This window comes from Athene noctua, chromosome 6, assembly GCF_965140245.1.
Source record: "Athene noctua chromosome 6, bAthNoc1.hap1.1, whole genome shotgun sequence".
NCBI classification, from domain to species: domain Eukaryota; kingdom Metazoa; phylum Chordata; class Aves; order Strigiformes; family Strigidae; genus Athene; species Athene noctua.
Genome location: NC_134042.1, coordinates 9,461,440 through 9,569,622, shown reverse-complemented (window position 1 = coordinate 9,569,622; position 108,183 = coordinate 9,461,440). Strand labels below are relative to the sequence as shown.

The following is a 108,183-nucleotide window of genomic DNA, read 5'->3' as shown; positions in this document are numbered from 1 at the left end:
TGGTACTGAAGCCCTAAGTGGCATGTTGCATCTGGTCCTGGCTGAACACCTTAGAAATACAAATACAGCTGAACAGAAATAAGAAAATAACAATAAGAACAAGAAGTTTAGAAAACAAACCCTTTGAGAAAAAGCTGAAGGAATTAGATTTGCCTAGTCAAGAAAATAAAAGCTTCAAGTGAGATGCAGCTTCCTGATACACACAAGCTCATTAGAGAGATGTTGATCAGCTATCCTCTATGGCTCCAGTAGAAAGACATGAAAGAGTCAACTTGATTTGTGTCAAGAATTGCTTAAAAGATTTTGCAGATCAGCATTCCAACAAAGGATTTTTCAACACTGGAGCAAGCTGTCTAGGGGGACTGTGGAATCTTTTTCACTGGAATTTTTTAAGAACAAAGTTTGATAAGCATGCTGATGCTTGATGTATTTAGTCTTGATGCAGTGCAGGCTGGACTAGGGGGTCTTTTGGGACCCCTCCCAAACCTAAGTTGCACAATGGATATAATTCAGAAAACTCTAACTGGAAAGATCAAGTCAAACTCCGCACTCTGGCTGATCAAACTCGTGTTAGTAGTGAGCTCCACTAACTAAACAGAAAGCAAGGAAAACAGCAAGTTGTTCCCAACAGAGCTCTAGGTTCAAGATAAAATCATGGGTTCTGCATTATCAGACTATGGGATTTTCCAATGGTCCTTTCAATATCTACCATTATTCCACTGCTACATTACCCACATCAGTTTCCTCTACAGTATCACCAAGGAAACAAAGAGGTGGTAGCTTGGAATACCAGTTAAGTTAAAAGTCAAGAATTTACCCATATATAGGAAGATGCAGTTATACAGTTTGGCCTCCAAATTCCCTGCTGGACATGTAAAGAAACAGTTTAATTCTCCAAAGAGCTGAGGGACCTGCAGCTTTCGCAGCTGCTGACCTAGTTTGTAAATTATGAGCTCTGTGTTAAATACACTAAATGAAATTTTAGCATTGATTTCTATTTTATGCTAGCACTTTTTTCTTTGTTGCCTTCCCTGAAGTTTTCTAAGCAGTGGCTTAGGACCCTTGTGTTGTGGGGTTCCTGAGGATTGAAGAACAGGTGCCCGTCGCTACCACAACGGTGCACCAGTGGCAATACGGCACCAACCAAGACCCCCCGATTCCCATCCATAAGCTAATTCATAGACTGGAGAGCCAAGGAGTGATCAGGAGGACTTGCCAACCCTTCAACAGCTCCTATTAGCACCCCGACTGCTAGTGCCAGACTGGATGTTCAAAGGGAAGGTCCCCTCTACACATGCAACTGCTGCTACGTGGAGTAAGTGAGTCACACTGATCACACAATGGACTCGAATAGGAAACCGGGAATTTTAGAAGTGATCGCAGACTGGACAGAAGGCAAAGATTTTGGATTATTCCATACTGTCAAGCCCAGTATATAAACTGGGCATATACCCAGATATGCTCACAGATATTCAATTCCTATCACCATTGTCCTTGACAGTGTTTCTCAAGTTACTGCCAGCTTACTCTTAAGAGAGCAGTAATCCATGTGCCATCTTCTGCAGTGTTACCACAATTGTTTTCTTTTACAACATAATGAAATTCCACTAAACAAGTCAGAGCTTATGTGTTACTTAATTTTCTTCATTTATCTGCTGCTTTCTAAGCATTCCAATTGCACTTCTATTCTGGGAAACTTTGTGATCATCTCATGGACCACCATTAATTCTACTCTACAGCGTGGAACAGCAAAACTAAAGGTTACATTAAATGGCTACATTCAGAAGCTGAGATACGAGGAATCTTGCAAAAGGTCCTTTGTAATTTGGTGACCAAAGTGAAGATTCATCTGAACCCCTCCTTTATTTATGTGTGTCTGGAAGGTGGGACTGAAGCCAATGTACCAGGCTGTTCAATCTTCCACTCTGGGAAAAAAAAACAAAACAAACCAACTACAACAAAAAAGCCCAAAGTAAATTGACTGTCAAACCAGGGGAAACAAAACAAAACAAAACCTTTCTTCATGTTTTCTTTGAGATGGTAGCTCTTCCTGGGTGTCTTGCAAGCTGGTTCTGCTCCTTCTTTTGCCGGTTCCCTTACATCCTCTATGTAAAAATAATGCAAATACACCCTCTTCTATTCCTGATGAGACTCCTCCCTGCAGTGAAATGGCAATTACCCAGGCCTTGCACAATGTCTGCATTGCAAAGGTAGCCTGTGGCCTAGCCTTAGGAACAGCACAGCTTAATACCTTGACTCTGGCACAGAAAAAAAGAAGAGAGGAAGAGCATAAAAGGAAAATGTTCTTTTAAAAGCTAGCAATAGAAGAATTCTGTTTGAAGACAGAAACCTAACCACCTTTACTCTCCAAACACATTCAAAGGGCTAAGTAGCAAGTTGTGGCTCCTAAAATATTTTTTTTTTTTACTGCACAGAGAAGCATTTTCCAAAGAACTGAAAACCTCTGTCTTTCTTTGACTTCAAGCTATTAATGTAGTGAATAGTCTCTGTATTCAGATAAAAGGTTTGTGTTAGAAATCAATCAGACAGAAGGAAAAGTGATCTTATATCTCGGTATGTGGAATATCTCTGATGGGCTGAGTTTTCCTTTCTCAAAAAACTAGAATACATTCATTGGGCCAGTTAGAGAAACAAGTAGTCATGGGAATAGATGTGAAAGACACACACATATCTTTCCCTCAGCTCACAAACCTTTCTTGTTTGCAGAAGCCCTACCACTATGGAGATGAGTGACATGTAAAAATGTAGACAGACAGATAAAGAGTGTTTTCTTTCTTGAAGATGATTCAGTTCTAATACTTTACTGGCATGATGGGTTAGGCAAGTACTGCCAGCATGCACAAGATAAAACCCTTGAGTCTTTCTGATAAGAGATGTGGCATGTCAACCATCTGCTTTCCTATCAGGTGGCTGAATCAGAGACGCCTCTTAACACCTCTCCCTCTCTCATATTAGGTCTTAATAAATGTGAATGAGGGAACAAATTAATTGCTTCTTACCAGCCCTAAGAGAGACCTGAATAAAGGTATAGGTGGGAGCAAGATCCAGAGTTGCACACACCCTCCACATGAGTCTGAGCTCAGCCACCCACACACATACACACACGTCCAGCCTCCCTCCTAGACACATAGACTTGTGTCCGTGTCATTGCGATTTTAGGATACTAAAGCATATTAACATAATATTAGCATTCTGAGAGGTCAAGGTAACGTGGGCTCCTGTATTGCATTTCCATTTATGCTTCATTCTAGGTCAGCAGAGTTGATGGAAAATTTACCAGTGACTTCAGCGAGCACAAAACCATGCTTTAATACACAGTGAAAACCTTCCTACAGTGACTGCAGATTTCTGTTTCACATTGAGCAGAGTGAGTATGGTTAGTAAATATCAGAAATGGACTCTAGTCACAAACTCTGATCCACATCTAAACTTTAAGTGCTTAAGGAACAACTTTCACTAACATTATGTAAAGTTTAAAACATAAAGAGTTGGAACCCTGAGGACATTTTCTTACTATCTAACATGCTATTATCAGTTTCAAATGCAGAATGGTCAATCTATTTTGCTGTGTTTTAGAAACTAGTATGATAAAGTTAACAAATCAAAAGAGAAATTTAAATACATTCCTCAGATAAAACTTAATTAATGCCTTCATTCTCTCCTATATTCTGGAAAATGTTCCATGTTCCCTCTATTCTGTTTAGAGTTAACAGCCAATGATCTTCACTTGCTGTTTCGGACTCCCATCGCTCATCTTCTCTCTCAGTAAGTCATTTACATATTACCATCTCCCATCCACGACTCCTCATCTTCTCTTACTCCAACCATTATATCACATTCTGGTCCCTATCTTCTAGTGACTCCACAAAGATGTTACTCTTGAAAACACCTCGAGTACTATGTAGCAGAAAGGAAAGAACATTCATCACTTTGTCCTCTCATTGTTACAGAGTGAATGACTGGGATACCAATGTGTGCTTTCACTAAAAAGAAAAACTTGACTTCAGCTCTTGCATAGCTGCAGTGTTCCACAGTGCTCTCTCCCAACAGCCCTAATAAATACTCAGGCTCTCTTTTGTGTATCTAACAAGCAGAACTAAGGATTGTTTTGCAAGATTTCCACAATTTTAATGCATCTGTGATCTCCTCTTTTTTCTTTTTTTTTTTTTTTTCCTTCCTTCATTTGCTTTTCCATGCGGATGTTGTAAGACAAAATACTTTCAGAGTATTCTGAATGTGTTAAATCTCTGTACTGCACACAGAAAGTTATATACTTTTCCCATAAGAGCTGGCCAGTATAGCCATCAGAGTTCCTGCTTCACTTCAGTCCAAAGAAGCAATAGCTCACTCCCACACAGTTTTGCCTACTCTCCTGCACGCACACAGAGCCATTTACTTATTATAATTTTCTCACACAGACACCTGGTTGAATAGATAACATAGTCTGGCAGTTTAAGTTTGTAAGGAACGTTCGATGAGTAGGAATGAAGAATGAAAACTGAAGGCCTTCTTGGGTTACCCCCCAGGATGAGCTAAGCTTTGGCTGTCAGAAATGCTTCCCATGCCAGAATTTCATAGTGATATTTATTTTTACCAGGCATTTTAGACTTTTTTGTTTGGCATGAGAGATCCTGCAGACTCTGCCAGAAATGGCTGTTTTTCTTCTCTGCATCATTAGTGGGGCAGCATTCCAGCAGAGAAGGGTCACTTTCTTGGTACTTAAGTACTTTTAAAGATGTTGTCCTTTCCTTCCTGACGAGATAATGGGAACAAAAACTGAAGGAGATCCTTTCAACAGTTTGCTGTTACAAAAAAGCCAACTTTGCTTGCTAACACTAAGCTCAAAAGCAACCAGAATTTGGACAGTGCATTTAATATGTGCCAGGAATCTATCATACAACTCACAGCTACCCCTGGTTTTTAAATGATGATGTGGCCTGCATAAGCCACAGAACCTGTCATAATAATATTCCCTCTTCTCATAAACAGATCACCCAGAACTTTGAAGCACTCTTACAACTGAGGAGTAGAAGAATGTTTCAAGGTTGGTTGTTTGGTTTGGGTTTTTTTTGTGTGTGTGTTTTTTTTTTCCTAACAACTTATATTTAAAATACAAGGATCTGGGAGCTTGATTAGACCTAAATCCTCAGGTGAACATAAAGTTCATCAGTATAGAGAGACCTCACAATTAGATCAGATCTCTACTTACTTTCTTTCTGTCCACCAGTTCAAGGGGAAAAATAAAATCTCAGCAATTCAGATTAAAATGCAGCTAAACTAAATTATGATGGCATCATGTTCACAGCACAGTTTCCTGCATGCTTATGACATCTTACCAGTCAAGTATATTCTTGACTTAAGACTTCCAGGTACAATTATAGGTGTCAAATTTAAGCCCTTTAATGGTACAAATGCTGGCTACTTAAGACACTGCTGCTGTCATCATGTCCTATCACACAGTTGTTTCCAGGCTTTATCTTGTGGCAGATGTTAGGAGTGAGAAACTTTATGAATCTTATTTCTCTAAAGTCTGTTGATACTAAAGAACAATGTAAGTCCTACCTGTTTGTCTAGGTTTTACCTGAGGAGGTAAACTACTATTAACACTGCATTATTAGAGAAAAATGATTGGTTTACTTGCACTGTGCTGCATGTCAATAGGTAAACAGTTCATTCAGTTTGAGAAGGCTCAGATTAGGATAAGCAGTAGAAATACTGGATCTTTCTCCGTGAATGTCTCCCAAGGAATCAACCATTTGAAAGTACAGATTTCATCACATAATTTCATTGTGATTTTGGCTGACCTTTTTATTTAAGATAATCTTGTTTTGTAGTGCATGTGTTTAGAGAGTTTGGTCAAAAATCATAAAAATAATTATTGAATCAGAAATTTAATGGGAGGTTTTTATGGGTTTGCAGCTAACTCATAAATTAATCATCCAGCTTCAGCGCCACTGATTTTTAAAATGTCTTGCATAATAGAATTCTAATTTCACTTACAAGACTTCCAATAATTTACATAAATAATAGCATGTGAAGCTCTTCCGTTTCTTCAGATGTCTCCTCAAAACTTATCTCTGCTATGGTGCCCAAAAGAATAGATTATCAATAAAGATTGACAGTTGTTTAAGTCAATGTTTTTCTACTCCCAGTACAATCTTTTTTCAGGTGTCTTAAGATAAACACATTTTGTTATCATGCCTGCAATTTTATTAGTTATTATGTACTAGGTAAAGCTCAGCTGGCAAATGTGTGGGAAGCCTCAGAAAAGATACAGCACCACCAAACCCCCAAAAGCTAACTGCTGTGCAAGACAGGCTCTTAGCTAAGTGTTTTAAAATAAGACAAGGCTTTGGACGCTCCAAAAATGAACAAGAAAGGCTAGAGACAGTTTCCTAGTAAAACTGGTTTACATTAATTTCATAGAAGCCAGATGGAACTGGACTGAAGACTTTGTACATTGTAGTTGTAATGCTTAAAGCAATAGGAGTTCTAACTGTCACCTGAAGAAAAAAAAAATAGAAATGTCAAGTTTCCTCCAACATGTCTAGGCTTTATTGTAACTACTTCAGCAATAATTGTTAAAATTCTAAGCAAATAAAATATATCATTCCAAGAAAAAGTAATAGAAGCCAGACAAAATAACTCAAGTCTGTTTAAAACAAGGCATTTCCTCTGGAATTTTTTGCTTGATATCTAGTCCTGTTTATTATTCTATATAATACTCTCTCTGAAAGAGGAGTTGTTTCTCAGGAGAACTTTGGCTAATAACAGGAAAATATTTCAGCTCAGCGTTGGTAGTATGATTTAGGAAGATGAACATAAAACCAGCAAAGAGTAAGCTAAGCAATCAACATAGTGGGGCAAAGTATGTGGGAATGGAGGAAAACTGAAATCTGTTTTAAGCTAAATTGCTGAGAAACACTTTTAAAACTGACACAGAAAGGAGTTTTTCAGTCTGTGAATCAAAACCTAATAAAGACATTTTCTTTCATGACATAATTTAAATTATAGCACTATTTTCAAACGTGGTCACATGGACTCTTATGTAAGTAAATTAGCCCAATTCACCTAAAGATATGATTTCTGAAACACTGCTTAAATCACACTTTGAAGTGAATTGTTAAATCAAATCAAGGTCACTTTAAATCTGAAAGACGGTGTGCACAAAATGTATCAGAGTAGTCTAACTGATCCTTCTTGAAAGACTGATTTGCATACCCAAATATCCCTGGTAGATAAAACTCAGCAATTTTAGTTGAGATGTAAGCACCACTGTGTCTCCCAGGGTAGATCATGACCCTAAAAGTGTACTCCATAGGCTTGCCCAGAAGTGAGACCGGTACCTCTGATAATCTACCAAGGGGCTGTGACAGAGAAAAATACGTTTTTTTCCACCGTCATTCTTCCAGCTGGGTCCAAAAGAACATTAAGCTCCTGCTAGATTTGCCCCTCTTGGGGCAGCTATTAAACCTGCAGATGTTTTCCAGTGACCCAGAAAAGCCTTCTTAATTTATTCAAATGCACTAGTGTAGGGTTCTAAAATCAATATGGGAAAACAAACAATACCCATGACCAGGCTGGCAGCATTTCTCCCTTTTCAGGTCATGAGTGTGAGAGAACAGGTGAGTGCTGCAGCTGATCTGTTTTATCACCTAATCCCAGCTCTGGCGAGCCCAAAGAGGAATAATAGTAAACAGGGAGGTCTATAAATGGCTCCAGAAACAACATCTTGTTTTTATATAGTTTTCTTTGAGTTGTTAACAGTCAGGCGCCACTACTACTGAAACTTATCATTATTAAAACCACAAATGGGCTCGGTGTCCAAAAGGATTCCCTTAGCTGATTTAAAGAATATAACAAAGTCCAACCCATAGAGACCAAACAGTGACAAGAAAAAAAAAATGTCCCAGAGAGGTATTAGAATGTAGTATAAACTGGACATTAAAGACCTCCTGTGAATGAGTGCTCCAGTGAGTGCACAATGATCAAGGATAAATTGTGGTTTACAGAAATGGTTTAAACAACAAAAAAGAAACAGTGTACAACCTGTGAAGGCTCCTACCCACTCAGTTGGCCAGCAGTATGGGAGAGGAAGACTTAGATTTGGCTTTTGAACACCAGTGAAACTGCCTGGCTGATAATAAAGGATTGGTTGTGAAAAGAGAGATCTTGATGCTAGTTTTAAAAGTGCAGGAACTGTGCTCTTAAACCTAATGATCACAGGGGGTCTATCAAATTCCATTTCTCCTATCCAACAGTGGCCTAGACCAAGATACCTCACTGATAAGTGCCAGAAACCCTAAAGCAAGCAGTTATGGAAGAGACATCATGTTAGGAAAAATGTTTTCCAAAACCCCATTAGTCAGATAATTGGCTTCACTCTGAAGTAGGATAGTCCATATTCCTACAAATGCTGTGCTCTCTTTTTTTTCCCTATGCTTTTATATGTGACAACATAATTCTGTGTTTTCTCATTCTGCTTGAAAATATCTACTTCCTTTCTAAATTCTGCTGAATTCCTGGCCTCAAAAATATCTTGTGTCAGTGTATTCTACAATCTAATTGTCTTTGTTATAAAAAATTTCCTGTCTTTATAGCCTATAACCAAATGTGCAAACTGCAAAACTGAACAAATACAAGTTTTTAATGGCCACGAGTTGTGCCACGGGAGGTTTATATTGGATATTAGGAAAAAATTCTTCACTGAAAGTGTTATCAAGCATTGGAACAAGCTGCCCAGGGAAGTGGTTGAGTCGCCATCTCTGGAGGCATTTAAAAGACGTGTAGATGTGGTGCTTAGGGACGTGTTTTAGTAGGACTTGGCAGTGTTAGGTTAACAGTTGGGCTTGATGATCTCAAAGGTCTTTTCCAACCTAAACGATTCTATGATTCATTGTAGTACAAATCATTTTAGATAACATCCTTTTAAAGGTTACACCTATCCTCTTTGAGACAATCTTACTTTTTTCCAATCATTCTTCACGCTGGAGTGCCTCATTGACTGCTCCCTAAATTATTTTCTCTGCCCATTTTTGAAATATTTATATCTAAGCCATATTTTTTTAAAGCCAGAACAAGCTGAAGACTGGAGCAGTCCAGGCAATTGGGGGGGGGGGGGGGGATATGAATAGGTAAGTTGTAATATCCTGTTTACTGTTTTTAACTGTGGCTGTCCTTTGAGTATAGATTAAAGTTGAGTTGCCAGTAGTCACACTCAGCTTTTTCCTCCAGTGGAATAAAGGCAGGTTATACACATGCACAACTGGTTTATATAATTTCTGTTCTTTTGCATCTGTTAGTAAAAACAGACACCACTTTCTGTCTTTTTTTTTTTTTTAAACTCCTTGGATTGCATGCTGGGCTGGGATTTTTCTCATGGTGATGCAAGAAACTGCAAAGTAATTTGGGAATTTTAGCCCCATCAGCTTCTAGGGAAGATGAGCCCAGCAGACCTGCTTCCAGCCCTGTGAAGAGCTCTGCCTCTCCTACATCCCTGGAACAAGGGCCCTTCCCAGACAAGAGCAGAAAGAGCCCTGTGGCTCTGGACTTTTCTGCTAGTTTCTACTTTTATGTGAACAAAGGACGATTCCTGATGCTCCCTGTATCTCCCTCTTCCCAAGCACACGGGTTGCAAAAAAACAGCAGACTATGGACAGAAGGATGCTGCTGGACCTGGTCACTCTGTTCAGCCCCTGCTCTCTGAGACAAGGGTGCTGCTCGGTGCCTTTCACTGACTTATTACCTCCACATTAGAGTATTTCCCCCCAAGGTGTAGTTCCAACCACCGCTGGCATCAGGCGCCTTCAGCTTTCCAACCTAAATCTAACCAGAATGACTTTACACACGCATCGATCTCCTGGTGCCATCTTGGCTCTTCAGCTTCCCTCAGCCCCGGAGCGCGGGGCCCAGAGCATCACCCCCACCCCTTCCTCAGGGCCAGGCCGCCATGTCACCACGCCCCCCAGACCCTTCCCACGAGGTCACTCACAGCCTCCCAGCCTTGCCTGGGCAGCCCGGAGGGAGGCCGCGGTGCCTCCGCTCGGGGGGTGGCGGGGCGGGGGCTGAGGGCGGGCGGTTTTGGGCGCGGAACCCTGGCGGCGTCGGGGCGTGTTCCCAGCCGGGGCGAGCGGCCGAGCAGCGCCGGGCCCGGAGCGGTGGGAGCGTCGGGCGCCTTGGAAACGGGCGGAAGCTGGGAGGGAGCGGCGGCGGCGGCGGGAGGATGCTGAGCCCCGAGCGGCTCTCGCTGCCGGGGCCCGAGTACCTGGGTGAGCAGCGGGGTCCCGTCCACTGCGTGTGCTGCGGCCCGGCGTCGGGAGGGCTCGGCGGGACCGGGGGTGACTCCGGCCTGGCCCTCCCGGGGAACAGCGCCGAGCGGCCTCAAGGCCCGCGGCGAGCCCCCCGCTGAGCCGGGCCCAGGCGGGTCGGAGTGGCGCCGTGTCGGCCTTCTCGGCTGGGGAGGGGGCAGACCGGGGGCTACGGGTCGGTGTTGTAGGGCGCTGCGGCTCTGGGTGCTCCCCGGAGGCGGGAGGGCGGCGGGGCCCGTGGGGCGCAGGGACCTACCCTCTGGTGCCCTTAGGTGTGGTCTCCGTGAAGGCGGCCCCGGCCTGAGGGACGTGAGCTGCAGGGGTGTGTCTGTGTGTGTCTGTGTGTGTCTGTGTGTCTCTGTGTGTGTCTGTGTGTCTCTGTGTGTGTCTGTGTGTCTCTGTGTGTGTCTGTGTCTCTGTGTGTGTCTGTGTCTCTGTGTGTGTCTGTGTCTCTGTGTGTGTGTGTGTGTCTGTGTGTGTGTGTGTCTGTGTGTGTGTGTGTCTGTGTGTGTGTGTGTGTCCGTCCGTCCCCCTGTCTCATTTGCACGGTGTGAGTAGGGAACAAACAACGTCCAGGTGCTCTAGGCCAGGCTGGAACCCCTTTTAGCCCTTTATCAACCTCTTTTGCTCACAGATCTACATGAGCAATCATATTTTATGCTTGTTTCCCAACATTGAAAGGAGTGCTGTTCTTGTGTTGGGAGATGCTTTGAATGTCAGCTTTTCTTCTGAAATAAGGTAATAGTGGTAATGATGTTTCCCACATAAAATGGAAATCTTTTAACTTATAAAGCAGCTGCTCCCTTGCAGACTAACTGCATCCTTTTAAACTGGCTCTAACAGTTTCTGTGACTGCTTGATGTTCCAGGAAACTAAGGAGCAAAGTGATTTGGTGTTAATGTGTTAAATGAAAACAATTAGGATGGAATAAAGTCACCATGACTTCATTTAATTGCCAAAGAGGAGATGAATTATTACAAGTAGTGAGCTTTTGGAATGTGTTCAAGACAGTATTTTTGAAGTAAAACTCTTCAGCCATTACTTTCTAGGCCCAAGAGGCCATTTGGTAACAACTGTTATAAAGGTATACATAAATTATTGTGGCTTTCTTGTACAAGGAAAGGCCAGAAATGCCATGGATTGGTTCGGCTTGCTTGTTCCACCATGTTATTGCAGTCTCTGGTAAGTCAAAATGGACAAGACTAGAGAAACACTGCTGACTTCCAGTAAATGAAAAACCTGTCTTGCAGGGAGGAGACTAAAAGAGCTTAGTTTGTTTAGCCTAGCAATTGTTTCAACGAGAGGGGATCCAAAGCACATCATAAAACTAAAAAGCGATGAAGTATTTAAGCAAGGGAGTGATCTGATTCATCTTGAAGTAGAATCTCATTGTGCTGTTGCTACTAGGTTGCTGTTAGGGTACTTTGTGCATACCTACATAACTGCAATGCCATTCTGTGTTAAGGAAACTGAGGCAGAAATAAGAGTTTTAGTGCTTTTTCAGGGCGATTCCCAGGAGCCTCACTTTGCTGAAGTTCTTAGTTCTGGAGCTAGTTCAGGTATTTGAGAACAGTATCGCAGTGTGCCATGTAGATACACCCTTTGGTTCTGTGCTACTCTATCACACTGCATCAGCATTTTCAACCTACGCATTAACAGAGAGACTCATAACTTTTCCAGAGTTGCTCTAGGCTGAAACTTGCAAAATTTCTTTTCTTTTTAATGAGCCAACTTGGTTTTAGGTTCATTTAATTGTTTTTAATGAAATAGGTACTTAACTTGTGTGAAACTTGTCAGTAAGGATTGAAGCACTCAAAATAGTCTAGGAAGTAGACTAAAAATTCTTAAAATGTTAAGAATAAACCAGTTTTCTGTTTCACATCTGAAGCTGAGAAATGAGACTTCTAAGAGTTGTGCAAGATTGTGAGGTGCAAGCAGCTTTATTAGCCTATCTAAAGTGCGCCTCCTTTCATCTGAGTTCCACATAATCTACTGTTCCCTTGTCATTTTGTAAAACCTTCTAAATTATTCTGACACTGGGGTCAGAAAAAGACACTCATGAGCATGTCAGGTTGAGCAATAACTTGTATAAGAGCCTGTTCTGTTGATTGCTTGGTATGACCTTCTCTTTAGGTTGCAATACCTGTTGTTAGTGGGGAAAAAGTGTCTGCTTACATGATGGTATTGTTATTCGCTGTAAATGTTACCAATAACAACGTTTTTGTCTTCGTGAGACTTTATAATTTACGAAACTGCTCACAGATCCTACTGAATGAATTGTGTATTAGAAGTAAAAACCCAAACAAACAAAACCCCAACTCTCCCTCCCAGAATAGTCACACCTCCCTACTCATTTTTGTAAGATGCTTTTGTTTCCTACATTGACCCAGGTTCTGAAATCACAGTTCTTTAGATTTGTTCTGTTATGTGCCTCAAAGTCTTGTTAATGTAGTTGTCTGATGTGAGGTTGTAGGCAATTGTGATAAGTTTCACTTTTTGTAATTTATTTCTGAAGTTGTGTTGCCTCAGGTTGCCACGTAAGGTCTGAGGCTCCCATGTCAGATGACGTTGTCTTCCCTGATCTGGAACGTGCAAACTTCACCTAATTCTTTTTCCCATTTTCCTTTTTCAATATCAAAACCAGGCCATCAAATAAAATGAGTGGCCAAAATAATATTACATGCTACTTGCCACACTACTTTTTTTTTCCCCTATTTGAAATGATTTTTCTATGTCCAATTCGGGTGCTAAGAAGGAAATAAAAGCAGTTGTGAGTTAAATAGAAGTTAAGAGGGAGAGAATTAAGCATTCACTTAAGAGGAAAAATAATTGCAAAGCTTTGATACAGCAGAGTTCCTGGAAAATAAAAATCACGGCAACATGCCTCATGCCAAAATGATTGTGAGACAGCAAGTAGAAGAACAGAGATGACCAATACTCAGTGAACAGAAAAGGAGGTGAGGTCTGCAGAGTTGGCAGAAAGGCCAACTTGGCGGAAAGTGAAGATGTTGTAACAAGCAGGATATTTTAAACAGTATTTTCACTGGATAAACAACATTTAGTGTTTGGGGTTAGTGATGAAAATGTGTTTTCACTTGATGGATGAGACTAGAACAACAGTAGGCAAAATGAGGCCTATTTGAGACACTTTTCCATGCCTTCTTCATTATGGTTTAATAACTGGTGATTGCTCAGTTATTTATAGCAGGCATTGGAAAACTTAGTGTATTGTTCTGCTCATGCAGCTGTCTTCTGAAGCTCCAAATTGTATTCCTTCCCCCTCCCCTTTCCTTTTATGGAGAAGAAGCAGTAGATATTGCAAATTTCTGAACTTTTATTTTTCTCTGGATTCTCCTCTTCTCTACTGCCCAACTCCAGGATGTGCTTTCTTTTCATCTTTTGCCAGTGTAAGACATGTAAGAACACAAATACTCTGTTGGGAGAGTGCCTTATCAGTAAAGCATGGGGCTATTAAGTGCCAGAAACATGGTTGTGTTTCCTCATCTCTCTCATAGAGGTCTTGGGCTTCCTGATTAGGAAGAACATTCATGGTATTGGTGCTTTACAAAACTGAGTAGCAGAGAACTCCCAGTTGTGTAGAGACTTTGCAGATACCTAGGGTTTACTCTTCTTCTGAACAGTCTTAACAAATATTGAGTTGGAAAGTGCAATTGGTTAACAGCATAATCAATGTGCAGGTTAAGTCATTATACAGACATCTCAGCTGACACTGAGTCTCCTCTTAATCTAGATATTTACTGAGCTTCTGTGAGGCGCTCTGGCTGAAAGAGCTTATGGTCTAAAAAAGAGGATGCCTTTTTTTATTATTTTTTTTTAATTTCTTCCTCTGGAGTACAGATAGGAGAACTGTAACATGAAAGATGAATGACTTCCTCACTAATGCATAATGTAGAAAAGTTAGTTAAGTTTGAATCTTCTTAAACTCAGTCTAGTACTTTCTCCAAAAGATGGAGGTTTCATCCCCAAACCTGCTGTTGCACTACAGGACTTCCCCCTTAACTTGAAAGGTAACAGGTGAAATCTGATCCTGGTCGAGGTAGAGTTCTAGAACTGGAGAGTACACAGTTCTGCATTTGAGTATGAATAGGTAGGGAACTGTTAGGCGATTTAATGCCTTATAACAAGCTGGAATGATAATTACTTCCACAGTATTAATAATACACTGCATAAATTCAGATTTATTTTTTTTTTTTTTTACAAAAAGCTCAAAATTTTGCATTGGCAAGGTGGTGATTTCTATCAGCTGTATGACATCTTGTAGGAGGCAGTCTGCTGGAAGGACTTGGGACAATTGTGTTAGTCTGGGTGCAGCCTCAGGAGTGCAGACTGAAAGAGTACAATGTCATGGTTTGTGACTAATATACTCATTAATTGTTTGAAACAAATTTTCAGTTATGGTCAAGATTAAATTCTAAACTGAAACATTCCTTAAATTTTTTGTTGAAAGTGGTTTTGTAACTGAGCATCTGAAATACAGGATAGTTATGCTTTGTGGCCACTTAGCATGTGTCCCTGAGTAGCAGCGCATGTCTTGCATCATAGTGTTATCTCTTGTATGCCAAGGTCTATTTGTATTTCATTACATGTTCTGTCCTTCAAAAAAAAAATTTTTGAGGGTTAACAGGAAATTACACTGTGAAGCTGTGCAAAGCTGGAAGGAACTACAGCTATACAGTGATTTAGCTTTCAGGTTGATTGCTTTGTTTACATATTTCTCTTGCTCAGGCCATTCCTTAGCGATATCTGGAGAGATTAAATCCCTGATGATAACTGAAAAGATTAAAAAGAGCATCCTGAAAGACCATTAGTGCTGGAAAAACTTTGAGTGTTGACACGATTTTGTTTTTGCAGTTTGTATCCTAATTCCCTCTTGCATCATTATTGTTTTGGTAATATTTGCATGAAATGGATTTTGTGTTGCTATAGATGTGTCTTTTCAATGTGTGTGATACGGTAGTGTCCTTAGTTAAGCTCCAGTTCAGGATATAAATTCTGAGAGGGAATTTAGCTGTTAATTTATATGCTCTCAGAGATTTAAAAAATGCCAGAAATACTCCAAATACATTAAAGCTTGTTGTGCTCTTGAACTTCTGGTAACTGAAATGAATGATAATGTTAATTGCATCAAATAGTGTGTATTTTTGGCACTTCAGTTGAGGAGGAAGCAAATAATTAATAAGAGCTGGTCTTATTATCCAGGAGTTCCCACTCCTGATTTTTTTAACATATTCAGTTATGTCAGGAATGAACCAGCCTTAGAAAAAAAAAAAAAAAGCATCCCTCTTATGTACATACAGTACAAATTGTTTTGGTAGACAGCTCATGTTCCAGAAGAAGTCATCTCTCATGAAGAGTTGAGCAATAATGTAGTTAGCTGATTTGATGATAATTTGATAAATACTTAACTGCTGCAGAGCTCTGTTCTGCTGCTGCTTTAAACAAGGTATGTGATATGTGTGTTCCTATCTCATACCAATTTATTCCAATCATACTATTTCTTCAGGTCGTTTGACACAATTTTTCTTTTGCAGCATCCGTTGCTATTTTTATTGCACCTTCTGGCCATCCCATGTTTGCTATTTCTTTCAAGTATGACAGGCAGCATCGCTTCTTGGTAAGCGTGCTGCTATACTGCCTTTAGAAAAGGCAAACTTTTGTTGGAAAGAGAAGCTTCTTATCAATGTAGCATTGGGGAGATGCATCTAAGTTTTTAAGACTGGGAAACTAATACGCAAAACCGCTGTGGTTAACATGATTGTATTGCCATTATGTGCAGAAGCGGGTATCATGTAACTGACACAAACAGTACTGTGGCACTTTCAAGATTTTATTCCTTTTTAATTTCCATTCTGGAGCACTGCTGATAATAAAAATATTCCATATATGCAATATCATTACTTAAAGGTGACCTGTATTTCCTTCCTTTCCCTCTTTAATTTCTGGCTTTCAGAATTTCACTGCATATATTCTGTTTCCTGCAGTGGTATTATTTGCATTAAGTTTTCCCTTTCCTTCAAGATTTTTCAAGTATCAGTGCTTGTTCTCACCATATTTGTAAGCAAATCTATGAATTAGCAGGTAGTTTGCTCTCATAGGAATATTGAAACAAGTCATTCAGTGGCTTATAAAAGGACTGTTTTTATTATTTTAAATACACACGCAAAATGATTTGGTGCAGTCTAATCTGTTGTAGTGAAGTCCGTAGAGATTCTGGATTGTGGATGTAATCCTTTTACTTGTAAACTGGAGAAGGTTTATATGACTTGGTCTGGCCATGCTTGAATTGAACAGTCACTGTTCAGCCCTAAATTTGGATCTGAGCCAAAAGTGCATTAATTCCAAAATTCACTTTGAACAGTGGGCGTGTGAGTGGGTGAACGTGGTGGTAATGCCATCAGAGGCCATTCTCCTAAGTGCTGCAGTAGCCAGCTTTGAGGAGCTGTACTGTACCTATTGCTACTGATTGAACAGAGGCTCTAAGTGCAAGTCACTGCTAATGGTTTAGTGATAAGAATTAAGATATTCTGTGCAAAGGTATCTACTTAACATCAGGTCACGGGCTGTCTGAAGACTTTTCTGTGAACTTACTCTGTCAGATCCTTCTGTGAAAGCTGCCTGTAGTTCTTAAATCTGACAGCAAAGAGTAGCACCTACTACTAGTAAGTATGTGTGGCAGGTACACTTACTGTTTCGGGTAGTTGCGTGGGATTTTAGGGAAGAGTTTAGCAAATATGTGTTGCTTTGGGAAGTTTTGTATGAGTAGGGAGGAGAAACTTTGTTGCAATAAGCCATAAACCAATAAATGCTGAGGATGATAACCTGTTGTAATACCTCCTGTGTGGAAGCTGCAGTATGCTGGAATTCTGTCAGGAAGAAAATTGGTATAGACAGCAAGTTGTAGTAGCACAGTTGCGTGAGTATTTAGGCTTTGCATTCTGATTTGGACTTGCTGCCTTATTATTGCAAACCGAGCTTCAAAAATATGAGCAGCATATATACCAATACACCATTATCTTCCTGAGTTTTCAAAAACTATTAAAACATATGAATCATCTAATTTATTTTGCACAGGACTCCACAGATTTTTAACTCTGCTTACATAAATAGTTAGTGTTCCAGTATGGTTTCAGTGTTTGTTATGGAAAGTACCGTTTGTATAAATTATGGAACTACTATTTTGCTATAACCAGACTCCTGGCACATTATTTTGCCTCTCTGGCCTGCTAGAACCTGCCTGCAAATGAAATTCTATTCTATGACTTTTCTGTGTAGAGTAGAGTTGGTTGGCTTATAAAACATACTACTTGTACCGTTTCATGGAACTGGGCTGCCAGCGAACAGGAAGCCAGAGCTGGAATTTGGTTTGGCAATGTGAACTGTGCTACCTGGAAAACAGCACAGCAGCTGAAGAGCCAAAGAGAGAGACTTCTCCAGGAGATTGCAAGTGCTGTTTTCTTTCAGCTTCTCTGCTCACCAATTTCTTCCTTCCCCCATTCCTCTACCTAGCTGCTGGGAAATAGGGAGAGAGGTTCTTTGCCAGGATCCTTAGGCCGTACAACAAAAAGCTTAACAGAAATGCCCTTTTACCAGCAACTGTATTCAACAGTGACCTATATATAATAGTGTACATTTTAAAGTGTACGTCTCAAATTCTGTGTTGAAAGTTAATTTATTCTCCAGGAGCAGGCTCAAAAGTATTTGTTATAGAGGTCAGCTACATTGTGCTGTGTAGCACCGTGGGACCCTGTCTGTCTATTCCCATAGGCTTTTAGGGGAAAGGTTAATGACTCTAAGAAAACAAAACAAAAATATGTTTCATTGATAGGGGCTATTCTATGAAAGGAATGTATACTTCCCGACAAAGTTTTGAGAATTGTTTTGCAGTGGAGCAGAAGTTTATCGCAGGCTGAGGTGAGTGGAAGCCCGTCTGTTAGTACCATTTCCTGGCTTAATCTGGTACGACTGACAGCTCAAGAGGGGTCTGGGAAGACAGTTTCTGAGTGCAGGATGGGCTGCATAATGAAGAGGGAGGAAGGATGGGCTGAAATAAGTTACCCAGTTGCTGTTATCTTGAGCCTGTGACTGAGCTGCACGACTCATTCCTCCCTCGGGGGACACAGGTGCGCAGAGCTATTTTTCTTTAATCACTCACATAAATTAAATTTATTCCTTTGCATTAAAATAATTAAATAAAGATACGCCCTGTATCTTTTAGTACCAGATAATATCTTTGAACCTTTGGCTCACCATTTTGCTATCAGCTGCAAGGTATTTTTCAGGGTGTGCTTAACCAATTTTACCATTGTCCTGAAAAGTGTTCTAGGCAGAGAAATCCTCTGATAGCAATCAATGTTCGTACATAGTTTTAATCACTGTATCCACTGGGAATAATCATTTCCGGGCCTCTCTTGAAGTCCACCTGCCCCACACTAAGATGAAAGGGACTTCCATGCTGTGTGTCAAGTGGCACAGGCTTGATGCTTACCAGGATATTAAGCACAAATTAAAATGATTTGAAGAATATTGATGTGGGTCTGAGGTTGGCCAGTTGCTGGTGAGGGGGATGATGTTGCCAAGTCTGGAGCAGATTGGCAAGGAGCAAGAACAGCCCTTGCCTTTCCTATATCCCCTAAGGGTTTTCTCCTGCTCTTTTTAGGACACGACACTACTTGTAAGGGTGCAGTAGCATACGTGTTTAGGATGGAGGTGTGTGCTTTGGGAACAGGGTTTGTGTGCTTTCCAGGTTAGGAATGATTTTCCTGGGTTCGTTGTGACTTGTCTTCTGATTGTTGAACTTGTAGATTTGGAAAATCTGCTGCTTGGTAGCTGGCACATCAGCCCAGACTCGGCTCTTTGTTGCTCCAACTTGGTTTCTAGCCAAAAACATCAAAGGGGCTCAGTTGCAAATCTGTGCTGCTTCCTCCCTGGCAAATGCTTGATTTGTACAGAGTCTGCCCCCTGTGGAAGCAGCAGCATGGTTTGTGTTGTACCAAACTATCTTTACGCAGGAGTCTCATAAGTGAGTGGCATTCTGTGGTTGGGTACTGCCAGATCCACCGCTTCTGAGATTTCCTTCTGGTTGGTGTAGGCAGTTATTTGAGACTGACTGTTGAGCAATATAAATCTCTCTTGGCATTGAGACCTGTTCCCCACCTGCCTCTCCAAGAACATTCACTGATGCTTGTATGGAAACAGAGGTACTTTTATTTGCACCTTTAGGAAAAAAACTTTACAGAACAACCTTAGAGCTACTTGGCTTTGGTAAGGAGGGAAGGGCAGGGAACACCTAAAGCTCTGCAACAGCCCCATCAATACAGCATTGACAGTCCCTATAGGAAAGATGGCTGTGACTCAGAACAGAGATCAGGAACTCCTCTTGTGTAAGTGTTTTCCAGCAAGGCAGTCTCACAGCTCCTTCTCCTCTTCCTTCATTTCCAGAATCTCAGGGGATTTTGGAAAAGGGTCAGCACTATCAATGACTAACTCTGTGTAGCCAGGAAAGAAAGCAGGATTTAGGTCAGGAATTTTGTTATTGATATCTGGGAGAATGAAACCTTTACTCTTTAACTGAGGGAGCAAATGCTGCTCAGCTTGTTATGTAAGGCACACAAGTAGGCCGGTCTGGCTCTGGGCTCTACAGGTCCCTTGTATTCTAATTTCTGTCTCTTACTCTCTTCTATTTGCAGCTCAAAGACATGTCCTCACGTACATGGAGGATGCAGTGAGCCAGCTGCTGGAGAACAGGGAAGATATTAGTCAGTATGGCATTGCCAGGTTCTTCACTGAATAGTAAGTACATCGGGGCGCTGCCAATAGGGCCAGCCTAAGGGGGGCTTTTGGAAACCGGCAGGGTACATGGAGAATGGAGCTGGACACATGCTGATTATGTTGTGAATGCTGGATTTTGCCGGGTTAGCCAAGGGCTGCCTGAGCATGTTTCGGAAATGTGTGTGGGTTTCGTACCGTTCAGTACCTCTTCCATTACAAACATTCATCTGAAGCAGTCAGTTTGGGGAACAGAGTTTTTAAAAGCATATAGAAAAACAAATTCTGCTCCTTAATCAGGTCTGCTCGTATCAAAGCAGAGACTGCTTCTGGTTTCAGCAGCACTCATTCTTCCTTTCTCTGAGTATGAATTTGAACTGTTTTGTCTCCTCGTGTGATTGTTGTCCTGTTGAATGCTTTAATAGAATGCTTCTTCCTTATAACCTGCATAAGTCCCTAAATAATGAATATAATAATTAGCACAGATACTCTCTTCCTACTAATTTGGAAAGATTTTTTTGGGGAAAAGCTGTCTACTGGTTTTCAGTGTTGTTGATGTTGACTCAGCTGATGGCTGTATGTTTTGCCAACTTGATGATGTCTTGCACAATGTCTAAAACTCTTCCAGGAAGCTTCATTAAAGCTGTGCTTGCAGTGATTATATGTTTCTGTCTTTTGATGCCATTTGAAAATCTTTCCTTGCTTGCTTGCCTTCCTGTTATCTTTTTCTGAGGCAAACAATGTGCAGAGTTTTTCACAACAATCTCTACTGCAGCGATGGAAGAAGATCTCAAAGCATAGGAGTAGCTTGCTTTCTCAATTGACCATGGTTTCAGGTTTTTTTGTGGGTTTCTTTGGGTTTGTTTTTTTCCACACATCAGTGTCTGTGTAATCTCCAAATGAGGTCTAATTTGCTAGCTTGACTGATAGGACAACTTGCATTATATTTTCTTGCCCCGTGCTAATTTTCATTTTTACACAACAGAGATTCTCACTGGTAAATGAGTAACTAAGATAAATACTGCAGCAAGTCTGAGGGGAAAATCTTCAATTTTTTCTTTTCTGGAGATAGGGTAACAAGCAGTTCAAGACTAGTGTGGGTTTGACCATCTTGGCAGAGGAGGTAAGATACAGGCCACCTTGCTACATCTGTTTATATGAACAGATCTTTTAGATAGATGGCATTTTAACAAGAAAATATGGATTCTTAGTAATATGTTATCTCTTTTGCTCTCAACAAAGTACTTCCAGCTTTCACTTGGTGTGAATCATCCATGTTGCAAAATCTGGACAACCCATTCAAGACAGTATAAAGGCAATTTTACTAGAAGAATCAAACAATTTGTCAAGGCGTTTAGTTTTACTGTTAACCTTTCTCTGTAACTTAGTGTAACTAGAATGAATACTGACTTTAAAAGACCTCAGAAATCTATTTTAGAAGCAAATAATACTTGGTACTGCATGGATTTTATAAGGAGATTGGGATTTTTTGTTGGTGTTTATAAAGTGGCTTAAACTCTCAAAATGCATTCCCTCTTTAGAGACTACCAAAGTTAAAACAATGCATAATATCAGGAATAAGGCTCTTTACTACAGAAACTGATGAACAGTAAGTATACTACCATGTTCTGAGCAAGTTGCAGTGGTCACTGTTAACTGAGGGTTGCGGAGAATTAATCACTGAGAGGAGGTATTGGGAACAAATGAAGGTACAACCTGTGCACTTGACATGATTGGGAATCACGATGCTCCATCTGATACAGGCAAGTTTCCACAGAAAGTAATACTGAGATTAGTCAGCTGAACAAATAGTCAGTAAACAAGAGCTTAAGAAAGGTAAAAAGCATGACTACAGTGACCTCCACGCAACAGGATTTCTTTACCAGAGTCGAAGGCAAGGTGGCTCTGAAATACCCAGCAGAAATCATCATTCAGGCATCTCTCCAGATCAGATTTGGTTTGCACCTACTTGCAAGCTGACTCCTCAGGGCCTTTTCTAAACTTCTGATCATATATACTTAAAAAATTAAATGGTGAGCAAGAGGTCTTCCACATTTTTTGAAACTGCTCGCACTGCTTCTCTGTAGTATTTCTTCATATGACATGATAACCATCTTCTTTTCACTTCCTATTCCTCTTCTACTTTTGAAAGAATAAGTAGGAATTCAAGATCATTATAAGAAACAAAATTGTCACACTCTGATTGACTTAGGTGCTGGAGATCATATTTTTCCAATTTATTTTCAAAGATGTGTATTTATACAGTGGCTTTTTTGTTCACACTGAGTGTTCTGTGGAGCTTCCGATTTCCTGAAACATAGAAAAAGGCTTTTTTTTCTGTGAAAAAATACAGAACTAGTCATTCTCTTTTTTTCTTCTTTTTTCACTTTTTCTTTTATAGAATGTCTGGAGTTTAGCAGATCAAACTGTGTCCCTGTACCAAAGCATAAACAGGCTTAGTAATTTTGAGAGCTGTGAAACTCTTAAGATTTGAAATGTGGGATTCTTTATTTAAAGTGCAGAATAAATGATCGGCAATGTGAGTGTAGGTAGACTCAGAATAAAAAAACCTCTCCTGTTATGAAAGTGCCATACATTCTGACTACCAGGGCTTAGTGGTGAGCCTTCACTGCCCAATAGATTTCTGTTCACCCATGCAACTGGCAACATTTGTTGAGGCTGTGCTTTGATAGCTACACTGCTCTGCCAAGCAAATAAGCTTGATCTTGATTTTTAGCTTTAATCTCAGTATCTTCGAACTCAAAGATAATTTGTGAGACTCCAGAAGGTTGGTGTGCACTCTCCTAGTGTTTTCCTTGTTCCAGGTTATTTTAAGTGAGAGGATTAGCATGTGCATATTTCAAAGTATTATGCAATGATTTGAGATGAAGGGGCTTGTTATTAGGGTGTCCAGTGTGTCACATTGTGCTTTCACTTAAAATTCAAGACCAAGCCCAGGGTTTAGAAAGCTCACAGGTAGGCCCAAGCAAGTGACTTTTTTTGTTTTAAGAGTGTGTGGGATAAAATAACTACTTCTTTAACTTTTCAGAAATAATGAAATTAGTGTGTCAAGGACGGGTGTTAGATATTCTCCCAGCTCTTCTCAGAGAGCACGCTTTTCAATAGAGTGGAGTTTCATGGACCTCTCTTGCTGGATTCCCCACTGAAGAGCAATCATGGCCTTTCCATGATGCATTTCAATGCCCCACTTCACCATGAGTCACTTCAAATCTTTGTGCCAGTTACAACAACTGTTTTTATGGGTAATGAAGCAAATTTTGTTGGGGTTTAGCTTACCTGAGTGAAATTTCAGAGATGAAAACTATGTGGTCATGTAGCTCTGTATGGATGAAGCAGTGTTTTGCAGGCAATGAGTGTTTCTAGGAAATGAAATTGGGTATGTATTCCACTGCTCTCCACAGCCTAGCAGTCTTGCTGATTGTGGAGGACTGACCATCTCTACAGTTCTTCTTCCAGAATATTTTAGTCTTCAAGGATATTTTTTTCTCCCACTTTATTCCATTGTTCATTTGTCCCAACCACGTGGGCATCTACTTTCAATCTTGGGAGTACCTTGAGGCTCCCCTCATCTGACTCACTCCTGACCCATACAGGAATAGGGATCAGTCATTCTTCTGCCAATTAATCCACAGCTAAATGAGTAAAATTATGCTTCTTTTAGGACTAGTCTTGATTTTATAGATATGCTGAAATGCTACTGGTATTTGTTCATTACAAACCTAAGAAGTCTCTGCTCTGCTTTTGAATCTTCATGAAATGCAGACTTTTGAAAGCCCTCTGTGTAATTACGCCCTAACGCTGCTTTACTTCTTCCAGCCTAACCTCTGTGCCAACATATTTTAAAGGGACATGTTCCTCCTATACATTATTTATCATCCTGTTTTCTTGATCTTTCTTGTACTGAACAAAAACAGGGGCCCCACGCTAATGCATTTGATCATGCAAAGGGAATGTGCATAGCATCCTACTTCATATTTTCTGGGATCTTACAGGGAGTCTGTGTGGGGTTGTTTTTTTTTTTTTTTCACTTCAGCTGGAAGAAGCAGCAAAAAACTATTTTGACCAAGGGATTTCCTAGTAGTAATTTTTTGCTTTTCTTCTGGGCTAACTCTTTGCTTGAAACTTTCTCTTCCAGATTGCAGGTAGATGTGCTACTCTGCTTAAGACTCTTTGGAAAGCTCAGAAATAGTAACCAGTGCTAACTCACCTTGGACAGGAAACTCTTTTTCCTATCACTTTTGTTTGATAAACCAAATGCAAGTGAACTGGAGACAACAGGAAAGGGCACTTTTTTGTCAGTAGTGTTCTCCCCAAACACTTCTTGTTTTCTTTTGTTTCTGGTGAAATGTCTCCCTGACTACCTGCCAGTTGGAACATGACTGAGAAAGACATCTTGCTTTTAGCTTGCAGATGCAGTGCTACTTCCATTGGGCTCTGCAAACTGATGTCTGAGATCCCCTTTTTCTGTGAAGGAAGTTCCTGCTGGCTCTGACTTGAAGTGCATCTGCTGGACCTTGTGTGACAGCTGGGTAATATTTATCTGAGAAGGTGTCTGTGATGTGTGTGTTTTTAGGGGTCATGGTTTGGATACTGCTTTTACATCTGTTGTATGCCTGGCAATTCAAAATACCATGTCTGCGCTGTGTAGAGCCTGTTTTACACAAAGGAACATTAGCTTTGTATAGAGTAACAGTACTGCCGGTGCTATATAGTTTGAGATCTTTGGATAGGAAGGTGTTATCATGGTGAGAAGTATCAACTTCTAGCAATGAAAGTACCTCATTTTCTCTTGCTGTCTGGATTGGCTGGAACAATTTGTTCAACTCATTCCTTAGGGACAAATATGATATTGCTGTCTTGGCTTTCTCTGGCAATAGCAGTGGTACAAGCCTTGGTATCAGAAAAACTTTTGGCTTGTCCAGTCCTGTACTGCTACACTACATTACCTAAATAAATCTGTAAATAGTGTTCTCCTCTTTAAAATAGCCTCAGTACCCCTGGAGGGGGGGAGGGCAGGGGGAAGGGCCAGGAATGGGACAGATGGGATACCCATGAGAAATAAGCCACTCACTGAAGACAACCTTAATTGGCAACTGGAAATAAGCTGAATTATCTGCTTATAAAGAGGAGAGATTCTTAAAGCTAGCTTAGAGCCATCAATTATTTTTTTTTGCATCTCTATGTATGTAGGCCTTATCATTGTTATCATCTTGCTGTCATCTGCTCTGCATCTTTCACCATTTCACAGTAACTTGTTCTGTCTTGTTCACAAGGAATAGTGTAAGCTCTTCAAGACAGAAGTGATATTGTACTGCATGTACTTTACAGTGTCTCGCATTGTAGAACACCGGCTCCGTGCTTTGTACAATTGTAGTATAAATAGCAAAAATAGCAGTGAGAAGGTCCTTAGGGCTTTGACAGGTTGTGCCAGATTCCCTTTCTGAGAGATGGAGCCATTCACTAGAATGTGTCAGCAAGACTGTTTGGGGGAGGGACATTGGTGGTTGGGGTTTTTTAGTGCTAGTTCTGTGTGTTTTGAGCAAATCGGTAGCCTCCAGGAGGTAACAATACTTTTGGGTTCTTACATAAAATGTTGATATTCTCTCTGATTTAATCTTATGAGAAATCACAGAAATATTATTTCTTGTGGTCCTCAAACATTCTTCAGTTTCCTACATGTGTTCTGCTCTGGAGAGAAAAAGACAAAATTATCACACTCAATGCAAGACCGTACTGAGCCACGTGGTCGGTGTGAAGCTGCTGCTGTCTGTGACCTAGCTGTGAAGTAACCCTTTGGGCTGAAAAATCTCAGCTGGGGTAACGTGCTTGATGTTTCCTGACAGGCTCTTACTTGGGATTCCTTGATCCCTAGGGCACTGCATAAGAGCACTGTCTGCCTTGCCTTTACTCTTCAGTGATCAGTGGAAAGAGAATGAATATATGCACTCAGACACAGCACTCATGCCAGCAGCTCTGAGGAGTAGATTTTGCAGCTAACATGAAGAAGTTGCTATGAGGGAGACATTTTCAAAGTCTGTCTCTACAGAGTACATGGATTTGCAGGACTGAATTTGTTGATAAATCTTTCTGGGGAACCTATAATAGTTGTGTATTTCTCCACTTAAGAGCGTTGCTAATGGACACAAAACCTTTCAGTCTTACCTCTACAGAGAAATGTTGTCAGAATGGCAAAATCTCTTCCTTGTAATCTAAGCTTCTCCAACCCATGTTAGAACTGGGATTTCAAAACCCCCTGTCTAGTGTGCATGGGGTATGTGTTCTGTAAGAGAGCTGTGGAAGATTTGGGAGTTGTGAATAACTTTGCTTATTTGTGATGCAAATTATGTGAATGTTGTCCAGAACCTGTAGATCTGTCACCTGAAGTGTGATGTTTTTATTATAGAATTGCTTGACAGCAGAGACAGCGTTGGTATCTTCATCTGACAGGCAGGATCTGTGAATTCCTGATTTTCCCAGAGTTGTTTCTTTGTAACAAACATTGCAACAAGTCCTAGCCTGACAAATATGCTGATTGGGATGACTGCTGTTGAGTAAACAGCTGGAAAAAATGCATGTATTACTGGGAATAACACACTGATTCCCACTGTAGTTGGTACATGTTGCCAGTGTATTAGAAAATGTGGCGTTTTCTTCCCACTTACTTGAGAATCTTACAGGTGTGTGGATACTCAGATGAGTCCAAACTCTCACAAACAAATATGGGGTGGGGGGAAAGGTAAAGAAGCTTTTTGGTGAGCAGGACAATCTTGGAAGGCTTGTAGCCAAAGAAGTAACATAGAATTGAACATGAAAGAATCCATTTACCATTGATGCTGTGTGTGATAAAACACTCCACTCAGGAAACTTATAATACTGCTTTGGTGACAGAAAAATCTAGAGAACTTGCCGTAGCACCTGAATGCTAACACTTGATATCAGTGCCTTGTCAGCACAGGGTAGTTATCTGTAGATAAGCCTTTGCTCACTACACACTGACATGAGCTGCACTCTGCTCTTGCTATTTGAAGAGAGGCAGTTGCAACTTCTATATACAATGTGGTCAGTTAAGATGCTTCTAGTATGTATTCATTGGTGTAGCAGTGCAGTCTTCGCTCACTTCTTTCTTGTTCCTTTACATCATGGAAATTAGACATTTATTTGTGGTCTTTGTCAGAATAGTTGCAGCAGAAGTGGACCTTATGGAGACTTTATGTAGTCAGGTATATTTGTGTTCTCTCTAACAGCCTTGAATGTTGAAATGCAACATGTTTGCCATAATGTTGAGCTTTCTTTAATGATGGTTAAAGCCAATTGCATATAGGCAGTGTTGATAGCTAATAAAACTGGAAAACAGATGTGTGAAATTTTCCAAAAGCCTAAGTCCAGAAACCTGCCAAATGGTACAAGTGTTAGGACTGTATGTATCTGACTGTGTTGTGCTTTTTCTCTGGGCTAGAGTTGAATGTATTACCCTCTGTCTAGTTTTAGTTCATAACTCCAGCATAATTCTGATTATGCCTCCAATTTTTTAATTGCTTTTCATTACAGTTGTTAATGTTACTGGTACAAATTTGGAGGTGTATACATGATCCCAGCTGGGTGATAAATCAGACTTTTGTGACATACTTCAAATGTGTAAATTTATTCTTGAAACAGGTCTGGATAATTTAGTGAGAGAGGGAAAAGGACAAAATCCTAGGGTGTGCTGAAAATTGATCTCTAATAGAGAAGTAATTTTTCTTGGTTATGTGCATTTGTGATTTAGTTTTCCTATTCCCCAGTTCATCCCACTGTTGGCATTTGGCAGTACAACAGAATAGATAAGCAAGTCATTGCTGTTCCTAAGAAAATCTTTAAGGAGCCTCCTGTATGTGATCTTTGCAGTCATTTTGCCATAACTCATTTCATCAGTTGGGTATTTCACAGTGCTCATCGTACCCTTTTTGGGATGCCACAGGGTCTTTGGTTTAATTTTATTTTCTCTTTCAGTGTATTCCACTTGGTTTGAATATCTGCAGTATTGGGTAGTTACTGCTTTAGTCATGTTGTTGCGCTTCTGATCACAAAGCTCTGCTCTGTTTAAATTTGTATTCTTGCAGAAGTGAAAGGGCCCTCAAGTCAGAATTGGTGAACTGTAGCAATCTTAGATTGTCCTTCTTCCACTCAGGAAAGGTCAGTAGTAGAGCTCACCATGATGCAAAATAGATATTCAGTGCTAAGATCACTGACAAGCATCTTTCTCCATCATTCTGGAAAACTGCTCAGCTGTGCTTGCTGAGTCACTGTGTTGGAATATATAGGGGAAAAAATGAGAAAGATAAATAGTGACATATCCACAACAGATGTAGTGGGACTATTTACAGTCTTTTGCATACAATCTTCAATGTGTATATAAAGCAGGAATCTCTTTTCATGCTTGATCACATGCTGTAAAGATTGGATTTCCTGCAGCTTCTGTAAATATTTTGACAAAAACTGTTTTAGTAATGTGAAGTTGGCACCTGGAATTCAGTAGAAATGCACTAGAGAATAGCAGCTTTGGAAAAACATAATAACTAGGACGTTTGGTACACATTGGTGTTTTTTCCCTTACTATATGGTGTGGTTTTTTTTTTTTTTTATTTCTGAGAATTACAAGGCATAGTTTTATCATTTTCTGTTAGGAATGGGTTTTTTGGAACATACTGTTTTCTCCAGTAAAGTTTTTGATGTCTCAAGCTAAGAAAACTGCTGTTGAATACATGATAGCTTCATCAATGACTATATCATTCTTTGTATTACTGACTCATATGGTTTAGTTCTGGTTTTAATGAAGCATTTTGGTATGAGTCTCGGCTACTATACGTATATAGGAGATCAAATTGAGGGGAGTTCTTGGCTTCCATCTATCTAAGCTTAAAAGACCTCGTATTAAATTGGAATAAAGTCGTGTAAGTTTGAGGAACACTTTATTTTTCCAAGAAAGATCTTTAAGAAAAGATGGATCAGAATTAAGGTTGGAGTTTCTTTGGTTTTGTGGTGTTGGAAGGACTTTTGTATTCATTCTTAGGCTGTGAAACACTGTGGTGTCACAGAAAATCTTAAGGAGCATTTCTAATTGCCTTGCTATAAGAATACATGTGTTACAATGTGGCCAAGGCCAATAAATGTAAAATTTCTCCTAAACTGGATATGCCAAGCTGTAAACATCAGCAAATGCCTGCAGCAGTGGTGTATGATAAGATCCCATAACAGGATTCCTTACCCTTTACAGAATAAAATTCCTTAACTGTCTCTGCATCCCCATGAACAGCAAACTCTTGAAAGTCTTGTAGCTTGCCTGAAAAATGCATTTTTAAAACTTGGTTTATCTTTCTTTTCTTTAGAAAATAGACTTGACTTTTTTTTTTTCTTAGAAATCTGAATATCTTCAGAGAACCTGAGACTTTGTGTTGTGTAGTGTTGTAACCATACAGATTCCAGAACCTATTAGCCTTAAGAGACTTACAGTAACTTCATGTCCTGCAAAATTAATCCTATTGCATGTCTTCAGATGAATTGGACAAACTGTAGCTGGTCAGCACTGTAACCAAGCAGTTGTAGTGAGCCTGAAGTGGTTTAGGTAAGCAATCTCTAAATGCAGAGTTAGCATTAATGTCAAATGATGAAGTTTCACCTAAATTAAAGAATTTTGGCAAGGTTCATCTGTTGCCATGATTGAAATATTGGAAGCAGCTCAGTCTTCGATGCGCTATAGTTCTTACCAAGGCAACTGAATAGGTGAGAGAGTATTAGTTGTAATTTTTTTTCTTCTTCTGAGATTCTCCACTCTAACCCAGACTGAAAAGAGTAAATATGGGAGCTGCGTGCATGGCACCAGTATTGAATCTCTTTGGAGCAGTCATTAAGTTATATTTCAGTAGTTCCCAGGTCATCACAGTCGTAACATAATTGTGCTCCTACCTTTTAAAATAATTAAAAGTTTAATTTATGAAACCTGGAACTGTCTTACAATAAGGGATACAGGGGAGACTACATGCAGAATGGAGCAAGCAGGCCCTGAATTGTGCTTACACTTTGGCCTCGATTTTCCGAGAAGCCAGTTTGCCTTCACGTGGCGTTACGCTTTGATCTCAGCAGCACAAGATGGGTGCAGTTATTCAATAGTTTTCAAATTCATACTCCTCCTTCAGTGGACATTGACATTTTGGTATCAAAATTAATCTCCAACTGATGTCAATTCCATAGTTACTTCCAGAATTGTTAGAGGAAACCTGAAAATTGAAAACTACCTTGTGTTGCTTGAATTTTTAAGTGTTTCTCTTTGTGCCATCTTCTCACCCTTGCCACAGGTTCACTGCATGGTTTCTGCAGCATCTTGCAGCTAGTGAATGAATTTCACAGCATGGCAGGGAGGGCAAAAATACATCTGTTGGTTAATAAAGGGAGCCAAAGAATGGAGATCATGGCTATATGATAATAAAGCTTATTGAGGACTTGAATCTACTATACCCTCAGCATATAGAAGATTATAGAGCGGTTCAATGAGGAATTTTCTTCTTGTCCCAAAATGTCTACTTGGACCAGTTTGAACAAATACTAAATACATTACTTGGAGAGTCAGCAGCTTTCTTTGTGTAGTTATAATTCTGGAATTTTAAAATTATTTATTTATTTTAGGTTTTGGGGGAAAAGGGCAAGGGTTTCCTGAGGGAAACTGGGTGGCAACTTGCAATGATCTCCATAAAACTAATTATAATGGTATTCATGGAGCTGTGTCTGTGGTGCACAACTCACTATGTTTTCTACTGTAAAAACTAAATATTTATACCAGCAAGAGCTTTCCAGACTCAAACACCATGTGGTCTGAAATAGTACCTGATCAGACTGAAAGAGCTAGTCCTGGGTGATTGATGCTTATCTCTGAAGGCTTCTTTACTTTTCCCTTAAGCACCTTGGAGGGCTTCTGCAGGGCTATTTACCATCTTCCATTGTATGGCCTTTCCCATCTTCCTGAACACTAGGTTTCCCAGCTCATAACTCTAAGAAGCAGCTTTATTTCAGAGTAGAAAGGGGCCCCAATATGTGGCCTATTATATCCATATCAGCTTGCTTACCCTTTTCAAACAGCTATTGTGTTTTAATAGGGCCCTGCCTAGCAGGGGGAGTCCTTAATTCCTACTATATAAGAATGGCCAGCTTAAGTTACAGCAAACTGCAGGATGCTGCTCTGATCAAAAGGCCTCTGTTTCTAGAGATTCCCCACCCCCCCGTTTGCCTTTTTTTTCCTTTTCTTAAATCCTGGGATAATAATTCAACACAGTAAGGTCATTTTAGCTTTTGATTTGAAAGCTTCAAGGTGTTAAATTACTGACCTAGCATAGGAAAAATTGAGGGAGGGGGACTCTAAAAAAGATAAAGGGATTCTGGGTAATAAAGAGCAAGCACAGCAACTCCTTTAATCCTTTCCTTCTCCAGAATCTGTAGACTGGTCTCAGAGGATTTGATTTGCTACAAAGCAACATAAGAAAGCTTGTTCGCTGCCTACCCTGAGCTGTGTCACAGGTGCTGTGGTTCATTTCCTTTCAAACAGTACTTGGGATAATCTCTGTACCACCTGTATTAACTCTGCCATGAATACAGAGATTCCTGAGCCTATACCAAGAAGTGTGACAACAAATGATTAAAATTTGTGTCACTCCTTTCCCTCTTTCCCCACCGTTCAGCTGAAATAAACTTGAGTGGGTGAGACAGAAGGGATTTCAAAAAAATCCAGGCTCTGTGTTTGCAGTGTTACATCACCCAGTCTCGCCAAAATGTTGAGTGTTAATGATTTCCTATCTGCCTGGTTGTTAAAAAAAGGATCTTTCCTTAAACTCGGTCATCAGGAATAACTCTCAGCATCTGTTTCGTCTTAACAGTGCTAACACATTTCAGAGGAAGTGCCTAAAAAGCACTGCTAATTTCATTAGAGGAAGGTGGTGATTTCCTTGTAGCTGACTTCATTGTCCCAAATCTTAATATCTGTGGAATTTTAAAAAGCACTTGATACAACAGCTTTAAATTGAGGAATGCTAATGCTCCTACGCTACCTTCCAAGAGGAATAGCTGAAGAAACAATCCAATGATTAGTCTGAATATTGCAAGTAGGGTGGTACACTTAAACCAATAGGTGAAGAATAGAATGACCTTAAATTAAACTAGGCTCGTGCAGCAGTAGTTTATTTGTCACAGCAGCAAAACTGGGATTTTTTTTCCTAATGGTGCCTGCGGTTTTAAGTGTTCCCTCTCAGGGCTGGTTCCGGGTAAGATAAACCTCACTTTGCTGTTTTGGAGCATAGCCGTGGGGTAAGTGTGATTGGTCACTTGGGGATGCTTTGCGGGTGGATGAGTTATTTAACAACAGAAATTGCCTGGGTTTTAAAACCTTTTGAATTTCAGCATTTTCTATTGCTGGAGCCAGTTCTTTGTTACCCATTGTACCACAGTCTCTAATCCTAATACTTCTGATTATCCCTACTTACTGTGCTTTGGTTCACACCATGAAGCAGTCTTGGAGCTCGTGACCTGGGTTCCTGTCAGATGGAACTAAACTGGAAGATGTGTTCCAACTGCAAATGAGCATTCAGCCCATGGGACTAGACTAGAGCTAGTCCAGAGTGTGTTTCGAAAAAAAATGAACCCTGAGATACCTATAATGTTGACATCAGGTCCTCTACATTGTTTCTCTCTACAGATGTTTCAGTCAGTCTAGACATAGCCTCTGATGGCAACTTTGCTTTTGAGACTACCTTCTGTTTTAATGACATAGACACCTGTGTAGCTGGGAAGAAAAGTAGTATGCATGGGGAGAAACTGTTCACACTGGAGAAGCAGCATGAGCTTTCAAAGTGATTTTCTTCCTTCATCATGCTCTCAATAGAAAATGCAAGCAGTAGTGCTGTAAGTTAAGGAGTAACGGTTCTTGTTCCTTGTTTCCCATGTAGTAGAGAAGGGGTCCTGTGAACTCATTTAGCTCTTTGCATGGTAACCAAAGGTGGCACCTGCTAGGGGACAGCAGGGTCCTGGCAAGCTCTTCTGTCCTTCTCAGGGACTTGGGGCTCTCTCTGCATTGAGGATATTTGGCTTTGCCTGAGTTCAGCAGGCAGAGGCTAACTACTGTACTGGGTTTCAATTGGGATGTTACCATAGCATCCTGGGACTTTTACAATCTATTTAGAAGTCCAAAGGTTTGAAAAGAGTGCTTGAAAGTTTCTGAACTCTGGCAAGTTGCCGAAATGTAATTACACAAAAGACAAAGCCTTACTGAAAGCAGCTCTGTTCAGAGAAGCAGCACCTGAGTGCTAGAGTTCCCAGCATAGCCATTTCTGAGAGCTGGGGCTGTTTTATCACAGTCTCATCCCAAGGCTTTTTTCCTTCCTCACGTGCACGTGCCATCCCACAACCATAGACTAGGAGTGCTGCAAGACGCAGCTTTCTCAGCAGTGGTGTTGGAAGAGGCTCTGTTCTGTGGTTTGGTTGCTCTGGGGCATGTAAAGGGAAGGAGTGAACAAGTAAGCATCTTCAAGTCCCTACTGCAAAAGTTTCTTTAGATCTTCCCATCGAACAAGAAGCTTGCTTTATTTTTCTCTCATCTTTCTCCAGAATATTCTCACAAGTGAATGGGAAAAGCTGTTTTGTTAATGATGTATCCAGTTACATAACAATTCTTGTGTGAAATATGAGTGCTTGCAGTGAACTGGTGTTAACAAATGAACATTCAGTTCAATTTCTAGTCTCAGTTTCGGTAAGACAAATAAAATAATGTCATTGGTAACTTTTTTTAAATGTTCTGATTTCCGTACTCTATTTGCTGGTAATGGAGAGGGCTGGGGCAGCCATTAGGTTTGCAATAGGAGGCTTGGAGACTTGCAGAGTTGTTGAAAGCTTTCTTCCTGAAGGAATCTCTTGCAGATGACTGCACTAAATGCCTAAAAGAGGAAAAGGAGAAGTTAACCAGAGAAGTGAAAAATTATTTTCCCCGTTTCTGGGTTCACAAACCAAGTTCTAAATTCTTGATGACAAACTAATACCTTGTTGAGGTACATTAGGTTTTTTGTAAGTCTCCTGCAAAGGTGCTTGTCAGCTCTGGCCACCTAACTTTGCGAAGGGTATGAGTTGTTCAGTGAGAGGAGGTCAGATAGAAGGAAGACTGCGCAGTCCCAAGGGAAGAATCTTAGCAGCTGTTAAGCTTGCTGAGAATGTTTGAGCTAAGTTTGTTGCTTTGCTGTTGATATCTTGCTTACTTAAGCCATTCCTCTGACTCTGAGGCTTGATTCATTTTTGCATTCAAAAGAAACTGGAAAAGACATCTGTTTGCACGTATATAAAAATCATCAGTAAGATGTTGGCCATGTTCCCTATGTGCTGTTGAAATACCCACAACAGCTTTGGGTTGTCACCATTTCTTTTTCTTCCCAAAGGGTTCACCTGTAAGCCATTACTACCCACCACATTAATGGTAACTTCACCTCTTGGCAATTGTTAAGCAAAAGATGGCCAAGTTATTTTTGTACTGCCCATCTACCAGTGATAAAGGGATTTCAAAATTTATAGTGTTCCTGTCTCTTGTAGTGATTTTGAACCCTGACTGAGAATAGATCTGTTGGTTTGTCATTGGGCTGCTTGCTGGATAGCTCCATCATGAGCTGGCTCCTTTGAGTTTAGCTTTTACAACTTACAAAAAGGAAATTATAAAAGAGGGTCTTTGAAATGCAGCATCTTAACTGGGATAAAATTCTGACTCCTATGCTTGCAGACTTGAGCTTTTGGGGAAAAAATCCTTCCATTGTATAGCTAAACAAAATCTTATTGCAAGAAATGAAGAATGAAAGAAATATTGTACCTCTTTTACTCAACTAGCTGGCGGCACTTGGCTGTCAGCACATCCAGGTGTGCTGATGTTCCAACACATCCACCCACTCTTTCAACTGAGTAAGCAACAACAAGTGATATCATACCCTTCTGCCTGCTAGGTTTAGAGCAATCCCATGCTGAAAGTGTGAGTGACTTGAGTTTTCACTTACTAGAACCATGGAGTAATACAGTAGGGCTGTCTGCTGTGCATTAATAGTATGTTAGCTTCATGTCTGGACCTTTCCATTACAGTTGTACCAGGATCTGCTTCCAGAAGTTGCTTGTGCTGTAGTTGTTCTGAGCAACATAATTTGGTGCATTTAATGGTATGACTGTGCCTTCATCTTCTTTCTCTTCCTAAACATCTCCCTTACATGTGTCATCTTTCTGAAAGCTGCCTTCTCCTATTACACCAAGTTTCTTCTTTTTCATTTGTATCCCTCTTTTCTCCATGAGCCTGTCAGATCATCAGCAAAACAATGCAAATTGAAAATGAAGAAAGTCTTACAGGCTGTGGTTAGGGATGAGAAGATCTGAAATCCCATTTCCAGCTTTGTCACAGGCATCTTGTGGGACTTTATGCAAGTTACTTTCCCTTACTCTGAACTCATTCACTCTAAGGCAGTGAGCTACAGCACTTCGTAATGAATACTTTACTTACAGTGATAGCCATGGGAGCCCTTTCCTGTAATTTTGGCATATTTTGATCAGGCATATAATTTATTTATTTGCTTTAATCTCTTGGGACAATGGCTGTGCTTTCCTCTGGTTTGTACAGCATTGGTGCATGAATAAGGTTTCATAAATATGAAATAATATATTTGTCCATGATATTTACAGAAAGAGTATTCCTAATTCCAGGCTTCAAGAGTCACAAGTCTTAATCATAAAGTGATTGTACTTAGTTGCTTTTCCTTCTGGGTAGGAGGGCTAGAAACAATGTTCTACATCTAGCTTTCAACACATGATAGAAAATTCCATTTACTTGCATGTCCCTGAGAAGCATGACATTAAAGAACAGAAATTGTGATTCTTTTTTTAAAAATTAAATTGACTCCCCCCCCCAAGTTGTTACATGACTTTTTAATTTTGCTTGACTCTCTGTGGTATAGTTCTCTTTCAAATGTGAGAGACCCTTTTCTATACTATGAAGGATAAAGTGATTTAAACTATTTATATTTAAAGAGATGATTTAAAATTGCAAACTGAGAGGTTTCACACTGACCACTGGATTTTGTCTGTTGTGGAGATGCTACCTATGGAGAGGTTCTGCTGTGATGAAAGTAAACTTGTATCTTCTCATTAATCCTCTCCTATGTGGGAGAGTTAAGCTGCTGTCCCAAGTGAATGTTTTTAATGATCTCTCTGGAGTGTTTGAAAGCTTTGTCCTACTTGCATGATGTGGAGTGAAATGCACAAAATCTGTCTTTGAGGCAACCCTGTCATTATACCTTCTGGTATATAATGTTTGTATTTGCATTTCTATTGTTCTTACATGTTTAGCTTTACCATGCCCAAAGGAGAGCTTCTTGCACTTCAAGAGAAACCTTTTTAAGACAAGTCTTTACTACAATAAGTTAGCTTAAAGTGCTTACAGCTCAAATATGGGAAATCTGTACTAAATACAAGAATGTGAATATCAAATTGACTATCCATCATAATTAGCAGCGGATCTTTTCAAAATGCAATAGTGCAAAGTGTCCTTTAGTGTCAATCTGCTTTTCATAACAACTGAAATAGATTTTATCCATCCAATAGAATCAACTTTCAGTAACCTGGAAATGAAATCTTGAGGTTTCTGTTAATGAGGACTTTTTTCTCTGTGTGTGGCTGTGATGAGAAAACTGTGATGAGAATAGCAGTGAAGTTCAAATTATACTAAAAGAAAGGGCATCTTCTGGTCAGATAAACAACAGTTACTCTTTGCCAGCCATTTTCCAGTGGATTGATTTCAAGTAAGTGGCTCTTGGACACCCTTTGCTGGGATTCTTTAGAATGAATTTTACTTTCACAAACCTCTAATTCCTATAATTAAGTTCCAGTGTGTGGTTTTTGCAAATGGTCTTCTCTCTAGAGAACAGACGGGTATATGCTTTGGAGATTTGGTTTCACAAAATGTAACTGCCAGTGGTTTTCTTGCTACTGTTCCAGCTGGCCCCAGAACATTCACATCGGTTCAGCTTTCTAACGTTCTCTTGTTTTGACTTTATCTCCACAGTTTTAACAGTGTGCGTCAAGGAACACACATCTTGTTCCGTGAATTCAGCTTTGTTCAAGCTACCCCTCATAACAGGGCATCTTTTCTTCGAACCTTCTGGAGGTGTTTCCGAACAGTGGGGAAAAATGGAGGCAAGTATTCCAGCATCTGTCCTGTTACCTTGCCATTAAAACCATTAGCTAGACTATTAATACAGTACAAATAATGACACTTCACACTGTGTTCTAGTGTTCGAACATTGTTAATAGCAAGACACCATCACAGTTGCCTTTGGAATAGTTAATAAATGCTCGCAGTGTAAAGTAGTGTAAGAGCACCTTGTTGCCAGTGCTACTTCCACCACAGAACAGTGTATCAAGCAACAGTAGATCAGAGGGAGGACATTTGTTGGCCTGTGCATGGGAATGGATAGAAAAAAAACCAAATGTGCTTGGGGTTGGTGGGTGGGAGCAGAGTAACATACCTGGAGATGGTTAGAATATAGGGTATGGAGCATGAGGGAAGCAGGTGCTGAGATGATTAGGCAGTTGGGGTACCAGGAGCCCTGCAGGAACTGGAGTTATAGTGGTGTTGGGCTGTAGGTGGTGAACGCTACCACCTGAGCTGTGTCTCAGCTAGTCCTGACACATCTCCTAGATGATGTTGAAGGATCCTGATGGCCGTGGAAGGAGGACCACTGGCAACTGTGTGACCTCTTCCCCCACCCTACCCGCAAAGAAAAAGCTCCAGTACCAAAATAACTATGCAGCACTATCTTGTCTAGCTATTCTTACACTGCAGTCAGTACATTAGGTATTACAGAACTGGCCAGAGTTCAAAATAAACTCATGTAACTACATGCAACGAAAATTATGTTTTGTTTTAGTTTTTAATTTAGTATTTTAAGCAAATACACTGAATGTTGCTGTACAAATATGAATTTTGGATGTTGTTTTTACTCTAAGCCTCACTTCTTCTTGCAGGAAAGACTAGAACCATCTCTAAATACAGATAAAACCTCACCTTCTGGCTAGGCTCTGCAACACTTCTGCACACGATGAACTTTGAATAACAACTTGACTTTTTTGACACATGCCATTTAGATCCTTGGAAATTGGACAATCATAGTTAAGCATAACAAAATCTGTAATTAGCTACTGAAGTGACTGACTATGCTGTCTAACATCTTCCCAGCGATAGGTACTTTGTCATGTTCTAAATCACATTAGTTCAGGAATAATATTTTTAAGGTTTCAGTTAAATTGCCTGGTACTAATCTAACCAGTATGCAGTGAGGACATATTTGAGATCAGGTCATAGTCAGGAAAGATAAACTGTGGTCTCCTAGAACATATTTCTGTAGGGCAGTTAGAGATGATGGTGAAGAAGTCATCCACCAGAACTGCAGCTGTCACTGGTAAACCTTGCTGACAAATTGAGAAGCTCTCTGATGCAAAGTACCCACTACTATACTTTCAGTGCAAGTTTTCGTCGAGTTTCATCTATCTAGCATCTGATTCAGCTGGATGATGAGAACCTGGATTTGTTGGAAAGAACTAAAAGTTTTGCCTGCATAGTATCTTCCTTCTCTTTTAACTTTAGCAGTATTATATAGATATGTAAAAGGTTGTGGAAGAAAATGTGGTCACCATGGTACTTTGAAGGGGAAGGGGGAGCATAGAAACAAAAGCTTAGGTGAATGTTACTGTCCTTTGGTTGTGGTCTTAAGAGTTCAACATGTATTTTTCTGACTTTAAAGTCCAGTGGATGCACTTTTTATTCTGAGCAAATATGGCATGTTTACCCGTATATTTATACATTTACATACATTTTCTTTTTACATTAATTAGGCACAGAAATGCATCACTTTAGAGACCTTGCTGTCAATATTTTCATTCACTCAGTCCAATTGCTCTGGTTCTCTAGGAGTAATTACAGACTAGAACCTTGATTTTATTCATTCTGGTTTTATCTGCTATGGGATTTTTTTTTCTGCTATACTTGTACGTAGGGGAATGGAGAACATTCATGGTCTCTTAAGAACTAATCAAATTTACTAAGAAGCTGAACATGTGCAAAATAGTGGGTGAAATATGGTCGTTACCACAATCAGACATAGACTAGACCTGGATTTCTTTCCTTGAAATACATTGCTTTTAGGTGAATGTAGGAAGGAATCATGTTATACGAGAAATAGCAGCAACCAGAAGCGAGATCATTGGTGATCTGAACTACAGAATGAGTCTCTTAACAGTAGAAAGAGTCAAACTAAGTGATGCCCAAAGCAAGTAAGACTTTCAACTTGGAGCTTTCTTTAGAAGCGTGGCTGGTGGTACATCTTCTAATTGGATTATACCAGAAATTAGTTTTAAGTTGTTTCTTCATGATCACTGCACTAGAACATGAAACCATATGTACACATCAAATTAAAAACAGTTATATAAGCTTGCATGGAATCCTGACTCTATCTACAGATAGTTTGTTGCTACAGCATCTCATTTTATGATTATAGAAGTTTGATAATTTAAACATACTATGTGCAGGAGTGTATTGGATTTGTGTGGTGGGGGGTGGTTACAGGGGTGGCTTCTTTGAGAAGGTGCCAGAAGCTTCCCCCGTGTCCAACAGAGCCAATGCCAGCTGGCTCCAAGTCGGACCCACCGCTGGCCAGGACCGAGCCCATCAGCGACAGTGGTAGCGCCTCTGGGATAATGTGTTTAAGAAGGGGAAAAAAACCTGCTGTACAACAACAGCTAGGAGAGAGGAGTGAGAATATGTGAGAGAAACAACCTGCAGACACCAAGGTCATTGAAGGATGGGGAGGAGGTGCTCCAGGTGCTAGAACAGAGATTCCTCTGCAGCCTGTGATGAAGACCGTGGGGAGGCAGCTGTACCCTGCACCCATGGAGGTCCACAGGGGAGCAGAGACCCACCGTCAGTCCAGGGAGGACCCCATGCCAGAGCAGGCGGGTGTCCGAAGGAGGCTGTGACCCCGTGGGAATCCCACGCTGGAGCAGGCTCCTGGAAGGAGCTGTGGCCCCGTGGAGAGAGGAGCCCACACTGGAGCAGGTTTGCTGGCAGGACTTGTGACCCCATGGGGGACCCACGCTGGAGCAGCCTGTGCCTGAAGGACGGAACCCCTGGAAAGGACCCACGCTGGGGCAGTTTGTGAGGAACTGCAGCCTGTGGGGAGGACCCACATTGGAGAAGTTCATGGAGAACCCCATGCTGGAACAGGAGAAGAGAGTGAGGAGGAGGGAGCAGCAGAAACAATGTATGATGAACTGACCACAACACCCATTTCCCATCCCCCTGTGCTGCTCAGGAGAGAGGAGGAGGTAGAGAAATCAGGAGTGAAGTTGAACCGTGGTAGAAGAGAGGAGTGGAGGAAAGGTGTTTTAAGATTTGGTTTTATTTCTAGTTATCCTACTCTGATTTGATTGGCAAGAAATTAAATTTATTTCCCCTAAGTGAAGTCTGTTTTGTCTGTGACAGTAATTGCTCAGTGATCTCCCTGTCCATGAGTCTTCTGTTATATTTTCTCTCCCCTGTCCAGCTGAGGAGGAGAGTGATAGAGCAGCTTTGGTGGGCACCTGGGGTCCAGCCAGGACCAGCCCACCACAGGGAGGTAGGTAAGTTACAGAGTGCTGGTAAGAAATTCTGTTTATGGTTATCCTGTAATATGCGGCAGAGCATGGGACAAACAACCTGCTGGTTCTGAAATTAGAAGCAGTATAGCTTGGATTAATGTTGGTATATTGCTTTTAAGACCTGAACTAGTATCTTTCTGCATTTAGTGCCCTGTGTCAGGTGTATGGAGAGTTATTCATTGAATGTCCATTTTATTTCAATAGAATTTCAATCGAATTTCTGTGTGCAGAAAAGGATGAAAATATGCCCTTTGCCTTCTACAGTAAGATTCTGCTCTGTCCCAGTTTTCTCTCCTGGATTTGTTTCTGGGCAGGAATTACTATGTGCTTCAGTATTGTCACTGATTTATCTCTGTGAAGAACTATGATGGCATCTTTTGTCTTCCTTTGTCAAAAGTATTACATTCACTAACTTCCATATCTCCTGGCATGTTCTTGGGTTTATTTATTCCGTTGCCATAGAAGTGTTTATTGCCATTTTTTTTCTCTCATTTACTGTAAGTTTCATTACAGATTTGAATTTCTGTTTTGGGAGTGAGCGGTGGCTTTTTCTTGGTTTTGTCCATCTGTGGAAGATATACCTGATAAACTGCATAAATGCCGGCTATGTGAGGATATAGGTCAACATAAGAAATGAGAACTTGCATCAAAGCTTGCACCCTGGCTGGCTGGAAGCAAGAGAGGATAAAATCAAAGATGTAATATGATACAATTTCCAAGCTTACACAAACTCAAAAAACCCCAAACAAACAAAACCTCCACCTTTCCACTTTAGAGTTTTTAACTGGAATTTTAGAAGAGTAGCCAATATCTCACAAACAAATGAACTAATTGCTTAATCTGGCAGTTAGTTGCTCCTCCTTGATGCAGGGAAATTTACTGCTTTGTCTGTCAGTCTTGAAATAACCATGCCTTGACTTGGAATATGCACCTCATTCACCCAAGCAGACGCATCTAGCCATGAGTTCTCAAAGAACCCGTAAGAGAGAAATCTATCTGAACAGAAGCAATACTTAAATACAACAATCCGTGTATGTGCAGAACCATGTATACACTAATTGAAGTGCACTAACATTACTGTTTCTCTTGGGAAATTACTATAGATGTTACTTTTCTACTTAATTCCTTATCCTTTTCAATTACTGGAAAGTAGTTCTTCATGGAGAGATGGAGCTTTTATGTTCCATTTTTCTATGTTAGCCCTGCTACCTGATGGGTTCTAGTTATATTGCCTTTCATAACTCCTTTAGTTTGGAGGCTGTTTTTCCTTTTGTCTCCAAATAGCAAGGAAAAATGACTAGCTTCACTAGATGTGATAGTAACATAACATACTTCAAAAGTAAAGAAAAAGTTTGAGTGTTTTTGTTTGGTTGGTTGGGTTTTTTTTTTAAAAAAGAGGATTTCTGTTTGGTGATATTCTGGATCTGTGTATTTTACAGGATTCCCACTGATTTTAGAAGCTTAGCAAGATGTAGAGTTCTATTTTCAAGTATGCAAAAGCATATCTGGGATTCCACACATTGGGGAAAAAAAACTGAGTTTATTTTAGGATGTGATCCAGTGTCAACAAACTGGGGTGGACTTCACAAAATTTCTTCCCTCCTTTAGACACTTACAACAATATGCAACACCCAAAGAGGTGGTTAGAGGACAGCCAGCTTTTGTGTTGGGAAGCACAGAGCATAATGCTCAGTTAGCAACAGATTTCTCCCAGAGGAAGGCAAAATGACCAGAAGTCTTGTTTTCCTTCTGCTTATGCTTAAATTGACCTCTTGGAATCTAGCTGACCTGCTCTTTTGAATTGTCTGTTCCTCAGGACTCTTTAATTAAAACTGTGCTTTCTCAGTTTAAACAGCCCCTGCAGAGTTCTGCTGTGAAGCTTCATAAGGTCAACATATGCCTCTCCCAACCCCCATGGCTTTCATGTCTTGTTGGTTCTCTGTTTTTAATTAAAAAGATTTTTCCTTAAATGCTTTCCAGCCAATTAGAGAAATTTTGCACCGAGAAACTTGTTCCAGGCCTGATGCATTGAGAAGTGAACAGAAAGCTCAGTCAGGACCATTGGCGCTTTTTTCTAGAGCCCCAGCTTTCTTTGGTGCTTTTCAACAGCTTTTCTCTTTTTTCTTTTTTTTCTTTTTTTTTTTTTCCCCTCCTCAATTTAAAATTGCTTCCAGCAAAAATAGCTGCTGTTTGATACCTTAGATATAGCCCTGGAATTGTTCAACACCAGATACAGGAACTTTTCCTTCCACTCAGAGGCGATTGTTACTTTATTTAGATACAGCACTGGAGCATAAAACTGCTGCAGAAAGTATGTTCAACTACTTTGATTGAAGATCCTTTTTGCAGACTCTTACCTCCGCTTCAGACAACAAGTACTGTTGCTACTCATACTGAAATAAAATCATCTTATAAACTTATCTTGTTTCTTTCACACTCATCACATGGTGTAATGGTTGCCTCTTTACTTCTGCACACTTGAATTAAGAAATTGGAAGACTAGCTACCTTTGGAGCTTGTGGAAGGGAGGCTTACCACAACCCAGCACACAATCTCTGTCACAGAATGAGAAAAGTGGTATGTTTCTTTGACTAGTTCTTCTCGAGTTCACCAGGAAGGCTAGTTTCCCTACAAAAATTAAAGAACGTCCTACCTGTACAATTCATGTAACCTGGAGATTGAGAAGAGATAGAAGAACTACTGTTCTCCCAGCTCTTTTTTGAAAGATGCTATTTTAATGCAGTTTGCTGATAAGATTACTCTCTTGAGGTTCCAAAGCCCCTTCCCTCACTAGTGTCATTCTAATTCTTCCACATGTAACTCTTTATATTAAATTCCTCCCTTTTTTTTACTTCCTCCCTTGTAAGCTGTTACACTATGTCCATTTGTAGTTTAGCCAATTTCTGTTTAGTAAGATGCAAAGAACAATACAGTGATGATCGCAGCAAATATCAGAATCTTCTGCCCTTTACCTTTTGCTATTAAAACCAAATTGGATCTTTATACCGTATTATTGCAGGAAATTTTTATGAATCAGTAAGGTCTCATAGTATATCCTAAAGATAATTAAGCTGTGGATTTTAATGTAGCATTCTCTGGAAGCTCATTCTGCAGTGAAATAGCTTTGGCTGAAATGATTGGTCTCCAGCCTTTATTCACTTTGCAGTTCCTTTGCCCTACAATTATCATTGTTGCTATTTATGATTTATCAACATAGTTCTGCCTGGAACCACTGATGAATATTAGGACAAAGAATTTCTGAAGCTGGGGAGAAATAAGTGGAGGATTACGTTTTAGAGATGGTGAGGTGTATCTAAGTTTTGTAAGTTTAAAACATCTGCATTCCATAGATCTAAAATGCATTGCAGTAATCATTTGTAGAAGTAGTAGCACATGGGTCAGTGATGGAGACTTCAGGTAGCCTCTCCCTGAATTCACTTTATCCCATTCTGTCAATGCAGTTTGTGAAATTAAATGTAGTACACTGGAGGTCCTCATCTGATCTGGTTTGGTTTGGTTTTCCCCCCCCAGTATTACATTCCCTTTTCAACTATATCTCTGAACATGCACCAGCTCATCTTAATTTCCAAATGTTTTTTCATCTTTGTGTTTTTGATGTATATTTCTAAATGTACTTGTTTGGAAAACCAATAAGCTTTTCTGTTTGTTTTCTAATGTTTTCTGGCAGTTTTGTATCTTTTGACAGTTCTTCACTGCTTATGTCATTGGCAAATTAAATTACTATGTTCTTTATTTTTTGTCCCAGTGGAGTGAAACATTTAAATGAGCTTACGTACAGTGATCATTGTTGCATTCTGCTAAGCAATTATCCGAAATTCAACTGGTAATTATTATTACCATTTGCTTTGCAGTCTTTGGCAAGTTTCCCATCCCTATGACTGCATTCTTATTCAAACCAACTGAAATGGATTTTTTCAATTAAGACTTTTTTAGGCTTCAGTATGGGCCCACACTCCAAATTGTGGGGAAGTTCCCTGTAACTGAATCTCAAACACAAAAAGGAAGCCTACAGAGTCTGGAAGCAAGGGCAGGTAGCCTGGGAGGATTACAGAGAAACTGTCCAAGCAGCCAGGGAACAGGTTAAGAAAGCCAAAACTCTGATAAAATTAAATCTGGCCAGGGACCTCAAGGGCAACAAAAAAAGCTTCTGTAGGTACGTTGGTGATAAAAGGAAGACTAGGGAAGATATGGGCCCTCTGAAAAATGTAAGACCTGGATACCCAGAACATGGAGAAAGCTGAGGTACTTACTGACTTTTTGGCCTGTCTTTACCAGCAAGGGCTTCAGTCATGCCACCTAAGACACAGAAGGCAAAGGCAGGGACTGGGAGAATGAAAAACCACCCACTGTAGGAGAAGATCAGGTTTGAGACCATCTAAGGAACCTGAAGGTGCAGAAGTCCATGGGACCTGACAAGATGCATCCGTGGGTCCTGAGAGAACTGGCGGATGAAGTGTCTAAGCTGCTCTCCATCATGTTTGAGAAGTTGTGGCAGTCTGGCAAAGTTCCCGCTGACTGGAAAAGGGAAATTTTTAAAAAGGGAAATAAAAGGAAAACCCAGGCAACTACAGGCCAGTCAGTCTCACCTCTGTACCTGGCAAGATCATGGAGTGGATCTTCCTGGAAACTGTGCTAGAGCACATGGAAAATAAGGAGGTGACTGATGACAGCCAACACAGCTTCACTAAGGGCAAATCATGCCTGATGAATCTGGTGGCCTTACACAGTGGGGTTACAGTGTTGGTGGATAAGGGAAGAGCAACTGACATCATCTACCTGGATTTGTAAAAAGCATTTGACACTTTCTCACATGACATCCTTGTCTCTAAATTAGAAGGACATGGGTTTGACAGATGGGCCACTTAGTGGGTAAGGAATTGGCTGGATGGTTCCACTCAAAGAGCTGTGGTCAACAGCTCGATGTCTGAGTGGAGAGCAGTGACGAATGACATTCCTCAGGGGTCGGTGTTGGGACCAGCGCTGTTTAGCATCTTTGTTAGTGACATGGACAGCGGGATCGAGTGCACCCTCAGCAAGGTCACCAACAACACCGAGCTGTGTGGTGTGGTCGACACGCTGGAGGGAAGGGATGTGCCATCCAGAGGGACCTGGACAGGCTGGAGAGGTGGGACCATGTGAACCTTATGAAGTTCAACAAGGCCAAGAATAAGGTCCTGCACATGGGTCGGGGCAATCTCAAGTACGAATTCAGGCTGGGCGATGAGTGGATTGAGAGCAGCCCTGGGGAGAAGGACTTGGGGCTGTTAGTGGGTGGAAAACTGACTATGAGCCAGCAATGTGTACTCTCAGCCCAGAAAGCCAACTGTGTTCTGGGCTGCATCCAGAGCAGTGTGGCCAGCAGGTCAAGGGAGGGGATTCTCACCCTCTACTCTGCTCTCGTGAGACCCCCTGCAGTGCTGTGTCCAGCTCTGGGGGGACCAATATCAGAAGGACACGGACCTGTTCTAGTAGGTCCAGAGGAGGCCACAAAGATGCTTGGGGGGCTGGAGCACCTCCCCTGTGAGGACAGGCAGAGAGAGTTGGGGGTGTTCAGCTGGAGAAGAGAAGGCTCTGGGGAGACCTTAGAGCGGCCTCCCAGGTCTGAAAGGGGCTACAGGAAAGGTGGGGAGAGACACTTGATCAGGGAGTGTAGGGATAGGATGAGAGGTAGTAGTTTTAAACTGAAAAAGGGCAAATTTAGATTAGATCTAAGGAAGAAATTCTTTACTGTGAGGCTGGTGAGACACTGGCACAGGTTGCCCAGAGAAGCTGTGGCTGCCCCCTCCCTGGCAGTGTTCAAGGCCAGGTTGGACGGGGCTTTGGGCAACCTGGGCTGGCGGAAGGTGTCCCTACTCGTGGCAGGGGGGTGGGACTAGATGATCTTTAAGGTCCCTTCCAACTCAAACCATTGTATGATATGATATAATAAAATTAGTTTTAAATTGTGTGATCTGGGCTGGGATTATGAATGCTCCATGTTTCTCATAATAAATGAACTTGGTCTGTCTCTTACCTTGCTTGTGACAAGTCTTGAGAGATGACCTGTACACTACATGTGCATAGGCAATCATCCAGTAGAAGGTCTATGAAGCATTAGCTTTGTTAACTGGTATGTTTTGTGATGTTTCTGGTCTACTCTTCAGCATTAGAGAGGCTGAAAGGGAGGTAGAGAAAGGAGATGAAAATCTTGTTTTCTCTTGATTCCTTATACTGTGACTTTCTGCAAAAGAGGAGGTAAGAAAATAAGAGCCTTTGTGAAGCCCATGTTGGCTTTCAGCCCACTGTTGGCTCTTAACCTGCCCTGAGATGTGAAAGTACCGGAACTGAGAAAAGAGTTATCTTCCATATTATTATTATCCCTTTTCAGTGAACCATAAAACATACTTCTCCCCATGCTTTTAGCTTTGAGTTTATGTCTGTGCTGTGTAATGCAATGTTTATATAGACAACCTAAGCTCGGAGCTGGTATTTCCATATGGTACAATTCAGCACTATCTCTAGGTAGTAGCTTGGGAACTGGAAATTGCAGAGCTATTTTTCTTTGACAGGAGCCTGAGACTAGTTGATCTATCTCAACAGGTCAGCTAAAATATGGGGAATAAATAATAATAATAATTCCACGTTGCTGTGGAATAAATTCTGGCATCTCTGTGTTGAGCTGCTGTGAGCAGTGTAGATACAATCTGAAGATGAACACTGTTGAAGAGAAAATGTTTTCTGGTTCAGTGTGAACAGAAGAGTAAGGACCCTCCTTTACACACAGGAGATTAATTCTTTGAAGTAGGTTAGGTGCTAGGAGATTTCATAAGTGAAGAAATACCTACCTTTTTAAATATCTGTCTTTACACAGAATTACACAGAATCATCTAGGTTGGAAAAGACCTTGAAGATCATCCAGTCCAACCATTAACCTCACACTGACAGTTCCCAACTCCACCAGATCCCTCAGTGCTGGATCAACCTGACTCTTAAACACCTGCAGGGATGGGGACTCCTCCACTGCCCTGACAAGCACGTTCTAACACCTCACAACCCGTTCTGAAGAAATTCTTCCTAATATCCAGTCTAAACCTTCCCTGGTGCAACTTGAGGCCATTCCCTCTTGTCCTATCGCTTGTTACTTGGTTAAAGAGACTCATCCCCAGCTCTCTGCACCCTCCTTTCAGGGAGCTGTAGAGGGCCATGAGGTCTCCCCTCAGCCTCCTCTTCTCCAGACTAAACCCCCCCAGTTCCCTCAGCCGCTCCCCATCAGACCTGTGCTCCAGACCCTGCACCAGCTCCGTTGCCCTTCTCTGGACACGCTCGAGTCATTCAATGGCCTTTTTGGAGTGAGGGGCCCAAAACTGAACACAGGAATCGAGGTGCGGCCTCACCAGTGCCGAGTACAGGGGTCAGATCCCTTCCCTGTCCCTGCTGGCCACACTATTGCTGACACAAGCCAGGATGCCATTGGCCTTCTTGGCCCCCTGGGCACACCGCTGGCTCTTGTTCGGCTGGCTGTCAATCAACACCCCCAGGTCCCTCTCTGACTGGCAGCTCTTCAGCCACTTCTCCCCAAGCCTGTAGTGCTGCTGGGGGTTGTTGTGGCCCAAGGGCAGCCCCCAGCATTTGGCCTTATTGAAACTCCTCCAGTTGGCCTCAGCCCATCACTCCAGCCTATCTTTTTAAAGTACTGTTGTCCAACTGCACAGAAAACCTCCAAACCAGTTGTCTTTGTGTCTTTATCATCCCAGCTGCTTCTTACAACTTTTCTCTCTGGTGGTCTTGTTATTCATAGTTTCCATCACCACAAACTCACTTTCTAACTTTCCTAAGTTAACCCAATTGATTTATATAGTGTGCTCCTGACTCTAGAGTCCGTGTCTCTGGTTGTGTCAAACAGGCCTGACCTGTATCTGTAAGTTTTTTGCCTGTTTGTTGATTGTGAATTTGGACAACTACAATGTCTCACCCCCTGTTTTTCCACTCCAAGTATTAGTTATACTCACAAAAATTTTAAATCTGTTAATTCTGGGAGAATAATCTTGGGAATGCCATTTAGTTCTTTTGAGGAACTGATTTTTCCCAGTGGTGTTAAAATGACTGACACGAGCTGAATTTCTGTTTCTGTAACTATGTTGCTGAACTCTTACAGCAAACTTTTTCCTGTTAGGCAAGATAGTTGGTGCCTACAAACTCATAATCTTTCAGGAAGTCCCTACTCTGCCCTTTGGTTTGAGGCCTTGGTACCATTCAGTATGTCCATGTTTGACTAAAGGTGTGACGTTCATTTAGTTTAGCTGAACAGTACATCTGTGCTTAGGCTGGAAGTTCTTACATCACTTTAAAGTCATCTTACCTCAATAAACGTCTGTAAGTCTGGTTTAAATCAGTATGATCATGAATAAAGGTGTTGTATATGATTAAAAGGATTGTTGGTTTATGCTCTGTTATGCACCTTTCAAGAATCCTAGATGAGTATCAGTAGAAGTGATCTGCATGCATAATTAGTCCTTTGATATGCTACTACTACTTTATGAAATGGGGATAAGGTAATACAATGGAAAACCTGTAATCTGCAAATGTGATATGAAATATAGCTGGTAATATTTACAAATTAAGCTTGATCCATTTTGACTTTGTCACAGGGATGTGATTCTGACAGCACACAGTCTGATACTTTCCTTCATAAGCTGATCCATGAGTGATTTGCATTCCGTGCTCTTACTCAGCATGAATCTCATCACCTCTGTTGGCACAATGGACGTTTCATGAGCTTGGAAGAGGAGATACTTGAATATCAACAAGCTCTTCTCGATCTCTTTTTCACTCCAGAGCTATATCCTATGGGATTCTTCCAAGCAGATCTCTGAAGACATTGAAGTTTGCTCTCCTGAAATTCAGGGCTGTGGTCCTGCTTTTTGTCAGGTAGATAAATTCTGGAAAGCTTCATGAGATGGTTTTTCAGGTATAAAGGCAAAGACCTTAGAAATGCTTCAGGTGCAGGAAAAGCTTCCATAGAAGTGTGCACCTTCTTAGACTTCAATGTCAGTTAGCCAAAACCCACAAATCTGTAGGATAAAAGCTTTGCTAGTTCTAGTGCTCACAGAGATACTTGTCAAATCTTGTCTTCTCTGAGGTTTTCCTGCATTAAGATCTAGTTCCAGAAGCAGTCAAAATTTACATCAGCTGATTTAATAAACTGTTAGAGATTCCCCAGTCGAACTCGTGTATTATTTGTAATGGAGTAACCTAGTGTTAATAGAAGAAACAATAGTATTGGGGAAGCTGGAGACTGCACAGAGTACATAATAAACACAAAGGAAACAACATTTGAAAATAAACGGATTTTTTTTCTGTTGGAAAGTACAAGTATGTCATGTTCCAAAGTGTCACTAGTGTTCATTTTCATAGAGGGAAGAGAGATGTCAGGAAAGGCAATATTGGCCTGAATGGAATTTCAACCCTTCCTCTTTTGTTCTTTGCACTGTAGGACAAACTTTCATTCTGAACTATATTCACCCCCTCCTCTAGTCAGCTCTTTACCTGCCCATTTTTAAATTATTTTGTATCATACTGTTCTCCTGAGTTTATGTGTTTGTTTTGATTGTCTGTTTCTCAAATATTTGTTTCCTTCTAGCCCTGGTTATCTGGTTATCTATTATTATGTTCCTCCCCACTCTTTCTGCTGGAGTTAAGTCATTGCTTATTCAAAGTTCTCATCTACCTTCCAAATTTCCCTTATATAATTCCCAAAATGACTTATACATTATCTGAAAGGAAGTCAAGCTGTCAGTGCTTCTGGTGTGAAGCTGTCTCTGTATCATTATCTTATGTCAGAAACAAAGCTTTTTCTTTATTTCCTCTTTCTCATCCCCATTCTCCATGCAGCTAATAGATATTTCATAGAATGAAACCTGGAATGGTTTGGGTTGGAAGGGACCTTAAAGACCATCTAGTTCCACCCCTCTGCCATGGGCAGGGACACCTTCCACTAGCCCAAAGCCCCGTCCAACCTGGCCTTGAACACTGCCAGGGAGGGGGCAACCACAGCTTCTCTGGGAAACCTGTGCCAGTTCCAGTGTCTCAGCCAATTTAGAGACAAGGATGTCTCGTCGGACAGTGTCAAAAGCTCTGAACAAGTCCAAATAGATATTTATTTATTTCTGCCAGCAGTGGCAGAGGGATTTCTGTGCTGTATAAAGTTACAATGCAAAGCAGATACTAGTCAACATGATGAGAATACTGAACAGTTAATATTGCAGCTTCTTCCTGAAAGAATTTTATTTTTTCTCTCTATTCTGATTGGAAACTTTTTTTTATCAAACCTTTGAAATGACTGAGCTAGTGTTAATTGTCCTTAAAGTGCTGAGAAGTGTTTCATGGCTTTCTTCTGAGATGGACAGAACCTGAAATGTGATGTCTTAATTTCAGAATGATGATTAATGATGATGCTTCTTTGTACTTGCCGTCTGAGGATCTCCAGATATTTTACAGATGTTAAGGAATGAAGCTTCCCAAAAGTCTTGACAATACTATTTTCACTTTAGAGTTCCAGAAACTGAGATAGGAAAATGGAATAGCTGAAGTTGACATAGTCAGAGATAAAATCAAGATGTGTGGCCTTCTGATGTTATGAATTCAATTTTATATGCTAACATTGTAATTTTTCATAGAGATAGGCTTCTTTTACCATGAGACCCGTAGGAAAGCACACATATGTTAGTATAAAGCAATATCATTTAGATAAATTGTTTGTAAGACTCTGTCATCTTTTTTTCTTTTTCAAAGTTTTGAGAGAAATCATTGCCTTACTCAGAATAGTAGATTACTATGCATGATCTACATGGGATGATGTAGGGTGTATTTTTAGTTGTTTTCAGGTTTGACTTTATAACCCCCTTCGCTACTTACTTTTCTGGACAAAGTCTTTTCAGCAAGGTATAAGTCAGATTAGTTAACATATGTCATCGCGTTCATCATCTCTTTTGTAGAACCACATGCCCAGTATTACTTTCACAATGATCCTTCCCTCTTTGGGAGGGGAAGGTAATTTCATGTATGTGCATTAGTAATGTATACCCTCTCTGAAAGTACCTTGGCTCATAAGCATTCTGGTATTTAGCTGGTAACTGTATCACTTAGAAAGTCAATCTTGGTGTACAGAAGTTGCTAGCTTCTGAAGTAAAATTGGCAAGAGATTTTCCCTTTTGAAAGAGCTCAAAATAGAAACCCCTTTTTATGCTGGGGTATCTTCTTTATTCATCTTCCCTCATTGTAAATTCAGCATATTTCCCTTTATATAGAGGTTGCAGACCTTTGTTGGTTTTCCATAGCTTCAAAGGGCTAACCAGTAGAGTCTTGTTCAAGCTTGTTGTTCTTCAAGGGACCACCTTATAAAACAGCATACTGTTCTTTCCCCTGAGGTCCAGTCTGGCAGGCGAGTTGCACATAATGTCTAGTGAAGGATTTCCTAAACACATCTGTTCTGTGAAGGGCCATCTTCTGAGTTCTTTTATTTAAGCAGGAAAACACAGAAGCCTAGAACTTGATCTGGCTATGTTAGACCTTGCTATTGATCTAGAAATATGGGCTTAAAAGCCAAGCTTTGGATCTCAAACCCAGCAAAGTGGGATTGTGGCATTTGCTCGAAAGAAGGTGCTGGACAGGAAGGCTGAGTACATGCACTGATGTGGCTAAAGCCGGAGCTAAAGACCACCTGTGGGGGCTTGTCCCTTGTTGGAGCTTGTGTCCGTCATGTCTTGTCCTATGAGTATACAAGTTTGATGCCCAAACTAGAAGACTAGTTTTCATAGACTTTATCAGAGTGCCTGATCCATAGGGCAGTTTTGAACAGTCCAGATGGGATCCTGGCCATGAATCCCTTCCTGGTAATCTTTCTCTCTACTGATTGTATTAGGAGTTTAGGTAGAGCAGCCTTTTCATTGAGAACCTAAGTTTGGTGCCTGAATTTAGGCAGCATAAAAGTTATTCTTCTCTATATTTTAAACATGTGCTGTTTTCCAGATTAATATGTTAAACCCTTAGCAAAATTTTTCTTTCTAATGATGCTGTGTTACTTCATTTTAGTTTGGCACTCACTGTTCTGTAATGTTCATGAATAAACCTTTTAGGAAGGTTTTTGATTCCATGATGCTTTTCTTCCCTTATAAATCTTCCAGAACTTTTGTATCAGAAGTATCCCCTAAGCAAAGGAAGGTGCATGCTAGGTTAAATCTAATTAAACTAGAAGAGTTAAGAAACAAATCAATAGTCACTAAAGTAAAATTTGTAATCTCTTGAAGTATTTCCTTTGAATCCTAGCTAAGACATTTTGCAGAACTAATATTAAAGGAAAAAAATCTAGTGAAGTGTTATTTATCTGTTTCTCAGAAAGTAACCACTGATGGCTTTAGCAGACTGTGGTGGGTTGACCTTGGCTGGACCCCAGGTGCCCAGCAGAGCCACTTTATCACTCCCCTCCTCAGCTGGACAGAAGGAGAGAAAATATAATTAAAGGCTCATGGGTCAGGATAAGGACAGGGAGAGATCACTCAGCAATTACTGTCACAGACAAAACAGGCTTGGGGAAAATTAATTTAATTTATTGCCAATCAAATCAGAGTAGGATAAAGAGAAATAAACCCAAATCTTAAAAACACTTTGCCCTCACCTCTTCCTTCTACCCAGGCTTAACTTTACTCCCAATATGCTCCACCTCCTTCCCCTGAGAGGTGCAGGGGGACAAGGAATGGGGGTTGCAGTCAGTTCATAACACATTGACTTTGTTTCTCCTTCCTCCTCAGGGCGAGGACTCCTCACACTCTTCCTCTGCTCCAGTGTGGGCTCCCTCCCACAGCACAGTCCTGCATGAACTTCTCTGATGTGGATCCTTCCCGCAGGCTGCAGTTCCTCACAAACTGCCCCAGCGTGGGTCCCTTCCAGGGGTTCCGTCCTTCAGGCACAGGCTGCCCCAGCGTGGGTCCCCCACGGGGTCACAAGTGCTGCCAGCAAACCTGCTCCAGTGTGGGCTCATGTCTCCACGGGGCTACAGGTCCTGCCAGGAGCCTGCTCTGGCACAGGCTTCCCATGGGGCTACAGCCTTCTTTGGGCACATCCCCCTGCTCTGGCATGGGGTCCTTCCTGGGCTGCAGGTGGAGATCTGCTCCCCCACACAGCCTGCCTCAGCATGGTCTTCATCACAGGCTGCAGGGGAATCTCTGCCTCCGCGCCTGGGGCACTTCTTCCCCCTCCTGCTTCACTGACCTTGGTGTCTGCAGGGTTGTTTCTCTCACATTTTTTCACTCCTCTCTCCAGCTGCTGTTGCACAGCAGTTTTTTTCCCCTTCTTAGGTACGTTATCCCAGAGGTGCTACCACCATCATTGGTTAGCGGTGGGTCCCTCTTGGAGCCAGCTGGCATTGGCTCTGTGGGACATGGGGGAAGCTTCTGGCACCTTCTCACAGAACGCACCCCTGCAGCTCCCCTGCTACCAAAACCTTGCCACGCAAATCCAATACACAGATGCAGCAATTAAACGTGGTTACTAAGGGAAGCAGGTTTTTTAAGTAGTAATACAGCTACTTATGATTTTGTTCATGATTTCTTTTGGCTTTCTCTGTTAGAAGCATGTATCTGCAACATCGCTCTACACACCCTCATGTGCACACACAGAGTCTGGAGCTTTGTTTTATAAGGTCTTATGCTGATTTCAAACAAATTAGTTTAGTTTGAGTACTTGTGTACTCAAAATATTATTTTTTATACTAGGCATACTTTAGGTAACTGAATCATGTAAAGTGAATCTGTAGGCAAATAGCTGATACTGAATAGGGTTTTGGCATTTTTTTTGTTGTGATCAAGTGGAAGATACAAGCATTTTCCTCTCTTCTCTGCTATCCTTTTTGTACTTAATCTGCTGGAGCAAATGTAGCACAAGCAAAGAAATTCAAACTGGCAACTTTTGAATCCTAATCCTGTTAATCCATGTCTTGGGCAAATCACTTAATCTCAATGTACCTTCATTTTTCTATTTATAATCTAGAGTTCCACCTGTTGGATTAATTTAAGTAGTCTTTGGGTGTACAAGTTTTGGCTGGATAGGTAAAACTGAGACTATTTAGATATGTGTACAGATCAAATTTGATGGAACCAAGGCCTTAATGAATTCTCACTTTTTTGTCAGTAGTACGCCGTTAATTTTAGACAGATGCATATAAACTTCCTTGCAGCTTCTTTCCATTAAAATAATTAAACTCTTCTTTAAATACAAAAAAAAAAAAAAGAGCGAGTAAAATGCTATAAGCATTAGAAATTTAAAAACTTTAATATAAAAAGATCTTTAATACCAGTCTTTCTTCTCTTCTTCCCCACTACCTCCCCCTCTACTCCCCCGTTCAGACTCAGATGTTTTTTCCTATGGGAATTTTTCTGCCTTTTACCAGTTCTTTGGATGATATTAAAATCAGTTCTGGAGGAAGGAAGGAAAGACAGACTTTGATAGTTAGAACTGGATTTCAAGAGCAGTATCTATTCATGTAAAAACTAACTAAACCTGTAGAGAGGAAATATGAAAGTGACGGCTCTTTGTTGTGGTTTGGTTGCAGAAGATTGTCACACACCACACACACAATCATCTTGACCTAGCATAGTTTCAGCAGAGGGTGAGGTGGACCATCGATTTCAGACAGACAGTTAAAATTTGTTGCATTGCCTTGATGCTTTTCTTACTCTCTTTGTATTTGAACATTGGCTAAATGTCTAGTAAAAAATCAGTATTGGTCAAATGCATCTGATACTTAACTTGTGGATATTTGTATTACTGTAGCTCTGATTGGTGCAAATGGAACATATTAAAAACATAAAAACTCAGATTATGAAAGTGACGTTGTACAAGCAAATCAATCTTCTTAATTGCCTTTTCTGAGCATTTTTTATGTAACGTGAATATAGGTAGAGTAGAATTTTAGTTTTTATTCACTTATGTCTGTTCTGCAGGGCACAGACCTCATTTTTCAATCATTTTACAGGAATGGTTTTAAGGTATTTTGAGAAGAGGCTTAGGTAAGTGTTAAATTACTATTTTAAGCATCCTCAAAACACTGGATATTTGCTTGCTAGTAGGTTAACTCTTCTTAGAAAATTATTTATTTGACTTGTAAGGCTATTTGTAGGCAACATAGCAAAAGGAATTTACGTAACTCCTAGAGTTACACAACAATGATCAATGTGAAACCGGGGTGTAGTAGTAATTGACTGTAGAGGAGCCTGAATCATCAGGGAGTTAACTGTGTCATCAAACATATTCCTTACAACCTGTTCCTGTGTGGAACATTATTGTTCAAGTTATAGCCAGAAGTTATTCTAAAATCTTGTTTGCAGACTATAGTAGCTTTTTGAGGAAATACAAGGAAGAATAAATAAATCCAGGATGAAATAGCTTGCATCTCTGTGGAAGAGATGGTTTAAAGAAAATACCAAGACAGTTTTCTTCAAAATACTGAGTTTTTAAGTTACAGAGGTATCCAGGAGTCACTTTTCTACTCTTCAGGAACCTTGTTCAGTTAACTTTGGACTTGAAATGGTTTCAAGGTAAATGTAGATATGACAGATATTATTATCCATGAGCCTTAAAGAAAAATTAGCATTCTAGTTACTGGATTTTGGGTGGGCTGTCATTATGAACAAGCTTGCCTTTTTTTTTTTTTCCTAAAACCACCAGAAGATGAACAGTGCATACACATGCTTCTCTGAAATCTTGACGGTGGCTGAGACTCAAATGGATGAATGGGATGAGTTGGAAATCAATTCAGAATTCAGCCTGGGCTTTAACTGAATTACCTCAGATTCCACTAGAGTTAATATCTTTGACATTTGTTGTAGAGTTTGTTCTCCCATTTCTGTATGTGTAACTATATTAATTTTTTTCAGTCGTTCTAGTGTACGGGTGAGATCCTGAAGGGATACTGTGTTCTGCAGTTTTAGCCTAGTCTGGATGTTAGTTCTAGAATAAATCCTTTAGTTCTCTTCTTCTACAGTTTTATCATGTGACTTCCATGTTTGAGTGCCAAAAGAAGTCTGGGCATCACTAAAATATGATCGTTCAATTGCTTTTTAGCTCAATTGTGTATGCACTTTATTACAAGCTTTGGATGCACTGAATAGATATATTCTGATAAAACTACAGCATGCAATCGCCTTGCTTCCAAGTAGTGTCAAGTGATTTGGGAAGGGCCAAAAGCACCCTTATGGGTTGATAGGTGCTTGGAAGACAAAAAAAGGGAGGCAAATGACTTCACTCTTTTTGAATGAGTTTCAAAATTCTGAAGACTTTTAAGTTTTTGCTTGTTGAAAATCAAAGTTTCATTCCCAGAATGTTTTGCCTGAGTCACAGGTGAGTTTGAAGAAGCTGCCTGATAACTACATTGTCTGTGTAGTCTTTGTCTAGTATGGAGACGAAGGTGGTGTAACAGAGATGTTTCCTTGTTTTGGGGGGTAGGAGGCAGCATGGTATATTGCATTATTTCTTAATGCAGCCATCTTCAGTTATAACTAGATAAGCAGGTTAAAGCACAGAGAAGCACCTGTTCCCTGACATTTTCTGGCAGTTGAGTATCTAAGTGAGTACCTTTTGTTGATGGAACAGCTTAGTATCTGTGTGTGAGTTCAAACATCTGAATAACTGGCAGCTGGGTCTTCTCCCTGTAAAATTGCAGGCATTCTTTTCGTATCATACTATCCTCCCTTGCATTCCCTCTCGTTGGCTTCAGTCCCTCCCTGAAATCTTCTGTTTCAAGGGCAGAGTCTGCCAAGGGTGCATTGGCAAGAAAAGCAAATTCTCCCTCTGAAGAGCTGGTGTCACTCATTAGCATGTGAGAAGAGTGGTTGTAAATAAACAACAAATTATGTTGAGTTCTGTGTAGTATTAATTCTAGTAATGTATACAAGGACACGCAGCTGGCTGGATAAGGTAGAGATACCACTATTGTTTAGAAAGAACTGATCCTTCCACCCAGTGAAATGCTTGCCACTTTATCCTGGAAGCCTTATTGTAACTAGAACAACTGATGCTATCTTTATCTTAGCATTACCTAGTGTGCCTGTTTTTTTAAATTATCTTAACAGGTGAAAGAGAACCAAGAAAGCACATGTGTGTCCTGCAGAGGTGTCCATTATTCAGTTAAGCACTGTTGCCTGTAATGCCTTTTATGATCCCACATTGTCTCTTTAACATAAATAAAGGGAACATACAAGATTATGTTCCACCACGCAGTGTGAATGGGTTGCCCAGGGCAAGATGGAATACTGCAAGTTTAAACCTGTTCTTTGAGAGATTGTACTTTCATCACCTCGAAAGCAACGTAATATGTCTTCACAATCAGTTTTAAAATGGCTTTAAAACCAGATAACCATGCTTCACATGGCTATGAAATTTTCATAGCTGGTTTATCCTACTTTGCAATGGAAAAAGCTTCAGCTCAGTAATTAAGAGAAAGATAACTGAGTGATACAGTTTCTTGTGGTAAGAGCTGGACAGGAAAAAGGGACCTGTTCTGGACGTAGGCCTAAGATAAATCAGAAACTGATGCTGTTGTTTTCTCTGAATTGAATGCATCTGAGACTTTACTAATGCCTTAATTAAAGCTGCAGTACGATGTCAGCATAACCTGATCTAACTGCTGGCTAGTGAGATACTGCCTTCTCACATCCTTCTAATGGCAGCTCCAGCACTTGTCCGATCTTGTGCTAATCTGTCTCGGCACGCTAAACTGGCAGAAAAGTATTCAGTACTTTGCTGCTTGAGTTAGTTTTCTGCCGGCATAGCACACTGAGATGTGCCAGCGCGAGGTCACACTAGAGGTGGGATGCAGAGTGTGGTACTCTGCAAACATGGCCAACTTCAAACTGTCTAGCAGTTTATAAGTTCAGAAATCCCAGTGTTGACAAATCTGGCCCTAAAATACAGGTCACATTGCTATGTATTGATACTTGGCCCAGTCTAATTAGGTAATATAATGAATATACTAATATTTTGTTTCAAAACCTCCTTTAGAGTGTAACACACTGGCCGAGTTTAGAGCCAGAAACTACCCTTAGGCCATGTAGTCTGACCTGTATAGCACATCATTAAACTTCACTTAGTAACACTAGTATTGAGCCAAAACACTTTTGTCCGACTGAAAAATAATTTGCATATCTTCCAGAAGGGCATTCAGGTTTGATTAAGTCATGTGAGCCTGAAGGGGCCGAAGGGCCCCTGAGAAAAATAGCAGGAGGAAGCAGTCAGCTGTCGGTGCTGCCAGAGCAATTAGGCTGGCCTGCAGCCCGGTCCCCATGAAGTACTGGGTTTTCATGGGAAGGAGGGCTGCTAGAAATAGGCAGCTCTCGGACACCTTCCTGGTGTGCTCGCACATGCTTGGGTACACAGGCAGGGAGCTGGACTGATGTGTAGTAGTTTGGAGCCGTGCAGCAGGGTGGCCCTTGGGCACGCTCCACACCGCTGCTGCTGCTGCGAAAATGGTCGCTTGTGAAGGCTGGTTGTGATGATAGAGGGACAGGTGAGAAAGAAACTGTCCTGACAGGGGAGGAAGGTTGCTTATTTGATAATTTTTGTTTTGTCAGAGGTTAGAATTTACTAAGACATACTTGATTTTGAACTGGAAATATCATTAGGAGCTAGTAAAATCAGAATCCTGAACACGCTAGTACAATCTCAACTTGTGTCAGTCTCTAGCAAAGTAATTATCTTCACCTTAAAAAACATTCTTTTAAAGTTTATGAAAATTATGGGGTTTTAAGTATTTGAATCATATGTGGAAATCAGTTTCTTATCCTTCTTTTTGATAAGCCAAATAAATGACCACCTTGAGCCTCTCTCAGTAAGCATGTGACCATTCTTGCAGCACTTCTGACTCCTTTTCAATCCTCACCATCATTCCTGAGTTGTGGGTATTCACACTGATCAAATGCTGGTAACTCAGCCTCTCTACTTGGCATTGCCGTGTTTACTCATCTGAGGACTGTATTATTCTTCTGATTACATTATTATGAGCATTTTGGACACCTTCCTCTCCACTTGTCTTCATAGAAATTGTTTACTCAGGTGAGCCCTCTGCATTCTTTGTTTCTAGAAATAAGTGTTTCATCTATGAAGATACTCTAAGCTAGGTGTAAGCCAACTATGTCAACAAGGTTTTTCTATGCTACTACTAACTCCTTTTAAATTTTCAGTGTTTCCTTCAGTGTCTATGTGATGCACAAACGTTATCATTAATTTTTGTCCTTTTGTAGGCCATTAATTGAAAAATTACTTCAGAAGGTAGAACTAAGGAGGTGTACTTGGGGATCCCAGGAGAAATACACCTTCTGAGTAGTCACTCCTCATCCTCATGTTGAGGCATAGCAGTTATCCTGTTAATGTGTTTGGTGGTTGTGTTGAGTAATTCAAATTTTTTAGTCACAGCACTGTTCATTATGAAATCTAGTATCTCTCAGAGCCTAACTGTTATATGATGCTCTTTCACATCTAGACTTGTGTTCCTATTTGAAAAGATTACTTCACTCACCAAGAAAATTTTTTTCAGTGTGTTTTCATAGGTGTTTTCATAGCTATTATTAATTAACCAATGAAGCTCAGTACTTCCTGTTTGGATATTTTGTTTGGGAATACTATCAAGCTGGCCATGGTACAAATGCCTAGGTTATCTCAACTGATGGCAGTGCTCTAGGCCTTATTTCAGCCCCATCCTTGCACTCACTGCTGTACTGCGTGGTCTTCTTAAGGAGCCACTTCACTCAGAGTGAGCTGCCGATCTTAACAATTTTTAAGTGCTAACATGACTTCAGCTTTTTTCTAGTCCTATAAAATTTCCCAGGTGTTTCAGACTTTGAAAACCAATTCTCAGCAGTGCTGAGAGCTTGTCAGGCAACCCTCTTCAAAATTCTGACAGAAATTATGAACATCTGCTTTTAATTTTTTAATATGTTAAGTACCACTCCACTACTGACATCTTCCCAAATTATCACTGAAATGGAAGATGTTTTGGATTATGCAGAAAAGAAGGATGATACGTATTATATTAAATACAGCACATACTTTCTCTGAACACTGCTTTATTTTTCCCCCCATGGATCAAAATGTCAAGAGGACTATCATTACTACAGTTTTCTCCTGATATGCATATCATTATCTTTGTCTATTTGTCCCCTGATTTTTTTTTTTTAAACCTGTTTCATTTTGTTTCTCTTTGCAGTTTTATGCAAATTCTTGGCTTCTCCCTGTTATTCACTGCTGTCAGAAGACTTTGACATTGCTTTGTTTGTACTGATTGGGAGTCTATGAAAGATACCTATGCTAATACTAGATGAGTTTTACTTGAATCTTCAGTTGAAATATATCAGAAGAGTAGTTAAAATATTGTCAGTGTTTGGCAGAGAACTTAATCTCTCCTATTATCTGAATTTAATCTTGGGTAGGCTGTGCACATTTTGGAAAGGAAAAAATGTGACATTCCATTCAAAGAAGGTATAATACAAAAATCTGTCAATAAAGATGTTTGGCACCACTGTGACAATGAAATTTGTGTGAAGCACGCAAGAGTGATAGATGTTGTGAAGAAACTAGGAAAAATGATATAATAGTATAATGCTTAAGAATATTATTTGCATAATGGAGGAAATGATGATATAACTTATACAGACTTAAGGTAGATAACGTTTTCTGCACGTTCCTAATTTTAGCGTTTTATGACATTTACAATGCTTGCCCGTACAAATATAGTGCTGTGTTACTGTCTTTTTTTAAATGGCTTTTACTTGGGGTTTGAGATAAACAAGATCTTACCCTACTGAAATAATCGATTAATACTAACTGCCTTCCTATTCCATGTATTGAACACATTCCATAGCAGGTAGTTCTTCTTTGTTCATTTTATAACCTGTGTATGAAATGAGGTGACAGTTTGGACAAAGCCTTTTTATATTCTTTGCACAACTTCCAAAACATCTGAAGGTGTAAACAGGGAAAATTTCCTGTTTGAAACAGGACATTGTAACATAAGATGAACATTTCAGTGCTTAGGCAATGCTGTAAAGTCTCTAAAAGGGTTATTATCTATAAATGGATTGATCACTGCTCATCCTTATTTTATTCTATTGAGTGGAAAAATAGATTTTTAAACTCTGAAGATCCAAAAGCAGGTCTTTCAGTTTACTCAAGTTAGAGTGGTTTGTTGTAATGCTGTTTGCTGTTCATAAAGTTGAATAATAAATCTTCTAAACAGTGGTAGAAACTGACAGCAAAGGCAAAATATGCCTTATGTTGGCATGTCAGTCCAAGTGTGGGTGGATTTTCAGAGTTTTGAACTCTTCAGCTATTAATAACCTGCTCTCTGCAGAGAGGTTTAATTTGGTAATTTTAAAATTAATTATTACACTTTCAACCACTTGATAATCATGAGTAACTCTTTAAAAAAACAAAACAAAACAAAAAAACAAACTTCAAAAGCCTAGGTACTCCCATTACTAGGAAAGAAAATTGACTCAGTTGGAAAACCTTAAGGCAGACATGGCACATTTGAAGGAGATGCACCTATCCAAGACAAATACAAACACATAAGAAAGACAGGGTGGAACTAGCTGCATCTAATGACTTTTTTGCCCAGAGCAAGGGATGTTCCTATGTTGTTTAATAAAACTGTTTAAAGTGCAACCTCTGAATGCTACAAAACAGAGGCTCACACACCATTGCTGAGTACTAAAGTGACTGGTTAAAGATTCATTTGTCCCTAATTAAGATGACCCTAAATTTCTTCAGATGGTGGCTACCGGAGGATATAATTGGAGGCACCTGGCACTTGCTCGCTCACTTTAGTTCAATATTTTACTCTTGTAAGAGATTCACCAGTAGATAAATTCAGAATGATTTATCCCTTTAATTCTCTAGCTTTAATAACCATAAGCTATTTCCTTAATGATTTAGAGTTGCATGATCTAGGAGATAGTTAAACTTACTTTCCAAGAGATTCATTTCCTGCTGTTTCATTAGTGTTGACTTTTTTGTTTTTAAACAGGAACATTACAGATTTTGTTCACCTTTTCTAATCACAGATACTATAATTTGTAAAATATTGCCTGTCATGCTGTCCTGTTTGCTGTGGAGGTAGGGATATTTTGTGGCTTCCATTCTGAGGAAGGTGATGCATTGATTTCAGACATTGGAGAAAGAAGAGAGTTTTACTGGGAGTGCTGTGGCCAGCTATTCTGCGAGGTGGCTTGCAAAGAAACTGCTTCTTCCCAAGGAAGACAGCTGAGCCTGTGGCTAGAGAAGCACTTTTAGATTGTCACTGGTGAGGGAAGGAACAGTCCCTCGCCTCCTCTCTGCTCCTGATTTTCTTCCCTTTCTGTGCTGGGGGTGCAGTTGCCTATGTAGTGAAGACAGCACAGAGCTGATCCAAACAAAAAAATAACCTGGAGAAAAGTTACTTTTCAGTTGAATCCATTTCTTGTTCTCTTCACAGTGGGGCTATACAGGCAGCTGTGCTGGCATAATGGAGAAGATGGGAATGAAAGGCAGGGAGGAGAGTAGGACAGCCCTTTTCAGTAGAAGACCCAGTATAAAATCTGTGTTTGTATTACAGCTTTGCTTGGTGGTCATAAAGAAGGGTCTAGCAGGCCAAACTTGCTCTTAGAACCATAAAACTTCTCTTCCTTGGAAAACAATTTATATATAACTTCAGATCTCTTGTTTACAACTGTAGCATAAGCTCTCAACAGCTTGCTAAGTTTGTCTTGTCTGGCTTTAACTGTATGCTGAAGAGTGGGAGCTAAAGCAGAAAGATGACTAGTATACTGGCTCAAATAACATTTTACTGAAAATACCCTGGTTGCAGGTATTTCGAGCCTCTTCCTGAACTTTCAATACCAGGAGTATTATGGGTGCTTAACCCACGGATATTATTCCTCTATGGTATAAATCCTGCCCTTTTCTCAGTTTATGGCTCTTCTGCTCATCCCAAAGTTGTCAGAATATTTTTCTACTTCTTCCAAAAGCTCACTTATGTTACAGCCAATGAAGTAGCTTTTTTCTTTTTCCTAACTTTCTGATGTACATTATAACTTGCTATACATGCATAGAAGAGTTTGAAACTATGCATGTTTTACTCAAACCATAGATGTAGTGACAACCAACTTTAATATCTCTCTGCCCTTCTCAAGCTGTGAAAAAGGCTGTAGGGGAACCAAGAACATTTGCCAAAACTGTTTAGCCAAATGCCTAAACATACCCTCCAACCACACTCATAGTGCTCGGGCACAGCAGACTTGGTCTGAGTCAGACTGACAGTGCTTCTAGAATAATTCTGTTTCAGATGTTAAAATTTGTGGATGGATAATGAAAGCACCTCTGCTGACTGCAAGTATATTACAATAACAGAGCAAAGCACACCACTGCAGACAGTCAGGAGACTAACATTAATCAAGGTGTTCACCTGTATTTTGTATTGAAGCTTCCCAAAACAAACAAAACCACTGAAAACATTAATCAAGCTACTACCAGTGGTTCCTTCGTCTTGACAGTACCAGCTCAATTGAGAGCTGGTTAGCCTGAGGATTCTTCCTCTTTCTAAGTAATGCTATCTCTTGCACTCATCTTCTGAGCATACCCACTTGTATTAAAGTGCCTTCGTGTGGCAATACTTGAAAGCCGCCTTCAGAATTCATTGTGCTCTATGTTTTGAGTGAGCAATTTATATTAAAACCATTTCTGCTTCCCTTGCCTGTTCTCTCCCTTCCCTTTTCTCCCCCCTCCTTTTTCCTGAGTAACTGTAGGGTGAGAAAAGAAGCAGTTTTGCATTTCAGTACACTTAATGTAGCCAAGAGGTTTGTTCATTGACGCTTTGTACTTTCAGGCAAACGAGAAAATTTAGATTAATAGGTTGTTTATTCTTTTGCGTGTTCCTCAAATCAAAGGCACTGGATTGCATTATTAAAGAAGTTTTGTGTGGCAGGCTTGGAACTGTCCTCACTGAGCTGTACATGAAGAAAAACGATTGCTTTTCATCCCCCACTCATTATGCAGACTGGCACAGGAACGCTGTTAAATGCAGTATCATGTACTATCACTTAAAGACCTTCCTTCTGTACAGCTGATGTTGGGCTCCAGTTTCACAGGACGATCTGTCTTGGAACAGACAAGGAAAACCCTAGAAATAGAAACACATATGTCCTTATATTTAAAAAATTTAAATATTAACCAGTTTAATAAAGAGAGGTTTTGTTTAGAACACTAGTGACTGTCTGCTTCTCAGTGCTCTCTGATGTCTTCATTGAGGATTCTGTTCATTTGTTTCTCATCCGTTCAGTTAGCAGTAACGCACAATTAGGCTTTCAGCGATTATCTACCCAGCCAAATTAATGAGGAAGATATTCAACATTATTTTGAGACCAGACCCATAACTGAAGGATCTAGCTAGTGTTGGGTAGCTGACTAAATACATGTCTCTGTCCTGTGGATGTTCTGTACTGAATGGGCAATAGCCTATCTCTGGCTCTCTGATTAGGTACGCTAATTCCCTTGGCATTCTGTGACAGAAGAGTCTCTCTTGACCCAAGGCCTTCTGCTTTGAAAGTGAAAAGTCTGGGGGATGTAATTTAAGATAAGAGGATGAGATTGTGCCTGTCTCACGTAAATAAGAGGAAAAAAGTTGCTTTGCCTGTAAGTTCTACTTCAGCTTTAGCTAATGTTCAGAGCAAGAAAGACAAAATTGCACATTCAGCACTGCAATTCATCATCCTAAGAAATGGGAAGACCTCTATTGTGTGCTACAGACCAACATTGCAAGGTGCACATTGGGAAGTAAGCAGTGTCCCAGTTACTCAGCTGGCCAAACCGCTGAACTTTCTTTGTGTCATAGTAGGTATTATTTTCCTTCAGTTTCAGACCTGATGCAGGATGGACTAATTATGATTTTTCCCATTGCATGCCAGGTTCCTAACTTTGCAGCCCCTTTGCCTGCATTAGAACTCTCTTGTTGGTCTGACTGAAACTTAGTTCTTGGACTTCCTTTCTCCTTGAGGTACCAGTGCTAAGTTCTCCAAGTCTCCAAGAGAAAACTGTTTAAAGAAAACCTTATATGTAGGCTTGTTTATAAGGTATACTGTCACCTTCCACTTGAGGACCATGCAGAGTTCCTCTGGCCACTTCTGTATTTCACTTCTCTGTGTTAGTGTGCCTCTGTATAACAGATCACTGGGTTTTCCCTGACAAGTAACCATCCTCTTTCGCCAAGCGATATTAACCCCTTTTGGAGAAAGGAGAGTGACAGTGCTTTGGTTCTTAGGGTTTTGTTTGTTTGTTTTCAATCTCTGCATAGGAAAGTGGTGGTATCTTTTCTACCTGAAACATGCAGATGTACTAGCATCTTGTAACTGCTGTCCCAGATTTTCAGGGATAGGATCATCTTTGTTTGGTCTTTTTATAACTATTCAATTCTCTAGATTGTTCATTCATGCCATGTTTTCTATTCCCATTAATGCTTGCAGGCCACGATAGTCAAGTTCATGAAAGGATTACAGATATCTATTTATAATGTTACATATCAACTTTCAACCTGTTAGTAAGTGCCTCAGACATGAATAATTAGACCTCTGTATTCTTCTCCTGTATTCCCAAGCAGGGGAGGAATTGTGACTGAATCCCTAGACCTCCTATGCACAGCTAGTGGTGTTTGATCTGTGACAGATCTGTGTCTCAGCTGAACATTGTCACTTTTTTGAGAAAATCACAAATATTTTTTATCTTTCTGCTTAATAATTCTAGGTACTATTTCACCTACTTTAATTTCACCCCTTTATTCAATTATTTTTTTCCTTATAGCTTTTGGACGTTTTTGAGTCAGATATTGCCATTTGCTGATAATCATTATCACTAAATACTAATCTTGTTTATGTTGCTGACCAGCAGGATTCACACTTAAACAAATTAAAATACTGGAAAGATGAATAATAAATGATACTTGTTTTACAGAGTATGAGTTTTATCTAGTCAAAACTCTTCTGTCCCTATTCCTATTTAACATCTGAAGGCACATTACCGCAGCCACAAACTCCACTCCGGCATCTCCACATATTCCTGCTATACCGGAGATTTCTAGCAGTTGTATAGTTTTGTTTCCTGATAGGTATAATGCAAAGTATTTTCATTGCTTCCTTTTAACATCTAGAATAGTTAACATTTTTACTTAGATGCTGAAATTAAAATCTAATCTGTCTAGCACTGAAAAGCTTTCAAATCTACACTGTATTCATGGAAAGCCCTTAGAGTGGTACAGAGAGCAGTTCAAAAAAGGAAATCAGAAGAAAAGCTCATTAAATTTCCAGATAATTCACTGATTTGTTGTTTCAAACGTTAACTGCAAAGCAAGTAATGATGGTCTTCCTTGTACTGTGGCAGTGGGTGCAGAACTGCGTGTCCTTCATTCAGCGAGTCTGTTCTGCTCACAGCTGTGTATACAAAGCTGCAAGTGAAAATGAGATGTGCACATAAAGGCTCTCAGTCTATTTCCCTTTGCAGCGCTCATCTGTTTGTTCTTTACCAAACCCCAGAAAACATCCTCCTAAAAGGAAAGAGCAAAAGTAAATAGTGAGATTTGTTTTTTCCCTTGATAAACATGTAAAGTGACTTTCCAAACATACCCCATTTAGCGGAGATAATTTAGAAACCTTCAACTTTAGCATGGTTTGTTGCCAACCAGCATGGATCCTCAAAACCCCTATTCTTCCTGTCAGAGTTTCCAATTCCAGAATCTGGTAAGTAAAGTCTTGTTTTGGCACATGGACCCAGGTTCTCAAGTCCAGAGTCACTTCCACATTTCTCTAATAACTGAGGAGTTGTTTCTTGTAATTTGTATTTGTCTGCTGAACATCTCAGAGCTTTTTTGGAGGTGGGATATTTTCTACTTTCCTTTGGGATCCCCTGTATGTTAATAATTTTATTTAATCTTGAATCTCTTTAGAGCTAGCACTACTAGTTTCAGAGCCCTTAGTACTGCATGTAGGTGGGGACTTGGAACAGAAAAGCTCGAAACCGATCCAGACAGAAGATAACTCATGTGAAAGACAACTGGAAGGATGGATGCTACCTTTAAACATGGTGTGAAAGTGAGAGGAATGTGAATTAATACATTTATATAGTATCCCTTTTCTTACCATCCACTTCACGTGTAGCTGCATTTTAGTAGTTCTCTCTCTGATGTAGTGTTTTAGATACAGTTCTTTTGCCAGAAGCACCAGGAAGCAATTTTTTTCCCCAACAGGGCAGCATTAAGAAACATTTATAATTGCATGGAGCAAATAGGACCTCAGCTTTGGAGCTCTGCTTTGAAAGATCCAGCCCATTTCCTTTGAGTCAAGAACATATGCTGAAATACATTACATTTAAGTACTTCTTAAAGCTATATTGCTGTATGATTTGCACCATCTGATTTTCAGACTTGCTCCATAAGTCTCAACATCGAATGGGAAAAGAAGGGCAAATGTTGCAGCAAATAAAAGGAACATGTGTTTTGTGAGTCTTCAATGGCTGGAGATGCTTAAAGAGCAGCTTTCATCTTGACTCCCCCTCTGAGGGTTTATCATACTTGCATTTCCATGATGGGTTTTTTGCTGAACAGTCAGGATATTGTTGCACAGGAGATGAAAAAATATAAGTGAAGCCACAAAGAGTACAGTTGTGTTAGAACAATGTAGCTGAGGCCCCAGCTGCTAGTAGAGGTTAATACAGTGTTACTATGGATGGCCCATCTCACTGTTGTCATTAAACGGGTTAGTCAGCAGTAACTGTATTTAGGGTGTTAGAACTCCTGCCATCTTTTATTTCAAGTAAGGATAATCCTACATCTTTTAGAGGTTGTGTTTTGTTAACTTCTTTGTGCTGTCTTCTCAGTAGCCTACATCACAGCAGCAATCCATCCAGGAGTTTCAGAGGAATCCTGATCATGCTTCCTTTAGCAGAAATCACTTACATATCATATCTGGTCAAAATCATTTGCTCACAATGCTAAACTATCATCCCACCACTACTCAGTTAAGTGATACTCCTTTTTACTGCTCCTGCCATAAAGATCCTTACAAAGATCCTCAAGAGCCTGACCTCATTATGAGGCTGAAAAAGATTAAACAACTGAACTCTATCTGTTTTCAGTTTCTACAAGCCAGGATTACGGTATGGCTTCATCTCTACATGCTCTAGTAGATGGCCTTTTTTTCCCCTCCAGAAAGCCCTGTGCAGCCACAAGAAAGTGTCCTTTTTCTTTCCACAACAAGAGTTGCTCTTTTGTCTAGTTTCTTACACTTCCCCGATTACCATAATATATGCATACCATCAGTGTTAGGGCATAATGCTGGAGGATTCAGGGCATGTGCCTGAGCTTTCCTCCAGCAAAATATTCTTAACTTGTGGTTCACGGTAGAAGGTCCATGGAAGTGTATTTAGCTGTGAAATAGGTGGCAACTTTAACAAAGATGCATGATGTCCATGAGAAACTTTGAGGATTAATGGACATCTGAAGAGTTTAGAAGTTGCTGGGCTGAAGCTTGAAGAACATTTAAAAAATAGCTTTGTTTCATTTTTTAGAAATTAATATCTGTGTTAAATTTTTACTAAACATGCATTTCTTCATATGCAATATAAAGAAAACAAACTTGTTTCCTCCTCTCTCTTCTTCTCAATCTTTTAAAAAATTATTTTAAGGGGACACAGCTCACTAAAGTATTGTAAGAGTTAAAATTAAAAGACATTACAGAACCTTAGCCAAAAGCATACCCTTAAAAGGGGTAGTTGGATGCCTTGTTGTTTCAGGTTTCTCTTAGTGCATTCATTCTGTTCTGCATTCAGACCAGTTCTGTAGTGGTGGTCATTTATAATCATTAATCTAGCTCATTGATATTGTAATGGGCTCCAAACATTCTCTGTGGAGCTTACATGCTCCACTGCATTTCCTTCTAAATAACTAACGATGACTTCTTCAGTCTTGTCATTAACCAGATTACCTTCCTCCAGCCAGTTCTCTTATTGATTTGTTTGGTTTGAGGTTCATTTTCTTAAGTTTTTACACTCATAAAAGAGACTCGGTGTGTTTGAGAGCATTTTACATGACTGAACAACACTGCCCAAGCGTAGGTCCAGATACTGTATTTTTATGAATAGGGGCTTTAACTGTTGACTCAGAGACTCTTAAAAACAATGTACTTTCCTTTCAGACTGTTTTCTCAGCATTATAATTTGTGAAAGAAAATTGGAGAAAACAGGCCAACAGTCTGGGTGCTTGGTGTTATACTGCATAGCCTGTATATAAGCCTGTATATAAATATAGGTAAAAGTCAAGGAATGGCCAGGACTGTGAGCTGCAGTCAGGTTGTTCCAGGTGAACACAAGTGCACAGAGAAAGATGTGCTAGACCATTCAGTGCTTTGTGGATCACAACCAGCTTCTTGAGTTTCAGCCACAGGGAGCTGACGGCTTTGTGTAATTGCATCCTGGTGTCACTCTCGGTGGCATGTGGGTTTCTCCATTCTTTACAAGCCTGAACTTGTGTCTTTCATGGTTGGGCTATGATGGACACATTTCAGAGCAGCAGTACCAGAGTGCCTGCTGTGATGACGGCTGTTGGTGAAGGAGCAGTTAACTGTTCAAAACTTTGCAGTGGATTATTTAAGAGTTGATGTAGAGCAGGGACAGGGGGAGACACATAAGGCTAGCCTTGATCGTGATCTAAATTATGCTGAAATGTTTTGTCTCTCTTCCATGGGGTGTTCGTAGCAACTTCACTGTTCCTTGAAAGCCTCTTCCAAACCAGTCATTAAAGAGGAAAGTCCAAAACATTTCTGTTTCATTCGGTGTTCTGAAACAATTGTTAACCATTGCACTTCATGCTTTTACATGCCATGTTGATGTCCGAAACATTTGGGAGAGTCAAGGTATTTGAAAATACCTGATTCCGCTGGAACTAGTTCACCAGAACCTTTAATTGGTGTTTCCTGAGAAGATCGGGCTAGAAAGAAACTGCGAGTCAAGAGAATCTTTGATCTGAGATTGCTGCAGCAATCTGCAGCATTTCCATAGTTCAATGCCTGTCTTCCTTAGCCTCTACCTCCTTTTCTTTTTAGGCCAGTGTCGTAGCTTTCTTCAGCTCCCTGACTCTGTGTGCATGACGCAGATGAGCTGTCTGCTAGCTAACTGTATTTCCTGGGGCTCCCAAAGCAGAAAGGAAATGCCAAACAGTAAGTGAAGACTGTGTGCCTCTCCCTGGCCATAGTCCCATTATTGTCACTAGCCCTAGTACATATTTGAGGGAGGAGGGGTTGTACGTAAGGCCCTGGATTGGATGAGATGCAGCTGCATACCACCTGCCTGTTTACTCTGCCCATCTCGTGATGCTAGCTATGAATTCTTTAGTTGTTTTGAAGATCTTAAACTTAATGACAACTTGTTTTCTTGAATAGAGGCTGATCCACATCTTGTCTAAAGATTACTGCTGCTGTTTGAGAGCTTGGGGAAATGTTGATGGTCCCCTCCAGTGAAGTGTTGCCGGCATTCCTGTACTTCACTATTAAGATTGCTGTGGGTCCCGTTTCAAGTGGTTGAGCAGTCTGCCCCCCAGATGGCCAGAACTCCAACAGGAATGCTTGCTTCTTATTGTTTACAAGACCAATTAGCTCTGGAATTGGATTGATTATTTTCTCAATGAGTGACTGAATACTCCTCAAAGTGAGGAAAAATCAACTGTTGAACAAGATAGAAGCAGTTTGAATTTAGTAGCTCACCTATTGCTTGGAAAATCTGCTAGTTACATGTTTAGTGACATTACAGTGAAAGGGAAAAATAGTTTCACAGTTAACACATACAAAGAATGTCATATGTCACAGCATTTCAGCCAAATGTCACTGAAATTGTACCTTATTTCTAGTTTTCTAGTTTATCTGTCTTAAGAGCCAGTCTTGTGTTGGTTTTGTTCAGTTTGGTTTTGCTATACCTATATTTGGTAAATTAAAGTGCCTCTTATTATGTCATTTCCCTCGTAGCTACCTACAGACCAAGAATTACCAGGCATGACCTCTGCTGTTCCACAGGCTTACAGTTACCCAAGAATATACAGCGTATTTATAATCACACTTAACTTCAGATGTTAGGACATTCTTAACATTTCGTACTTGGCTTTTTAATGCCTCTGAAACATGAGGGGAAGTCATACATTTTTATACTGTAGTCCACAAAACTAGCCTCTTTGTTTGCTTCAGGCTTGCGTCCTTTGGAGAAGACTAAATGCCCTTTTGGATCATACTCAGTGAGCTGAGCATATCTTTGGGATTATATGTGCTTCAGAATATACACAGAAGTATCTCTGCAAATGTTAAAGAAAGCTGCATGGAGAAAACTGGGTGTCCACGTAGTAAATACATTTTAAGCCACTATTTGGTTGGTATAGTCAATAATGTACTGAAAAATTTAAACCAGACCCTTCTGTTTGTCATCTTCTATCCTCTTTTTCTACTTCTGGAAATACTGACAGAAGTTGTTTCTATTTCTCCTTTCTTATTGTTTGCTGTTCTTGCACTTCAGGAACTCTGAGTTCTTTAAGCTCCAACTTTGTTCATAGTCCTATCCTACAGTTAAAACAAAAAATTGAAGCATTAACATTAGGTATAGTGTTAAGGCTCCCAAAGTAGGGGGAAAGTTCAAACTTGAGTCATGTTTCAGGCTGTCTGTGGATTCAGGAATACCACACTGCATCAGTTAAACTCTTCCACTATTGGAATGTTTTCTTTACAACCATGAGAACTGAGAACTTTTTTCATGTGTCTAATGAAAGTTTAAATTTTTCAGTTTGTGCATGTGCCATGCTAGCCACATAAGCACGGCAGATGATAGCCTTGGACTGTACCTTTGGCACAACTCATCCTGCCCTGAGTAACATTCACTCAAAGCTGAAGTAATGCTGCCACATGAAACAGTTGATACTGAAGGATAATTATGGGGAATTTGAAAGAGACTAGAGGATGATTAAAGTTTATATATACAGCAAGATTCTGGATTTTGGAGATAGAATTGGAGCAGTTCTGTATAAATTCATTTTTTGCTTTTGTTAATCTGGCAAATGGTTTATTGATAAAAGAGCTCAAGATCAAAGGGCAGAAAAACAATCACACCAACTAGAGGACTGAGGATCTTACTCTTTTAAAAATGCTTAACTCACTCAAAATATGGTGCTACTGGAGCTTTGCCCATAATAAACCCACTTTGCAGTGAATTTACCATTCACATGAACTATCCAGATTCCAGATTTTGAGTGCCTCAAAATTAGCTTTCTGCTCAACCACAGTGCTAATCCCCTTTAGCTGTTCTTTCTTGTAGCACTTCCCAACAATCTTTTTAGGTCAGTCTGCTTAGCTCTCCACTATATTTGTCCTGAGTCTGACAGGTTGTTCCAGGCAAATCTTATGAAATTTTTGTCACTTTGCTTTTTCACATCGTAAGTTGAGTCTTTCTACCTGTTGTCAACAGGCATCGCCTATCTAAGTCTGCTGTTTGCAGCCATGCTCCTTTTGTAGAGTGCAAAACACCTTGTTTGTGACGACTGCTTGCCTGCAGCACCACCCTTTATGTCTGGCAGGATTTTGCTAGTATTCTCCTAAGTCAGGAGGAGCAATCTAGGGTGCAGCCAGTGCTGTGAGTACCCTCCTGGAAGACCCCCTCCGCACCCCGAGCCAGACTCTAGCAACAATGTGCATTCTTCAGTTACCCTGTCTGCTTTTGCTGTCATGTCAGACACAAAGTCTTCTGGGGTCCTTTCCTGAGGATGCCCTGGGATCTGTTCTGGGAGGACCTAAATGCTATCAGTGGAAAGAGTAGGTGTTTGTGAATAACCTGAACTCATCTGCCTGCTTGAATAGTAAGGATGCCAAAAAGCGTGTCTGATAACAGTGTTCACAAACCATTTTAGCAGATAGGATGCAAGTACAGCCAGTAAAGCTGAACCTGCTTTTTTCATTTGGAGGATCTTTAATCTTATGGCAATGCATTGCATACATCCTGGAATTTAAGAATTAAAACATCTTAAGCGGGGAATTACCTGAGCCCATTTAACAGTTTACCTCTGCTGAGGAGGGGAGGTTCTGCTCTCCTTCTCCACCTTCTTCTCTCTTCCCTGCATCTGGCTATGCTCTTCCACAGCTTGCTTTGCATGAGCTTTCATCAAATACTTCTGAGAGTCAGTTCAATTCACTAGCCCAGGAAAAAAAGTTGAATTTTCTCAGCAAGGGTCGTGCTGAGTGCCAGAGCTGGTACAAGGGGTGGTTCAGAACCATGTGGCCATCAGCCAGTGAGGGGAAAGGAAAGACAAGAGGGAGGAGTAAGACCTACCCCTTTCAGCAGGAGTGATGTTTTAGATTGGCTTAGCTGCTTGTTGAACTTCACCATCAGGACAGCACAGGTAATGCATCCATAATTAAAATTACAAACCTTTTTTTTTTTAGTATCTAATGAGATTGAGCCAGATACTGGTACAAAGCCACATAGTCTTTTAAAGCTAGTGATGTCCAGAATTCCATGTAAAGCACAGATTCTTACCTTGATCCATGAAATAGATTTGACCATTACTCTCTCTAAACTATTCACTAGAAAACCTTCCTTTAAAAAAGGAAATTGTTTTTGAGCTAACCTGGCAGAAGTCTTTGGCTTCTAGTACATTTTCCTGTCACTTAAAAGTAACAAGTGGGTCTCTCTCAGTTTTCTTCTGATTTTCCTATGCTCTTAGGACTATTTTCTAATGATTGTGGGAGCTGTCTGTACACTTCAAGAGCAGAATGAATCCTGCTGTACACATGCTTACACAATTTAAGGGGAAAGTGTGTGAGTGCTTATTTGGTATTGTTTAGTTTAGCTTTGTTTAACCTTCCATCTCAAATTATAGGGATAATTATGTGACCTGCTGTTTTGCTTTTTGTTTGTTTGAAAAATAAGGAAAAATCAATTTTTAGAATTAGACAAATTCACATTCTGGATCTGGTTTCTGTTTATTTTATATCTCTTCTCATCAGTGGAAAAAGCAAATTAGTCAAAGAAACAGGCCTTGAATATTTTTATTTTGTTTCAAATTCTTATTTAAACAATACTTCTCTCAAGTAACAGAAACAGATCTTCTTCATGATAGGTCATAAAATTTATCAGTGCAAAATTTTATAAAAGATTAATTGAAAGAGGAGAAAAAATTATATTTTTTTAGAGTAGAAAGTGTTATTGGGAAGAAATGGGGTTTTTACACAGTTGTATATTGCTGTTCAGGTCCTATGCATGGACTGATTTTCCTAGAATTCTTGGTTTTCTCTTTGTTCTTAGCAGTGGAGGAAATGAGGCTGTAGGTATCTTGTGAACAAGGCATGTGCAAAGCATAGCCTATTGGCCAAATGTGAGTTGTGAAGTTGCATTATTATCAACACTCATGTTTATAATCAGTTCCTTGTAAATTCACAGCTCCTATAGACAGCACAAGAATACCTAGACTTTTTTTTTTAGGGGCTTTTGTTTGGTTTTGTTCTCTTCTACAAGGTTGCAAGCTTGCATAGATGTAGAGAGAATCCTAGGGATGTGATACTTATTATACCAGAAACATTAAAGAAATAAAGGCCAGGAAAGACTCTCCCAGCACTTCAAAAAATATTATTTATGAGGCTGTTCTCTGTTTTGTTTCCAGGAGACTGATTTACAGCTCTATGACTTTATGACTCTTGAATGATTTCATGACTGTGGTAGAAAAGCAACCTGTGGAAACTGTGTCCTACCCTAATCCAAAGGTGAAGGCTACATTGCCCAGGGCTCCAGCCTGCTCGGATACTGATTCTACATAAAAGTCGATGGGATTAGGGAACTTTAATGTATATTCATCAAGGCAATCCTTGTGTTTCTGGGAAGTTACTAATGTGACTTTTTGGGGCAGATTTCGTACACCAGCTGCAGTAGATACTCTCCTACTGCTTTGGGCATATTTATAACTGTCACAGTGTTGTGACAGCATTGTAGCTAGCTACTTCTTGTGCTGAAAGCAGCCTAGATACAACAGCAATGACTGCAATTCAGGCTAAGTCCTAAATATTTATTGGCTTCCTGGGTAGATTTTACAGCCTTCACTGAGCTCCAGGTTTCTGTGTCTAGGCTGCTGTCAGTATGAAAGATAACTAGTTTAGAGATAGCTCAGGTGTGTCTACACTTCACTCATGACACTGACAGCAGCATAAACGCATCATTTAGCATTCCTAGAGTTTGCATCGCTTGGGGTCAGGTGCCATCTGTCAGCCACATACAAACCAGAAGCTGGTAAAAACAATATGTGTTTTAAAAGCCAGGCAACTACAAAGCAGCTACCTTCACGCTTCCCAAAGGTAGGCCATTTTTATCCAGAAAGCGGTGTTTGTTTTCTAAGACTGTACTGCAGGAACAAACTTCCTTCTCCACTGCCTCTGGAGCAGGAGGAAGAGTCTGCCTCAGGCACTAAAAGACAATAAAGTAATTGCAGACAGTGAGATTTGTAGGGAAGAGTCAGGATTTTGCTAGTGGCACAGTGGTAGCAGCAGCACTACAGGCTGGGCAGGAGTTTGAAGACTAGTAAAGCAAAAATTATGACTGAACAGTTAAAGTACTTCCTCTGCAACTCTAGCTGTATGACTTTACTTTTCTGTACTTACTCTGTGAAGCCTCCTGGCTCCTTCTTAGTGCACTGCTGTTTTAAAATCACTTTGGAATTTGTTATTAGCTGATTTGCAGTAGAAGAGCAAAGCGTTTTGTTGCAGCTGTACATGAACATGTTTAACATGCAGATTACAATCTCTCTCCATCCTTAAGCATGTGGTATGAACGAGTTTGTTCCACTGTGAGAGCTTGGTAGAGTGTGTATAGCTCACTGCCCTGTGCTGTGGGGTCAAATTTAAACTCTCTGTGATTTGCTTCATTTGTTACTGGAACTTGAGATACAGTAATTTGTGGTAGCAACCAAAGTAGCAGTTGTGGATTCCAGTTTTCACTCATTCTGACTGGTACCTTCTTTCTTTTCTTTCTTTCTTTCTTCATCATGCAGTGTTGAACACTATTTACTCAGCTGTGGCCTGGAGACAGGAAGGAGCAATGTGGTCATGCACCAAAACTGCCCTTGTTTATTCCAAGCAGCTCTTGGCAGACAATATGGTGCATGGGCAAATGTAATTTTCTGCATGGTCTTCACTGACCTTGCTGTAGAGAACAGGAAAACAGTCATCACGGCAAACTGTAGACACCTCCTAAGGTCTGCGGTGATCCCCCTTCCTGTGTAATAGGTACCCATCTGTAGTCTGAGAAATTGATATGATTTATTGGTCAGGCGCCTGGGTTGTCCACAGGCTGACTTGTGTTGCAGCCTAAAAGAGTCTGCCTGCATACTTCAGTGACTAATTTGGTGCCGTTTCTCCAGGCACAAGAAGCAAAGGGCTCCTTTCTCTGGAGGAGGAATTTCTCTGCACGACTTCAGCTTTGTTTGCAGTTCCCATCTAAATAGACCATTTGCTCAAAGATTGAAACTGTAATTAATTCCACTTTTATTGACAATGAACTTCGCCCTCTGATGTGCTGGTTGGAGAGGATCTCTGCCACCCCTTTTCCAAAGTCTTTTTGAGCAGACTTCTGCTTTTGCTCTATGTTGTTTCATTGTTTTCTGATGGAGGAGTAAGGATGATGCTGTGACTTGGTATGAAGAGGGAGGAGAAAAAGACAGCATAAATTATTATAAGTTTTACAAGTATGTTATTTCCAGCAAATGGGAGATTTATGCCTCAAAAGTAATGCTTGCTTAGGGCCCAGTTACCCTATCAAGCTGCTTTTGTCTAGCAACCTGACAAGGACTGTGAACAAAGTGCAGCTTTCTCAGGAAACCTCATCCTTCAAAAAAACCTTAAACTCCTTCACCTTCAAGGGGAGAAAAGAGAAGGCTAATGTTCAGAATTAATGAAAAGGGGCTTCGCTGATGAAAGTGGGCAGATTATCCTCCTAGAGCCTGTCTGTTCTGAATGCATGAGGGATGCTTTGTACACTGCTGGACATCACTGTGAAAATCTAAAGGGTATCAAAGCAGAGCAACAGATATGACAGGGCTAGGTAGGGAGGGATGTAGAGGGTAAGATAAACAGATTTAACTTTAAGTATCAGTTAAATAGATTGAATAAGATACAGTATGAAGAAAGGATTATTATAATGTTCTGTTGACAAATGAAAGGAGAAAATAATGCAGAGCTAGAGGTGTAAGGATGCATAAATAGGAATCTGAACTTAAGCAAACAAAAACTGTAAATTGAGTGTCGCATAAAGCTTCCAAATGGTGTGAGTCCTTCAGACCAACATGCAGACTTCTTAGACAAAGATCGGAAGTTTAATGCCCAGCATTATCTAAAGCTAGATTTAGAAAGCCTTGAAGAGTAGTTTGAGGTTCATACTGTCCTTTTCAATGACGAGAAAATGTCTGTATCAAAAGAGCCTTTTTATGCCAAACTTCTCTGTTTTCCTGTAACCTACTTCCTATGCTAAACCAGTTGAAGATGACTTTATGAAACTTGCATGTACCTTACATGATCAGATAGTTTTCTGAAGAACTTAGGACCAAAACCTCTATTGCTAGAAATGACTGTTGTTCTAACAAAATAACAAAGAAGAATTTCTTTCCTCTATGTAGCGTCATGAAAGAGAAATAGTGAGCTGAAAATTCAGTTAAAAATATGCATCTTCCGGCTCATGTTAACTGGGACTTTTTCGATAATACCCATTTGCAGTTATACATAAAAGTTGGTGATACTTTCCTTGATGACATTCAAGGTACTTACTAGCTAACATTGCAGGAGAAACCCCCACCGTTCCATTGGATGCCATCATTAACCCAAGCTCAGATATACACTGATTGAAGGACCAAGATAGGATCTGCAACATCGAGCAGCTTCTGATTTGTGTTTTAGTAAGAAATGACAATACAAAGAAGTTACAGTGCCCTCCATATTCTCCCCAAACTTCTCTAATTTCAGTGCAGTCACAGAAATTTAATTCAGTTCAGCATTCAAATTTTGGAAGAAGAGAGATTCTGATGTATCTATCCCCATGGTAGAATAGGTCGCACAAACCCCTGCAATGGTTCTGCACAGGCTGGGACTTCCTTGTGTTATAGGAGATTTCTGACTGCAGAGTTGGCTCTTCCAGACAGAGCAAAATCACCTTTTCATAGCATGACCCTAAACCTAAGGAGCTTCGTTAGATAGAAAGTCCTCCCAAGAGCAGTAATGTATGGCACTCTGGAGTGTCTATAATGGATGTCAGAGAGTCTGACAACAATGTCTTTCAGCTATAGGGTTTCCTGAACTGAAGAGAAAAATAGTAGCTCACTCCTATCTTTCCTCTGCTTCCCTGGCTAATTATGTAGGTAAAGGAAAAGTCTGGAACTCCATTTTGGTGACAGTCCTCCTGCAGTATTTCTTTAGTCAGCATTGAAAATATACATTTGTCTGGGTTGGATGTCACAGTGAAACGTCCCTTTGATACTGCATACCTGCCCGCTGATGCATCTGACAAAGGCATAATATTTTCCCTTTCTCTGGCTTTTGTCGAACTGCCAGGCTTTGAGGAGTGGAGATACAGAGAAATTGTGACTGTCATCTGGGACGAGGTTGATTGCTCCATGCAAATGCATGGGAGCCTAAGGAAGGCTAAGATGTGTCTGTGGCAATAGAGCTCATGCTCTGTACCTCAGTCCTAATGCCTGTGCCCTTTGGATCCCCTCCCTGACTACTGCTTGGCTCTACTTCCACCCCTGGCGCTTTCTTCCATACTTTGCATTCTTCTGTATATAGAAGTAATGCAAAATTGCTGCTGTTCAGCTAGTCTTCTCCTTAGCTCCAGTCCACAGCCTTTTGGACTATGAACATACAATCATGTAGGGCTTTCTGACATCAGTATGTTTCCATTCCCTTGGGATCCTGTAAACTTCCCTAAGAGTCACCTCCTTTAGACTCCTGCTGCTGAACCACAGAGGCCTTTCTTGACCAGTGTTTCACAAAGCTGCTCTCTAAAACATGAATCATTTGATTGGTTTCTTGTGTTTGTTGGATCTTCGTTCTGTGCTTCCTATAATACAGTGACCAGATTTGTACACATTGTTCCAAGAGGGACCATCCAGCTGCCTTACCAAAAGTAATAACGTCTGTGGTTTATGCTCTGTAACCTTCCATACACAACCCAAAACCCTTGTTTGCCTTTGTTACTGCTGCCAGATGTTCTGTGGATGGTTTTCAGGCGTATTGTGGTGAATGTCACCATGCCAGTGAATTTCAGCAAATTTAAGCAACTTTGAAATTACTCCTTTTTCCACATGATTATGTTGAAGTCAAACCAGACTGTGTTCTCACTTGAAACTGCCCTGTTTTGGTTACCTCTTTTTCACACTGAATCATTACCTGTTACCAGTTTCTCTGTGGGAGTCTCTCCAACAGCATTTCACCTTTATCAGGGCTCTTTCTGATTGTCTTTGCTGGAAACTCCATCTGAAGAGCCCAGCTGTGAGGATCTAGGGAGCAGTTATATTGTCATTACTGTCATTGACAATTGTTGTTGTCACCCACTCTACTTGAATTGAGAAGAGAAAGGAATATAAGGGGTTTTTGCGGGTTTTTTGTTAGAGAGGAAGCAAAAGGAGGGAACAGCCTGTAAAAGAATTACGATGTTCTCAACTCTCTTTTCCTGCAGATTTGCTGACAGCACAGGAATACCACTGCCTGCTGCAGCTGCTCTGCCCTGACTTCCCAATGGAACTCACTCAGAAAGCAGCAAGGTGGGTCCTCATCCTCTCTTTTGAGGCAAGATCAGTCCTGTACACAGGGACTTAGGAACTAGATCTGTGGGTAAAGGTCTGGACAGGGACCTTCAGCTTTTAAGATTTTGGGGAAAGGAAATACCATGTTTTGAGGTTAAGAACAGGGTGTTTTTCTAGCAATGAGAAAGGGTGTATATTTAAGGTATACAGAGACTGAAATATCTGTGCAGAATTCTGCTGCTGGCTCTGTGTTCAAAAGATGAGTTGCATATAAAAGAATGTTAGCCAATGTGTTTTTAACTGACATGATTTCAAATACTGTTTACCATTTTAAAAATGTGTTCCCCCTCGCCCCAGCTTCCTATGGTTGATCATGTTTAAAAGGTACTAACCTCTGAAGGATTGCCAGTGTTTTAAAGTATGTTGGTTAAGAACATGGTAGCTAATCTGTTTGAAATTTTATTTTAATCTAGACAAGGCCTAAAGCAGATAGATGGCTCAGGGCACTGATAATGGGATATGGATTTTTTTACTGATAGTGCTTGCTGGTTCCAGTCCAGTCCAGGCAGTTGATTATTAACTATCTGATAGTGAAAATGTAATAAGGTATATGCATCTGTTGGGGTCAGGGGTCAGTTCAGATCTCAGGAGGAGTGCACATGCACACACACATATATAATATGCTCATTCCTAGCCATCTCAGCAGAGGGGGCATGGAAATTTAACTTTTTTCATGGACCCAGATACAACATTTGGAAACGGGATCCAAACATGTGATCAGGAATTAGCTGCTGCCTATGTTGTTCATGGCCTCCATAATGCAAAGGTCCTCATTTTCTATTTGTCATTCTGTTATCTTTCTTTAGCCTTAGAGTCCCATGAAAATTATATTAAGAAAGGCAAGTGAAAAAGACAAGTGTTATCCATCTGCTAGTACTTCCACTTGGCTGATTCTCTGAATTCTTCCCTGGCTCCTGTATGCTGCTATCTGAATTGGACTGCAGTTAAAGCTGTGTTGGTTCAATTAAAACTAAAAGTTGAGCACCACTTTTCCCTCTAGCTTATCAGTGGGCCTTTGAGGCTGCACAGAGTACAGTTGCTTGGCCCCCAGTGCCAGACTAAGAAAGAATGCTAACCCTATGGCAGGGATATAGCTGCTGCCTCCTTTCACAGAGGTACACGAGCACCAGTCCCATGCGCTGGTCTGTGTTTCATAGGGTTCCAGTTGAGCCTAGCAAGAATTTGTGATGGTGCATGAAAGGAGACTTCAGCATATCTACACATGTTATGATGTTTGTGTCAAGGAATTTAATCCACAAAGCTGTTGTAAACTAGAGGCCCCATTCAGGGGCCTGCCGCGCTGCTGTGCGTGTGCCGTAGAGACAGACAAGCCAGCTTTGGGAGCAGGTGTTGGAGAGAAATGAGATCTCTGGCAGAGGCACCCAGGCTCAGGTGGGAATGACCTCACTCCTACTTTTGGCTGGCTAGAGATCTACTTACACATTGCTATTATTCCCTTACCAGCTAATCTGAACAATTTTAGTAAAACTTGTCATATTTCTGAACCATCTTTCTCTTCCCTTCTAACTGTTGCTTACCCTCTTGTCCTTTTTCTGGTCTACACTTCCCATTGTCCTCCTTGGTCTCTGTCAGTTAGAGAGGTGAACTCTGAAGTCTGTCTTCCGACACCTGTTGATTTGAGTCCTTGCAAAGCATGAATGCAAACCTACTGACATTGTTCCTCCTTCAGTCTACACACCCCCAGTGGTTCTGTTGTTAATTTGCTTGGGAAAGGAATTAAATAAAGTAGCCATGGAAGTGGCCACAGCATTCACTGATACAGCCAGGACCTGTGTAATTATTGGTGCCCTTGGGACGAGAGCAGTCGTTGTTGTAGTCTCAGTGCTGCATGACTGAGATGATCCCACAGCACGGTGCACTCCACTCATCCAGGAGCTGTTGCTATGCACTGATAACAAACAGTGAGAGTAAGATCAGAAAATGTCAGAGCAGAAGAACAGAGGCTACAACAATGTAGGTTTTATTCGCATGATACCAGAGAGCTCCATTTTTCTGTTTCTGGTGCTACACAAGTGCAGAAGTCATTCCCAAAAAAGAACCAGTCTATCTGTGTCTGTGAGATTTCTTGGATTTTTTTTCTTCAAAGTGTTATAGCTATTAGCAGATTGAAGATTTTAATCTACAGAGATACCTTTGATCTTCAGAGACACCTTTTGGCTTTCTGAATCTTGAAATTGCAGGACAGAAAATGAGGGATTTTTCTGGTTTGATACCATGTACCTGAGTATTGACTTTTCTTTTGTAATAGAAACACAAGGAACTTGTTGCCCACATTTAAGTAGTGAGAGCTGAGTAGTTTACAGGTCCTATGCTGTTTTATGTCATATGGGAGCTTATGTTGCACTAATCAGTGCTAATGGATGTGGGGCTTGCAAGTCTGTACCCCTATTGTTAAAAGATTGCCTGATAGTATGGATCTTGCCCTCTTTGTTTGTTCCGCTTATTTTTGTCTCCGTGTATCACTAAACAAACCAAGTCCCTGAAGGCTCATTTGAGCCAGCCTGCCTTAAGACAGATTGTGTCAGTTAGCCTTTAATGGTAGCAGAGAACAGTAAAAGTCCTTTCAACTTGCCTGGTCTAGAGTTTGTCCTGGGGACATCCTGTCTAGTCTGGGTTTCTGGGATTTTAACCGCAATCAGTAGATCATAAAGTTTCCCCATTGGCACAGTAGCAAGGCTTTCATGCCCGCCAAACCCACTTGAACCCTGAAAGACCACTACACCCTTTACCAGAATCCCTCAAGTGTAGGCATCTTTCTTCAGTGCTTTCCAAAGTTTCTCCTTGATTTTCATTATTCATTGAGTGCCGACTATTAACTTTGTAAATACTTTGTGCCCCTGAGGGCTTAAAGTCTAATTTGGACAAGAAAGAATGAATAAAAAATCTCTTGAAATATCAGCTACCTGATGAACGCCTTTGAGATGCAGTTCAGACTTTCAGATTTTGTGCTCGGTTTTGGTCCTGCTGTCTGGGTTACAGTCCATGGCTAGGCTTCCCTCCTTGCCAGATATTTCAGGAAAGAGATGCAGATATGTTGCCTGTGATGCTCTCCCCGCTTCCCTGACTGCTCAGTCAGCTGGCTGTGTGGGGAAATAGCCAGCTGCAGTCAATCTCCTCATAAATGATTGTATTGGATTTAAAGACTTCTCAACATTTCCGGAGTGCAGACTCCTGGGCCAAGTGGAGTCAGTAACCCAGCACCAGAGTGCACCTGCTTCTATTTAGACTCTCCTCCATCACATATGTGCCGTACAGTCTTCCTTAGAGGCTCCTTGCTGTCTTTAACAGCAAGAAATGTCCAGCGAATTCTCAGACCTCTGCCTACTTCCTTGTGCTCTCCTCTGAGTAAGTGACTGGGACTTAGTGCTGCAGAGCACAGCCATTGACCGTAGCTTTAGATTTAACAAGTGAAATGAATTGATTGTCATGAAGGTGACAGAATATTGTCTCTCTGCATAACAAATACATAAAAAGCCCTTTGCACTGTTGTTCTCCTGCTTCTCCGGGATGGAGAAATGTACTGGCAAAAGCTTCGGAGCTTGTGCTTTGGGAGTATCTGGGAGACAGACCATTATTTCAAAGGAAGGAGTGCAGCTCTTCAGTGATGTGGCCCATCGCGTTTCCAGTGCTTAAAGAGTGGTTGGAAACACCAGTGGCTGAGCAGTATTGCCTGAGAGATGAAGATGCTCTGCCTGCCAGCTTCAAAGCCATTTCCTTGATGTGGCCACTGACAATCTCAGTAACATGCTTATTAGTGAGAATTAAGAACTGAAGCTACTGCTTCTTTAGACAGCAGGAGGAGGAGGCTTCTGGAACATAATAAATAAATCAGAAGCACTTTGACATCTTCAAAGGGTTTTGTTTTAAATACTGGCTTTTCTCCTGGGGACCCTCTTAGCCCCAGTCTTTCTTCTTTGAGATAATTAATTCAAGCTGCTCTACATGTTTGATTTTGCCACAGTGAACAGAACTGGTCTGAGTGGCAGGGAAGTCTTGCAGGATCCTATAACTCTACAGGTCAGCCTCCCACACAGCTCCCTGGAGCCTTTTACATGAGACAGAACAGTGTTTCCCTAGCAATGTGTTTAGACCATCAGTGCTGCAGGAGCTGGTCCATGGATTGCATTTGGCCCTGTGTTCAAAAGGGTCTTACAAGGTGACCTGTACTCTGGCTATAATGAACTGCTGATCCTTCTCATATGACATGATATGCCAAATACTGACTGTACAGGGTCAGTAGACCTGCACACACTTGAAAAGAAGTACCAACTACCTTTCTTTAGCATTGTCCAAATACTCTGTTTTTTCCCATCAGAGTGGAGTGTTTCCTTCTGTTTTCCAGTCTGACCTGTCATTGATCAGCCCAAGTTTGATTTTCCTCACTTCACAGACTGACCTTTTCATCCTTATCTAGTGGCATTGACCAGAGCATTGGTTTTGTTTTTACTTTTATGAATGTTTTTGTCTTAATGTACTTCTGAAATAATGAGTTTTCTCCTGAAAGGAGGAGTTGTATAATACTTTGCTACCTCTTATACTTCATCTTTATGGCCTGTGGCTGATACTTTCCATGTTCATGAAATATGTTTCAAAACAGGGATGCATGTAGTTCTCTACATGCACCTGGGGCTTAGCAGAGAGAAAGAAGACATTGTCCCTGGCCTGAGTAGTCTTCAGTTTCCGTGAAATTTGACCTGATAGTCAAATGAATGATAGACCTGATAGATATGAAAAGAGACCAATTCATTCATCAGGAATGGAGGATAGGATGTTCACACTGTGCAATAAGAAAGCTGATTGTTGGTGCAGTGTTATTTTCTCTGTAGTCAAGTGAAGTTTGTCTGAGTATAGATTGGGAATTAAGAACGGTTATCCTTATGAATCTGAAAATATCCCAGTTTGATGAACTCTGGTATACAGAGGAATAGCATAAGTCTCATTCTTCTCACACCAGTTTAATATTTGTGTAACTGTCATGTCTGTAGCACAGTTGCCCTTTGTATAGCCATGTGAACTAGCATTTTTATGCCAGTGTTCATTCCATCGCATCTACCAGGCTTTGAACAGTTGACATCCTTGTCACACTGCTCTCTTCCCCCTGTAGCTGAAGGGTGTCATAGCATTGACACTGAGGATCTTCTTGCTGCAGGTTCTTAAGATGCCTTCATTTGGTATTAGGGTGTCCACATCCATGCAGCAGTGGGTGTTCCTATTACTCTCTTGTAACCTCTTACACTGGGCCAAGCCACTAGCAATCCTCAGTTGCACGTAGCTCCCTCGCAGCACTTTCTCTAGATCTGGGGTTCCTGGTTACAGACTTTAGTTCTTTTGTAGATGCTAAACTGCTTCTCTCATCTTTTCCTAGGATTGTGCTGATGGATGATGCTATGGATTGCCTGATGTCTTTCTCTGATTTCCTTTTTGCTTTCCAGATCCAGTTCTACTACTCAGGTAAATGCTGGGAAGCTGCTGACTTCACCCGCTAGTATAGCATTACAACTTAACAGCTTCCCAATCCCTGCACTTTTTTGTAACTCGTAAGGGTATGTTTTTTTCACAGAAAATATAAAGATAATGGAATCTACTGAAGAAAGGCATTATTGATGCTAAGAGATTAGGCTTTGTAAGGAGGTTCCAGATTTTTGTGAATAACAAGATACCTGTAACTGTTATGGCTTATGCATGTATTTGTGTTAGCCTTGAGACTTAAATTTACGGTTTTATCCAGAACATGTTAGCACCTAACAATTAACTTTTACTAGAAACATTTTATTTCCTTTCCTTAGTACAGCATTTCTGCCTCTAAAGTATTGGTCCCTGCTGGAGATAGGATAAGAAAAGCCTACCAGCTGGTGCTTTGAAAGGAAAAGGAACGGGATAAATGAATACAGTTCTTCACCCAACTATGAGCTGGTTTCAACTCAGAGAGTTTCTGAACTGGGTAAAGTTTCCATGGATTTAGGAACCCCCAGTAGATTCCTCTCCCAAGAGCTTCTCCAGCCTGCCCTTGAAATCACATAAACTTGTAACCTCCACAGCACCTTTTGGGAAGGCATTGCATGGGTCTGCCACCTGTCCCATGAAGAACCACCTCTCTTGTTTGATTTGAGAGCCCCTAGCTGGGAGGGAAAGTGAGCAGTTAATCCCCATCTACCTTCTTCATATTGTTGGTCATATTCCACCACTTTCCCCCAGTTTGACTTTTAACTAGAGGGGGTGCTTCTTTTAAAATTCTTGACAGGAAAAGTACAACTCAAATACTGTTTGTTTGTGTGTGTGTATTTACATATGCTCACCCACACATATACATCTGTAAAAATCCCCAGGTATTTTTAAACTAAAGTTCAGGAGATAAGGGGGAGAAACTTGGATCCACGTTCAGGTGCTTGTTCTGTACAGGAAGACTGCTTTAAAATATATTGGCCTGATTGTCCTAGCCCTCCTAAAATGTGGCTGAGGGAAGAGAATACCATTCAGGGGACTTCTTAAGTGGGCACAAAGAGCGAAGCATTTCCTTTATCGAAGTTAGATATGCTGCCTGGCACTGGGGGCTGCTGGGGTGCCACTTACTCATCTCGCAGGATGAAGCATATTCTAAAGGCAACGGAAGCCCATGGATTTCTGTCCACTCGCACTTAACTAGCTCCCTCTGATGGATGTAGCTCACAAGTGGCCTTGCCCAGGCAAAAGGCGCCAGGTTTGGATACTGGGAGACGCTGGCTAGAAGCTGTGGTGGAGCACAGGCTGTGGTCAGAGAGTAGACTTGGGTGGCCTGCTGTTCTGATCCAACCTGTCAGTTCCCATCTTTCTAGCAGTTAGAAGTCAGCTGCTATCCCTCATACAAAAATCTCTTTTTCTCAGTACTTGTCTGTATATACTTTCCCTATAACTCCCTTGTGCGTATTGCAACATTACCCATGACAATTCATCGAAGAAAAACAGTTCAGAATGGTGATTTGGGGTTGCGCAGAACCAGGCTTGTAATTTCTTTAGCCAGGGACAGAAAATGTGTTTGGACAGTTTTTCTCCTCTGATATAACAAATATTTCCACTGAGCTGCAGAACCTCAGCACAGCCTCAGGCCCCGGGGACATCCTGCCTTTCCTCTCCACCCGCCTGACGCGCAGCATTACGCTCCCATTCACTCGGGACTTAAAGGCCACTGGAGTCCTCACAAGCCGGCCCTTGTGTACACACGCTCAAACATCCCATCCCTGTCCTGTTCACTCAGGCACAATGCACACACGCAGCCTGTCAGATGCTCTCCCACCAACCCACACACATGCAAACCACTCCAAATGGAATCTAGACTTGTAAACTGCTGACCACATCCATAAACAAACTTGTTTAAAATTAGACTCTTGCAGTAAACAGTGGGTAGTATGAGGAGCCTGGGGAGAGGCTTTCTGCCAGCTCTAGCCCTGACCTGCCCTGGCCCTTCCTCTAGATCCCGTGTTATATTTACTTTGGAGCAGCGCAGAGACAAGCTGGGATACAGCCTGGAGCCCTGACTAACTTTGCTCTCTTTCCTCCTGTTGCAGTTCCATATAGTTTGTTCCCAACTTGGATGAGTTCTTAATCAGTGGCAAGAGATGGAGAAGGGAAAACTTTTTAGACTTTGCAAACTAGTTTTTTGTTTGACATTAGCTTTCATGCTCTACTGTTTTATCCACGTTCTAGCTAGCCTCTATTCCCTTGAGAAGAATCTTGTTCAACAGAGTGAGTGGCCTCTCATAATCATCCTGACAGGAAGAAGCCAGCAACTTATATGGAAATGGCTGCTTGTGCCTGCATAATATCTGATCTGAATGTGAAGGATGCTGTAGTGTTGTGCTTATTTCCTGTTGGTGCTATGTACTACACAGAGCAGGGAATGACAGTTTAATTCCAGGTCTGGTAGGTCAAGAGGATGCTTTGCTGGCTATAGCCCTGAGTTTTAAGTCGCTTCCTGTCTTTTCAGAGTTCCTGGAAAGTGTGGCTGCCATTTATCAAGATCTACTGGCTGGTAAGAATCCAAATACTGTGATTGTGCCAACATCATCCTCTGGACAACATCGGCAGCGCCAGCCCCCAAATGACTGCAGCCCACTTGATGGGGTAGAGGCATCGCTCTTCTACCAGTGCCTAGAGTCCTTGTGTGACAGATCAAAATACAGGTACGAATGGAGTCCAAAACAGATTGGAAGTCTTTGTCTCTGGAGATCCTTTGTAAGGTTGGAGCTGTGAAGAAATACAGGACTTTGAACAAGCTGTAACTCCCAAATAGATCTTACTGGAGAAGTATGAAGGAAGAGATCATAGCCGAACTGCTTTAACCAAAGGAAACAATTTCCTGGACCTAAGAAACATGGGATTTGAGCTGATTCTTGAAGTCATGGATTGATTTGTGTCTCTGCTTTCCTTCTTACTTCTGCATTGACACTTTCATCAAGGAGAGGTCTAGCTACCATCATGAGTTAACTAGAGGAAATAAGTGCAGTTGTGTTCATGGGTGTTGAAGCATAGGAAGGGCCCACTGGGGTGGATGGACTTTGAAGCCTCGACAAGATCACACTGCTAGTCTGTCCCCGAGCCGGTGAGGGAGCTGGTCTCCAGGTATGGATCCCAGGCACAAGACTAGCCTTTATTCAGCAGGGGATGGAGCAACACCAGACCTTATTGTATAGCTTTGACAGACACTTTCTTCATAGTTTCTTGAAGGTAGCAAGCACATGTCTTGCTAGAAGATCTTGGGCTAGATCCACAAAAAGACTCGAGACATAAGTTTCACCTGTTCCTGCTTTAGGTGCCTGAATCCAAATTTGCGATCCACAAAATTACTGCTGAATTGCTGTCAGTACTGTCCAGTACTATAAATATCTAAGCATGGAGATGCCAGGTTGTTTTGTTCTTTTAAATAACAAAAGCTCTACATTACCTGTATGTCCCAAGAGCTTCAGATGGGAAGGATACTGTGGGCCCATCTGGTAGGTCAGGCTCTGCACAGGGCTGTGCGGGGAGCCATTCCCAGCCTTTCATCCAGTAGCTCAATCCTCAACTAGGCTTTGGTAACCACCTTTGCCTGGGGGGTCACCAGCCCACACCCACATCTCCCCGGGGGGTGCTACTACACCATGGGCTGTTCAACACTTCCTCTTTAGGAGGCAGTTTTATTTTTCGTGAAATTCTGTAAAGGAGTGTTAGGCGAGAGCAAGAATCCCTGTAGTGATATTTATTGCTTAGAAGTCAGGGCCAGGGGTTAAAGTGAGTGTAGAAGAAGGGGACATGTCCATTCAGTCCCCACCTAAATATTGTTTTCTGACATATTTAGGCTATAATTGGAGAGGTTTTCATGCATCTTGGATGACTATCACTGATAAAAGGGTGATAACAACATAATAACCCTTATGAAAGTTTATTGTCTTCTAAAAGAAAGGATTTCTCAGTTGATTTTTGAAAGAATATGCTAAGAGGTGGGATTTGTATGCCTCTGAGTGAATCTAGGCTTTTCTCCCTGTCCTTGGAATGGAGACAGGTAGGACTACTCCTAGGGATGTACTGCAGCTCAAACATCATGCTTAGCAAATGGGGGGCAGATACAATGCTAAATAAGCAAGCTGGTTGCTATTTGTTTTAAACTGAGTGAGGGCAACTTGACGGTGTTAGAACAGGTAAAAGGTAAAATGTCTCCAGTTTGAGCTGGGTCTTGGGGAAAAAAAAATAAATTTAAAAGACATGACGTCTTTGTCTCTCTTTTCCTAGCTGTCCACCTTCTGCTCTTGTGAAGGAAATGTTGAGTAGTGCACAGAGACTGACCTTCTATGGATTCCTTATGGCACTTGCAAAGGATCAGGGCATCAACAGAGCCCTAGGTAAGACTTCTGTGAGTGGTACAGCTCTAGATTTTTAGTCATTCTGCACTTCTGTGGAATGCCCTTTGTCGTTATGCCCCAGATTTTACACTGTCAGGAAGAGAGTGAGGGAAAGTTTTTAATCTTTTTGTTGATGGATTAAACTTTAAAAACATAACACTGTACCTTACTGTCTGCTTGAAGCTGTGGAGCTTCTTCAAGGATAAAATTAAATATGAAATGCTGCCCTAAGATAGCAGTGTTTTACTTTTTCAGTAGCTAATCATTTTAGCAGAATTGTCCTTTTAACTATAAAGGTTGGGCAGAGGTGGTCAAAAGACAACTAAGGTGGCTGGCTGTTGTCAGAAGTACTGAAGTGAAGTCCCATCCTATGTTTTAGCCCTTCATTCTCTCACAGATTTTAAGTGACTGCTCTCATCTACAAGAAAAGGAGGTACACCTAATGGGAAAACCATTGCTGCCTCCTTGGCTTAAAGACTCAGAGGCCAGTCTTTCCCAGCTCTTCCCCATCTTCCCTCAAGGCAGTGTGATCTCAATAATCTGTGGCCTGCTGAAAAATCTGAAAAACACAAACTGTACTAGACTGCTGTGGGAACCAGAGGGATTACCAAGCAGCATCTCTCTGCTTGTTTCCATGTTGTGCTGGTCAATATTGTTCTAGAGCAAGGAAGCAAAGTGTCGCACTGGCAAAGGACATTATGTAAACCATACACATTGCAGACTCACAGTTCTGTATTGCCCCCGTATGTCTTGCTTGTGATCTTCCTCCTCTTGCAACGGGGAACAGAAGTAGCTTTTTGTTGTTGACAAGGCTGTATCCAGGAGGTGTATATATATGTGTGGAGACCCAAACACTTATCTTCACTCATCTCCACTCAGGCTTTCTCTGTCTTTGGGTAGGTATCCTCTCCCTCTACTTCTAGGCCAGTCACTCTATTACAAAGACAAACCTCAGTGAAAAGGTGTACCTTGCTTGAGGGTTTGTTCTTTTGCACAGGTGTGTATCAGAGTAGAGTAAAAGTGTCTCTTCCCTGGCTGAGCCCCTTCTTACAGCAAGCCATTTAAACTGCTAACGCTCCTCTGGGGCATGGCTGCTTATCCAGCAACATGGAGATTATATATCAAAGGTGCAAGAACACAGCCCTGCAATCCCCTCTGCAAACAGGCTTAGGAAGCAGTGTATTCACTGGGGAAGGTGATGCCTGGATTGCAGCAAGCAAAATCTTTTTTTCCTTTGCCCTACGAAATCTACTTCTAGTTGAGTGCAAAGAAAACAGATGAGCAGAAAAAAATTCCTGCCCACAGCTTCCATTGTACCATCTACAAAGTGTGTGGGTTTTCGTTTCCATTAATGTGGGCCCGTCCCCTGGCCCTCTGCCAGCCTTCTGCCGAGGCCTCTCTCAGAGGAGGGGCAGCAGCCACAAGTCTGACAGGTGCTAGTGTCTTGGCAAGCAAAGGAGGATTCTTTTCCTGGTGTCTTTTAATCTCTCCTGAAGGGTGATTTCAATAGTCTTTGGTCTGTAGGGGATCACAGGCTCCCCAAAGCCCTTCAGCGAGGGCAGTTTCAGGCAAAGGAACTTTCAGTCAGGATGCCTGCCTTCTCTCTGGTCTCACAAAGCCATTGGCCCCCCTTGAGGAATGGGGGTAGGGATTGGAGCGGCTCGTTCAGGCTGGGGCACCGCTGATGAGTTTGTCAGGCAGACTGAAATCCGCAGCCTAACTCCAGTGTCAGTGCTGATTCGTGAATCCTGTAAGTGCTGTTTATTGACTCTCCCAAGTAATTCTTGTGCCCTAGAGACCTCAATGGGCATTCTGCAAATGCAGAAACAAGTTAAGCTTTAGCTGCTTATTCTTTTAATTGAACCCATGAAAGGGAGCAGGCTGGGGCCCTTCACTGGACCTCTTGACACTGTTGTGGTGCCAGGCTTTCCTGTTCATTTGCAGGAGGGGAAGACTAGAACTGGAAAAAATGGGGGACTGGGTTCTGGTCTAATTTGGTTCTAATTTGCTATGTTTTTGATGGCTGCTGCCAGCTTGCCTGTTTGAGACAAGTGGCTCTCCAGCAAAGTGCCAGGGCCAGAAACCAGACTTGTGTCCCCACAGGGAGTACAAAGCCCTTCCCAAAATACTGAGTGTAGCACTCAGGTCTCCTGAAAAACAAGAGCATTCTCACTGCACTGGTGGTACGGATTAGTAAGCAATTTTTTGTCCTGGTGTGCAGTGGCACCATCCAGGCTGTGGTAGGCAATTCCTGTCATCGCTGTGCTGGCTGATCACACCCTCCCATGATGCCTGTACAAGGTGGAGTTTGTTACAGAATTAGGAAGGAGGGCTTTCCTAAGAGCCCCATCTTCCTTTCTGGGCTCTTCCTGAGGTGCCAGTGTCCTTTCAGAGAATGGCAAGGATGATCAACCAGCTGTTCCAGTCCTGAAGGACACCACGGCCTTCATCCTGAATAGGGTTTAAAGCATGAAAAGGAGCACGCTGACTTTATGCTGAGAGAAGGTACCTAATTACTGGTCCAGTCTTTCTCACTGACAGCCAGCAACACTAGAGCCCAGTCTATCCACACTTACTCCTGTAGACTTAATGTGCACCGGAGTCAGGCCTGACTTTCCTGAATTTCAAGGAAAACAGTAGTCTTACATCTGTGGCGTGTTTTGATCCCCAAGCTCAGTGCACCACAACAAAGGCAGGTGGCACAGAAGGATAACCTCCCTGGATGGTACAGTGCATGCTTCAGGCTGTGGCACAACCAACATTATCTGTTGCTCTGATAAGATCTGGGACTGGTGACTGTATAGGGCAATTAGCAGAGGGAAGAAGTTGACAGACTGTCATCTCCCTGGTAGTCAGTACTCAGTAGTTTTGCACAGTGAATGGAAACTGCCAATCCTTAGGGCTCTTCATATCTCCAAGACATGAGACTACTGAGAGTGCCTCCTGTTTAGTCTGAGCTCAGCTACAGCCTGTGTGAAGGACACAGAATTATGGATCATCATTCTTTATCTGTCTATGATCCTCAACATTCAGTGTCTGTTTCTCTAACAGGAAGAGTCTTCTCTGCTTTGAAGGGCAGATTTTGGATGCTGCTATAGCTTGAGCACTTTTCTTTAAAAATGAACAGCCTAATTCTGCTCTGATACTTTCCTTTGTTTTTCCAGGGGCTTTGCCAGATAAAGGCGACTTGTTTCTGGACCCTGCCATGGATCAAGAGCTTGAGAAATTGTAAGTGGAGTTACCTAAAATAGGAGGTAATGCAACAGATTAAAGGTAGCATGCTAAGGAAGGCTTTAGTACTGTCCCTATTCCTTTGCTCTACTACCTGAGCAGAGACAGCCTCTTTCTTTGGGGTGCCTTGGTGCAGCTAACAAAATCCTTAGGAAAGACTTCAGAAACAGAGAGGAGAAGTGTGCCTCAAGGAGAAGTGTGCAGGGAAATTTTGTTTGAATGGTGAAAACTAGGAGTGTTGAAGGACAGAGGCTCAGCTCAGAAGGTCTGTTTTAACAGGAAGAAAGATTCACACAGTGAGCCTGGTAGGTACTAGTGCAAGGTGTTTCCCCTCTGTGCTGTGATCATCTTTCCATTCTTTTGCTGGTTGTAAGCCCTCCTCCCAGGTTCACTCCAGAACTGCTACAGTAAAGGTTGGAGATGACAAGTTATGCTGACTAACATTTGTCTTTTCTCTTTCAGGGTAGCTCGGGTTTCAGGGCTTTCTGTCTCCGGTCCTACCAGCTCCAGCGGGGACTCATCTAGTGTGCCTGTCCGTAACTCACCCAGGATTAACTCTCCTTGGAAACCTCTACACCATCGTCGAAAAATGGATGCTGAGAGTGAAGGCTCTAACGAAGAGACAGACTCATCTGAAAACTGAAGGTTGTGAGGGTGGGCATCGTTCCCATCTTGGGTTTCTCCAGAACCCACTGGAGGAACAGCACCTCCTCCCAGAGCATCTGCTCTGACCGTGGGTTCTGTCCACATCACCAGTGTGCGTGTGGCTGTGCCAGTTCCCGTTGCCAAGCCCACCCATCTCTTCCCAGGAAGAACTCTGCCTTTTTCCTAGCTCCAGTTTTGTGCAGGAATAGCAACTCTGCAGAAGGTATTTCCAGCTGCAGAGTTATGCTACCCTCTGCTGGCAGGCCAGACCAGCCAGCAGACAATTGCTTGGTCTCCACTTGGAAATAGCTGGGTATTCTCTCACCCGGGCTCTCCCTCACAGTTCAGGAGGTGCTGGAGCAGTGCAGGCCACTTGCCAGTGTTCTGTTGCATATCTGTGTTCAGACTCGGCCTAGACAATAGAGTGGCACTAGTGGCAGCTCTGCACTCGTGCTCCACTATAATTATTCCCAGTAAAGCTGCACCTGCATAGGATCAAAGGTAGAGAAATTCCTGAAGTTCCTAGAAATGAAAGGCTGGGGTATTGCCATGCCACTTGTCTCTGCTTCCTCCTCCATGTGTCCAAGGCTTACCAAAGCAAATACAGCAAATAAGCCAGACTGCAGTGAGTACATACTGCATGGTGCTGCCTGGCTCCTCTGCTGTACCGAGGAGTTCCCTTCTGTGAGGCCTCCCACAGCATACGAAGGTCATTTGGAAAAGGGAGTTTTAAGGGGGGTTGAAGGAGAGAGGGGGGAAAAAAAAAATATCTAAATTCCTTGGCCACAAGTATTATGTCTTGCAAACATAAGGTGCATCTGCTGGGATTGGGTGGGCAGAAGCACTAAGGGAGAAGGAAGCAGTTATCTGACAAGTCCTGGGTATTTTTTTGTAAATATTGTCATTGTTGTAGCATCACAGTGTAGCCCTTACAGCTACAAAAAGAACTAGTATCTCATTGTGTCAATTAGTGGTAACTAACTCAGCAGTTTGGCCTCCACAGCCCTAAATGCTTTGTCTAGCCCAGCGTCTGTGCCTCAGTTTGTGTTAGACTAGTTAGTTATTTCCTGGGGAACTTTAATTTCTCTTGCTCCCTTGGGAGCCTCCTTGCTCCTCCTGTTCATAAAATGCTGCAAGAGCTGGTAACCCAAAGCTTAGAGCAGCTCTAAGCTGAGTAGACTCAACACATGCTGGAGCTATTTTAAGACTAATCCTGTAGTCTGTACCACAGCCCCACCTGTTGAGGTAGCGGGAGGGGTTACTTATTTATTGTAAGTTATTTTATTTATTGGTGTGCTCGCTAACTGTGCTTTCTCTCCCAACCATCAGTGTGACAGCCGGCAATAAAGCACATTGCCTAACGCCACTGCTGCCTCTGGGGTCTTCTGGGCTGCCCCGGCCCCTCCTCAGGGCGCTGCTGGGGGCAAGGCCCGAAGGCGCCGGGGCCGCTCCTCCCCGGGCCGGGCACTGCCCGCGCCCGCCGCCTCCCGCCGCGCCCGGCCCCGCCGCCTCCCGCGCTCCCGCCTCCGCGGTGGGCGGGAACCCCGCCCCGCCCCCTTCCCCTCCCGCCACAGCCCCGCAGGCGCCACAGCCCCGGCACGGCTGGCGACAGCCCCAGAGGGAGCAGTGCTGACAGAAGCTTCGCCACAGCCCCGGCCTTTTTCCTTAACAGTTCGTGTGTAACTAGCCCTCCCGCCCTCCCAGTCCTGAACACCACAGTCCCGGGAAGAGAAAGAACATGCTCTTGTTAAAACCGGAGCCAGGAGCAGAGAGCCAAGTTGAACAGGACTAAAAGGACAGTCCTCACTCTCCACTGCACTTGAGAACAAGTTCACCTCGCAGTGAAGTCACAGATTGAGGACTTTGACCTCAGTCCAAAGCTGGGCAACAGAATAACCAGGGATCCAGTAACTAATGTTTACAGTACTTCTTTACCTGGGCCTTTTTCACTGATAATGTAAGTAGAAGCTAAAAAAATATTTTGATTTTTTTTTCCTCCTGCATCAATATATGCTGGTTTACAAGACAGTAAAAAGGATTATCCCATGGTAAAAGTCAGACCCTGCAAATATAGAGGACTCCACAGCACCATGGATTGGGACCACTGAGCAGAACAAAAAAAAAAAAGTCATGTCCACAGGAACCAGGTAACATCATGTTCAGAAAAATAGTGTTCCCCTTTCCTCTGCCACTTGGTGAGCTAAGGTATGGGCCAATGACAGGAGCACTGATGAGGGATCCCAGGAGTTCCTGTCATATCTTTTACAGCAGTGAGGTTAACCCTGTAAGAAGGCCTGTCTCCACTGGCTAGTACATAGCAGTGGGTATGAGGGCACATTGAATTTTAATAGAGTGGAATCCAGAGATATTTGGAAAGCATCCTGGGCACAGCCATGTCCTGAGCCCCTCTGCTTACCTTCTCCCCTCCCCACCCACCCCAGACAAACTAAAAGTCAATCCTGCAGTTTACTCCAGGTGAAGGTGATATCAGTCCCTCTTGCTGGCTTCCCTGGGAGTTGCAGTCCCTGGGTCATCAATATGAGCCGTAACGATCCTGGGGAGGAAAACACACCGAGACACCATGCTACAACACTTAAATGCAAACTCTAAAGACAGATAACAAGGTCTTGGGGTTTGGGATTGGAATGCAGCACAAGGTTACCTAGACAGGACACCATGCAAAGGCAGGAAGGAAAAGTGACCTTAACTTTTTAAGTCCTGCACAAGATTTGTGGGAAGAGACATATCAATGGTGTCTTGGCCAGCTGGAGAATAAGGCTGGCCAAGTAGAGTTCACTGACCACCTAGAATTGCTCAGCTATTGTAGTCATCAGCTACAAAAACCAGGTCTCCTCAAATCTGTGGAAAGCCCCAGGTGGAGAAAGTGATAATTCCAGCAGAAGCCAGGATATGGTGAAAGTCCCCAAGCATGATGACAGCCTGCCTGAAGGTGCCAGAGTGTAACCTCACCTGGAGGGAGTTCATCACCCCGTTGGCTAGGACAGCCATCTTGCCAGCAACGGATTTCACTCCTTGCTTGAACTGTGCAATGTCAGCTGCAGGCAGGACATTTCCAATTGACACACCACCTACGAGAACCAGCAGGAGTCAGCCTGGAGTCCCCCAGCTCCAGAGAGCACCTCCCCCCAAGTCCAGACCCTCCGAAGCTGCCCCTTTCCTCAGCCCACCGAGCGCTAACAAACCTGAGTGCACATTCTCAGCCTCTCCAAACAGGTCTGCAGAGCTGATGGCACTGCTGCCTGAGAGCTGCTGCAGTCGGGATCTGGCTTCATACTGCAGCAGAACACAAAACAAAATGGTTATAAAGAAAGTCAACAAAGTAAGACCTGAGCAAACAGGAGATGAAGCCAGAGCTGTACCAGCTTAAACACTGCAGAATGCATCTACCTCAGCATCTGCCTCCCGCCCGAAGAACATATCTGAAGAGATAGCTTTAGCCCCTGCAAACTTCTGCCGAGCTTCACTGGATTCCACAACAGATGCTCTGTTCTCTGTCTCCCGCCTACTGGTGGGTCTGAGGAAACAAGAGAGGAGATATCTCAGTTTTAGCTCACCAACACAGTAAAAAAAGAAATTTCTCCCTCAGACCCCATGTGATCAAGGGAAAGCAACAACTCCTCAGGGGCTGGCTGCTGTCAGGGTGGTCCTCTTCCCCACCTCAGCACAGCCAGCGCTTCATGACCATAAAGGCTGCATCAAACGTAGGGACACAATAGGCAAAGACATGCCCAAGCCTCTTTCACTGGAGGCCCTTTTTCTTGCGCTTGTCCCTACAAGTTATCCTCTGTGACACAAGGCTCCTGTCATAACACAGCAGCATCTCTCCCCACAGCTCCCAGACCTATCCTTTTCTCCCGCGCACAAGGAAGGTACAGTAGCAGTGACAGGCACTTCACCTCTCTGAAACTGGCCGAATACTGGAAATGGTCACCTCGGGTTCTTCCTCTTTGTCCATACCCCATGAAGAGTCCGTTTCCCATCGTGAGCTAAATGCATCTTCAAATGAGAAGGGATTATATTTGTACCTAGATACCAAAAACAGGTAATTTAGGCCAGACATTAAATCCAGGAATAAGCCAAAGACTACACCTGAAACCAAGTCTTACTTGGGAGGTCCAGATGTGAAGCCTCCAGCATCTTCAAACAAGTCCAACTGGGAGCGGGAAGATTTTGCGGCCAGCGGCGTCTCTTGCTCAATTACTTGCATCTCAGACATCACCGAGTGTGAAACAGAACTAGCACAATAAACAGGCAGTCAGGGCCGATGGGTCTGGCAGCACCCAGCCCCTCCAACCAGTCTGCCTCAAAACTAAGCCTGGCCTTCATGGGCAGGACAGGTGCCACAAGTCTCAAGGGAGAGGTGTGGGATGCCAGGCCCCTTCAACACTTAATCTAAACTTGTCCTGACTCCCTCCAAAGTCTTGAGCCACCTTACAGGAAGAGTGCTGCAGGGGGACATCTCTCAAGCAGCAGGGCTCTAGGGCTAGATGCTGACAGGCCACGTGCATCTTTGGAAAAGTTCAAATCAGAACCAGAACCTCTGAACAGAGTGCCCATTCCTTCTGGCACCCGAAGCATTTTTAGGCATAGTCCAGCATATGAGCACTTTAAATTGGCTCCTTAGCTGTTACAGGAGCAGCAAGCTCCTCCCTTCAGGAAACTCTTCCAGAGCAGGGTGCTTCCAAGGCACCTGTCTGTCTTTTGCCATCCACAGCCAAGTACCTTCTGGACACCAAGCCCATGCCCAGCCTCTCTGCTTGTTCACGCTTCTTCCCTTCAAGGTTCTGAAGTTTCTTCTCTTCCTTCTTCCGATCAAGCTGCAGTTCCTGATAAGCCAGTCGCATTGAGGTGACTCTAAAGGAAAGAGCTGCATTGGATACCAGCTCATTACCCTCTCCCCAGCCCATGCTGTGGAGGAGCAAGGGGGAGAGTAACCCTGACAACCCAACAAAAGACCCATTTCCACAACAGCTCTGCCAGAAATCCTTACGTAGAAGCTACTGCTTGTCTTCCCATCTCACATCCACTGGGATTCAACTCTTTTTTGGCTGTGTCTCCTTACTGTAAGCATTGCTGCCTCCCTGCCACTTCCCCAACAGAGTGCCCCATCCAGTTCAGCCTTAGCCTTTTTCAGTCCTATCCAAAGGTCAGCAGAACCACACAATACTTCTGTATCTGCTCCTTTAACTCTTCCAGGGATGCTAATTGGAATAAAATATGGAGCATAAACTTGTGCCCTGTTGTAAGGGCCATACTGGCCTATAGCAACTGCTCATCCTATCCTGCAGCGTGTTCTGTACTCACATTAGGTGGTCCCAGGGTGAAAAGCATTAACCTCATATTCCTTCAGCTGTATGTATGGAAGGTATTCAGCACAAACAGGGCACTTACATGGACTCCTCAGCTTGTTTCCTGGACTCCACTGCCTGCTGCTCCCTCAGCTGTTCTGCCACCTGGGCTTGCCGCTCAATCTCACTGAAGCTCTGGCTGCTCACTTTCTGGGCTCCAAGACCTTTTTTTGCACCCAACTTGAAAAACAAAACCGAAAAAATTGCCATTTCTTCACCCTAGATTGTTCATCGTAGAAGAAAGCCAGAATCCTACTCCTTGCTGCACTGATCAGGCCTTCGGTCTCCATGTATAGTCACAACCTACAGACCCAACCACAGCGTGCAGCAGAGTATGGAAGAACACGCAGGAGTTAACCCACCAGTGGCCAGTGCTGAGAGATCAGCTGCACACACTTCAGACCACAAGGAGTAACGATGCAAAACCTAACTGGTTTTATCCCTTAGTATATAAGCTATCTTTCAAAACAAGTAGTAATATAAACAAAGCTCTTCCTTCCCCAAACGGATCTCTCAGTACGCAGCTTCGTTAAGGGCAGAAAGCAAGGGCCAAGGAAAGGACAGCAGTAATATGAGACACACTCTACCTCCTCTCCATAAAACAAGAGCTCAGACATACCCCCTTCTTGGCAGCTCCTGGCTTCTTCTTTCCAATGAGGGAGGATTTAAGTTCTGCAAGGGGACAGAAGCAGCAAATAAGCAGAACTGAAAATGTAAGAAGCCAAAATTAGTCAGCAACCCACACAAACATCCACCACAGTCCAGCTGCTATAGAGTCCAGGGCACACCATGCAGCTTCACATCAGAAGCCTGGATGACTTCACCCAGCCAAGAAAGATGCACTCAGAAGCTCCACAATTACAGGCTGGTGGCCTAGAGAAGCAGGTCTGTTGCTGGCAAAACTTCTAAGTGAACTAAGACCCTTTGAATAGCTCCTTCAAGTGTCATGCAGTTGGTGACCCTATCCAGTAGGGATCAGGGTAACTAGAGGAAGACTAGATTTATTCCATACATAAACCCAAGAAATATGCAGCTTCAGAGCCATATGAAGGTCAGTGCCTCACCAATGCCTTGGGGACAAAGGAGCAAGAACCCTAAAGTCATGTCTACATGAACAGACCAACAACAAAATGGATCTAAAGTGCAACGAGCTGTAAAAGCAACAGGTTCCCCAACACCTTGCCCCAGGAACCTGTCACTCTGAGGGCACAAAGCATGCCACACTTGTAAAACCAGCCACGGTCCAGCCAAGCAGCAGGTGCCTGGGGAAAAGTGAAGGAACAAAGCAAACAGAGAGGGACTGCCCAGGACATTTCCCAGCTTCCAACACGCAGCTCCAAAATCTTTTATTGCCCTTGTTGGGCTTTTCTTCCACAGTAGTGTCCTCTTACTTTCTACACCCATGTGACTTTTGTCATACCCATACTTTAGATCATTCTTAACAGCCTTTCCTGTCTCTTTTCTAGTCTTACCGAAAGTTTTTGAAATAAAGGGGTTCAAAACATTCCCACTATCCAAGACTGTTTTCAGCTCGCTGTTCCTAACATTTCACTCGGAGTTGTTTAGGGGCTTTTTTATTACTGTCAGGGAACATTTAACAGAAATGTCAATCCAATCCCTTTCCTGATATGGAATAGCTGGTTTCAATCCCAATACTATTGTATTGGATATGATGGCTAGATGGAAGCTTTGGCTCATTCTCTCCCTCCAAGCACAGGAAGCTAGAGTTGAAAGCAGAATCACAGAAGGGGCAGGCAGAGTTGCCACAAGCAGCCAGCGCAGGCCAGCCATTAGCCAGTTACCTCTGGCAGGAGCAGGCCCTTGTGTTGACAGATACATGGACATGTCTGAGGAAGAGACATAAAACACGGGGAGTAAACAGACACTTGAGGACACAGGCTTTCCACCCAGGATGAACCCACTGTGGGCTGGGGTTGTCTGGGATCGTTAATTCTCTTCAAAGCAGCAAGTACGGGGCTGTTTTGTACTGAAAACAGTGTTGGTAACACAGGGATGTTTTTGTTATGGCCGAGCAGCACTTACACAGAGCCAAAGCCTTTTCTGCTCCTCACCCCACCCCACCCGTGAGTGGGCTGGAGGGGCACAAGAAGTTGGAAGGGGACACAGTCAGGACAGCTGACCCCAGGGATGTCCCACACCGTGTGACACCGTGCTCAGCACATACAGCTGGGGGAAGGAGGAGGAAGGGGGGGGATGCTCAGAGTAATGGCGTTTGTCTTCCCCGGTAACCGTTACATGATGGAGCCTGGCTTTCCTGGGGATGGCTGAGCACCTGCCTGCGACGGGAAGTGGTGAATCAATTCCTCGTTCTCCTTTGCTTGTGCGCACGGCTTTCGCTTTACCTGTTAAACAGTCTTTATCTCAACCCTCGAGCTGTTTTCTCACTTTTACCCTTCCAATTCTCTCCCCATCCCACCAGGGGGGAGTGAGTGAGCAGCTGGGTGGGGCTCTGCTGGCTGGGGTTAAACCAGAACAGCTAGGCACACACTTTCAATAAGGAAAGAGGCTCCAGTTAGATGCTCTGTGTGCAGCCAGGACAGTAATGGCAGGGGTGAATCAGATACAAATCCCTATTACTCTGGAAGCCAAAAATTCATTTGCCTCCAAAGCTTCTGAGGGGAAAAAACCAAAAACAAAACTAAACACCATAGCCATGTAGCTTTGATCAGCCAAGTTAAAGATATATAAATGCCAAGTTTTGTCCAAAGCTCAAAAAATGAAAACAAGCTTTTGGGATGGTGACAGCTTTGAACTCAATCATTCAAAGGAGGAGGAAACCTCCAGTAAACTGTGGCTTGGTTTTGGGGTTTAGGGAAATCCTCAGTACCAGCTCCACAGAAAGATGAGCTCCTTTAGACGTTCTGGAAATCAGCTCATCAGTTCCAGCTCCATTGAACTTACTACCGAACACTAGATATAAGAGCAAGACTGATCTGAGAGATAGCAGAGAGTCTTACTTACCTAGAGGAGCTTTAGGAGATGTGCTCAACAAGTCAGTAGAGGGGCCCTGGCTGGAATCTATGGACGTAAAACCAGAAGAGAGAATTCAGCAGAGATTCTTAACCCCTTTCTTTTCAGTGTGCTCACAGTCCCACGACATCTCTTTTACCTCCTCTGCCCCCACCCCAAACAAGCTTGAAACATGCAATTTCCCACACACAACAACTTCACATCCCCACAGAGAAAGTTATTCCCTCTGCAGTATTCTTAACACATTAAAAGCAAGCAAACGCTCTGCAGGGGAATGGGAATATGCAAAGCTGTTTCAAATTACAGATTCTCAGTCTCCTTGTTGCTCACCCTAGAAACAGGTTTTTTGCTTTATACTCATAGATCATTTCCAGACCCACCAAATTCAAGAGATAGAAAAAGAGTCTTTAAAAAAAAATAATTATGTCTGGAAGCATGGAAATGGGGCAGCTAACCCCCAACAGAGTTTTGTGTGGATTTCAGGAAAAGTGGAGAAGTGATCCTGAACAGAACAGTGTTTTCAGAAGTCCCCACTAATTTAACTATTCATAGAGTGCACACAGGTTCCACTCCAAGTCTGAACCGAAGGAAGAGCTCAGCCCTTCCAACTGTGCTACAGAAGTGAATGCTCCTGGAAATGAAGTCAGGTTCTTGGGAAAATTATTCAGCAGGGAAACTCACTCGACACTTCACTGCCTTCTGATGATTTTGCTGCTTTTTCCATCTCCGGGGAAGACTCTGCAGGATTCTGGCTGGCATCTGCTACACCCCAGGTACTGGAAGACTGCAAGGAGATTCCAGCAATTTGCAGAAGATCAACAAATCCAACAATCCTGAACTTAAGTACTTGAGGTTTAGTGACCTGTATTCAGTTTTAGGCCAAAGGAAGCATTTTCCAAACTCCAGAGTATACCTTCACTGAAGACAACATATGGACAAGTCCACATTCCCTTAGCAGGGACAAAAAAAAAAAGAAAAAACCCAATAGAAGCTAAGGTGCATGGGAAGCCAGGAGGAATGACAGCATCACTCGACAGCAGTATCAGAGTTGACTACTGTGAAGACTTTACAGGTTAAGATGATGAGTTTAAACCTGGGAGAAAGAGTGTGAATGAGTTTCCCTGAAGAAAATAAATACTGTCGGCTTCCACTGGCTTTATTTCCACACAGCCAGTTCTCATTTTATTCTACTCACTTGAGAAAGTCCACCTAGTGCAAACAATTGCCCAAATCCACTTTACCAGGGTCTATGCACTGACTAAAGCTGACTAAACCAGAAGTTCAAAGTAATAGCCAGCCCTTGCTTTAACTGTACAAAGAGACTGTGCATTAATGCAGCTCTCAAAGTGTTTTCCAGGGAGTAGCTGGTAGCGCCGAGTACTCCTTAAAGACAAAGATGGTCTCAAAAACAAAGGACATGGATATTACAAGCCCCACGAGGGATTCTTGAGATCTGTGACTATATCCCAGGCCGATGACGGAATTTTAGTTCCTCCGCATTAATACTGAACAAGTATACAACTTGGAGTCCTTCCAAACTAAGTGGGACTGCTCCTGCCCACATAGCTGGCTATTTGAGAACTGTTAAGGCTGTCTGGTTTAGACAGCTCCTCTCACCTGTGTGTGCTCCATGAAGAAATCAGCATCGCTCTTGTCAGGGGAGTGCCCAGGGGCTCCACTCAGTCCATCTATAAGCAGCTGAAGAAAGTAGAGGTGGTGAAAAAAAAAAAAAAAAAAGAGATATCCTACAAGACTCAGCATCCAGCACTCCATGTCTAACGGTAGAGAGCTGCTCAGACTTACATCAGTGCCATACTTGGCCATGGCAGCACTTGCCAGCTGCCGGATCTTCTCCCTGTACATCTGGGCAGCTCGACTGTTATACTTTGCATTGGCATCTGTGGTAGTGCAGCCGTGCTGGCGGAAGAAAGCAGTCTGAAAAGAGACGGACGTTCAGCCTCCAGACTGCGAGATCAGACTCAAGCAAGTGAGAAACATTAACTCAAACTCAACAGAAAAAGGAAGCTTCCCAAAGACAAGGGATATAACACTGTGCACAGAGCATGAACCAAACTGATCAGCTTGCTCCATGAAGTCTCTCTCCAGGCCTCAGAGGGCTAAGAAAACCATCCCTGTCCTCCACAGGAGGATGCTTCCGAGTCACAACGCTGAGCGTGAGCTTTCAAACTGATCAGTGTTACTAACCCCTTCCCTTCAAGGAGACTGCGTCTCTCACATTTAAATGAGACATAAGGAAGTAACAAACCCGCACAGTGAAAAGCAATGCGTTCGAATGTCAGCTGTGCTTGGAAGTCAGGCTGTGACAGAGACCTCCCCTCATTCCACATTTCCAAAAAAGATAGAGAGGTTGGTACCCCAAAAGCCACACAGAGAAAAGGGATAAGCAACAAAGGTTGGGATTAGCGAAAGGGAAAGCAAGCAAAATGCCTACAGAGGCTCCTCACCGCGTTGGCATTGCTGCCCACTTGCATACACCTCAGCTGAAACCAGTTCCAGTTAGAATCCAACTCTGTGGACCTGCGTGAGAGCAAATGATTTCTATTAATAATGTGCACGGCACGCCAAATGCAAAAGCAAGCCCTGCGCTAAAAAGGTCAGCTATCCCACTGCTATCCCAGAGTACAGGGGCAAAAAGGGAAAGAACATCTCGGTAAATTCTTTGCTCCCATAATAAATTAATCTGAACTTTTAAAAATGAGGAAAAAACCCAGTTCCAGCTTCACACCAAACAACCGCGTCCAAACTCAAGAGGACCTCTCACTTGTGTTGCTTAAGAGGGCGGAGCTTGAGCTCGGAAAGCACAGCCAACAACTTTGGGTTTACCTCTTACCTCACCACAACAGGAGACACTCATATTCTGGCTGTCCCACAGATTAGGCCAGAACACATGACAAAGCAACTGAGAAAAGCACCCAGTAAAGCTAGGTGACAGAGGATGTCTCATACCTGTTACTCAAGTAAGCTCTGAATAAGCAAAGGTCACCGCTTGTTAATTAAAATGCTGACTTTTACAAGTACTGAAAATAAGCTCAACCGGCTGAAAATCCAGTACCACCTTCCACACGAGGTTGATACAGATAAGATTAAGTAATATTCCTCTTTTTGCCTGACGCATGGCTACAAGGAAGACTTCCATATTGCTGCGTTACTGGCAAGATTCACAAACCCCGCTCTCCTCCCAGCTCCTACAACTGGGAGTCCCGACAGCGTTTCCGCGAAGTTAGCAAACGGAACGCGCCCATGTTCCGCCGAGGGGCTTCAGAAACTCCATCTCGGAGAGGCAGAGCGACCCGACCCCTCCAGCGAGCAAAGCAGCCAAACCCCGCGGCGACCCCTCCGTGCCAGCGCTCCCCTCCGACGGCGGCCCCGCGCCTTCCCGCGGCAGCCAGGCGCAGCCCGCCGCTCCGGGCCTGCCCGGCCGCCACCCGCGGGTGGGCCGAGCCCCGCACCCCACGCACCTGATGAAGCTGAGGTGGACGCCCAGGGACCTGTGGACGCCGGAGCAGTCGATGCACAGGAAGACCCCGTAGGTGATGCTGGCCCAGCTCGGGTTCTTGGCGCCGCAGTCGAAGCACGACTAGAGCGAAGGCAGAGGGACGGCCAGGCTGAGGCGGCGGCCTCATCGCCCGTGGCCCCGTCGCCCGCGGCCCGGCCGCTCTCCCCGGGCCCTCCCCGCGCCCCAGCAGCCCCCTACGCGGCCGCCCCGCCGCCGCAGCGCGGCCCGGAGCCCAGCGGAGCCCGGCCCGAGCCCAGGCCGCGGCCGCGGGGAAGCAGCCCGCCTCGGAAAGGCCGGACAGCGGCCGGCGCCGCCCCGCTACCTTGTTTGCCGGCGCTGCCCGGAGCCGCTTGAAGAGAGTCTGGATCTCGGTCTTGCTCGGCTCCGCCGCCATGATCTCTCCTTCCCAGACACCACTGCGGCGACGGGTGCCAGCCGGGCCCAATCGGCGCCGAGGTCGGGCCGCCGTACGGGTGCCGGCCGGGCCCACACCGGGCCGCCGCCGCGCCCCCGCGGGGGGCAGCCCCGGCCTGCCCCAGCGCCATGAGGGCGGCGCCGCGGGGCCGCCCCGCCGTTAACCGCTCCGCCCGCCACACCCGGCCGGGCTGCTCGCCGAGAGTCCCCACCTTCCCCGGGCTCAGGGTCCTTCCTCGGCGCCCTGCGCCAGCCCCGCCATCAGCGCGTCCACTGCGACGGCCTCTGCAAACCCGTTCGTGCGTCTAAACGGGAACGGGGACGTGTCCAGGCCCGAGCCCCGGTCAGCTCTGGCTGCTCAAGGTGTTGCCCCAGCCCCTTCAGACACCAGGAGGCAGCGGCCATCTCGGGGAGCGTTACTGGCTGTGCCCTTCCTCCTGGCCACGGAGAGGCTTTGTAGGACAGCAGAGAGGCAATGCCTGCCTCGGGTCAGCTGCTACCTGAGAAGCAGCTCAGAGGAGTGCTTACAGGTGTCACCTGCTGCAGCAGCTGGACCTCAGGCCACCAGACCTGGTACACCACCGCACGAGTGAACAGACTTGGAAATTCTTTAGTTAGCTGGAGATTTCTCAAGAGCAGCAAGCGGCACTGCCTAGCCTTGTGCAGTAACCAAGTCTTGTGCAGTAGGGAGGCTGTTACTTCAGACCAAAGATGGTGTCAGGGCCTTAAAGTGCTGTATTACCTGCCTGGAAGCAGGAGGGAATGGGCTAGAAAGTCATTCAGTTATAATCTGAAAACAGAAAACAATGTGGTTGTGCTTTGAACTGAAAGTCAATGGCATACAGCCCATTTCATGCTTTAGCCTGAAAGAGCTCAAGCAACTGAATTCATTACAGTCCTTGATTAGGACTAAACTTTCCTAATACAGGAAAGCTTTGCTTGTGTTTTTGCTTCATCTGTATCTCTGTTTGCCCAGGCCTCTTTGTCCTTTTAGGTAAGATTAAGATGCCCGTTGGGCTTCCTACGTAAATCACTGATAATCACAACTCAAGACCTTCAATGGACACTTAGACAATAACTGGAATGCGCAAACTAAGATAGGAGGGACTCAAACAAAAGGATACAGACACCCTGTAATGAGGAAGATGATTTTTGCTGATTTAAGAAGACGACACCTGAACTTTACTTCACAGCACATGTTCTGGAAAGAAGGTCAACTAGCAAACACCATGAGGAAGACTACTTACTTCTTCCCTCAACCACCAAAGACCCCAGTAGAACTTAGGATGCATGCTTAAAGGGGTGTCAACTTATGTAAATGATTCTGAGAACTCATTATCATAAAACAACCCTTCCCAGGAAATCT

The 108,183-nt window shown here is 42.1% G+C and overlaps 2 protein-coding genes across 3 annotated transcripts; one reads left to right on the top strand and one right to left on the bottom strand.

Moving 5' to 3' along the window:
• The first annotated feature begins 10,156 nt into the window (after positions 1 to 10,156).
• CSTPP1 (centriolar satellite-associated tubulin polyglutamylase complex regulator 1) lies at positions 10,157 to 95,892 on the top strand. The gene is made up of 9 exons (XM_074909484.1): positions 10,157 to 10,289; positions 20,036 to 20,138; positions 37,228 to 37,358; positions 80,652 to 80,736; positions 86,165 to 86,250; positions 88,760 to 88,955; positions 90,541 to 90,650; positions 93,815 to 93,878; positions 94,344 to 95,892. The coding sequence occupies exons 1-9, from the start codon at positions 10,244 to 10,246 to the stop codon at positions 94,522 to 94,524; spliced, it is 1,002 nt and encodes a 333-aa protein (XP_074765585.1). The 5' UTR covers positions 10,157 to 10,243; the 3' UTR covers positions 94,525 to 95,892.
• A 776-nt stretch (positions 95,893 to 96,668) lies between these two features.
• ARFGAP2 (ARF GTPase activating protein 2) lies at positions 96,669 to 106,830 on the bottom strand. 2 transcript variants are annotated; one of them, XM_074909481.1, is made up of 17 exons: positions 106,726 to 106,830; positions 106,366 to 106,484; positions 105,352 to 105,424; positions 104,690 to 104,821; positions 104,504 to 104,584; positions 103,568 to 103,670; positions 102,878 to 102,934; positions 101,698 to 101,742; positions 100,515 to 100,567; positions 99,939 to 100,075; positions 99,270 to 99,401; positions 98,654 to 98,782; positions 98,444 to 98,572; positions 97,935 to 98,061; positions 97,730 to 97,820; positions 97,497 to 97,615; positions 96,669 to 97,080 (listed from the first exon to the last, which is right to left on the bottom strand). In XM_074909481.1, the coding sequence occupies exons 1-17, from the start codon at positions 106,795 to 106,797 to the stop codon at positions 97,060 to 97,062; spliced, it is 1,620 nt and encodes a 539-aa protein (XP_074765582.1). In that variant the 5' UTR covers positions 106,798 to 106,830; the 3' UTR covers positions 96,669 to 97,059. The 2 variants fall into 2 exon arrangements, with proteins under 2 accessions (XP_074765582.1, XP_074765583.1); XM_074909482.1 differs by lacking the exon at positions 101,698 to 101,742.
• Between the last annotated feature and the right edge of the window lie 1,353 nt (positions 106,831 to 108,183).

Excerpts from the sequence above, each read along its gene's own strand:
- CSTPP1 (XM_074909484.1), top strand. The coding sequence starts at position 10,244 with ATGCTGAGCCCCGAGCGGCTCTCGCTGCCGGGGCCCGAGTACCTGG. Across the intron at positions 10,290-20,035 it reads GCCGGGGCCCGAGTACCTGG|CTCAAAGACATGTCCTCACG; the intron begins GTGAGCAGCGGG and ends TTCTATTTGCAG. Across the intron at positions 90,651-93,814 it reads GGGCATCAACAGAGCCCTAG|GGGCTTTGCCAGATAAAGGC; the intron begins GTAAGACTTCTG and ends TTGTTTTTCCAG.
- ARFGAP2 (XM_074909481.1), bottom strand. The coding sequence starts at position 106,797 with ATGGCGGCGGAGCCGAGCAAGACCGAGATCCAGACTCTCTTCAAGCGG. Across the intron at positions 98,783-99,269 it reads ATGGGCTTGGTGTCCAGAAG|TTCTGTTTCACACTCGGTGA; the intron begins GTACTTGGCTGT and ends TTATTGTGCTAG. Across the intron at positions 97,821-97,934 it reads GGCGGGAGGCAGATGCTGAG|TATGAAGCCAGATCCCGACT; the intron begins GTAGATGCATTC and ends GTTCTGCTGCAG.